The 124,034-nt window shown below is 37.0% G+C and overlaps 3 protein-coding genes and 1 long non-coding RNA gene across 7 annotated transcripts in view; 1 reads left to right on the forward strand and 3 right to left on the reverse strand.

The window, feature by feature from the left end:
- Positions 1 to 37,614, reverse strand: part of rnf220b (ring finger protein 220b) — a 46,532-nt gene extending 8,918 nt beyond the window's left edge. Inside the window, exons 1-12 of one of the 4 annotated variants that reach the window (XM_048210801.1) lie at positions 37,470 to 37,614; positions 35,307 to 35,380; positions 34,230 to 34,363; positions 32,028 to 32,120; positions 29,849 to 30,590; positions 7,324 to 7,450; positions 5,366 to 5,411; positions 5,185 to 5,277; positions 3,900 to 3,942; positions 2,871 to 2,975; positions 1,991 to 2,034; positions 1,480 to 1,591 (exon numbers count right to left, since the gene is read on the reverse strand). In XM_048210801.1, coding sequence (XP_048066758.1) covers positions 1,480 to 1,591; positions 1,991 to 2,034; positions 2,871 to 2,975; positions 3,900 to 3,942; positions 5,185 to 5,277; positions 5,366 to 5,411; positions 7,324 to 7,450; positions 29,849 to 30,473 — 1,195 coding nt within the window. In that variant the 5' untranslated portion in view covers positions 30,474 to 30,590; positions 32,028 to 32,120; positions 34,230 to 34,363; positions 35,307 to 35,380; positions 37,470 to 37,614. Of the gene's footprint in view, positions 1 to 1,479; positions 1,592 to 1,990; positions 2,035 to 2,870; positions 2,976 to 3,899; positions 3,943 to 5,184; positions 5,278 to 5,365; positions 5,412 to 7,323; positions 7,451 to 29,848; positions 30,591 to 32,027; positions 32,513 to 34,229; positions 34,364 to 35,306; positions 35,381 to 37,469 lie in introns of those variants that run through there. The other 3 variants (XM_048210802.1, XM_048210800.1, XM_048210803.1) reach the window with 3 other exon arrangements.
- Positions 37,615 to 43,189: 5,575 nt separating this feature from the next.
- Positions 43,190 to 64,962, forward strand: LOC125279454. The gene is made up of 3 exons (XR_007187388.1): positions 43,190 to 43,271; positions 60,897 to 60,967; positions 64,569 to 64,962. It is a non-coding gene; the product is annotated as an uncharacterized LOC125279454 (long non-coding RNA).
- dmap1 (DNA methyltransferase 1 associated protein 1) lies at positions 63,348 to 70,863 on the reverse strand. The gene is made up of 11 exons (XM_048209133.1): positions 70,711 to 70,863; positions 70,213 to 70,320; positions 70,015 to 70,106; positions 68,644 to 68,842; positions 68,348 to 68,506; positions 68,067 to 68,234; positions 66,943 to 67,128; positions 66,688 to 66,759; positions 66,088 to 66,160; positions 64,605 to 64,891; positions 63,348 to 64,121 (listed from the first exon to the last, which is right to left on the reverse strand). The coding sequence occupies exons 2-11, from the start codon at positions 70,309 to 70,311 to the stop codon at positions 64,062 to 64,064; spliced, it is 1,395 nt and encodes a 464-aa protein (XP_048065090.1). The 5' UTR covers positions 70,312 to 70,320; positions 70,711 to 70,863; the 3' UTR covers positions 63,348 to 64,061.
- A 123-nt stretch (positions 70,864 to 70,986) lies between these two features.
- obscna (obscurin, cytoskeletal calmodulin and titin-interacting RhoGEF a) lies at positions 70,987 to 119,135 on the reverse strand (the record flags this gene model as incomplete). The annotated part of the gene is given in 87 exon segments (XM_048210434.1): positions 70,987 to 72,078; positions 72,305 to 72,454; positions 72,578 to 72,674; positions 73,380 to 73,603; positions 73,688 to 73,927; positions 74,284 to 74,389; positions 74,661 to 74,828; positions 74,960 to 75,082; positions 76,382 to 76,525; positions 76,646 to 77,902; positions 77,905 to 78,343; positions 78,437 to 78,514; positions 78,606 to 78,651; positions 78,734 to 78,886; positions 79,010 to 79,036; positions 79,146 to 79,318; positions 79,524 to 79,601; positions 79,694 to 79,754; positions 79,867 to 80,067; positions 80,261 to 80,351; positions 80,483 to 80,651; positions 80,769 to 80,881; positions 80,966 to 81,105; positions 81,265 to 81,365; positions 81,669 to 81,723; positions 82,972 to 83,279; positions 83,369 to 83,498; positions 83,581 to 83,683; positions 84,342 to 84,509; positions 84,596 to 84,709; positions 84,794 to 84,971; positions 85,167 to 85,325; positions 85,444 to 85,608; positions 86,085 to 86,192; positions 86,290 to 86,449; positions 86,693 to 86,866; positions 87,343 to 87,437; positions 87,538 to 87,738; positions 87,842 to 87,951; positions 88,077 to 88,189; positions 88,320 to 88,377; positions 88,697 to 91,112; positions 91,115 to 91,254; positions 91,347 to 91,613; positions 91,718 to 91,984; positions 92,102 to 92,368; positions 92,851 to 93,117; positions 93,480 to 93,746; positions 93,879 to 94,145; positions 95,310 to 95,576; positions 95,943 to 96,209; positions 97,630 to 97,896; positions 97,979 to 98,245; positions 98,327 to 98,593; positions 98,669 to 98,935; positions 99,170 to 99,436; positions 99,588 to 99,854; positions 100,037 to 100,303; positions 101,201 to 101,458; positions 102,579 to 102,857; positions 102,978 to 103,247; positions 104,307 to 104,573; positions 104,660 to 104,926; positions 105,106 to 105,372; positions 105,468 to 105,734; positions 105,825 to 106,091; positions 106,224 to 106,546; positions 106,692 to 106,697; positions 107,298 to 107,646; positions 108,495 to 108,761; positions 108,841 to 109,107; positions 109,319 to 109,585; positions 109,674 to 109,940; positions 110,033 to 110,299; positions 110,399 to 110,662; positions 111,035 to 111,307; positions 111,480 to 111,746; positions 111,926 to 112,192; positions 112,271 to 112,540; positions 112,618 to 112,884; positions 113,190 to 113,453; positions 113,644 to 113,910; positions 114,794 to 115,063; positions 115,257 to 115,523; positions 115,599 to 115,703; positions 117,810 to 117,971; positions 118,829 to 119,135. Coding segments are annotated over 87 exon segments (20,922 nt in total), but the record flags the coding sequence as incomplete, so codon positions are not given.
- Positions 119,136 to 124,034: the final 4,899 nt, after the last annotated feature.

Raw genomic sequence — 124,034 nt, forward strand, 5'->3', positions numbered from 1 at the left:
AGATCACCCTCTTATTTTTACCTGATTTGCTTCAAACTTCATCAGTGTAATGTCAATACACAGCAGATGTAGACCTATGACAGGATTTTTGATATTTGAAATATTGTTGCCATGGCAACAGGTCAAACTGTAATAATATTCTTGAGTGTTTTTGAGGCTCTTAACATGCTTCAAATTGCATGAAACTCGACACACACATCAATATTGTCAACCAGTAGACATGGACAAAGCCATAGAAATGGGCGTGGTGGAGGGGCTCAGTAGCGCCACCTTTTGACAAAAGTGGGGGGGTTAGTTTTTCCTACAGTCACCAAACTCGGTACACATATTGTTCTCATCAAGCCGGACAATTTTCTAATTTACATTCATTAGCTCCGACCAACAGGAAGTCAGCTATTTTGGTTTGAATGTTAATTTTTTGAAAAAACAGGCTATGAATTTTATACTACTGCTCCTACAGGGTTTATCCAATTTACACCAAACTTTTTTTAACTTGTTGCTAACACATTGAAGTTGTTTAATTGCAAACGGATTTTGGATATCTCAAACGGTTTGGCCGTGGCGAGGCAACGAATTTATGGCAAGAAAAGGGAAACAAAGTGTTATAACTTCTGCATACATTAATTGATTTTGATGAAACTTCGGCTTAGTCTTCGTTGTACAAGGCTGATCACATGGATGTGACTATTGTGATTCAAAGTCATAGCGCCACCAACTGGAAGCAGAAAATGTGTCACTTTCAGCATACATTGAGATCACCCTCTTATTTTTACCTGATTTGCTTCAAAATTCATCAGAATAATGTTAAAACTTGGCACATGTAATCCTTTGAAAATGGGCAGGGAGGAGGGGCTCTATAGCGGCACCTTGTAGTGCAGTAAATGTGGAGTGAATTTGACATAGTCCTTTGATGTTTAACCGTTTTAAGTGCCTATTGCCCGCTGTGCACAGTTGCCCTGAAGCCACCGGGGTGGCGGTGCCACCGGGCTTGGGCCCGCCATCGCTGCTCGCAGCTATATTTCTCCATTTGCTTTTCTGTTTTGCTTCAGCTTCAGTTTGGATCCAGCCTCTTAAGAAGACCTCAGATGACCAACACCTATGAAGAGACGGCGCCAACTCCTGCGAGGATTTCAGAAGACGCAATCATCTGGATCAACATGCACATTGCACAATTTCTATATCCTAATTATTGTCAATGTAATTCATTTTTCCAGGAGCTCATTGCTTCTACGTTCAGTTAAACTGCTAACAGTGATTATAAATTAATTGCCTAAATTATTACATTATTTGCTAACTGCATTCTTTAAATTGTAATGTTGACATGCATTCTCTGTAAAGCTGCTTTGAAATGATATGTATCGTGAAAAGCGCTATACAAATAAATGTGAATTGAATTGAATTGAAGATGTATTCATTACTTCCATGAGCTCATTGTTTCTACCTAAATTAATACATTGTGCGTTTGTGTGCGTTTTGTACCTCTAAAGCCTCTGAGAACAGAAACCATCTGTATTCTTCTCTGTTCGGCCCATTCAAACTCCCTCCCGGCTGACAGCATGGAGCCATCTTCAACAACACAAACACCATCTCTCTGTAGAAAACACACACATATCAGTATCTCTGGTGAAAATGTCTCCACCAGCCTCGAGACACTGCTTTCATCTGCTACCTGCCCTGAATGCCCTCTTGGCATTAGGTCACAGCTGAAAGAATCAGAAAATAAAAGGAAACAGACATTTCACATGCAGGTTTATAGTTTGTCTGATCCTTCTGGCCACATCTACCTGTCTTATACATCATACGGCTGACTTTGCAGAACAGGACAGCTGACGGCATGTCTTCTGCCGCCTGTCAGTCATACAGACATCACAAGCAGCCTGTGATCTGTCAGTGAAAGCAGATCTAGAGAAACTACAGACTACAAGCGAAGGAAGGTTCATTGACTTACAAAGACATGCACAATGACAAATAAGCTGCTTTTCCATCATACCTGGTCTTCCTCTGCTTTCCGTCTTTTCAGTTTCCCAATGCGTGCTGTAAAAAACAACAACAACAAAAAAGCTGATTTTTATTGATGCATGGTACTTTTCATATTACCTTATCTGAAAAAAATGAAGCATAAATCAATTGTTTTGATTTGTTTTTTCTCCACTGGCAGTTTTATGATGGAAATATATACGATCTCAAGCTGACATAAACTGATAAGACAGAAAGGCCTTTGTGGCCTACCAAAGATAAATAAATGGCAAGGGAATTGGACTGATCTGTTTATCTGATTATAAAATAAAGACAAATAAAAGAAAGATCCTTCTCTCAAACACACACACACACACACATATAGAGGAAGTAAAATTCAGGATGGTGGAACGGTATCCACCACTCCATTAAAATCTCTGTTTTGCTGAGCTGCTAATGATGTTAAGGGACATTAATCTTTAGGAGCCTCAGCTCATAATATAGTCAAAAAGCACAGTAGAAACAGAGCTGAGCCTCTTACAATCACAGTGAAGCTGACCATAACGGAAAAAGGATCATTAATTAGAGAGAGAATCTGATCAATTAGGTTTGACCAATCATCCAGTGCACCTTTTTTGGATGTTAATGAAATAACATAAAAATTAACAGTCCTGATAAATGATCAAAAATTCAACATGATAGAGTACCAATACTTCACAGTACAAAGACTTAATACTCTGAGTATTACTGTGCCAAGGGCGTAATATTGCATTAAATAGTATATAATTTTCACCATCTCATGATTCTACAATCATTTGCTCCTTGAAAGATTATTTTAAATCAGTGCTGATTAGTATCCAGATAAAGCCTCTTTAAATACTGCAGTTGTGTGGCATGTATGGAGAATATCTTACCAGACAGTGGGCAAGAAGATACATGTGGAAATCCATAGTCAGACCAAAGATGAATAGATTTCACTTTCTGTTTGGCGTAGCACCTGCACCAGCAGAGCTCCTTAACTGTTAACATATCAAAAGGTTAAAAAGGTCAATAATCTGCTCTGCTTGTGAGGGTGCTAGGTCAAAGGTTGGGGTGGTGCTTTAACTGTTTGAACTAAAGACACACCATGACACACCAAGCTGCCGTAAAAGAACTAGCGGTGATGAAAGCTGACTGTGTTGTCGCCTCATAAGTTGCACTTGAACACACCACAAAGACTACAGCTAACTAGCATACTGTATGCATTCTGTGCCTGTGTGTAAGGACATAAATGTCTATATCAGCAGGTATCAGTAGTTCAGATTCATCATTCAAAAAGGGAAACCTAAACTAGGACTGCAGGTATACAAAATGTAAACAAAGCAGCGCTTGCTTAAAATTTTGAATATCAATCATGCTGATCACATTCTTCATTCCAGGCAGCTCATGTTGTTATGAAAATATTAACGCACTGGAATGCTCAGGTAAGATGACATAAAATTAGAACAACCTTGACTTCTTTGCTTGATTTCATCAATTTTGTTTTTATTCTCTTTTGATTTTTAGACTCATTCGCTAAGCTGAACAGCCAATCAGAGTGATCTCTCTCACTGACGGTTGATGATTCAACAAACTCAATCAGCCAAAACCCCCCCCCCCCACGGGCTCCAACTAGTGCGGATGGTGCAGAACACACCACAAAAACTAGGCCGGTCGATGCTCAACAAAGGCCCGGCTTGGTGTGTCAGGGCCTTAAGACTGAAAGTGTACCAGTGCTGTCTGAGGACAATTTGTGATCACGAAAATCAGTTTCAAAGATAGATGATTTCATCATAAACATCTATTTATGGGATAAAACTCATGCATGTTTATAACCCTGCATAGGCAATGACTGAAATGCAAAATAAAAAAGACATAAATCCTGAGAGAATATTGCGAGATACTGAAAGTCATTGACAACATACCATTGAGTCTTGTTTGCCTGTTTGCTCGTACTCGCAAAAATGTCTGAAATAAAAAGAGAGGAAGAAAAAAGGACAATATCCTTAATTTCAATATCATTACACTAAAGGGTTTTCTGACAAAAAATGATAAAAAGAATTCTCACTGAATATCCTGTTCTCAAATATTTCATGGTACTGAAGTAAAATAGGTTATTAAAAGCAATTCATGTAGACTTTAATGTGTTTTGAAACTTTTTGATGCTAAGGACTCCCAAAAATGATGATACTCTGCAAACCTAAGATATAAAAAAAATGGTAAAAATAGTAAGTGAAAGGACAACATTGTTTGAAATCATAATGTCATTGCACTAAAGCTAAATTAATTATAAAAATATTATGTGGACAATATTTACTTTACATCTAAATTTTTGCTTTTATTTCTTATTAATTACATAATAATATTTAGAAATGTAGAATAGTCTTTAGAAAGAAGAATGTAATTACAATGCACTTTTTTTTTAGAACAGAAACATTATTTTACATTCAATTAAAGTCCAGCAGATGGCAGCACTACACTGAGGGCTGCCTCAAACATTTGATTGACATGTAACTTGGACTGGGTCCACTATTAAATTAGTTTGATTCGAACTGTAATTAATTAAAGTTCAATATGCTCCTCAAGAGAAGTAGACATGGATATAACATGCATTTTGGCAACAAGAGAGACCGACATTAGATGACTGGATAGATGTGACCATAGAGATTTATATGATGGAAAAGATTACCTTTTTTGTTAACTTAAAGAGAGATGTTTTTCTGGAAAAGTGGAGGAATTGGGTTGCATATGTATCCGAAAGAAGATCAGATTTTGCTTCTATATTTAAATAGATCAAGATTAATATATAATGTATATGTTAATAATATATGTTTGTATATGTATGTAATAATCATTTCCATAAGTCATTTGAGAATAGAATAAGTCATCTGAGGTTGTTAAGGATTGAGTTTAACTAAGACACATGTTTCTTTCCCTGGATGTATATAGTTTCTATTTTTTTTTTTTTTTTTTTTTTTACTTATAAAAAATGGTAAAAAAGGAAAAGAAATTATATTTTGAAATAATCGAACAAACCTAAAGTACAATTCATACTTAAAACACAGCAAGTAATTGTTCATACCTGCATCTGTTAAAACACCTTGTGATCGTAATGAGCATTATGTAAACTGAAATATATTGTGTTGTGATTGTACTGAAATGAAAGATCAAAATAAACACAAAATAGAATAACATGCATTTTGTACTCACCTGGTACCTGTCGGAGTGCACAGCCTCATCAGCAGGACGTGGAGAGGAGGCGGAAGAGGAACCCTCTCTCTTTATGTGCATAGAAAACAGAGACTGAGAGAGGTGGAGTGGTTATTATTGCCTGTAGAGATAAATAAATTGTATATAACAAGTGTTGTGAAGTACATTGGAGAGAATGTACCTTGGGCGGCCCAGCAGCGAGACACTCCTTTTGTGCGGGACCCTGACTGTAAACAGGAGAGAGTGTTATTAAGACATATTTCATCAGCACAATCCCATTACCAACAAAACTCAGCCTTGTTTTAAACACAAAGCGTGAATCGGAATATGCAAACATGCTCAGAAACAAGGCATCAGGTTGCATACATTTCCTTCACAGTAAAATAAAAATATTGTATTTATAAAGCTGTCTCCATTCAGGTTCTGTACAGCAGGAAGGCTCTAAAACACCCTGGGGCCGAGTTCAATTTGACACAATTACTGTCCACAGCTCTGTCACTAAGCAGATTATGGCTATAATTTCTTTATTGGAGAAATCTTTCATGTGTTCAGAGTGGCTAATGTGCCGCCCTGCCTCGTCTGATGCTGATAGCAAACGTTGAGGAAACACATTATTAGCTTGCTATGATTTTCACGAGGACTGCCTTGAGCTTGACTGGCTGTGAAATGTCAGGAACAATGTAACAGCTTGTAATTTGTGATGTTGCAATGATGGAGGAGACAGGGAGAGGGGTGGAGGCATGGTGCACATGCCCAGAGGCTGTAGATAAATATGCCATCAAGACCTGGAAGCATTTAATGTGCCTTTGGAAGGGACAGGCTACAGGGTTTGTGTGCGTTCATTGTCTCAATCTGCTTTAATTCTGCCCTTCCTCCATCTTTCCGGCTCTTGTCTCCAGTTTTGATTTCTTTACTATGGGCGGCGATGCATTTTCATGAGCCTGGATGAGATTTGAGTAAGAGTGACAGAAGAGCATGCTGACTGTCAGTGGCACTTTACTGACTACATGTCCCGGCCGACACAAAGAGACTGAGGCAGTTCAAAAAAAATCAAATCAACCCTCGACTGATCGGCTGATGATCTCAGATTGAGCTGGACGGATGGAAAAACAAAAGAAGACATGAGCAAAGCAGAGGGAGGTTGATAGATTATTGATTGTCTCAGTCATTATATGGATTGTATCATGTTCATTACAGAGGAACATGACGGGTTTCATTTTTGCCCTCTCTATGAGAATAGCAGGTGGAGAATGAAGGGGGGGGGGAGGTTGATAGAAGACAGCGTTGGGATACTCTGTTTATTTGGTTTTTAGTTTAAATAAAGCTTTATTTATTATAAATAAAATAAAATATCATAAATAATAAATTATTTATTTATAAATTATTTATTTCTATATTAGGCTCCACCAGCCCCATGAATGGATGGATTTGTTTCTAAAGATTTTTATAAATAAATAAATAACATTATTGTTTCATTTTTATTAGGATTTTGGACTATGGCAACAAAATACATTCAAGAATTACAAAAATTGAAAGAGCTCTGGGATATTGTATTTTATTTTCTTACTCTATTTAAAAAAATTGTACACAAAACTGTATTTTTTGTAAATAAAATAAAATAGAGTTGAAGTTTTTAGATATGGTTTGTATAAATAAAATAAAAAATAATAATAAATTAAATAAATGTATAAATAAATAATAAAAAATATAAATAAATAAATAAATAAATAAAAATATTTATTTCTATAATAGGCTCCACCAACCCCATGCCCTTGCAGAGAATGGATGGATGAATTTATTTCAATATGGTATAAATAAATAAATAAATAACTTAATTTTATTTAGGATTTTGGACTATGGCAACAAAATACATTCAAAAGCCACAAAAATATTATTTTCTTACTCTATAAAAATAAATGGTAAATAAAATTGTACTTATTATAAATAAAATAAAAATGAATTTATTTATTTTATAGTGTTTGAATCAATAAAAATAAAAATAAAAATATATATTTTTTTTAAGGATTTTAAATTATGGCAACAACACATTCAAGAACCACTTCAAAATAAATGAGTTGAAATAATGGTTGTGAATCAGGAAATAAAAAGCTAATTTAAGAGACTGTTTCAGGTGTGTACCTATTGTGCAGCTGCATTAGATGCTCCATTTCCTGCTCCATGTGTTCCTGCAGCTCTCCTGGCCGCAGCACAGCGTGACAGATCGGACACATGGGCGTCTGAGTGTCATATAGGCCCTTTATTTTACCTGGAGAGACAGATAAGAGATGCAAGCACAAAGACATGATTTATTATTATAAACCTACAATGAGCAATAACGAGAATTCTTTTCAATGATGAAAATCATCTAGTCCAGGCAGATTCGTTATCTAAATAAAGCTCATGACATTGAGTAGCAGTACCTGTCCCATAGCAAAGTCATCAAAGGCTAACAAGTGGCCAAATGAAAGCAAACAGATCTAAATAAAACATGGATCTGCACACAAGTGCTGCTTGGAGCCATGCCCTTGAGAAAGTGACAGTCGGGCCCCTGTGAGTCCCATCTCTTTTAAAATTTCATCTACGGTACAGCTCAAATAAATTCACAGACAAGTACTAACTGCTTGCATCTCTGCCTAAAGGCAACCAACATCAGTAAACAATGAAATCCCAAGGCCCAAATTGAATTTATAACCACATTACCTGCACAGATAACGTCTGCAAATAACAAGATGATAAAAGGAATTTGATTTGACTCTGGGATGAGCATGTCTTTTTCCCTCCTCCTGCTGGAGTCTCTATCATTTGAGAGAAACTCCAAAATGATAATGTTAAACCTTAACATGGATACACTGTCTTAATTAATATACACAGAACAAAACCTAAACACCAAGGTGTAGCTATAAATTACTGTATTTTTTTATTTTTATTTTATGTTGCATCATAAAAGCCTATATTGCTGATAACTGTTAACAGTGCACAGTAAACAGTTATTTTTGGGAATTACAATTATGAACGTTTTTTTTTTTAAATTAATGAATTTAATTTAGACTACCATTTGAAAGTTTGAGGTTGGTAAGATTTTTAATGTTTTTGAAAGAAGTCTCTCACCAAGGCTATATTATTTGATCAAAAATACAGTAATCTTGCAAAATATCATTACAATTAAATATAACTGTAATAATATTTCTGCAGAATTTTTAGCATCCATTACTCCACTGTGTCACATGATCCTTCAAGAAATCATTCTAATATGCTGATGTTGAAAACTTTTGTGCTGCTTAATAATATTGTGGAAACCGGATTGTTTGATAAATATAGATCAAAAGAACAGCATTTATTTGAAATGGAAATCTTTTGTAACATTATAGATGTCTTTACTGTCACTTTATTCATTTATAAAAGTATTAATTTCTTAAAAAAAAAAAAAAAAAAAAAAAAAAAAAAAAATTAGATATGGATGGTCCCGTTTTTTCCCCAAGTTATAGGATGACTGCACATGCCAACATCCATATGACAACTGTCATCGTCATGATGGGAGACGAATTCTGAGACGGCCATGAACTGACCTTTCCAAAATGCCACATTTCATGCTGGCTTTCTGTCACATTACGACAATATGTCAGAGGCCCGAAAAAAGACAATACTAGAGGCTTGTATTTCACAGAGCTGCATGCAAAGGGGTAAACAGTCATATTACTGGAGGCCAGATGAACGTGGCTCTCTCTGTAATTGATTGACGTGAACTGTATTGGTTGCAATGGCTTTTTCAAAATGTCAGAATTTAAAATTCAGACAGCCAACGAGGTTTGAGACCACATACAGTATCAGTTTCTTACGTTCAGCAATCCATGTAGAATGTTTTAAATATGAAAAACTATATTCTAATAGAATAGAATAGAATAGAATGTGAAGTAGGGTTGTCAAAAGTACAGACTTCGGTACCAAGTCAGTACTGAAATTTTAGAAATGTGATGATACCAGATTAGAAATGTGATTATTTCCCCCTAGCATTTTGAGCGCTGTTGAGCAGATTCTTAAACACTGATTGGCCACTGTGTTCATGTGCTCATCAGATATGTCTGTGATTGGCTAAACGTGTTTTTACAACATGTTTTTGAAGCGTTGATCATTGTAGCCAATCACATATCTGATGAGCGCATGAACACAATGGCCAATCAGAGGTGTTTACGAATGCCACATTTTGTCACATTTTTACAATTTCAGTACTGACTTGGTACCGAAGTCGGTACTTTTGACAACCCTAATGTGAAGTCAAGTAAAAGGAGGTCCCTTAATGGTTTCTGCCATGATTTTGCCTTTCAATAACTCCATAATGGGTGCGACCTTTCAGTAATCCGAGGGCATGCGAGAGGCAGGCGACTGGCAGGGGGCTTGTTCCCTGGCAGGCTTTCTGAGGAGAGTGGCAGTTATAAACCAGAATTGGCCCACTCCACACCTGCCATGAAGCCCCGTCAAGTAGCTCGAACCCGTCTGGTTTGTGTTTAAGACATCAAATGTTTCATTTTATACAGGGGATTTCATCGTTCCTTCAATATGCTTTCTGAAGTGCAGGGGAGTATGCAAGCTCCAGTGAGTGTTTTTATTGAGGAAAATAATGGGCCATTGAAAAAGGCTATTTAATAGGCAACATAATAGGCAATGTAGCAACACATCTGCTGTGGAAAGTCATTTCCTTCATTTTCAAAGGTATTTTCTTGATTCAGACTTTCTTTCATTAATCGGCTTAGAAACAGCTTAATCACTCTGGCACTGGACCAGGTACATGTGGAAAAAAGTCCGAGTTTGCTGTTATTGAGGGTGATCAATGTCTGAAATGAAAGGCAGAGTGGAAATATTACTACGATAAATCCTACAGAGCTCGGCCGCAGTTGTAAGAGAGACATGCGTGTTCGACAGTATAAAGCGACCTATTAGATTAAAGTGAAAATGGCTTCCATTAACATCCTTACTGTCAAGTCAATGAGCTCATTCTGTTCTGTTCCTGCCCGCATACTTTTACTGGCCAATCAGTGTCTCATTAATGAATATTTAGTGAATATTCAAATATACCCCCTAAAACAATTCCAGCCAAGCAAAAATAATGGTACACATATATCAAAGGACTATAGAAATTAAAACTAGCATTACTATGCAACAACAAACATACTGCAAGCAGCTAGTAAAGAGCACACAGAACTTAGAAATATTTGATTTAGATATAAATGTCTTCTCCAGGATATTATTAACAGTACATATTATTTTAGTAAACATAAACAACAACAAAGCACACAAAAAACATGAAACTCTAGGTTGAGATACAGAGGAGAGTGATCAGTGTCTCGGAAATCCCTCCATCATAAATGTCCTCATAAAGATGAGGTATAGACATCTATATAGCTGGCTGATAAAGCTGTGGCACTCATCACTCTAGAGAGCTGATTGCTGCCTTTAACTGTGTGCTGTGCCAAAGTGTTCAGCCCTGGAGAAACATTTAAGACCAGGTTCAGCCCTACAGGAAGACAGGTAAGTGACAACAAATACAGCTGATTCCCTGAGCTCAGACTCAAGTGAATCTCTTATGAAATCTCTTTGAATTTACACATTTAAAGCATGAAATATTATGAATTTATGTAATTAAATCAATAAAATCATGAAACTTATATTTCCACCATGAGATGAGCATTAGCTTTTCTTCCATCCCAGCTAACTGGGAACATTCTCAGAACTTCCCTAATGTTCTAGCAAGTTTCACTCAAAATTAACAAACGTTTCTTCCACTAATGTTAATAGAACATTTGAAAGTTATCTGTCTTTAATAATGTTCTCAAAAACTTTAGCACAAAAACATTATCTATACAACGTTCAAGGAACATTTTTAGTTGGACAATCGTCTAATATTTTTAAATGTTACAACTTATTTCAGAATGTTTAGAGAACAAAGTAACAATTCTATGAGGTTTGTGAAATAGAATGTTCCATTAACAGGTTTGTCAAGAAAAGCAGGTATTTAAGCATGCAATCCTTTAAAGGTGCCCTTGATTCAAAAATTGAATTTACCTTAGCATAGTTAAATAACAAGAGTTCAGTACATGGAAAAGACATACAGTGAGTCTCAAACCCCATCGTTTCCTCCTTCTTATATAAATCTCATTTGTTTAAACGACCTCCGAAGAACAGGCGAATCTCAACATAACACCGACTATTACGTAACAGTCGGGGTGTACGCCCCAATATTTGCATAATGCCAGCCCATGATGTTCCCAACATTATAAAAGGCATTAGACAAGGGCAGCCAGTTAACGTCTGGAGCTGCACACAGCCGAATCATCAGACTAGGTAAGCAAGCACAACAGCGAAAAATGGCAGATGGAGCAATAATAACTGACATAATCCATGATATTTTTACTGATATTTGTAAATTGTCTTTCTAAATGTTTCGTTAGCATGTTGCTAATGTACTGTTAAATGAGGTTAAAGTTACCATCGTTTCTTACTGTATTCACGGAGACAAGAGCCGTCGCTATTTTCATTTTTTAAACACTTGCAGTCTGTATAATGCATAAACACAACTTCATTCTTTATAAATCTCTCCAACAGTGTAGCATTAGCCGTTAGCCACAGAGCATATAGCCTCAAACTCATACAGAATCAAACGTAAACATCAAAATAAACACTTTACTCACATAATTCGAAGCATGCATGCAGTATGCATGACAAACATCTTGTAAAGATCCATTTGAGGGTTATATTACCTGTGTGAACTTTGTAAATGCGCTGTAATATAGTCGACAGCTGGTGTGGCAGGGAGGATGCGATTTAAGGGGGCGGCGCCGAGTGTAAATCAGTGCATTGTTAATGATGCCCCAAAATAGGCAGTTAAAAAAATTAATAAAAAAAAATCTATGGGGTATTTTGAGCTGAAACTTCACAGACACATTCAGGAGACACCTTAGACTTATATTACATCTTGTGAAAGAACGTTCTTAGGCACCTTTAAGGATTCTCAGGAGAACCAACATAGATTTAAATCTCAAAATATGTAGATTTTTGTGAAGGACATTGTTAAAAACTATTTTTATTTGAAAAAAAAAAAAAAAGGTTTTTACTTATAATAAAACACATGATATATCTGTGCAGCTGCTAATAAAGAAATCTGCTGTAGATTTTTATTGTCAGACAACTAGGCTACAGTGTGTCTTTTCAAAAGGTTATTTTGATAGTAATTGATATTGAGGGTGGGAATTATTCTCTAGATCTCCTCAACAGGCTTAATTAATGAGCATTCAGGGAATCTTAAATAACAGAGACAGTCAGATCAATAGTAGCGATGAACAAGAGACCACTATGTGAGAGAGTGCGTGTAAAAGAAAACGAGAGAAAGACAACAAGAAAATAACACCAGGGAAAATGAATGGCGTTGTGTAAGGTCAGGCCTTTGGAGGAACAATTACGCAATGCACACCGCAATAATATGATGCAGTCAGCATGATATTGTAATGACACTAATTAACCATCATCCATCCCATGTGTCATGACTCAAACTGTGGAGAGATGGTCATAGACTATCATTCCCTTCTGAGATAAACTCCCATTTTTTGACGGGTATGTGCTGCCTTTTTATGGTCTCCCCGAGAACTCATCAGCAGGAGTTACAGGGCTGTGAAGGCAGACACTTCAAATAAACCAAGTCTGAGAAACTGGCCAAATGAAGATGCACACCTGCAAACCAGAGGATAGGAGAGACAGTCCTGTCTGAGGTCCACACAGACAGAGTAACTAAAATATCTGTACTACACCTGTGTGTGTGTGTGTGTGTGTGTGTGTGTGTGTGTGTGTGTGTGTGTGTGTGTGTGTGTGTGTGTGTGTGTGTGTGTGTGTGTGAGTGTGTAAACATGTGGATGCAAAGGTGGAAATGTAAAAGAGAGAGTGCGTATGTATGCACATACCTTCTGTGTGCAAATAAGGGAATGCAAGTGCATGTGTATCCATGTACAGGACTATCATGTAACTTTTTTTTTTTTTTTTTGAGGGGACACTAAGTGGTATCTAGGATTTGCTTGAGTTTAAATCCTGACTTAATAAATAATTATATATTATATAAATAATAATTATATAGCATATTGATGGTAAAGCGCTCATTTAAAACAAACCAGAGCTGTCCACATATTTAAATTTAATAATTGTTGGTTTTATCTAGTTATTCATGTTTAGATAACTAGTTATTCAGGTTTGGAAGTATCTTTAATATAGGTACAGGTTATTTTGATGTATAAATGATATGCTACATTAGCTAGTTTTTTTTTTTTTTTTTGATTAGCAGTTTTTTTTCTTAGAAAAGCCTTTTTACAGACCCGAGATGCAAATTAGCTCATGCTATACTCTCGATGTACAATATATTTTTCCAGCTGTTGACTGGAATCATGTTTTTTTGTACAGTCCATATTCAAATAAACGTATAAATAAATAAATAAATAAATAAATATAAAACAAGTTAATTCGTGACTGAAGTTGACAGCCATGAGATCACTATTGAAAAGAAGAAATTTTAAATTTTGATGATAATTTTTTTATTTTTATTTTTTAAAGTAAATTTATGGTTCATAGGGGACTCAAAAGTTTTGAGATGGTGATGACAGAACTTTGAGTTTAAAGAAAATCTGATTGAACTGACCAAATTTAAACACGTGAATGGATGATTTCTGCCACAGCGATTTAGACACTTTATTTTACCTACAATAATTGTGCAACTTAATTATCAAAGTACCACTTTGCAAAATTGTTCTATTTATTAACATTAGTTAAAGGGATAGTTCACCCAAAAATGAAAATTACCCCATAATTTACTCACCCTCAAGCCATCCTAGGTGTATATGACTTTCTACTTTCAGCCCAACACAATCAGAGTTATATTAAACATTTCCTGGCTCTTCCAAACTTCATAATGGGAGTGATTGGAGGATGAGTTTTTGAAGTCCAAAAAAGTCTTTCCATCGATCATAAAATGTACTCCACGCAGCTCCGGTTAATAAAGGCCTTCTGAAGCGAATCGATCCGTTTGCCTAAGACAAATATCCTTATTTAAAACTTTATAAAGTAAAATAAAGAGCTTCCTGCGAGATAGCCATATGCATCCGGCGTACGTCCAAAAAGCGTTAACTTCCACAAAGTAGTACACAATAGGCTGCGCAGACCGATCAGCGTATTACATCAAAGTACCGCGAGAGCGCCTGGAGAGCATACGACTCTTTTGAATCGCTCTCGCGGTACTTTGATGTCGTATGCCAATCGGTCTGCGCAGCACCAATGCATCTCGAACAAGCCTACTGACACGATGTACTATGCGTTATAACGTAGGACATAGCGTAGAATGCCATGGTAACGTTTTTTGGACATAAGTCAAATGCGTATGGCTGTTGCGCCGGAAGCTCATTATTTTAATTTATAAGGTTTTAAATAAGGATATTTGTCTAACAAAAATGCATCGATTAGCTTCAGAATGCCTTTATTAATCGCCCAGAGTCGTGTGGAGTACGTTTTATGAACTATGGAAGCACTTTTTTGGACTTCCTCTAATCACTCCCTTTATAAAGCTTGAACGAGCCAGGATATTTTTAATATAACTCTGATTGTGTTTGACTGAAAGAAGAAAGTCATATACACATAGGATGGCTTAAGGGTGAGTAAATTATGGGGTAACTTTCATTTTTGGGTGAACTATCCCTTTAATGCATTGGGTATCATTAACTATCATTAACTAACTAAAACTTTAATTTCTATAATAATAAATTGTAAATTAACATTAATGTATGATCAATAATGAATGAACAATAATATACGTATAAATTAACATAGATCAATAAATACTGTAAAAAAAATCTATATATAAAAATGAGATATATCATTTTTACACACCTATATACTTGTATCTTGTATTAAAAACATTCAAAAATCTAAGCGTAACTCAATCTGAATGCTTCTGACTATGAATGTTTGTGTATTCATTTGTGTAAGTGTGTGTGGGGCCAAACCCCAACTCTCCACCTGAGACAGCTCTGTCTGCACAGAGCGTAATGGGCCAGTTGGGAGTCAATGAAGTGACAGCTAACACCTCATAAACCTTGAGTTTGAGGGGCTGAGCTACACTAAGCCTCACTGTAAAATACATGCACAAACAATTAATGCACACACACAACCAAACACACAAACAAACAAACATTCTTAAATACACACAGACTCACGTATTGATACACAAATTTTTTTTTTTTTACAGTTTTGTGTGTTCCTGTCTTTGGTTTGGCCACCAACCACACAGGTACGGTGCTAAGCTACACTGTATGTTGTTATTATTACAAATACAGAATAACCATATGATTGTCATTATGCTGCCTCAATATAAGTCTCACCCACCCTCATTCAATACATTCTTATGGAGCAGGTGTGAGCAGCTCAAACTAATGAGGCAGATAGACCATAATAATCCATTTGAATCTAATGCAACATACTCCCACATACATGCTGATAAGATCAAGATAGCCTTGCACTCGCTGTGTCAAATACAGCCACCCTTACAAGGTAAAGAAAGCCTGTGATGCTTTGAAGATGATCTTGTTTTGGAATAATACAGATTTTGTGACAGCTTTTGGAGGATGTGATCAGAGGATCCTCAAAGAGGGTAACAGGGCTTTCACAAAAGCCGGAAGCACTCTGAAAATTAATAATAACCCAAGGATGAAAGAGCAAAATTGATCACCCTGATTAAGCGCACCTGCAAGTTATCTGAATAACACCATTAGTGGACTTGATTAAAGGGACAGAAAAATGAAAATCATCATTTACTCACTCACCCTCATGTCCCGTATGACGCTCTCTTCTGTGGAAAACAAACTCTTTTCTATGCAAGGACAGTGGATGGTGAAGCTCAAAAAAATATCATAAACTAAATTATTTAAGTGCTATATTCCAAGTCATGTGATAGCTTAAAAATTAAAGTTATTCACTAAAAATCTCTATTCACTTTTATTGTATGGAAAGGAACAGCTTGAAATTTCTGCAATAAATACTTGCAATTGGAAAAGCCAAACGGAAGAAAAGGGGTGAGAAAATGAGATAATTTTCATTTTGGGTGACCTATCCCTTTAATGATTTCCTGTATCACTCTTTGAACAGTCAGATGAAATCTTTGGATCAACACAGCCATGCTGACACACATCCACACAGAGACAAGTGTATTTATCTGGCTGGCCTGTGGATGGTGGCACAGTGGTTGATTTTCTCATTTTATTGGCCACCGGGGTAGAACAGGCCTGTGCTTGTTCAGAGCCAGCCAGCGAGACACAGTCAGCCTAAGCACACAACTGCCTCACTGGAGTCTCTACCAGTGCCAAACACAGAGAGAGAAACTCTAACATTGGACAGGATGGTTGTAAGGTTGCCCTCCACAGAGGAAATAGCTGACAAAATGATTCAGAAATAATTGGGTGAAAGAAAGGAAATTTGGTCCATTTCATTTTGGTTTAAAGACACTGAAATATGTAATACAGGGCACTGACATAATTCTTCGGTGTGCAAAATCTCAGGTAAGATAAATAAATTACCTAAGATTTTAAAATGAATTGCGAGGACGTGTTACCCAAGATCATATAATCATAGATGCAAATAGTACTTCCTAAAAGGGATCATTGTATGTTCACTTCGCTAAAATTAAAAAAAGTGACCTTCAAAGGTGCAAAAATGCACAAAATATTGGCCATAGTTGCATAAAAACGTGTGAAAGAAGCAAAGCAGTCTTGGTTGTTAATACAATTTCAACTGCTGAAATTCCCAGAACCTGACATTAGTTAAATCTGTACTATTTTGCCTTTTTTCATGACGGAGGAAAAAACACAAACACTTTGTTATTAATGACAGTCTCTGACCTTCGTTTAATAGCAATTCTTGGTTTCCACCTGCTGTGGAAGCTGTGGGAGGACTGGGCCACCCAGTCTGAAGAGAGTTTAACACAGACGAGCTCCTGCAGCACAGAAAAACATGACTTCATCTTGAACGTCTAGAAGCCCATTATGGGCTGAAATAGCATCTGTGTTTTGGACGGCATTCGACCATGTATGCTTGGGAATTCGGTTCTTAACTCAAACAGACAGTTTATGTAAGACATTATATGTCAGTAGGGCTTTGGCAGGTTTTTAATCCTAGAAGCACACTGACTGACAAATCTAGTTATATTACATGTATTGTTGTGGTTGCAACAACATGCATCAAAACCAAATATTCTTCTTCCAGTCTTGCTTCAACAAGCTCCAATCAGATTGCCAGAATCAATATGCAACTTCTGGGTCAGTTGCATCAAATTGCATCATGAGCAGAACTAAATACAGTATATATTAAAAACGAAAGGAATTGTGGTTGGTCGCTTTACATGGCCAAAATAAGCAGCGAACTGTAAGAACTTTGATAAATGAAAAAGTTAAATTCAACTTTTCATAGTAAGAATTTGACCTTACTGATACAGAATACTGATAGAGTATTTGTGTCTGTGACTTGTCTAAGGAGCCCATTCAAATCTTTCTCTGGCCATTTTAACCCAAACAAAAGCAACAAACCATCACCCTATAAAACTTCACTCTGCAAAAGGCCACAAAACAAGGCATAATTCAAGCAACCAATGGGAAAACGGCCACCAGGCAACCAATTCAGCACAACATCCTTAACCCCAGCCCACTAACATGCCCTGAGCTTGTTGCTCCACTAACGCTGCATTGTTCAGCTCATTAAGTAGCTAAAGGCTAATTAGACAGCTAACGAGTGGAGGGTAGCAGTGCAGAGTGGGGAGGGTGCAAGAGAATCACACTGCGCTGTCTTGGAGGCAGTAAAACCATGAAGATTGAGATGCAAGAGACTGAAAAGTCACTGATGCAGCAAAGGTGAGAAAATATTATGAATTTTATATATATATATATATATATATATATATATATATATATATATATATATATACGATCTATATCTTATTAAATGTTATTAGATTAGTTTTTATAAACTTATTAAAAATTTATTTAAGTGTTTTTAACAATTAAAATCATAAAACAGCAATACAATTTTTGACAAAAAAAAAAAAAAAATCAAAAGCATAATATTTATACGTGGTTCCATATTTAGCTTGTTACCACATAATTTTCACCCATTACAAAAAAAATTAACATTCCCTAAAACTGTGACATCCAGGAAAACTGTGACATTTTCTACAGCATTATGGGACATTATGGGAAAAATCTTGTTCAAATTTTACAATTATTATTGTGTTGACTACATTCATCAGGGTTAAGTTATTGTACAAAAATGCTCAAACAAATATATAAATATTTATGGATAATAAAAATGTGCACAATCTAAAATATATTTTTTAAATGTTACATATTTTGTATAATTAATTTTGATGTTTATGTAATGTTTACTGTAAACAGCCTCATATAATGTGCAAACCTCATTTAAAATGAATAGAATAGTAAAACAGCTCATATAATATTTAGTTTGACTATCGAAATTGTTCTGAAGGTTAACTGGCCTTTTGCTGATTTTTTTTTTTTTTTTTTTTTTTTTTTTAAAGAATTCAGGCCTTACTATGTTATATATTGAATGTTCAGTATTTACTTATTTAAAAAAAGTGCCATTATATTGTACTTTAATAAGGTCCCATATGTCCCATTTTATAAATTGTCTGTCTACCTTTTTAAATAGCAGTCAACGGGTGACATTATTTCAGGTCATGGCCAGACAGCGTCTCTGCCTTGTTCACCTAGCCAAGGATAACCAAACATACAGAGCCTTCACACAGCCCTGAGTAAATACAATAGCCGATGCTCCTCATCTACCCAGCCTGCCAAAGTCATTCTCTGGGTGTGTATGTGTGTGTGCTCACCTCATCCTTCCCCTATCAATACCCCAGCAATCCCATGAGCCAATACTCCGTGTCTGCTAGCACAGAGGAACAAAGGCCACTGCCAGCTGAGCTGATATAGATCCACAGGTCTCTGTTCTTGTTCAATCAAGTCATGAAACAAATCAGCAGTAAGGGCACTTTGAGCTAAAAGTTCAATCTCCCATCTTATCTGCTCAGGACGCAGCTATCAAATGCCCGCTTAGCATCCACTAATGAGACCAAATTCTCCTAATTATGGACAAGGTCTTGCCCGAATGCCTACGGTAACAACGCATAACTATAAGACTTTCAAATAAATTTCTGATTAAGAGTAATCAACACAAAACACGTTTAAGGAAGAAAACCACAGATATGCTCTGGAGGGTGTGATGGCCTTTTCATTGCGCTAACTCATGGGAATTGTTGAGTCATAATGAGACTGAACCTTTTAATGCCACAGTGCTTGTGTGGTCCCATGGGCTAATTAGGCCAATTAGCATACTAATTGCCACATGCAAATCAGGGGCATCTCAAGCAACAGAAGCTGAAGAACACTGAAGCTTATGGACAGCAGCCATCTTTCAGGCTAATTCCCTGTCCACTCTGTGACATAGCCCCTCGTTAGTACCGCAGTAAAAACATAAGAGGCACATAAAACATTATATACTGCTTGACTGTTGTTTTCTTACCAATTAGCAAAGGACTGATTTATGGTTATGACACAAATCCCCAATAGATTTTAAACTACATTTCCCCAGGCTCTTTCACGCTCCCATGCAAATACACACATATAACAAGGTGCACAGGGGTCAGTGATGAAATAAGACTTTGTAAACCAGTGAATCAAATATTTGATGTTATGAAAACTTTGAAATCAGAGCCAATGTTTCAGAATGCTGAATATAGATTCTGAAAGGCATGCACTGATATAAAAAAATAAATAGATTTATGCTTCACATAATCATTAAAATAAGTATTTATTATGAGCTTTGCTAAAGATGACATCAAACTGTGTTATTAATTTTGCACTTTACAACAAGTAACACTTTACAATAAGATCTCATTTGTTAACATTAGTTAATGTATTAACTAACATCATCAATCAGTGGTTCGGACCGTGTATCAAACTGTCAAAGTCACACACCCCAGTGGTGAACCATTGAAATTTCGTAACGAAGCCTCGTTTACTGAAATCATGTGACTTTGGCAGTTTGATACACGCTCCGAACCACTGATTCAAAACAAAAGATTCGTAAAGCTTCGAAGTTTCATGAAGCAGTGTTTTGAAATCGCCCATCATTAGATATTGTTGCATAAAGTCGTTATTTTGTTTTTTTGGTGCACAAAAAGTATTCTCGTCGCTTCATAACATTAAGGTTGAACCACTGTAGTCACATGAACTGTTTTAAATATGTCTTTATTAGCTTTCTGGGCATCTGAAAGTGTTAATTATCTTGCTGACAATGCAGGCCTCACTGAGCCAATGGATTTTATCAAAAATATCTTAATTTGTGTTCCGAAGATGAACGAAGGTCTTACGGGTGTGGAACGACATGAGGGTGAGTAATGACAGAATTTTCATTTTTGGGTGAATGAACCCTTTAACAAATAGAACTTTTGATATTAAAAATATATTAATGAATGTTGAAATTAGCATTAACGGTTACATTTTATTTTACAGTGCCATAGTTACATTGTAATTACTCAAATAAGTACTGCGTACTATTAATTAACTACATGTGCTTACTATAGAGTTACAGTTAGGGTTAGGGTTTGGTTTAGGATTAGTTACTTATAATTATGCATGATTTACTGTTATTACTATAGTAAGTACATGTAGTAACGTGTAACTACGGCACTGTAATATAAAGTGTTACCGCATTAACTAAGATTAATAAATGCTGTAAAAGTATTGTTCATTGTTAGTTCATGTTAACTAATGTAGTTAAATTAAATCTTATTGTAAAGTGTTACCTTAATTTATTAGTGTTTTTCAAGATGTGACATCTGATGATGGAAAATGTAATGTAAATGTAAAAATGGGGAAATGAGCATGCACAAATAAATATCCAATATTGGCAGACATTGGAAAAACAATCTCTAATATCAGCAAATAACCAATATGGTAACAATAAATCATGTATATCTACTTTTTGCGGGTCCAATCAAAGTAACTGGAAAAATATGAGCCATATGAACACTGCATTCTTCTATTATATTAGAAATGCTTATAAACCCTTTATATTAAAACAGCATTGTTTTATGTGAATCCAATTCACTCATTACACACACACAAGAAAAGTGCCATGTGTCATCTTTTCATAATATCGTCTAAACCTCTAAAATGCAGCTCAAGTGTGCTTTGCGGTGAGCCAGCTGTGTGTTTAGTGTGACTTGTGTAAAAAGGCTGAATAGCCATTTGGATATTATTACAAACATCAGCCAAGCATCAGTCACTAATGACAGCCCCAGATGTTAGAGGCCCTACAGGTGGACTGAGTTTCAAGGGTCATTCACAGAAACAACACTGTGCCCAAATCGGTGCTCTCTAAAGACCTCCGTACACAGAAACATGTCAGTCATGAACAAATCTAAAGTTCAATAGTATCAATCAAACCTGATCATCATTTTTAAACAGTCATGTGTCAGTCACTGGCTTAATGCAAGGCTATACACATGCTCTTAAACTGAACGGCATACACATTTAAGAGATATATAGAGAGACAAGATGAGACGGAGAACACGGAGCAGTTGCCCGAGAGGTAGATGTCAAGCCATCGTCTGCTTGTTATCTTTGACTCTGTCGGCCCTCTGTAATGACTATTTAAACCCACATTCTGCCCTTTCTGCCCTCTGCATTTGCTTGAGTGATTTGTGGGCTCATGGGAATCGAGATGTACTATTTTGTACTGAGCCAGCAATCGACAGACTTTGCTCCCCTCCCTCTCCACCTTGGCCTGCCCCACATGCTTCCAGTCTTCCTCCTGCCGGTCTTTGATGTGAGATCAGAGAGAGCCGCTTTGGCACACACAATGCTGGTCAATCAGGTGCGGTGTCAAGAGCTGTCTATTGCCTAAATAAGTCCAAACTGCTCTTAAACAGCATTTAATTAAGATTTTCTTTTGCCACACCACTGAATTAAAACACAGGCTGTTAAATCTTTCCACACCAGCATTTTTTAAAAAGGTTGCCAGCCAGCACCATTTTCACATAAACTTTAATGGCCCACAGAATATTTTGTTTAATAAATATTTGAACATTCAATATATAAAAGACATAACAGAACCTCTGCTTTTAAACGACAAGAGCAAAAAAAAAATAATAATAATTCTAGCTTCATGCTTTCTTGAATGTGGGTAGGTTTCATTTAAAGGTGCCGAAGAACATGTTTTTAAAAGATGTAATATAAGTCTAAGGTGTCCCCTGAATGTGTCTGTGAAGTTTCAGCTCAAAATACCCCATAGTTTTTTTTGTATTAATTTTTTTAACTGCCTATTTTGGGGCATCATTATAAATGCGCCGATTCAGGCTGCGGCCCCTTTAATTCTCATGCTCCCCTGTTACGTAACAGTCGGTGTTATGTTGAGATTCGCCTGTTCTTCGGAGGTCTTTTAAACAAATGAGATTTATATAAGAAGGAGGAAACAATGGAGTTTGAGACTCACTGTATGTCATTTCCATGTACTGAACTCTTGTTATTCAACTATGCAGAGGTAAATTCAATTTTTGAATCTAGGGCACCTTTAAAAAAAAGCAACATTTTGAACAAAAAGCTGAGAAAATCACATTTTTGTCAAAGACTACGTCCAAATCGGATTCAGAACGATGATCAAAACATAGATAGAGTAGATCGAGTTCATCAACAACCCCAAAGCTTACACAGTCCTATACCTCCTCCTGGGTCGACATTTCATTCAGTAACGTTAAGACAGTTTTGATTTATTTGCTGTTGGATGTTTGATGACCGCACTAACTTACATGTGCGCAAGCAATGCTTCTATCGCTTGTTTCTGCTTCTTCTAAACTTGTTTTTAGATTCAGAGATTCTGTTTCAGAAGATGCGTAATAGCACCCCCTACCATATCAATACTCCAACAACAGTGAAAACATGGATTACCGGAAAATTCTGTCAATAGTGGGGACGTGTTGTGTCATAAACAGCGTTGGAGAAAGTGCTGCCATTCTGAATTGAAGAAGAAGCAACATGCTTGCTTCAGAAAAAGGAACACAAATGTGTTCGAAGGTCAGCAGCAAAGACATTGGTTAATAAAGTGAGATTAAATACATAAAGTATATTTGTGTAATTTAACATTTAATTACTGCAGGATTTATTAATATTCTGAGTTTTCATTTCACTGTTTTTATTCCTTTTGGTGAATACTGAATCTGTTTTTGCACAAATGAGTATACACACGCTCACATTTAATCAAGAACTACAATAACCATCATGTTTACACAGCAAACACAATGCTTACTCCTGATTTCAGTCAACATGGGGACAGAAGAGATGTCAGTCAATAAATGAGAAAATAAAGTAACTTGAGTTACTTATTTTAAAAAGTAACTCAGATATTTTGTTGTAAATTTAAAAGTAATGCATTACTAGTTACTTGATAAAAGTAATCTGATTACGTACCCCCAACACTGGTCATAAATGATGGAAAATTAGTTAATTGTTAAATAATTAGTTAATTGATTCATTACTAAGCATATTATTTAATTAATTACAATGCAATCCAAATAAAAATGCAATTGGGTTTGCATAGGATTACTTTAAAAAAGTGCAGAATTTAGTTTGTAATGCCGGGCAAGTAGCTGTTATCGTAGCTCTGACTGAGCCTCGGGGGCTAAAGCCCCTATTTTATTTGTCTCACGTTCCCAATAACACATAAAAGCCCTGGGTGGAGTAGCGCTGCTTTAACAAGAGCCCCAAGAGTCTAAAGCCCTCAGACGACAAGCATGCTGATCCTGCCAGTAATGGGCCTACAACCCCCTTGTTTGGCATGTTAATGAATCTGATCTGCAGTCAAAAGCCAAAACAAAAAGAGATTTTTTTATGCTAGAGGTTTAAGAGGGTACGACTATGATATCTCAATGATAGAATATTTGTGGTGACGTGTTTGTCTAATGCCAACAAAGAACATTATTAGGCTTGACGTACTGACACATTTTAATAGCAAACACAAGTTTAATAGCAGAACTGCTGTACACGAGCACAAAAGTTTGCACATCTGGTTACTGTTTGAACATACAAAACATCATAATTGAAACCTATTAGGCATGCATAAACTCTGAAACTGAACTGGATGTAACTGTTATTGTGTTAAATATTTTAATTGTCAAATAAACCTTACATCACAAAAAAAAAAAAAGGAAATGCAGTAACTAAACAGCAACTAAGAAATAACTGAGCTGGGCTGATTGGAGTTTGTTTGAAGGCTGCTGTGATGTACAGTATGGGTGGTATACAGACCTCCCCTCTCATTCACATTCCTTCCATCCAGAGAAGATGAATTAGGAAGAAAACAAGAGAAGAACATCAAGCCCCCCGACCAGGATGAAAGCTCTCCCACTTAACAGATTATTAGGAGAGTAAACTACTTTAGCAGCAGGAGGTGAAATATCAAATTAGCCTCATTTAACATCAAACACATTAAGTGAAAGTAAATGACTACTTTTTTTTTTTGTTTCACCTGCAAAAATAAATTCAACACTTACGCTCACATGTACATTATATATTACATAACATTATTATATTATGTCATTTATAAACACATAATAAATGTATAATATAATATAATATAAAGACTTTTTTGCAAAACCTGCTGGTCAAAATATATCTTTATATATGCTCTTCAGAACACAACTAAATAAACGGCCCTTGCAAACCTCTAACTTTAAGGACAGAAAGAGGATGAGAGGAACATTCAGCAGATCAATACAACACTGTGGCTGCCGGACAATCTCTCCAGATTTATGATCTCTATGGCAGCCAGTTGAATACAGTCCATCTGCAGTTCTCACAATGAGCCACATTTTATAGCATCTGCCAGCTGTAGCTCATACATATGCTCTTTTTTGTCCCTTACAGGCACCCTTAATTAGGCCGCCCAATCACTTTGCTTCATATGGGCTGCACTGCCATAGAGACAAGAATTAACTTCTCTTGGCACTCTCAGAATAGAAGGCAAGGCAGTGATAACATTTTTAGGGTCTGGGCAGATTTATAATTTTACCCTCCCCTACCATTCAGGTTTGATCATGGGGATTAGAGATAGTACCTGCTGTGTGATAAGAAACAAAAGACTTAATATTTACAATGGAAAATTCAATTCACCACCCCAGGCAATAAAGTCAACCCACAACAGGGTTCGGTGATGTACACTTTCACCTTGGCCGTAGATTAGTTGGCTTCTTATTACGTCTCATCTGTACTAATAAGCAGCAATAAACAGGGCGTTATTCTGGTTATAAATTATTCTTATTTTAAGCACCAGTCAGTGGCGCTGTCCCACTGATAAGCTTTATATCTTCTGACTTTTGTTTGCCTCTGTCTCTCTCTTTGAATGAGGTGATCCATGTAATTTCCAACATCAATGAAAACCAGACATCTTACAGCAGCCTCTGGCACAGAGAGAATACACGACAAATAGCTTAAATGATAAAACTGTCATTCTGACTGTGAATCACCAAATCACTTGAGATAAACTGGCAGGATGGTGCAAACAGCCAATTAGAACCGGAATTCCAAACACTGACAGCTCTGTCTCCCATGGTTTCTTGGGAAAACCCTCCAAAGTTCAACATATTATGAAATGGCACTCCTGTATTTCAGTGGGAAATTTAAATTAAAGGCCATCTTGTTTATTCTATCTAGCTCAGGTGTGTTTCTACCCGTTCTGCACATTCGCTGATCGCACGTCTAACAGAAGGGGCAAATTCACAGTCTGACTGGATCAGATTAACCCATATCTTCAACACATGTTTAGCTTTGAAGTAATTGATAGCAAGAACGTGAAACTCACTTTGTCAAGCTTATAATACTAAGGGTTTCTGCTTAAAGCATGCTGATGACTTTGAGAGCTATTGATGCAAAATATATGATCCCAAACTAAACTTGAACATACTGCCATATACTGAAAACCTGATGTTTTCCTTCGTCACTGAATATTTTCTCTTTTGAGATAGATAGATAGACAGACATATAGACAGATAGATAGATACGGGACTTGACACGCTGCTGTGAGCAAGTAAGACATGCTGCTTCTGTATAATATAGCGTACATGAATTACGCGTAGCAGATCTATACAGGTGGAGCTGGGGAAGGTGTAGGGCTTCTGAAGGCGTGCTGCACTGCTAAGGCAAATGCTACCCAAGTATTTGAAGGTTGACCACGCAGTTAATTGGCTACTGATACAGCAGAAATCAATCAGTTGAGTTAAAGGACCTATTAGCCTGTGCCATCTAGAGTTTCATGACAGAACTTTGTATATAGATAGAAAGATCTTTTTTTTACAAGGATTGCAAATAAATTGTTACTCAGAAAGCAGAATGTAAAGGGTTAGTTCACCCAAAAATGAAAATTATGTCATTAATTAGTCACCCTCGTGTTGTCCCACACCCGTAAGACCTTCGTTCATCTTCGGAACACAAATTAAGATATTTTTGATAAAAATCCGATGGCTAAGTGAGACCTCTATTGCCAGCAAGATAATTAATTCTTTCAGATTTCAAAAAGGTACTAAAACATATTTAAAACAATTCATGTGAGTACAGTGGTTCTACCTTAATATTATAAAGCGACGAGAATACATTTTTGTGCACCAAAAAAACACAATAACGACTTTTCAACAATATCTAGTAATGGCTGATTTCAAAACGCTGAAAGTTCGGAGAGCCAAAGTCACGTGATTTCAGTAAATGAGGCTTCATTACATCATAAGTGTTTCGTAATTTCAATAGTTCACGTGACTTTGGCAGTTTGATACGCGATCCGAACCACTGATTCGAAACAAAAGATTCGTAAAGCTTCAGGCAGTGTTTTGAAATCGCCCATCACTAGATATTGTTGAAAAGTCATTATTTTGTTTTTTTGGCGCACAAAAAGTATTCTCGTCGCGTTATAATATTAAGATTGAACCACTATAGTCACATGAACTGTTTAAGAGTACCTTTTTGAACATCTGCAAGTGTTAATTATCTTGCTGGCAATAGAGGCCTCACTGAGCCATCGGATTTCATCAAAAATGTCTTAATTTGTGTTCCGAAGATGAACAAAGGTCTTACGGGTGTGGAACGACATGAGGGTGAGCAATAAATTACACAATTTTCATTTTTGATTGAACTAGCCCTGTAAGTGACTATTAGTCTATTAATTAGGATTAGTTAAAACATTTCAAAATGCACTTACATTGTTTTCCATTTTGTGACTTTTTTTGCAGTTATATATATTTAGTCATTGAAGATTTCTTAAAAATAGTGTCTCGTCTCGTTCTCGTGAGACTTTGAGAATGGTATTAATATAGAAAAGTATTGTGGAAACCCAGGCACATCTAAGTAAAAAAAGTGAAAAGCTACTTGCACTAACATTCTGAGTCTGACCATGCAAATTTCACAAGTACACTGTCTGAGAAAGTTTATGCCAAGCACACACTGCCTAAGCCCAGAAAGCAGCAGGGCACAAGGCATTTACCCACACTTACTGTTACTCTTTCTTTCTCATCAGCTCTTGACCAAAAAAATGTAAAATGCCTCCCGAAGGAAAATAAACATGATTCGGCCCAGTGAAGACATCTGTCCTTCGAAAAGAATATAAAAGATCTAACTGTTTAAACAGCTGTGAGGATACTCTGTCCTTTTGAACGTTTTTGAGAGACAAGCACTGAAATAACACAGTGCTTGAAGTCATGGCCCAAGGGTCAGATATTAGACAAATGACAAATCTCTTTCTGATGACACAACAGCATGTGTGTGAGGTTGTGTACAGGTTATGGTGTATCAGGCCACATGAATCTAAACTCTGATTTAAAGTTCATGAACCTAAATTATTTCTCAAGCATAACACCCTTACTTACTAATTATGTTAAAATAATTTGTTTTAAAACATATAGACTCTGTAAAATCTTAATGAAAATAATAAAATAAATCATTTATATATGTGTGTGTGTGTGTGTATGTATATATATATATATATATATATATATATATATATATATATATATATATATATGATTTTATTTATTATTTTGTATATATATATATATATATATATATATATATTTCTAGATTTTTCTAAAAGGACAATGTAACCAATAGGCAACTGCATGTGTACACATACAAGTCTAATTTGGTGTATTGAGGTGTATGGATATGCACCCTATCCTCTGTCACACTCAAAACAGAGTATGTCGGTAACCCACTTCTAGATGAGGCAAAAACTTTTCTAAAAGAACCTTGATGTGGTGCTCTTTTTCCCTACAATATCTCTTCTACCTGTCAAAGTCAGTCATTATTTTTCCTATTGACATTCATTTCTGATATAGCGTGTCTCATCAGCCACCTCTGTCATGTCTTTCATGTTGCAGGTTCTACCCCTCCGCCCCCATGAGGAGTTCTGATGTCCTACGAATTTAAGCTTGAGAGTTTTTTTCCCCGTCCCGCCGCGCCACACGAACGTGGGGTCCTTCGCCTCGGTGGCCAATTACAGAGCAAGGTAATGAGCAGCCACGTTCTCCTTACAGCCCAGATTGACACTCTCTCCCACTCATTTGTCAACAAATCAGGATGGATGGCATGGGGGCGATATTGAGCCGGAGGTGTCGCACTCAGAGACGCGGTTGCCGAGCAGCATCTCTTGCTCGTTATCATTGACAAGTTGTCTAGAGCTGAGAGATTTGCGAATCCTTCGCCTTTGTCATCTCAAGATCATTTGTTCGTGATTTGGTACGTATTCCATGCATAGCCTAACGGTTATAGCCTTCTCAGTTAGACTAGACCTACTTTTGGCATTTGTCTGTGGACTGCATGGGACTTATATAACAAAATCAGGAGCTGTAAGTTACACTTAACACATACAAACAAAACTTAGTTTTATGAAAGTCTTGCTTGCAGATCTTTGTGTCCTCTCAGGCTGATCTGTATTAACCTGTATATTGTTTACAACACATTCCAATTGCACCAATAAATATTTATTTAAAAAAAAAAAAAAAAGTGGAACAGTGGGCTGTGCACATGCTCAGGACATATAAGGGCTCTTGGCTGCTGTCCCAATCCCATTCTCCCTTTCCTTTCTCACCTCTGCTTTCCTATCTGCATGTTACTATCCTTTAAGAATAAAGGCAATAAGACCCCCAAATTTAATTAAAAATTTAGTTTTATTTTATATTATATAATTAATAATTATATATCATTGTATTTATTATAATACATATAATAATATATAATTATTATATGATATATACTATTTATTATATATTATAATTATATTTTAAAATACATATTTGTAATTTTATATGTTACACTTTTTCCAATTTTTTTGGGGGGGGGGGGTACTTTTTGCCTTTATATATATATATATATATATATATATATATATATATATATATATATATTAGAGCCTTTATACATATTATATATCTATATATATATGTATATAAAATCTGTAAGTATACATGCGCTCATTGCGCTGTGCCGCAAAATAACCATCTATTCGCATTTGATTCACAGACACTGTGATGTAAGATACTTACTTGGTTCTTTGTGCTCCTCTGGGCCAGATGAACCCTCTGCCAACAGCCCAGACAAGCCAAAGAGCTTCTTCCCAGCATCCTCCACTACCTTCAGGGCATTTGGAGAACCAGCAGGGACATGAGCACCCCCAAAGTCAAAATCTTTTCCCTCCACATCTGTGTAGCGGAGGTGGGGTGATACCTCTGGATCCAGACAGCCTTTCAAGCGCTTGGCAGGGAGGAAGGCAGACTGGTAAGCCCCTGCATCACGCTCCTCAGCTGGGGAGGAGAACGGTCGGAAGGCCCCCACCGCTCCATGGTTGAGCATACCCAGTGGTGAGCAGTCAAGATTGGGTGGGGCAAACTGTGGGTGAAGGTGAAGCAGAGGGGTGGGAAAGTCTCGAGTGGGAAAGCCTCCTTGCCGATGGTACACGGAGGCAAAGGTGTATGAGCCGCTGGGGAACGGAAGGTGCATGTCCTTTTCCAAAGTGACTGGCACTCCAAACGGCCGAGGGGGCTGGCAGGGTACAGAGGCATCTCGTCCAGCCTCGGCTGTTGATGCCAGGACCATGAGGGCAGGGGAGGTCAGCGGATTGGGCATGTAGGAGGTGTTCTCCATCTTAAAGGCAGTCCGATGGAGGTCCATTTGAGCAGTGCAGTGTCCACCCAAACTCAGTGTAATGTGATGAAGAGGCCTGAAGGGCACTGGACTCAATGCTTACAATGCTTAAGCCTTACAGAGCAGTAATTCTCTGACAGAAATCTGTTGAGAAAAAAAAATCAGTATTATGATCCTGCAAACAACTTCAGGTGGTCAAAAGAAATGTAAAATTGTATATATTTGTGTATATTTCAGAGAAATTTACTTTTATTTTTTAAGATGTGTGTCACATGACTTAGACAGTAACACTTAATGGATAGAATAATTAGACTACAAATGAGTCCTAAAAAGAAATGTCTACTAGTGTGTTCAGGAGGCATATTATTGTGTGAACTTAAACAATGAGATGTTATTAACAAAGTAGACTATACTTTAATATTGCCTTAATGCCTTAAACAAAGATTGAGCTAAATAATGCTTATTAATATAATATAGAAATTATCTCGGTAAAATGCATTTTCTTACAGAAAATCTAGGCCTATATATAATGATTAGTTTAATTATTTTTTGTACCTAGTGTATTAGAACTGCCATTCTGCGTTAATTAGCATTTATCAATTTTAAACATTCTGTGCTGTCCACGAAGAAAAAAAAGTCACGTGTTGTATTTTTTATTAATGTAAACTTCCGAATTTACTCTCATTATTTAATTGGTAATCCCACTTTCTAAGATTGTCCCATGTTTTAAGATTAATGATGCTACTGAACTTTTCGGATTGCTAATTTTAAATGAATAATATAAAAAATAATAATAACTAGACCTTATTATAACAGTAATTTAAAAACCGGATACATTCTTTTAAAGACCGAGCTATAGCTACGCTCTCGGTCATTTGGAAATAATTTACCAAAGCAATAACATCCCGTAATAATAATAATAATAGGCTAATAAAACAAATATAAAATAATGATGAAAAAAACTTATGGAGGTTTAGATTAAGTTAATTAAATTGTTAATTAATTAAACAAATGCCTGTCATTGTTTTTATAATAGAAATAAAACTGATAAAACAACTTTGTTTCTTTTCTTTTTCTTTTTTTTACAACAGCTGCATAACGTGAGTGATTTTCTTCAAGACAGTGAATAAGCTTTTAAATATTGCTTTTAAGACGTGATATTGAGTCTGAAATCTACTTTTGACTACATTCGATCTAAAAAGGCCTTCAGATTTTAAAGATTTTAAATTTACGTCAAAAGTGCAACTTTCTATTTTAAGGCTTTATAACTTGTTCAGGTCACAGGTGTTGTTCAGTTCAATAAAAGATGTAATTATGCAGCTGAATTAACGTTAGATATCTCTAGCAAAAAGTAATGTCATAGGCTACAAGTTTCTTGAACGCCGCGTAAAAATTTGATGCATTTTAAACTTAAAATTTCACTCTGGAAAAATTAGCTAATGCTTATCATACAACAAACTGTAATTGATCATTATAAAACTAAAAATCTAGAATAACACAACAAAAACACTTAAGAAAACATAATGTCCACCCAAATATCACATCAGTAAAATATAACAAAGAAGGACTCATTATACTCACAATGAAGTCAAACATCTTAATCATCTCAGTCGGACATTAAACTCTTGTTTTATCCAAGTCCAGATGATGTCAGTCAGAAGAGTTCGCAGATGACTGGAAAAAAAGCGCGAAAAGACACGTTAGAAGCTTTTTTTTGCGATTTTGAGAACAATCGTGGAGGTTTAAAGAGTTGAGCTGTTTAGCGCGTGGCACCGCTGTGATATAGATTATGCAGATGCGCGTGATATGTCAACATCCGATCCGCTCGCACTTCTGTTAATGCGCGCGAGCCACTCACTGTACCGCCACGCGCTCTCTCTCTCTCTCTCTCTCTCTCTCTCTCTCTCTCTCTCGCTCTCTCTCTCTCGCTCTCTCTCTCCACTCAGCCCGTCCCGCTCTGTTAACTTTAAATTTATCATCTTCCACCTCCCTGTCCGACTTGGATATTTTGTCAAATGTAGATCTCCATTCTGCGCCTCTACAGTGAATGATGTCAGTTAATCTGAGACATAAATTTGAACACCAAAAAATCCAATGCCTCAAACATACCTTTTTTCTATCTGTATTAGGCTATAAGGACTCAAAACGCTACCACGGGTGTCCATCTGCTGGTTAAACATCATATAGCACCTTTAGTGGTATAGGGTCATTCAATTCACTTAAGCTGGCATCCTTCAAACAAAGTGAACAGTGTTAGTGTAAACTGTGGCACAAATAAAGCTGTGAAAACAACTTGGCCTGTTGGAGTGCACAAATGCAACTTTAATTATGTTATTTTAAGGGATGCCAACACACAGTGTGCTCTTTGGTGAATCTGATTTGACATGATGCCCATATGAATCATGCAGTGTAAATAAGACACACAAACAGCAAGCCAAATTATTATTACATTTTTCCTCATATCAAAAGTTCAATTGTTGAAATATGTAGAAAATTCATGAGAAAACTTTCCTGTATCATATCTGTTTTAGATCACTTTCTCATTATAGCTACACTCTAAAAAAGTTGGGTTGAAAATGGACAACCAGCGATTGGGTTAAATGTTTTTTTTTATTTTTTTTAACTTGACCCAACTATTATTTACAAATTACCATATGGCTGGCTTAAAATGAACCCAAAATAGGTTGAAAATTAAAAATCAGACATATAATTAGAGTCAACAGTAATAATCAAAAGGTGAACATTTATTAATACGAAATTTAATAAATGTTTATTGTTTAATTATTGTTTGTTAAACTTATTAATAAATGTTCATTTATTAAACATATTATTGTTAATTTCCAACATACTTTGGGTTCATTTTAAACAAGCAATACAGTAATTTTAAACAATAGTTGAGTTAAATTAAATACCCAGCAGATTGGGCAAACATTTAACCCAACCGCTGGGTTTGTCCATTTTCAACCACCTTGGGTTGTTTTTAACCCAGCATTTTTTAGAGTGTACATTATACATATAAATATTATAATACTTTACATATATTTATTATATATAACAATACATATATAATTTGGTTAATGTATAGCATAAATAAAAACAAACACATTTATTGGAGATATTTGCCAGTGTCTCATATTGAGAAACTGTATGTAGAGAGAACATAAAATAGGCCTAAAGTTACTCTCTCATAAACAACTAAGGTATTAGCTTGAGTAAATTAAATCACAGTTTAATAGAGGTTTCAGACTTGCTAATTATGACTTCCAAGATCATTAACAAAGTCTTTTAAGTCTCTTGCTTCATAATCCGAGTCCTTAAATGAAAATAAACAAATAAATCTGTATGCTAGAAGGCACATTTTTGAATATTGAATCTAACTCTTCTTTTTGAAATTCATTTATTCAGTGGTGAATCGAATTAGTTCAGTTAATTCTGCAAAGCCATGAACCTAATTGGAGTTTAATTGCCATTTTTAAGTTTTTGGAACAAGTGAGAGAGCGGTGTGGGTAAAGATGCTTCATATAATATCATGCACTGACAGAAAGCTTTATATCAATATTCAGTTTTTTCAGTTTTGGAGGAGTTAAGAATGAAAATGTTCTTTTGTCATATGTGTATGTAGATAGATAGATAGATAGATAGAAAGAAAGAAAGAAAGAAAGAAAGAAAGAAAGAAAGAAAGAAAGAAAGAAAGAAAGAAAGAAAGAAAGAGACATTGGTGGCAGACTCAGGATGGAGAACTGTAGTAAGTGTCAAAGTGATGAGCTGTCTGCGCTGCCTCACCATCTGTGCATATGTGTGCATGTTAACCGAAGAACTCCCAAAACAGGCAGAAGGCTTGAGTGTGACAAGGAATACAGCGAGACGCATTATGGTGTCCATCATTGATCGCTTCCTCCCAGGAGTCTTGGCGCCTGCTACCAGGAAACAAAAGGTTAAAATATGATACTCCCCTGTTCTCTCCCCCTCAGTGTCCCAGCAGCACCTCTGTTTACAAATTCACAGCGCATTCTCTTTCACTCAGATTATCCCGCCACCACATTTCCACAACAGAATCGAAACAATACAGTCTTAAAATCTGACATCATACACTCATAAGAAGAACCATTTTGCTTCTCCAAAGAACCTTTTAGTGAACATATTTTTTCTTAGTGTGAAGGCCATTTAACCTTTTTCCAATAGAAAGAACCTTTTGTGCAATAGAAAGGATGGTAAAGATTCTTCATAGAACCCTTGATGCTAATAAAGAACTTTTATTTTTAAGCGTGTAGAGTATTTTCTAAACAAGAAAGACACTGGAAAAACAGTTTATTCTTATTCTGCACTGAAATAATTTATGCCAGCATGCATAAGGGTTTCTAAAAAGGACAGCAAATCCTCATGTCTTTTTGGTCAAGGAAAACAGTCCGGGCACACAGAGCTTAGAGGGCTGATCAGGAGTGTATGGGCTGTGAAGTGAGTAACAGTGAGAGGCAATGACAGGCTGAGACCCCCAAACCCACTGCCTCCTCCTCCCCGCCTCCCTCTGTAAGCTCTGTCTCTCCTCGCCACAGGGCTGACATTGACATGACACTCCCAAACTAATGATCAACAAACACTTCTTGCCTGAGCGCAAACGGTCTTCTCCCTTCCTCGCAGTGTCAACAGTGATTAACAAAGACCCCGACGTCACTACAGACAGAAACACCAAACGATGGTTTGAGGTTGAAGGTGTAATGCAGCAAATAAACACAACATGACCAACTTTCTTATACCGGCTATGGTGTTACCGGAGGGACTAATAGCAAAAATACACAAGACTATATATTGCTTTATTTCACAAATGCAGGAGAAGTGTGTAGGAAAAGTCATTACACTCACCCGTATTCATGTCTTCAAAAGCCCCACAGACATACCGGGCCGCACGCCTGTTCTCTGACGTTACTACATGTTACCTTTAGGACACAGAGAAGGAGAAAGAATGATATTACGTCCCTCCACAATTACCAAAGCTAAGCGAATATTAAAATGTCTGGCTCCATCAGTCGGGGCTATCGTGATTGGTATTTTAACCTTTGACTACAGTACAAAGGAACCAGCTCTTGGAACCAATATTGGAAGGACGGAATCTAATTCTGGAATGATCCTTAGTAATGAGGGGCCGCCGTGGGGGCTGGATAATGCATATATGAGATATTATTTTGGGGCTGAAAGTGTTGGGGCAGAGGGGGCTCTCCGAGAGTTGAATAATCACAGGCAATGAGGTGTAGCCGCCGTGATAGAAACACCTTACTGTCTTGCCCGAGGACAGCACTCTTAAATCAAACACGAATGATTTTATCTCATGCAAATACCCCTTAGGTTTTTTGTGCGTGTGTCGTGGGGCTTTATTTTCAGATTTTCAGTGCAGTGTCAATTTCTCTCTGTGACTTAAATGGACGGTCCATCATTGAAGGGCTAAAAAAAATCATAAAATCTTAAAGGTGATGTAACATTTTCAATGTTAAATACTTATAACCTTGATTCCTCTGAAAAGTATTATGTAGCACTTACAAAACATTGCACTGTTTGAGCATACAGACCAGTCTAATATAACAACATTGGGACTCAGATATTATTTTGGGGGCTGATATTATCAATGGAATGAGTTGAATGAAAGATTTTCTGTTTGTCCAACCAATGGAAGACGGGGTTATTTTTGCAGTTCCATTCAGTGTTCTTGTTAACTAAAATCAAAACTACTGAAAATCATTTTCGTTGATAGAAATAAGTCTGAATTAAAACAAAATATAAATATTACATCAAAACATGAAAAACTTACACTTAAAAATGGTTATATAATAAAGTTGGCAACTAACTGAAATAAAATAAGTTTGTTGTACTAAAATAAGTTGAAGTACCAAAATAACTAAAACTGAAATATATATATTATTTTATTTTGTTTTATACATATATATATGTATATATAACATAATATATACTGTATATAATAATATAAAAAACTAAGATAATAATGACAAAAGCACATTACAAAATTGCTAAAACTTAAACTAAAGTTAAAACTGAAAATATAAAAAGCTAATTTAAAGTTTTAATATATACTATAATATTATTTAAATACTGTAATGCTAAAATAACGCTAGTTGCACTTGGTGATGCAGTGGCTCAGAAATGACTTTCACCTTTAATGTTTTTACACCTTTTTTTACCCTCAAACAAATAAAATGATTGCTCAAAGCATGTATACAAACCCTAAATCAAATATAGCAACACGTCAATAACATGAAACCTCATTGGTTATTGCGTGTCACACAACTTATCATCACAAGCACCAACAGAAAGCCATACAAGTTTAAAAAGACATAAGAATGAGTAATTGATGAGAGAATTTTCATTTTTAAGTGAACTATCCCTTTAAAACTCGAAGTCTCCCACGCCCGCTGTCCCAATTAAACAATTCCGGCTGTGTGAGTGACTGGCGGGGGCAGAGGAGACAGGTCTTGCTCTGTTAAAGCCACACTCGGCTAGTCTACCGTCGCCCAGGACCTTCGCCGGCTCTATTCCCGGCCCCTAATCAGTGTGTGAGCGTAATATCAGGCTGGGTTAGGTGTCACCATGTTAGAGGCGTTAATGGAAGAGCTCCATCCACTCAGCCGGGGGGACGGCATTACCGCTGGCTGTCACAGTCGGCTGAGGATTGGGACAGTATTACTGCTGGCTTTCATACAACGTTGGTCACTAAACTAATGGGGGCCCCGGCGGAGGAGACGAAGCTGGGAGAGATGGAGATGAGATGGAGAGGCGTGGGGGAGGAGGAGAGGAAATGAGAAGGGGGAGTGGTAAAAGAGAGGGAGATGGAAAGGAGGAGAGGTTAGTGTAGCACCTTCTCCTAATTTGCAGACTCTAATGTAGAGTGGGAAAGCTCTAGATGCTGAGAGATTCAATCTGATGTGATTTAAGAGGGTGAATGAATAACTTTCTTGAGAGAGTCGAATCCCCGTAATGATAAATGTTAGGTCGAAGACACTTCAGAACAGCACTTACCCGAACGGTTCACAATTCGGCGGCACTGGCCTCTGTGAAAGATATCTCTATGCAGGGTGCAGATATGCCAATTCATTTTGTGTCCAAAGATTTGACAAGCTAGACTGAGTCTGAACAGCGTTGGTCAAACGCTCCGCTGCTGCCAATCTCTCTCTCTCTCTCTCTCTCTTCTCCTCCTCCTCCTCTTCCACCATGACTCCTCAATCTTCTTTTCTCCAGAGATCCTTAAGCCGTTCGCCAAGAAATCGAAAAGTCAAGGCAGCAACAAAGACTGTAATATCGAAAAAAGAGCTAATACCATTTTAAGTATCTGGAATGAAATGAAAGCCTATATATGCAGCTTCAGAGCGAGAGATAACACCTTGAGAATGGGTGACATCGAGTGAAAAAGAACTGAGGTGGTGGGGGGATCAGTGGCCTAGGCTCAGAGTTGAAGAACTGACACTGTCTCTAATACAAGTGTTTAAATATTTGATGCACTGGGATAAAGAGGGCTCCCCTTTGAATGAAATTGAGTGTCTGCTGGAGAATCTATTACCTAGAGTCTGATGCAATTTGACAGTGGCAAAGCAGCCTGGGTGTTATTCTTCAATGGCTCCCCAATCTCCTTTCATTACTCCTCTTAAATGTTTCTCTGTCGTGCTTGACTTACTTCTGATTACAGCCTCTTTCAAGGAAGGAAAAGAGAAGGGGGGACGAAAAGGAGAAACAGAAAAGGGGGCCAGGAGGGGCCAACCTGGCATACACAGGGCTTGCGATTGCGTAGACTAATTCAATCATACAGAAGGGCAGACATTTGTAGTTGTATTATATTTTTGTGAGCAACAGATCTTCTCTGGAAGATCTGAAATTGTTGACTGTATCTATGGGACAACAGATAAAATAAAACACCAATAAGCGTGAAGAGTCAGTTTATAGTGTACAAGACATTTTTTCTTTTAAAAAGACACATTAAATTGGCCAAAAGTGACAGTAAATACATTTGTAATGTTAAAAAGGATTTCTATATTTCAAATAAATGCTATTCTTTTGAAATATATTAAGCAATATATTGTTCTTTTAAGCAATATATTGTTATTAAGCAATAAGTTGTTATTATGTTTTACAAGATTAATCAAATAAATACAGCTGTAAGGGTTATGTTTAGTTCTGTAAATTCATTTAAGATTTAGGGGCCGCTTATATGACACCATTTTCAATTAAAAACTTTTAAAACTTTTTATGCATTTTGCTCGTTCATTTACAAGACAATGGCCTGAAAACACAAACTTTTGAAAAAGGATTTCAAAGTGCAAATTTTAAAAACGATACTGTTATCGTCTCCATGTAAACTACAAAAACTCAAATTTGCAAAAATGGTGCCATCACGTGCATGCATATTGCGTGTTGTGTCTATAGGTGCGTAGCACTTTTTTAAAAAGTGACATCACCAACTACTGGCCTTTCAGCATAATACAGCTTTTTAGTAGTTTTCGAGGATCTGTGGGAACGGGGATCATTTTGACAATGTATCTGTACATGAAAAACTAAAAAAAATGAAAATAATGAAAATAATTTTTTCCCCCGTTTTTAGTACACCATTGTCGTATAAACATACCCTAAGTTTGGTTTTGTTCTGTTTCTGTTTGCCTGTGTTCCAAGTGATTGTTTGTTGCTATGGTTTCCAATGAGTTTTTTTTTTTATTAATCTCACCTGTCTCTTGTTCAGTTCCTCCTCCTTATCCCAGAGTATTTCTAGCCCTCAGTTGTTTCAGTTCTTTGTCTTGCATTGCACTACAGTTACATGTTCTCCAGAGTCCTCTGGTGTGGATTATCTTCATTGTTTTGTGTTTATTTAAAAGAAGTACTGCAATAGATCCCTCTCCTCTTCATTTGTCAACCCAACTGTGACAACAGGCTGGTTAAGCATATACAAGAGCAGGGGCGGAGCTAGAATATATATATATATATTATGGGCGTCGGAACCATTGTAACCATTGTACTTTTTAAGACCAATATATTGGACCCACTCACTTTTACCGTCTCTAATTCAGCATTTGTCTAATCCCCCCCAGGTGATGCTACTCCACAAACCACCAACAGAACATAAAAAATGTCAAAAATAAAGATAGTGCGCGTTTATAAAGAAATGTCTCTTTACGACCACAACAAACGGGACACTTTTCAGACGCGCATTCCACCTTCGCCTCAGCGCCAGGCACAAGTCAAACGAGCGCGGAAAAGGTAGCTTCAGTTGAACAACAGTGAACTGTGGTCAGATGAGATGTTGTCAGGCTATATCAGTAAAACTCCTATCAGCCGTATAGCCTACTGGCGGCGCGCGCTGCATATTACTTTAATTATAGCTTAATGTGTGAGCGTTTGTCACAAGTTTCAAATCAGTATTGATTATTTTTATTTTTTTATCGCAAGCTGACTTTTTTGTTATTTTTATTTATCCATATAGCTGCCTGTTACCATGCCAGGTTATTTCCAAATCATTATTATTATTATTAGGTTTTTTTTTTTTTTTAATCGGTTGGTGCTGTTGGTTCAGGTTGTAACTGCAGTTTTGTCTTGTTCTTATCTCGTAGATTTACTTGAATTGATATTGTCACGTAATATTATATTAAATAACGTAATTTGAACTTGACATACCTTGACTTTTTGTGAATTGACGCCACTTAGGGACGGTCCATCATTTTTTTCCCCCTCCCAAATTAAGCCAGTTGAAAACCTTGGGATGATGCGAATTATTCTGGCCCACCCACACTTTTAGAGGCCCACCCACCATCCACTTTCTGCCTCCGCCACTGTACAAGAGACTCATTTCAAAAACACTAAACCTCTAACCAATCCCATACTTTTCAATGGTAATGTAGATGCAAATACCATGTAATGTTTTATTCAGCTAAGTCAGTAATAAAAACAACAATCCATGTCAAACATTTGTAAAAGTTATTGTGTTTATGTGTGATCAGTATAGAAACCTGTTTCCACATCAGAGTAAATAAATAAATAGTTGCAATTTTATATTTTGCAATTGTGACTATATTGAACCTTATTTAATCTATAATTACCTTTGTATCTTATTTTTCACTCTGAAATGAAAATGGGCTTCCACAGATCAGTGTGACACCACATATAAACAAAACTGGCCATGAATATTCAAAGTTAAAAAAAAAACCTCACCTCTTGACATTCTAATGTCCTTTCCTGGATAGGTGAAAAAGCATGTCATGTCAGCTATACAAATACACTTTGGCTCATAAAAATGAAGGTATTCCCTCACATCACATAATTAGTCTTGTGGCTTCCCTGAGAAATATCAACACCGCAAAACAGAAGCTGTTTGGTCTATTTGATTTAAAATATATTCTTGATCCCGTCTCTTCATGTTGTGAATCTCTGGCGCTGTGAATTGTTGTGCACTATAACAAGCTGCTGCAATAAACATCAGTTTGGATTTCTCTCTATCACCCAGCAGCACCTGCTGTGGCAGTTGGCGTGCAGTCAAGCTGACTACCCAGGTGTGCATAAAAAGACAACAGCATCCTCCAGGACTGACACTGATGCATGGCTTGTTAACACCGCCGCTTTCTTGTATCCTTCCTGATACCCATTATGGCAGGCTTCACCCAGTGCTGGCGCGTGAGTTGCCTTTTCTTTAGCAGATCAATAGTTAATGGCACTTTGTTCCACAAACCAGGAAAAGCAATTAAAAGCCATTGATCATGTGCCACATCAGTGTCATTAATATGCATGTCTCCTTAACCTTCCATATGGAGGAGTTTAATCTGCTTCACCCTCTTCTTAACTTAACATGGTGATGCCAAAGACCTCCAAATAAGATGCTCACCTTGCAAGAACAGAGACATATAAGCAAAATTAAAAACTTGATTTTCATCACAGGGGGTCTTTAAGTTGACAGCATATCTTTTTTATATACCCATTATTAAAGTGCTGTTTAGATGTATAAAACAAAAAAGGAAACATTTTCAATTAAATGCTAAATTATTTGTATAACACTTTTCACAAAAAAATTATTATTCCAAAGCAGTTTTACCGAGAATATTGCCATGCCAAATGTTTGAAACATTTGTGATGGCAGCCAATATAGGATAAAATAATCTTCATTAAAGCTGCAGTCTGTAAGTTTTGCCTCTTTGTCACCATCTCTGTTTGAAACCTGCAATTGCAGTTATTTGCGGAATCATCATCTTTATGTGGGTTGTGCATCAGCACAGCTCCTCAGTGCGGATGAATCTAATGTTTTGAGGAGAATGTGTGGCTGTCAGTCACCGCACTGGTAGACACCGTACTTCGGAATCACAGATTGTAGTCTTGGAAGTATTCCAAAATAAGAATTTTCACCGGAAAATGTCATCTGAACAAGTAAGTAACAAATCTGCCACTTTTGTTCTGACCAACTGAGAAATAAAATATTACAATAAATCGCGCTACCAATGGTGATTTAATTTAATGATCACTTATCTCATATCACATCAAACCATGCCAATTATTATTATTGTTATACTTTGTTCTCAAATTATTAATGTTAACAACATCAGCATTGCGTGACTACGTGTATTTAGTGTGTATTAGCGTTACCTGTAGATTTCAATTTATGTACAGTCTAATCTCTAACATTAATTTGTCATACCATACAATCCGCCATCAAAATGCTGGTGTGAGAAAAGGCTATAAATCAGGGGTCACAATTAAGTTTGGCATTGAGCCCAAAATAATTTCATCACTAGATGGCGGGCCAGAACATAGCCAAAGGATAATTTACATTAATTGATGAAAAACGCAACTAGAATTACCTGTGACAGACTGTAACAGTGTCTTTTGTAACTGGCATTGAGCTGTTAAGGCTGATTTATACTTTTGCGTCGAGTGCATGCCGCAGCTACGGCATAGGCTGTGCGTAGCACGCGTAGCATACGACGTAGCCTGACGTACACCTCTTCAAAAATGTAACAACGCGTCAATTCTACGCGGACCGGAAGCGCTCTGATTGGTCTGCTAGCGTGGAGCAATAGGAGAAGAGCGAGCACTTTCAACTTCAATAAAAACACTCTGTTTCAGAAAACACATACAGTCATACTGCAACAAAAGTCATTACCTATTTGCCGCTTCTCTGCCGTTTCTGTTTGTAAGCTTCTCTGACAACGTACATGACAAGCTGCTTCTTCTTCGGCTTTTGTTTTGATACTCAACCTGACCGCGGACACTGCCTCCTAGTGGTCTGCATGCACGTCGACGCGGACAACGATGCAGAAGTATAAATGAAAACAGACGGCACAGAGGCTCCGGCGTAGGTCCGACGCTGAAGTATAAATCAGCCTTTACTCTGTGTTAAATCCTGTAGGACAGTCATTAACAAAAAGCCACATCTGTATGGCGGTGTCCAGGTTTTAGGAGTAGTGACCTGTTAAGTATCTTCATTCACCAACTTGCAACACAGACCGCCTTGCTAAAACAACGCGACACAACACATTCCCGACAGTAAACGGATTCCCCGTTCTGTTTCTGACGTAGTCCCTTTGCAACGGTCGGTTTGTCGCGTTCAGCGTAGACAGCTTTTAGCTGTTGCGGCGCAACACGACGCAAAAAAAGTTGCGTCTGGTGTAGACACGGTGATAATATTAGACGGCACCACAAGACGAAGATCTGTTTTAGAACCAGCCGCTATCAAAATAATCTGGCTGCGTCTATATTGCCATATCAAATTGAGCCCGAATCAGACCCAGATAGCAGTAATGAAGAGGGTGAAGCAAAACTTCTGCAAGCATGGTTTTTAAAGGACGTTTCTGAATGGTAAGTATTTCCATTTGTATTTGTGTCAAAGTGTTTACATATGCTGTCTCTTGTAAAATCAGTCACTGATTATGATGGGTTCTATTATCTTTTGACGTGTTGCGTCGCGCTTGTCCGGTGTAGACAACTCATCCGCTTCCATAAGGCCACATGACATGACCTCACCCCCGTGTTCCTGGGGGCAGGGTTTATGATAATTCCAGGGCTTATGATGTCACCAACCCGGGAAGAAGCTTGTTGTAGTCCAAACCGGTCGTAATTTGTAGGCATTAAACTGCCATATCTTTAAAAGACAATATCTTCGTTTGCATTGAACTTTCAGCGCTGTAACTTTGCAGGTACTGTTTATGCTCAAGCAGCAACATTACACACTAACTAAAGTGAAATCGCAATGAACCACCCCTTTAAATTTGGCAGTCGTTAAAATAAAAAATTGTAACATTTTTTGGTTTCACTCAACTTTTCACTCACTCTTTCCAAGTCTCCAATTAAAAAAACCCATGGACTAATCTACAATTTACTCAACTGTTTGTCAACTTGATTTATGCTTTGCACAGATGTGCTTCTCACATAAAAATGCACATCTGGGTCGGTACAATAAAGCAAGAATTGCACGTGTACACAAAAAAATACAAGCGCACACATTCTTGAATGCACAGTAGAGATCATGGGATCATCACTTTATAGATTGCATCCAGTTACATCTATACATAGCTGTGGTAAATTACATTCTGCCAGCATCTAAATTCCTGCTGCTCTGAGGAGAGAGAGTGGTCAAAGCAGAGAAGGCCTCTGAACTGCAGCTTGCTACCTCTCAGCTTTGATTTCCTGCCTGGTGTCGCATCTGTTTTTACTGACGACAACGTTACAGGCGAGAGGTGGCAGGTAATCAGTGAAACAGGGTGAGAGGAGAGTCAATGGTGGCCAGCAGTATTGCAGGAGGCAGGAAGATCAGATGTGAGGTGATCTAAAAGATTTGAATCCAATGGACCTAAAATATTTGAACTACATTAAAACAGACAAGGCGAATTATACGGTTCATTCAGCCATGCACAAAACAATGCCATGTGCATTATCTCCTCAGTGTGCAAATAGCTTTGGCAGTCCTCTCTGATAAGTGAACCCTTAGCATGTTTAATTCATGTATAGAAAGACTGGCGGTGCGGTACGCCGCAGCCATTTTTAACCTTTCTTCTCTTTGTCTGTGACTAATGTAGCAGACATCATTCTGCTGCTCTTTTTCAGGCTTGTGTAAAATGTTAAGTGGGAGCATGCAGCACCTAAGGGGAAGCTATTCCTGCCTAATTACCGCAGTACTAAGGACATCTGCGTGTTAGCACATACAAGCTGCTGTGGCACATCATTTCACTGTCATGATGAGGCCCATGGCCTTTGCCAATGCCTGGCAAGGACGGCCTCATCCCATGTCACCACGAATTAGTGGAGGCAAACTCTGACCCTTAAGGCAATGTCACAGAAGGGAGGGGGTTAAAAACGAGAACTGTCAGGAACCTTGTGGTGCACGCCATACTGACCTGTTATCTGTGAAGATCATGCAATACCTGGGTTTTGAGGTGGGTATCAAGACAACCAGCGATGGAAAAGCACACATGTAAAATCAAATAAAAATTGTTTCCTTCAGTGTAGCATATCAAATATAATTCTGACATTCATTAATACACAACTTTGCAAAACTAATATTACATTTTAGAAATTGAAAGAAGTCACGGTTACCAAATTGCCATCATGTTCTTCTGCGCTATTAGAACTACCATGTGTTTAGTTGGGCCGGAAGTATAGTCTATAAGCAAAACTACCTGGGTTCAGTTCCCATTATGGGATAAATGAGTTCATCCTTGTTTAATAATACAAGTAAAATTGCAATTATATGAATTATCTCTCTAAAATTTGTAATGTTACTCTTTTGATATGAAGACAAAAATCTGCAGTCAATCTATTCTGCAAACACCTCACAAAACTCTGTGTGGTGCACTTGGTTGTATTTAGAAATTTCAGACAAAAAATACAGGTATTAAGACTTGTATGGCTTTATATGAAGTAAATGATGTCTCTTACTGAATATGTAGTAGAAAACCCATGAAAGATTTTCATTATTTAAAAAATCCACATCGTTTTATACATATTTTGTGAATTGTATATATCTGTATACTTTGGGGCAACGGTCATCTAGTAAGGCATACAAGTCTTAATACCCAGGGTTCCTTTTAAAATACATTATTGCAGGTCAAAAATTTGTTTTTTTATTATTTTTATTCAGTGAAACAGAATGGGGAATGTTTTTTTCTTACACACAAATATTTTAATCATAGCTTTTTTTAAATTTTAAAAATAGCTTAATATTTTATATGATTTAAGCATCAATTGTATAACACATTTCCATTAAACTGAGTAATCTCTAAAAAAGGTGAAGTTGAATTTAGAATAAATGTATTTAATTTAAATTAATTCAAAATATGAATTTTTAGAACTTAGTTCTAAATAATACTATTAAATTGCAGAGTAACTACATTTGATTTGGCAATAATACAATGAATACTTAGTAACATATTTAAATAGATCAAATTTGTTTAAATATTATGTTTGACAGGACTGGCATTTAAATCCCTCTGTACCTTTTTCCTGCTAGTGTTGAAAAAGCACAAGAAATGATTCCTCTTTCTGCCCTGTGGGTGTAATGCAAGTCATAACGGGCACCAAGAAATCCAGAACAGAGAAGACCACAGTGTCTCCTGTTATCCCGTGTCCAAGATAGGCGGCGGTTGAGGGGGAGGGCTGTGAGAGGCGGCGAGGCATCACATCTCCTCCATTTAATTGGCAAGGGAAATGAGTTGGGATATGGTTAGTATGAATCCAGTCAGTCAGTCACATAGTCTGTTACAGGCACACTGGCATTCCGAACTGGCTTTTACTGTCCTGATGGAGGTGTCAGGTCAGTGCCGAGCATGGCCCCCCTCTGGCTCTAACGCCTCTGTCCCGCTCTGTGCTGTCCAGGTGACGGTGATTGTCTCCCGGATTCTCATGGCGGGACGACTCACCTGTCACTAACTGGTCACAAAGCATTTACCTAGTGACAGAATTCCAATTAGACTGCGATAGAGGTGACACCGGAGAAAGAAGGGCGGAGGTGAGATGCAAAGGCGAATGCAGAAACAGAGTGAGGGATGGAGGAGAGAGAGCTTATGTTTACACTGAGGATGAATATTACACATTACCGATTTCCCCAACATAAACTTTCAAAGGACTAAGGCAAAATATCATGAGCTGTATTGCAGTAATCCTATCTCTCTCAAAACCACTGTTGACAGAGCAACTAAATAATCCTTTGGGACTAAAGGTGGCAATGAAGGCAATCACTGAAGAATGTTACCTCCATCTTTAATAGGCTTCCAGCGGCAGATGATGTTGATCATCACCTCTAGAATGTTAAGACGTGTGTTGAGGTTTGTCGGGATATCGTCTGGCAGTAAAGTGTCAGAGGAGAGCATGCCTCTGTGTTGTGGATGACTGCGCATATGCTCGTGACACTGTTCTAATTATTGTAAACAGGATGTCATCACCTCACAAAGATAGGGTTGTTGCGGTGGATCATATTTTGATATAACTGCAACACAGCTGTATTATTCTGTTGACCCATATTCTAGGAAAATGGCAAGCATGAATAAACAAGGACTTAAAGAGACAATTTCACTTCTGTCATCATTTACCCATGCAGCCTAATGTCATTCCAAACAAGTTTCACTGTCTTTCTTGTGTGAAAGACAAAAAGAGAGTTTTATCAGCACGTTAACATTCGGATTTTATCCAAAACGACTTATAAAAGAGGATCAGAGAAAAAAAAGATAAATGTAAGAAATAATTGACGATGGGCCGTTGAATTCTTAGAAAATAATGCACACAAGAGGTGGCCGTTTCTTCCAAGAATTCATGGCCCGGAGTCAATTATTCTGCTTATACAACGGTTACCACACCTCAAGACACTGTTCAGATGTTGTATAAGACATTTGTCAAATTTTTGCCCTTAAAACACTCTTGTGTGTGGGACTAATTTCTTACGCATCTCATCCCAAGCCTCCGTTGTTAATTCCAAATTTCAGAACTAGTAACAGAGGCTTGAGCCTTGATAGCAGAATAATACAGTTGATACAGTTATTAACACAGTTGAGAGAGAGAGAGAGAGAGAGAGAGAGAGAGAGAGAGAGAGAGAGAGAGAGAGAGAGAATAAGCAGCATATGTGAATTAGCCTAGCTGATCTGTGTGTCTCTAACGGCAGCAGTGTGTCTACTAATAGCGAAACTGTAAGTTTATCTCAAGAACCACACAGTTATTACCCCTCTCTTTCATGCCAAGTAGTTAATGCTGTAATTATCATCAGCTTGCGTTAAGGACACCATCTAGAGTTTCATGACTGAACTATGTACACACATTTCATATATATACAAACCCGATTCCAAAAAAGTTGGGACACTGTACAAATTGTGAATAAAAAAGGAATGCAATAATTTACAAATCTCATAAACTTATATTTTATTCACAATAGAATATAAATAACATATCAAATGTTGAAAGTAAGACATTTTGAAATATCATGCCAAATATTGGTTCATTTTTGGATTTCACGAGAGCTACACATTCCAAAAAAGTTGGGACAGGTAGCAATAAGAGGCCGGAAAAGTAAATGTACATATAAGGAACAGCTGGAGGACCAATTTGCAACTTATTAGGTCAATTGGCAACATGACTGGGTATAAAAAGAGCCTCTCAGAGTGGCAGTGTCTCTCATACCCCTTTTCCACCAAGGCAGTTTGAGTGCTGGTTTGAAGCCAGAGCCTAGTTTCAAATCAGTTCTTTGTCTTTCGACACACAAAGCACCAGCTCCGAACCAGGAAAAGTGGTTCGTAAGTAGCACCAAAACGTTGCTGGGCTAGAAGTAAGAACCGCTTGCGTCAAGGGCTGGGGGCGGGGTTACCGTGACCAACAAGAAACTTGTGACCGCCATTTTTGAAATAGCAGCTAATCGAGCTAAAAGCAGCTCACTTGTAATCTCCGTCTATAATTACGGCGAGCCGTGTTTGTATGCCGATGTAGGGTCGAAAGCCATGAGCATCAACAGTAGTGAAACATCTGCGATTGTTGATAGATTGAAGGCTTGTTCGAGATGCATCGGAGCAGCGCGGGCCGATTCGGCGGGTGCCGCGGATCCGCGGGAGCGTTTGTAGAGCATACGACTCCTTGTGCTTTTGGATCGTTCTCGCGGAGCTTTGATGTCATGCGCCGATCACTATGTGAGAAGCCGATGCATCTCAAATGAGCCTGGTGTGTTTGTGTTTGGCCCTGCGGCGCTAACTTTGCTGTGAAATATGAGACGTATACAGTGACGTAACACCTGGCTCTGTGCTGCTCTCTAGCATGTGGAAAGGCAAACCGGTTCTTAGAAGGCTCGTCAGTCACCTCCGAACTGGCACTAGCACTAGCTCTGAACTAGCACCCGGTTCCTGCTGGTGGAAAGGGGGTATCAGAAGTCAAGATGGGCAGAGGATCACCAATTCCCCCAATGCTGCAGTGAAAAATAGTGGAGCAATATCAGAAAGGAGTTTCTCAGAGAAAAATTGCAAAGAGTTTGAAGTTATCATCATCTACAGCGCATAATATCATCCAAAGTTTCAGAGAATCTGGAACAATCTCTGTGCGTAAGGGTCAAGGCCGGAAAACCATACTGGATGCCCGTGATCTTCAGGCCCTTAGACGGCACTGCATCACATACAGGAATGCTACTGTAATGGAAATCACAACATGAGCTCAGGAATACTTCCAGAAAACATTGTCGGTGAACACAATCCACCGTGCCATTCGCCGTTGCCAGCTAAAACTCTATAGGTCAAAAAAGAAGCCATATCTAAACATGATCCAGAAGCACAGGCGTTTTCTCTGGGCCAAGGCTCATTTAAAATGGACTGTGGCAAAGTGGAAAACTGTTCTGTGGTCAGATGAATCAAAATTTGAAGTTCTTTTTGGAAAACTGGGACGCCATGTCATCCGGACTAAAGAGGACAAGGACAACCCAAGTTGTTATCAGCGCTCAGTTCAGAAGCCTGCATCTCTGATGGTATGGGGTTGCATGAGTGCGTGTGGCATGGGTAGCTTACACATCTGGAAAGGCACCATCAATGCTGAAAGGTATATCCAAGTTCTAGAACAACATATGCTCCCATCCAGATGTCATCTCTGTCAGGGAAGACCTTGCATTTTCCAACATGACAATGCCAGACCACATACTGCATCAATTACAACATCATAGCTGCGTAGAAGGATCCAGGTACTGAAATGGCCAGCCTGCAGTCCAGATCTTTCACCCATAGAAAACATTTGGCGCATCATAAAGAGAAAGATGCGACAAAGAAGACCTAAGACAGTTGAGCAACTAGAAGCCCGTATTAGACAAGAAAGGGACAACATTCCTATTCCTAAACTTGAGCAACTTGTCTCCTCAGTCCCCAGACGTTTGCAGACTGTTATAAAAAGAAGAGGGGATGCCACACAGTGGTAAACATGGCCTTGTCCCAACTTTTTTGAGATGTGTTGATGCCATGAAATTTAAAATTAACTTATTTTTCCCTTAAAATGATACATTTTCTCAGTTTAAACAATTGATATGTCATCTATGTTGTATTCTGAATAAAATATTGAAATTTGAAACTTCCACATCATTGGATTCTGTTTTTATTCACAATTTGTACAGTGTCCCAACTTTTTTGGAATCGGGTTTGTATACAGAATATTATTTATATATATATATATATATATATATATATATATATATATATATATATATATATATATATATATATACACACAAGAATTTTTTTTAAATAAATTTGTAACATTATAAATGTCTTTACTGTCACTGACCCAAATTTTTGAACATTTGAGAGAATAGAATATAGAATATACAACTATTACAGGTAAAAATACTGAGCTCAGGTGTGAACCGGAGAGTTGATTCCAAAAGACACTTTGAGAGAAAGAGCTACTATGTGGGATACAACATACTCACTCCATCTCTTTTCTTCTGCCCTGGTTCGAGAACTGAACCATAACGGATACTCCATAACAACTGAAGAGAGAGAAGTATCGCTCCATGTCCAGATCGATAGTGAATTAGCCAGTTCGCTCATCTCTTCAGTGGACTGTTTTGGTGGATCGATTTCTGGCTGTGTGGGGCAGCCGAGGTGACGCTGGCCAAGAGCATTGTAAAACTTTTTTGAACAACCCACTGGCTGCATCCTGACCTCACAAGTGAGGGGAGTACGTTTACATCCTATTTCAGTTTGAGGAGAACGAGTTATAACGATTGCATCCATCTCACCACACATGAATGGGAGCGTGAAAGTGAGCGAGTGTGACATTAAGCAATCCCTGCTGTTCTTGACTGGTTCCTGTGGTTTAGAAGCAAGCCAGGTGTGTGTGTGTGTGTGTGTGTGTGTGTGTGTGTGTGTTTGTGCTTGCATGTTGGTGGTTTGTGATGGATGAGCAGGAAGGGAACTGATGGATGAGTCAGTTCTCTGTTGGGACAATATGATGAAGACTATGAGCCTACATACCCCAAGAAAGAAGTCTCATCTCTGGCCCTTCCCACAGTCCATTACACACAAGCATGCACTCTCTCTGCCCACTGGTGATGGAATAATGATTCACTGAGATGTATTGACAGTATGCTGGTCTGAACTGATAAAGAACAAGACCTGTGAGTGTACTCCTTGTATTAAAAATACCCAAACAATAATTTTAATTAATATTAAGTAGTTAGGCCATAAATAAAACAGACAGGTATCCATACATATTTCCAAAATTCAATGCAATTTAGATTCACAAGCTCTCGATTTGACTCATTTGACTCATATATACACTGTCCCCCCAAAAAGTCGCTGTTTGGATTTATAGGCAAATGCTTAAGAGTCTATGACTGGATCATTATTGCAGTGATTATTATGTTTCTAGCATGTTATATGTTTGGCGACAGTTCTTCTAACCCTAATTGATGGAGTGTGTAGCTTTTTATTTCTTAAACAACCATACAGGAAAACACATCATGGCCATATTCCAGGATGATAATGTCAAGATTCATCAGGCTCAAATTGTGAAAGAATGGTTGGGAGGGAGCATGAAGAATCATTTTCACACATGAATTGGCTCCTCTGTGTCCAGTCCTTACACTTAGACTTTACAGAGTGCTCGACTCTTGCATTGTCAATACAAGATCTTGAGCAAAAAAATTAAGGTACCTCTGGACTCAGAAAATTATTCTTCATACTCCCTCCCAACCATTCTTTCACAATTTGAGCCTAATGAGTCTTGACATGTCATCCTGGAAATGGCCATAATTGACTGGGCAGTGTATATATGTGTGTGTGTGTGTGTGTGTGTGTGCAGGGATGGGCAGTATTTATGATACATGTATTTTAAATACGTATTCCAATACAAAATAGTATTTTGCATTTTGTATTTTATAGAGTTGATGAAAATGGCTTTGTATTTTGTATCAAAATACTGTAAAATACTTTGTAAGAAGTCTACATGATAATATAAAATTGCGACCTCTGATTGGTGCCTACTCAGTAGTTTGCAGAGATTTGTTAAGATCAGAACAGAAAATTGATCCATATGGAAGAAGGTAGTCAAGGTAAGAAACGTGTAGGCTGCGAGCTTTTCATCAATTTTTTGCATAAATTGCTATAATTTTTAATAGTTCATGTTAAAGTTTTGGTGTTCATTATGGTAGCCTAGGCTAAATAGTTTACCAATTTACATAATGTTCTTGAAAACAATTATACCGAGCAGCAGCCCCCTATATTTATGATTAACAATTAAATGATTAATTAGTTAGAAACTAGTTGCTATTAATACAGGTGCCATCAGTTGTCTTCTTATGAATGACTTGTTTGTCATTGTGTCAGTGTTGCTGATGGAAAGTAGGCCCTTCATTACCAAACACCAACTAACTAAATTAGGATACAATTATGAGTCATTCACAAATATTAAACTGTTGGTTACTTTAAAACTAAACTTTATCTGGGAGATCACAGGGATATGTGAACATTTGATCTGTTAAAGCCACAATATGTAATTTTTTGCTGCTAGAGGTCGCTTATTCAAAACAAATGCGTAGCTTGATGACACCTTGATTTCACAGAATCATGGGAGGTGCTGTCTTCACGTCTACAGCTGGTGGAAAAGAATCGGGATGGGACTCAGGATGAGATTATTCACGTTACTGTAGTATGAAGCAGAGCAGGGCCAAATGCTGTGAGAGCAGTAATGAGGCTGCTGGAGCGATTGCTAAAAATAGACGAGCACGACACATGTCGACAGCAGCAGATCTTTTATTATGCTGCAGTCGCCGCTTCCGCTTCTTCCGGTCATGTGCACGTGGGGTAAAGTAGCACTGTTTCATCATATAGTGCTACTCTGTGCGTTCGTTCGGCAGCTGCTATGAGACACTTGTTGCACACTGCAGTAAGATAGATCAATATTAGGCATGGTAAAACATGGTACTCGCTGTAAATCAAGAAAACAAGATTTAAACAATAAAACTTAACGTGTTGAGCTATATAACAATAATTAGTTTTCTGTAGATAAATGTATCCAAACAGTTGCTTCCCTGTCTAATAAAACACATAATATATTAAAGCGTCTTTGATGTTTCCATGGTTTCGACGGAAATCGAGGTTAACGCGGGTATGATGTCATTGATAGGTAACGGACGGACACGGTCCGTGTCCTTGGTAAAATTGCTTTTTTTCTGGATTTAAACAATCTTGGAAACATTTGGGACAATGTAAGTACAAAAGTCAACAAAATATATAACATTGTTCTAATGGTTTTTGGATATTTTAATCTAAAAATTCTACATATTGCGCCTTTAACTGGTTGCATATGTCAGATTTATTGCATGACTCGGGCAGAAAAAAGCTGTGTGTGTGTGTCTTTCTGACCAGATTCAAAAAAGTAACCCATCTTTTTAAACAGTTGATTAAAAGAACCAGCTCATAAGAGTCATTCATTTTGGGAACTGGACCACATTGCAAATTGTATGTTTTTGATTCACTAAAAATAACCTGTTCATAAGAGTCATTTGTTTGTGAATTGGACTACACTGGCCATGTTTTATGTTTTTGCAGGTGCAGGTTGTGAAGACAATTCAATAGAAAAAGGTTTCTTGCTATTATTTCATAGTACACTTTTTTTGTTTTTATTGTATCCCAATAATACAGGCACTGTACAAAAACATTTTCACACAGCCACTGAAAATACAGTAAGAGATCAATCTTGGTATTTTTACAATCAATCAATATCAGGATCATTCAAATGAAAACTGTGATTAATAGAAAAATATTTTTTATTACCAACCCTATTAATACTGCCTGATATGTCAGCTATGATGTTCTTGCTCTAAATATGATAATATGAGAATTTGAATGGCTTTGACTAGTAAAAGAAATCTGTTTTACACATACACGCACTGTGCGCAAATGCAAACAGTCAGATAAGCACTTTTATCTGTAGTGGTGATAATGGCTTTTACGAAATCCCCCTGCTGCCCTAGATTAAAAATCCCGACAGGAGAAGTGTTTGCTATCTTCCCTTTATCTCAGTCACCTCACTGTGTCTCATGCCATCAGATTTCTCAGTGTCTTGGTGGCATCAGATTCCTCAGCCAATCTATTGTGGCCTCACAAGGGGAAGTGCGGGCCATTGTCCCATGTCGTTCTATCGCAGATTACTCTTCGCGGTATTGATTGAAATGCTTTCGGGTTGCTTGTCACCTTGGTGATAAATTATAAGTGTGTGTGTATATGTGCTATGTGTGTACATGCCCTTTATCTCTCTGAGAATTTGATAAAATGTGATTGATCTCTCTTGATGCTGCCAGAAGCTAAAGAGGCCCTAGGTGCAATTGTTTTATCATCTCATAATCAGATGATTGCCAAAAAGCAAATCAGGGAATCTTTTATCCCTCAAGTAGAAAACTGGATTAGTTAGGGAGACCAAGAAAAGAAAGCCATACATTTGGCTATATGGGACAGTCTAAACCTGTGGTTCTCAACCAAAGGACCAGGACCCACTGGGCTGCAATATGTCTAAAAGGGATAGTTCACCCAAAAATGAAAATTACCCCATGATTTATTTACCCTCAAGCCATCCAAGGTGTATATGACTTTTTTCTTTCAGACGAATATGATTGGAGTTATATTAAATAATGTCCTGGTTCTCCCAAGATTATAATGGCAGTGAGTAGAGTATGAAATTTTGAAGCGCAAAAAAGTGCAACCATCCATCATAAAAGTTAACCACACGGCTCTGGAGGGTTAAAAAAGGCCTTCTGAAGCGAAGTGATGTCTGTGTAAGAAAAATATCCATATTTAAAACTTTAAAAACTTAAATAACTGGCTTCCAGCAGACAGCCATATGCACGTTGACTTACGCCAAAAGAGTAACCCCTTATGCGATGTAGGAGTAGCGTAAGCTTTAGCGTCTCTCGCTGTTCAAACAAATAGGGCTGTGCAACAAACTCAAGCTCCTCTTTTCTTATATCGAAATCCTCCAACATTTCTCTTTAAAAATTCTCGTTTTAGACTTCTAATTCATGACCGGTGTTTTGTTTTGCTCTCTCCTCTGCGCTTCCATGTTTGTCAATATGTCATGCGTCAGGTCAGAGTTCAATCTTTCGCTGTAAATTGATGCGTACGGCCGTCTGTCGAAAGTTACTTATTTTAGTTTTTAAATTTTTAAATATGGATATTTTTTTCACACAAACGCATTGCTTCACTTCAGAAGGCCTTTATTTACCCCCTGGAGCGATGTGGTTAACTTTTATGATGGATGGTTATAATTTTTTGGGTTTTAAAAATTTCATCCTCTATTTACTGCCATTATAAAGCTTGGGAGAGCCAGGACATTTTTTAATATAACGCTGATTGTATTCGTCTGAAAGAAGAAAGTCATATACACCTAGGATAGCTTGAGCGTGAGTAAATCATGGGGTAATTTTCACTTTGGGGTGAACTAACCCTTTAAAATTACTTAAAATCAGATAAAAGAGCTAAAAAAATATTTTAATTAGTTCCCTCAATTACTTTTTTATAGTTATGTCAACCTCTAAAATATTTTATCGGGTATAAATTGCTATATTTGGGAGTTCCTGTCAAAAACAATCAAGAATGACTGGAAAAGTAATTAATTGGTAATAAAATGTCTAAACGCTGAAGAATATTAAATTATTGAAACTGCTGTATTTATGGAATTTTTATTTTTTTTCCCCAATCTTTTTTATATATATTGGGATCAGAGTTTCTGTAAATAAATGTCATTAAAACAGGGTATTAATCCAAACTGGGTACAATTAATACTAAATAATACTGTAGAGCATAGGTTACTGTAATGTAATTGTAAAATGCAGGCAACTAAAAGAGTGGCTCAGAAAAGCTAAACTTCACCAAAGTCGAGAGAAACTACACAAGTTTGGAGATGTCCTGAGCAGAAAACATTTTGTGATGCTCCTTAGACCACTGACTACCAAAAATAAAAATAGAGCCAATTACTGCAACATCCTCTCTGAGGGATGTCATGATAGGTTGTCAATAGGCAGGCTAAGCGAATGAGTTTGCATTGTCAGTGCAATGCATTCTAATTGACTCCATCTCCTCCTAGTGGCAGTCTGATACTGAAGTGGGCAGACTCGAGTTTCTCATTATAGTGCAAGTAATTGTGGTCTGAGTGGGTCTGTGGATTCAGTCCTCCAGCAGTCTGACAACCTCTGTGCGCTAGAATGAGTGTGTGCGTGTGTTTTGTGGGACAGATTGGCTCTTCTGCAACTGATTGTGGAAGTAAATGAGTCTTCATCTACTCGAGAATGTCTGTCCCTCAGCCAGAGTGACAGAGAAACAAGAGTGTTTAACTTTTCTCTCTCTGTTTGTTAAGTTTTAAGGCTCTGCAATGCAAATTGAAGCATAAAATAAGCCATAGGAGATGTGCAGAACAGAGTAAAAAGTTAACTTTTTCAATATTTTGTCATACTTGGTGTGTTTCTGGGTATCAGCATGCATCTGTGTGACAAACAAGCACTCAACATGTTTATAAATGAAACGGACTTTAACCTAAAATCGCCATACTGCAATATTCCCCTCCTGAGGAGAAAGAGACATTTTTTTTAACAGTCCTAAATCATAAAAATCCAGCTCAAATCCAGCTATATTTCAATAAACCACAAGCCAGTTTCAGAAAAACACAGAAAAAGCCCTCCCACAAACTCATGGGAGATGACAATGAAGAAATAAATCAAATTCTCTCAAACAGCGTGCAAATGGCACAGCATAACAATAAAGCCTGGGCATAGATGTTGTTCAGATGGGAGATGCTTATGGGGTATGGATGTGGGGAGCTTCTCGCTGCTGCCTTACGGCCGTGACTGTCATTTGGCTATTATTATGAAGAGTGAATGTAATGCCTGGCTGTATGAATAGGATTGTCGCGCTGATTGTGATGTATAGTTTTTCATTACCATTCCCTGGCCTTTGCCATCCAGCATGTAGGAAATCCTATTTATCCCCTAATTTGTAAGCCCCCCAACCTTGGCTGATAGCAATCAGAGCCTGTAATTGTGTGCGCCGCCGACGGACAACGTAAAGGGTGACAGCGCGAGAAGGCAGGGGAGGGGCGGTGAGAAAGAAATAGAAAAAGTGACAAAGAACAAGAAAAGAGAAGGAAAGCTGACCTGAAAGCTCTTTTAAAGCATACATAACACTCTTCAAAACAGAAAAAAAGGTCTACTCGAAAGCCCCTGTTGCTCACCAGTGGACTGTTAGAATAAATATTAAAGAAATTTGACATCACTTCTGCAAAATATTAAAGGGTTAGTTCACTGAAAAATTAAAATTCTGTCATTATTTACTGACCCTTATGCCATTCCAGTCGTGTAGGTATTTTTTTTCTGTGGAACACAAAATAACATGTAATTTTTGGCCATATAATTAAAGTCAGTCTAAAATTAGTATGTTAGAAAATCTTCTTTTGTGTTCTGCAGAAAAAATAACATCATACAGGGTGAGTGAATGATGATCATTTTTGGGTGAACTATCCCTATGAGTTGCTGAACACAGCCAGCCTTTAATACTGTGCATTTAGCCAGTTTAAATGGTTTTTATTAGTAGCTTTTTAAGTTATCAAGACAAACACATCATGCAGTTCACACTGCACTTACAGTCTGCCTGCGCCTCTAATGAATACATAATTGACTCATTTCTATGCACTGTGCCAAAAGGGATCTTTGCATTAAATGTGTGATTGCGCCCTCTATTAGACGTCATTAAACTAATTCCAGATCTGTCTTAATAAGACTTTATGAGCCTTTCTTAAAGCTCTAATTCTACTCTCTGCCCTCATTCACTATAAGTCAAATATTCAAAAATATGAAAATTGCAAATTATATACTTATTTTGTAATCATTTTGTAATAGCTTGATAATGGACTGTGAATGTTAAAATATAAAGATGGAGACTTGCTTATGACGTTTCTATGAAAGCCCATTTCTGCCACAAAAAAAATAAAAAAATCATGAAGTCATAATGAAAAAAAAATTAGATAAAAAGTCATAATTATGACAAAAAATATAGATTGTGAAATGAAAAAAAAATCATAATTATGACATATGTTAATTTTGGCTTTTAATGACCTAGTATGTCTTCATTTTGACTATATTTGTCATAATTATTATGATTTACCAAAGAATGATAGGTTTAAGATGTTATATGAGAAGCATGCTAATAGAATAAGATTTAAGAATCATTTGCTGTCCCAAACAATCATACACATCTAATTCAACATGTAAGGTTTGCCGATGCTTCAAACACAATCTTATCCAAAACATGCACACACTGAATGAATCCAACCAATCTGACGTGCATTCCCAATGCATCTTTTCTTTCTACAAGCACCCTGAGCTGTAATTAACCCCTCAGCTCAGGATTCGGGCTGAACGTATTGATTTTCTCACATAGGGAAGGACTGAAGATTACACTTTAGTGCCTTTAGTGAACTGATAAGTCAGCCTCGTTCACCTAAGGCTATGTCAACAACAATCTGTTTTTAAGAATAGAGGGAAAAGCAATTAATAGCACTGAACTCAAAAATGAAATTCAAATGATGTTTCAGAGATATGACAAAGTCTTGACAAGAGGCACCAAAGTCTTGCATACTTTATGGCCCAAGCTTTATTCTTGGGTTTAATCTCTCGCTGAAATTGACAGCAGAGGAAGGGGCCTGTCATCCGTGATAGCTCAACAGCATCTTGGGGTTGAATCCTTTAAATCTGCCAGTTTCCTCGGGCTTAGCCCTGCGATAACCTCTCAGTGTACACACGCAAAGTCTGTTCCAACCACCAACTAAATTTCCACACACTTTGATGGCAAACGTAACCCTGGCTCAGGCATTTTTGGGATTTAATATGATGGTTCCTAAAATTAACAGGCTAGGTTAGCAACTAGCATGAGTCGTTTTTACCTTCACTTCTTCTCACCACACTTCAGTGCTCCTCTGCTGTGGCATCAGCTGCAGGAGCTAATGAAACGTCAGTCTGATAATTGAGGCAGTGCTGGTCAAAGGGATGGAGCAGAATAACTACTCTCTGTCTTGCTCACAGCCATCTGGTTCATTGGCTTGGCTGCTAGATGGGACAGAAACAGCTTTCTCTCAATAAACTAAACAATGTTTTACTTAACAGTCTGAGTAAAAGCTTGTCAATGTCACTTCAAAAGCATTTCATTTATACTGTTCTAATGGTTAAGGTTCGTTTACATATTTTTGGATGCTCCAATAATTATTTTCATGTTATGACCAATAAATGCACTGTAAAAAATGATCGTGATTTTAATGGTAAAAGACTGTAAAAATGTTATGGTGAAAAACAATAAATTGTTTTACAGAAAGTTTCCAAACTATATACGGTGAATATAGATCTAACTGTACATTTAATGTAATTTTACAGTAAAATACCATTAAATTTACAGTTTTTGGAAGTAAAAAATATGTCATTGTATAATTTACAGTGAAAAACCATGAACTGACGTAAATTGACTTTTTCTAATCAGTCATGTACATTAGGGTTTTATGTTACATCTAATGTTGTTAAATTAATGTTTATTGCTTTTTTTAAATTTCATGTGTGTTACCATGATGGTGTTTATTGTTTGTGTGAATGACACTGTGTGCACCTTCTATATGTTAGTGTTGTCCTTCTCAGCTTGTGGAAAAGCCGTTTGTGATGAACTTTGATTCATCATGTGACTTTCATCACCACTGTGTTTGGTAATTGTCAGTGTATTACAAAGGTACAAAACAGATATTAGTACTTCAATACATTGGTAAGATAACATTATATCAGTTAATGAAATACGGTTTTTTTTTTTACTGTAAATTTAAGTTAAATCTGTAAAACCTAAAATAAAACCTAAAATGTTGCTACCGTATTTTTTTACAGTAATTTTCTGGCAACCAGCTGCCGGGGTTTTTACCGTAAATTTAACTGTTTTTTTTTTTTACAGTGATATAAAATAAACAGTTATGAACTGTAATTATTACAATATAAACTTTTAAATTATAAGGTTTTGAACTGTAAAATAGACAGTAAACTAGGTGCTGTCCCGTAAAACCTAAAATGTTGCTAGTGTATTTTTTACGGTAAAGTTTTGACAACCACAGCTGCCGTTTTTTTTTTTTACCGTAAATTTTACAGTGTGATAAATGGCCAATATTAAAACTATAGATAAAATTCTATTACCTAAAGTATGTTTTCAATACTATGAGTGAATTTAGGTATAAACAACATTATAATATATAGTATAAAAATGGATATTCATTTTGAGATTTGCTAAAGATCATATTTACCTGTTATTAAATGATTAGTGTTTTTAAGATTAACTTGAAATGAGTGTAGATGATGGCAAATATAAGATATATATTTCCCCCTAATAAAATAGGAGAAATTAGCATGTACAATTAAATTTCCAATAAATATTGTATATAAATAAAATACCCAATTTAAATATATCTAATACAGATATATTTTGCATCCCTAATATCATACAATATACAGATTATTGTTCATAACCTTGGGGTTGGAATTTTTTTTTTTTTATGCTTTTGAAAGGAGTCTCTTATGTCCAAGGCGGCATTTTCTATTATAATATATTTTAAAATGTAATTTGTTCCTGTGACACAAAGCTGAATTTTCAGCATCATTACTCCAGTCTTCAGTGTCACATGATCCTTCAAAAATCATTCTAATATGCTGATTTAGTGCTCAAGACAAATTTCTTCTTATTCTATTGTGACATTATAAATGTCTTTACTGTGACTTTTGACCAATTTAATGCACCCTTGCTGAATAAAATAAATAAATAAATTGAAACATTTCTGCATGACATTCTAGAAAAGAGCATTACATCTGTCCACAGTTATTTTCCCCTCATACCAAGATGTCCATGTGAGCGAACAAGTTTTCTCCAGAGACACAGAGTGCCCCCTTTTAATCACCTTCATTTCTAACTGTCTTAGGGGCATGGATATGGAAACATTGTCCATAGCAGACTGGGGTGATTAAAACTGGCCGAGAGCATGACTAACAGGTGAGTGGGACAGTAACCTCATCTAATAGGTAAAAGGAAGCTGAAATGAGCTACACTGACCTTTCCCTGTAGACGTCCACTATTGCTTCTCAAATTTGAAGTCAGCAAGATCCACTGTAACCGAGTGAAACTCAAATAAAGCATTTCATTGTCTTTCCTGGAGATGAATTCACCTATGTTGATATTCAAAAAAGAAAAAAAAAATGTAGAGATCAGACAATGATTGTTAAATGAGTTTCACCCTGTCAGAACATGTACTTTGGAGTTCAATGAAAGCTCATTATCATCACCCGACTGTGATGGAGATCTATGCATTTTGATAGAGTGATGAAAACTGTATGAAGCCTCGCTCCCTCGATGACAGACCTCAAGTCGTCTTTTTCTTGACTAACTCTTCTCCATCATATCCCTAGCACATCTGCTTCTAGGCGTGCTCTCAGACAATGACATATAGCCACAATTAGCCCTGGAAAGACTTCAATTATGATAAAAACCCTTCACCCCTCTTAGGCCATGATTAAAAAGCTCTCCTCCACTCCAGTGCCTCTGATAAAGAGCTCTCGTTTCACACCATCACTTCTTCGTCGGGATAATAAACCACTCCGCCAGGGTTCTGCACGATGCCTTTTACCTCTTACGTCTGGTGTCCCACTGAGGAGGAATGCTCAGCCATTTACATTTTCACATTTGTAGCAATGCAATGACCCTGTTTGGGCTCCCAAAGACACATTAATGTGAACGTAAGCTGCTCACCCTGCATTCAAGACAAAAATAAACAAGAAAAGCATTAAGAGGAAAGACATGAGACTGCTCACATGACCTTCAGCCTCATCTGAGAATGACACAAATGCCCATACAAAATTTTGGAATGAGATTTGCTTAGTAACACGTTTGACAAATGGATTTGCTGTAATGAGATGGAGCCATCACAAAGTCATGAAAAGAAACCTAGAGGAAGAGAGAGGGGAAAAGAAGGATCATCTTTCGGCTGTGTTCTGTCAAGGGAGAAATTACACACTTACTGATTTTTTTTTCCCCAAGGATGGCCACCATAGATCATACGTCAGGATTTACGAGCCAATTTCCAACATGAAATATAGACACCAAGAATCAATTTTACCACTGTTTTTCACTTTCTCTCCTCTCAACAGATCACAGCTGCTAGCTTTCCTCAGGTACCATGGAAGCTGCTTTATCTACAGACAGACAAGAAAGATAAAGGGATTAATTCCGTTCCAGTGGACACTACACTTACCTCTTGTTTAAAACAATATTTAGTGAGCTTGTAAAATAACTAAAACCTAAAAAAAAATAAAAAATAAATGCTGAATCCAGTTACTTACTCCCTTTAAGTCTTAACCTGCAATGCCTGCTGCTTTGGCTTCTTTAGAAACTATTTTCATTGATGGAGACAAAAAACTACATAGGTAGTGCCTGAATTTTGCCTTAAACTTACTCCATAATAACTTCTTGCTTATAGCTGATGTATAACAGAAATCTGACATTGCTAATAGTGAGTAACAGCTGTAGTAGTTTGTGATATTGCTTGAATTATAACTTAAACTATCAAATTTTATGAAGCTATACCGATAGCGACAACAATATTGTTGGAATCACTTTCAAAACAAATTTTTTTCCCAAGCTAATGGACAATATTAGCTAACGTTAATCATTAAGAGCCAATAACTTAATAACTTGTTTAAGCAATTTTTAACAAACAAAAATACATTTGAATAAAATATAAACAAGTTAACCTCTAAATTAAAATGTTATAATAGCATTAATATTAATAAATAATTGTGTTCACACAGATATCTTCTTCCAAAGAAAAGGAAACCTTTTAGTCAGAAGGTCCTCCGATGTTACTGTTACTGAGTTGAGGGGCTGACTACCGCTCTTTACTGTCAGGCATAAATATATCACGGGTTATGCAGAGCTGACATGTAAATTATAAATGTTTCCTGTCATGTTCAATACTGTAATGAATTTACTGGAGATGTCTTTATCGCGGCGAATTCATGAAGTGGCGATGACGAGCGGCAGAGCTCGCGCCGTTCACGTTATTGATGCGCGCGCTTGACAGCCAATTTAAAACGCACCGAGTGCCTCACAAATGCGGAGCAAAATACCCGAATCTCACGGAACAAATCAGGGATATGTTTAGTTAATGCTGTCACCTTCATTGTCTTAGTCAAATGATGCTGCTGAGAAGCTTAACGTTTTTAAAATTACATTTCTTGATCCAAACCAGTCCTTAACCTAAATATCAACAATATTACACTATAAATGTCTTGTAACCATGATTCAATCTAACTCCTAGATGAAAATCAATGGTGAAATACCAAAAATGTCCCCCTTTCATTACACTTTAACAAATTGAAACACTTGGGAAAAACATTTATTAAACACAAAGACATTTTACAGGTAATGAGCTCAATGCACAAGAGCATCTATTTGAGACTGTTTACGACTCTTCTGAGAAAACACAGGACTGCAGATGAAAACCAGCACATCAGAATGGCAGACGTAAAGACAGCAGTTAGACAGCGACACCTCCAAAAAATGAAACATTTTTCCAGAGCCTGCTGATTTAAGACGCAGCCAAAAACAAACACCCGTTCAATAAATTCCCCAAAAGGATCCAGACTCATACCATCTGTCCAGCATACGTTCATTTCAGACAGACAAGCAGACATTCTTTTTTCTCCCTCTACTTGGTTCTGTCTTGTCATGTGCCGATTAGCTCTCTCTGCCAATTTACAGTTCATCTGGGTTTGGTCTGCCTGGTTGGACAGAGGAGGTGGTATAATGGAATAGGTTGTCAAGGATGGTCTGTGTCATGGTACAGGTTTGGTCTGGAGAACGAAGAAAGGAGGGAAGCAGCTGGGATTGAGGGGTGGCGGACAGGGAGGGTAGTCATTGAGCTGAATGCATTAACAAAGAGAGTGGTCATCAAAAGAGCAGATAACGGATGACCTACAACCACAAACTCAGCCTCTGACCCCAACCAAAGCAGGCAATCACTTAAGAGAGCTCCAGACACCTCTTTCCCCTCTTCCAAAAATGTCCAATCGAGTTTACAAAGTCATTCATGTCACGGTTTCTTCACCTTCTTGATAGATGAGGAACTTGAAGCAGATTCTCTGCGTTTGCGCTGTACAAAGAAGAACACAAAGAAATCCATATTCAAATAATTATGCTGTCAACGCTGGAATTTTATGAAATATTCATTGAAAATGTTTTTAAATACTTTTAATCAATAGATCAGTAGTTGATGTACAATCAAAGCTAGCATTTATGTGAAAATACATATGAAAATATATTAAGGTTTCATGATATTTCTAAATATCTGAATGTGCATTAACTAATGATCTGATAAGCATTATAATATTGGAAATTTATAGTGTTACCAGTCAAATCAGGATTATTTTAAGAATTCATGATAGATTCTATGTTCATGACAGTTTTTCTGTGTTGATTATTTTTAATATTTAAAAGGTGATCTAAAAACTGCATGATGATGCTTGTTGAGGTCTTTTATTAAAGTAGGCATATCATAAATGACCAATCTAACCATTTATTAATTCATGGCAATTTACAGATAGGCATTTAAAGGAACTTCCCTCTGAAAACTCACCGAATTTGGAGTGAGTGGAGCTCCAACCACATCAATAATCTGCTCTTTGGCTTCAGTTTTGATGTCATCAGCACCAAGCCAGGATTGACTGTCAGGGGCTCCACCGCTCTCGCTCTGTGGTGTGACGGCGCCCCCTGCTTTTAGAAGTGCATCATAGCGGTGCCGCAACATCTGCTGTTCGTACTCACAGTTACTGTAGGCCTGCTTCAATTCGTACACCAGGACCAGGTCGCTGCGGAGTTCATTAAACATCTGTACTATCTCCTCTGTGGGCATAGGGTTGAGGTCTGTCATGGGAAGGGAAGGGATATGTTAGGAGACTTTCTAAACTGAACTGTAATAAAGGTTAATTTCAACAATTCCAATAGTCATTTTTAAATTCTCAAGATCAGTCGTTTACTCTATTTTTTTTCAGCGTCAGGGCAAAAGACGTCATATTTTACCCGAGTTAAAAGTTCAAATTGAATGTCATGAGATAAAGGCATTGTACTGTGAAATAATGGACGAAAATATATCTTTCTATTGAGTCTGTATGCAATAGACTAGGTATACATTTTTACCAAGAAATTTCCATGACATTTCCATGACTTTTTAGGCAATATTTATAAACTCATGTTCCATGAAAGTCTATGTACACATGAACAATAAGAAGAAAAAAAATCATGTTCAAATTTATTGTAGCATATCTTAACTAAAAATAATGACTATTAATGCTATTTGCTTGTTTTTTTTTGTTTGTTTGTTTTTTAATAAGTACAAGCTGCGACTGAATGCCCGAATGCCAAGTATTGTAGTTTATTTAACCAATTATCACCAATAACCATCATCAATTAAACATATTCTATTATACAGATATTCATGAAACAAATTTCCATGACTTTTCCGAAACTTTCTGGGTTTATTTATTTTTCCAAAATTTTTCCAAGCCTGGAAATTACTCTTTTACAGTTCCATGACTTTTTCATGTTTTTCATCCCCGCACGAACCCTGAATAGCATACTGCATACCGTATGTGCAGTGTAGTCCAAATCACAAATGACTCTTTCAAACCAGTTCTTTTTAGTGAATCAGTAACATACAGCGCAACCAGTGTAATACGATTCACAAAAAAATAATCTGTCCATATAATGCACATTATTCATTACAAACGAATAAATCCCAAATTAATCTCAAAATCTCTTAAGTCTCAAATTTCTATACTAGTTAATGGGATTTTTCATTAATTTATCATTTAAAATAACTTATAATATTACAAGAAATACAAATGCAAGAATATTTCTTTAATATGCAAGTAAAATTGACATTACAAACTGAAATTTGCCCAAATTCTCCAAATATAATTAAAATCAGAATTGAATAAAAAGCTTACGAATCAGAATCAGTATCATTTTTAGATGGAAACCTGTTTATTACAGTCAAAACGACTATAGAAACTATACGGTAGGTAGGAGGGAGAAGAAATGCTACTTAAAATGCTACTCACCCACTCCTTGCTCGGTCAGGATCTGTTCAATTGCTTTTATTTTCTTCTGTCCAACTGAGCTGGGCAGCTTCATCTACACACAAATCCATTAGTTAACAAAATCTACAACTACAAATAAACTTTCAGTAAACTTTAGTTGTGCTTGTGTACTCGTGTCTGAATCTATGAGGTCTTTGGAACTCTAGATGGAACATTAGCACCTTTAATCTCAGATGGCTACATGGTAGAAAAAAGTGGGAGCAATGGAATAAAAATGGGGTCATCTTTCATTCATAATACCCCTGAAATGCACTTCAGAGAGGGCAGATCAAAACATGTTTATGCACCCAAGTCTGACTAACAGATGACCAGCCACATCTGAGTCATATACTACCCCAGTACCATCCTTAATGCGTTTTATATAGAGCGACCTCCCTTCATTACTCTTTAAGAGGAATGCCTTCCTGTGGTTAGATTACTCTACCTATGACTCTGTGAATCAATCAACTCCTGGCTAATGAGAGAGAAGTTAAACGCCATGTATCATAATATTCTGCATAGATCGTATATTAAGAAACGGATCAGGGGTCAGTTTTGTCGAAGCGTGTAAGTTGATCTTACTCTCTGGCTCCGTAGTGAAACACCAGCAGATTTGAAGTCTGGGAATTTGATGCCTGCGGTTTCAGGAACAGCCTGCCATTGGACAGATGAGAGGGCATTAGAGGAGAAAGTGCTGGAAAGTTTTAAAGTTCACAAATTTTTTAAAATGAAAACTTTCTAAAGAAATGCACACAAAAAAATAAAGTGCAAAATTTGGATGAACGCTATTGAAAACGCTATTGGCAACGTTGGATGAGTATATAAAGAGAAAATTACAGGTTTTTCCATCTCTCGTTTCTGAGGCAACTTCTTCTTGGTGGCTTTGCGTTCAGCTCTGCGCATCTCTGTGGTCGTGTCAGCAGCTGTAATGAGCTTCTGGAGGTCCTGGGCCTTCTTCTCACGCTCCTTCTTACGTGTCTCAATCTTCCTCAACTCTTGGATCAGGTATTCCTCTTCTGCCACCTACAGGAAGGGAAAAAAGTACATATTCTAAATTAGAAAGCTTGTACTTAAAGGCTATATTCGGACTACCAACAAAAATCAGATTTTTTGCATAACCAGATTTTATACAGATTGGATTTTTAAAGTCTGGACAGCAAAAAAATAAACCTCATGAAATCTGATTTTTTTCCAAATCTGATTCAAACCACATTGAGGCGGTTTGAAATGCGATTCCTATCCGATTTTTACAGATGTGTCTCAGTCTGGATGCTCTGGCTGCTCGAATTTCAAATTGTCTTTTACGTCACACTTGATGTGACGCAATACCGTCAAAAATGGTGGCAGAAATGCTGGAAGTATTCATACGGTATGTCCTAAGATTTCAGCCAAGACTACAGCACACAACATCACAATATATACCAGTTCTGCACAGCAACTTGACAGGGTGATTATTTGGAGAATGAGATGAGGCACTCTTCCCAGTTTGCCAGTAACACTCTGTTTAGTTCCAGCCCCTCCTTCCGAACAGTGCAATATGCTCTGATTGGTCAGCTGGACCAGTGTGTTGTGACTGGTCAAGTGTTTTGTGATTGGTCAAGTGTTTTGAGCGTGTTTTGGAAAAGTCACGCTCCTTAACATAACCATAAGTTTCAAGACACTACTAATGCAACTCAACCAGTCCTGGCTTTTGTGTATGCCTTGGGCCGTTTTTTAACTGAAAAATATTGACATGTATGTTCCCACAAGAAAACTTAAGTATACAATCAAAGCGTTTCAGGGATATAAAGAATAACTCCCTTTGGAGTAGACATTTTTCATGCTCAAACAACAATAAAGAATGTTGAAAGTGTAAAAAAATGAATAACAGGTCCTCTTTAAAACTGATACCAATATATCACTCTTGTAATAATAGTTATGAAGATTGTGAAAAAGATCAGTCTTGGTCTGAGCAGTCTCACCTGTTCTGGAGTGCGGCTGAAAAGTCTCTCAAGCTGCTCTTTCCTGCGTCTCTCATGACCAGCATCGAAGATGTAAATCTTGGGCTCTGTTCCTGTTCCAGCCCGAACCTTTGTTAGTTTGCCACAAATGCTGTAATAACGCTCTTTAAGATCCTCCACAGAGCGCTTCTACAATAACAACATTAAAATCAGCAAAGAAACGTGATTAGAAGGAAGCAAAATGTAACGTGGTCAAATTACTATTTTATTTTCAACAAAAAGCAAAAAAAAAAGGAATTTACTCTGTACTGCTGGTGATCATAGCGATCATGGATAACAATAAACCGCAGGTCGAAACGTTTGCACAAGTCGAACAGGTGATCCGTTTCAGCTTTCGTCCATCCGTCGTCATGAAGATACATCTGATACTCCTGCTCTGAGTACACAGGCACCTGCACAGTCTTCAAACAGGAATAATAATTTTCAGTAACATGCAAGAATTTCAAATTCAAGACAAGAATAATACACATCGCTTCTCTCTTTCCTCTACTAATGTCATTTTCTCCACCACTGTTCAACATTATCTTCTCTTTCTAACCTTATTGAAACGAGCAAATGGGTAGTCCTTTCCCTCCTCTGCTGCACGTCTCCAGTGATGGAAGATGGCTCCATCTTTTCTGGCTGGATTAGAAAACGGCATCCACTTCCAGGGCCGCACCTTCTTACAGCCCAATTTCGCTTTCACTGTCCGGTAGCCTTGCGTAGTATCACTCGGTAACAGGGGAGGGGCATCCCGACTGAAATAAGGAAAATGTTAATTATATGTTGTCATCTTTCAATGTAACAATATCAGCATCCATGGACAGCATACAGGGCTCAAGGGTTTTTACAATGGCCTAGTTGGACCAGTACCATTTCCATAACACAACACAACAAAACAAAATACATTTCATTTTTTGTAATATTTTTATGTGCAAGTCAAGATATATATACACTACTGTTCAAAAGTTTGGGGGTTAGTAATTTTTTTCAGCAAGGACGCATTAAATTGATCAAAAGTGACATTAAATACATTTATAAAATAAAAAAAAAGGATTTCAGTCCCACTTTATATTAAGTGTTTATAACTACTATGTAATAACAATTAAACACACCATTACCACCAAACCCATCTTTAACTTTACCCATATCCCAACTCAATAGTAGTAAAAGTATTTTGCAGCACAACATGAACACTGTAAGTAAAGTGCATGCATTTTTTGATGCAAACACACAGTAGTTAAGACACCTAATAAAAAGTGACAAAGATCTCTATTTCAATACTGTTCTTTTGAACGTGCTATTTATCAAAGAACCCTGAAAAAATGTATCACAGTTTCCACAAAAACCAAACCAGTTTTCAACCATGATATTAATAAGACTTTTTTTTTGAGCACCAAATCAGCATATTAGAATGATTTCTGATGGATCATGTGACACTGAAGACTGGAGTAATAATGCTGAAAATTCAGCTTTGCCATTACAGGAATTAATTACATTTTAAATGTATTAAAATAAAAAAACAGTTAAAATTATAATAATAGTTCCCAATATGTCTGTTTTACTGTATTTTTTATCAAATAAATACAGCCTTTGTGAGCATAAGAGACTTCTTTTAAAAAACATTATAAAACTTATGAACTGTAGTGTATATTTATTTCACAAAAATACATTTGATTTTTAATTTGCAATAGCTGAAAATAGCTATAAACTCATAACTCTTTTGATGTACAACTGATACAATGTAACATGATAGTTTTTTTCTGTCATTTTAGTAATTTCAACAAAACAAAACAAAAAGGATGATAGATTCAAACAGCAACAGAATCTATCACTACTTTGCCTTTTTTAGAGGGCAATGCAAATAAAATCTCATAATATGTCAATAAAACAGTGAGGTGAAAAGGTTGAGCAGAGACAGCCATCTTACTTTTTGTCTGAATACAGCAAGGCATACACTTCTCTGTGCATTCCTTCTGGTCTCTTGAAGGTTAATGTCTCTGTTACTTTCTTGGCTTTTTTCTACAAAGATAAACAGGATGAGAACAGTCTCAATACATTTGTCAAAGCAACACCCATCTATTTGAATTCAATAATTTGATGGTGTTGGTTGTCTATGACAGGTTACCTTGTCTGAGTTGATGAAGTCCTTCTTGCTGATGGGTCCTGAATCATTGTCTCCTCCTGTCAGCTCCAGAATATCCCTCACGTCAGCACCGGTCGCCATGGTGAGGGACTAATAGATTAGACAGAATGATTAGCAAATAGATGCATATATAAAACACTTATACAATGAAGTGGTTGGTCTGCTTTTGAAAGCAGACAATAAGCATCGTCTTTGTTATGAGAGCTGAATGAACCACTGGCAGCAGTACATCTGATAACTATCATTACCCCTCAAACTCAGACAACACATCAGGGTTAAATGTACAAACTTGTTTTTTGGGTCTGTGTGAGCAGGTAGATGATAAAATAATAAATGATAGCTTATTAACTGAGCGCTAATGAACTCGACTCTCGGAATCAATGAGCTTACTTACAGGCGGGAACCGTATTGAGCTCATATAGTACTCGCAGAACGGCAATTACGGACTGTAAGGGTATTAAAAGTAACGTTTAATCTTACCTGAGAAAAATAAAGGCAGTCTGTGTATCTAAAATATATCTGCTTGTCTTTATTTGCGGCACAGTGTTAGCTGAAATGCTGTATTCATCGGCGGATGCAGATCTCCTCTTCGACGGTGGGCTCCTCCGTGCCTCATGACACAGTTGTGTAAATGATCGCCTCCTATCGGACAAAAGGATGTAGTGCATCTACAAGACTCTTGCTTAAACGCATACTAGCGTACTACTCTTACCATAACTTTCTATGGCAGAAATGGAAATAGTATGCTAGCATGCGGTTCCGAATTCAGCATCTGTCACTGTTCATAAAATGCCTTACTTATGGGTTTGTGTGTTTAAAAATATAAATCATCACTGTATAAATCCAAACTACAAAATAAGTTTTACAGTGTAATAAAGCATTTATTTTAAGTGCATGTAATTTTTTGACAAAACTGCAGAGGCAACAGTAATCCCTATATTATCCTTACCACTCCAACACCAATACAATCCTTATACATAAAGTAAAATTTGCATAAAAATGAGAAATGAACAAAATATTGCTTTTAACCACATCACATATAATACAAGAAAGTTATCCCTGATAGAGTGGTGGCATATAATTTTATTAACACCAAAAAAAGAAAAAACAATATACTGCAATAACCTGTTCTACATCTTACATTCATTCATAGACATAACGATAGATAGATAGATAGATAGATAGATAGATAGATAGATAGATAGATAGATAGATAGATAGATAGATAGATAGATAGATAGATAGATGATTTCAGTAATTCAAGCAAAACATATCAAACACCTTTAAAATTGTTCAGAATATGTGTATTATCACTTTTTGAACAATGCACAGCTTGCATACGAAAATCCATAATACACATGATTTACACTATTGTAAAATAGTGTTTAAGTAATGCGTCACTGTTTGAATGATTACAAAGCAATAATCGAAGAAATGTCATGCAGATTGCCGGATTACACCTGTCAAAAAATGCTTTATCTAAAGAAATATAATTGATTATCATTACTGCTAAAACTTTTCATCATAATCTTTCCCATGTGGGGGAGCAGCACAAAAATATATATCTGACTATGCTTTAAAAAGCTTAAAAAAAAAAAAAAAAAAAATACGAAAGCATTTCACAGTTTCACACATCAATTTCAGAGTCCAAATGTGTTCTGTCCCTTGAATTATGAGAGGGGCAGTTTAATTTTTGTGCGGACGTGATCTCGCTTGACCTCTCTTTCCCTGAGATAGGCCTGCAGCTTGTCTGCTGAAAAACAGACCACAGAGTCGGTGTGTTTGGAGGGAGGACGGTCTCCTTGTAACCAGGGGTTTTGGAGGCACTCTGCAGCTGTTGGTCTTGCCCTGGTGAAACATAGAGCCACATCAAATACTGCCTACAGTACGTCTACATACTAACTGATTCATTGTGAAACTGATGGAAAGTCATAAATATAATAATACTATTTTTATCTTATTAGTTGTTTGCCATTAAAGCATCATCAAAATATGACATGAAATCTCATTGTCTGTTATTTGGACATAAACACTCAAAATAAGGAAACATCGGTTGTGAGTCTATGAATTTTACCAGGCTTTGTTGCTCAGGGTGTTCTTCATGAAGTTGATGGCTCCCTCTGATAGTCCTGGGTAACAACGACTGAACTGGATCTTTCCTTTTTTGATGTTTCGATCCCTCTCCCAATTTAAATCAGCATGAAAGGGACTGTCTGCACTCAACCTACATGGGGCAAGTAAAGAACACAGAGGAAATCAGTTGACAATGGCTGAACAATAAGGATGCCATAATGGCCCTGTAACTATTCCTTATATGGTTACAGTTTTACTGAATTAAAGTACTTACATTATAAAAGCCAAAACACCAACAGCCCAGATATCAGTTTCGGGTCCAACTCCTTGTCCTTCTAAGATTTCAGGAGCTTTAGGAAGGACAATATAAACTAACAAACAGAACAGAAAATATTTTTTCATATACTAAATTGGTTTTTTCTTCATGAGATGCTTGACACTTTTTTTAATTTAAGATGCCAAGCACCTGAAAAAAAGCATAACACACACATTAACATTCAAAAGTTATGAGGGTAGTAAGATTTTTTCAAAGAAAAGAAAGAAATTTGTACTTTTATTCTGCAAGGATTAATTAAATTAATCTAAAGTAACAGTAAAGACTTTGATAATGCTACAAAGACTTCTATTTTAAATAAATGCAGTTCTTTTGAACTTTATTCATGAGAATCCTGAAAAAAATGTAACAGTTTCTATAAAAATATTAAGCAGCACAACTACTTTCAACAATGAGAATAATAAGAAATGGTCCTTGAGCACCAAATCAGCATATTAGAATGATTTCTGAAGGACATGGACACTGAAGACTGGAGCAATGATGCTAAAAATTTAGCTTTGCCATCACAGGAATAAATTACATTTTAAAATATATTAAAAAAGAAAACAGTTATTTGAAATTGTAATAATATTTGACAATATTACGTTGTACTGTACAAGTGACTGAATAAATGTAGCCTTGGTGAGCATAAGAGACTTCTTTCAAAAACATTTTAAAAAAATCTTCCCGACCCTAAACCTTTGAACGGTAGTGTATAATGATTGAATCAAAGCAAAGTGACAATTTCTAGATACATATTTACCTTTATTATCTGTCATTTCTTTGATGTGTTCGATGTTCAGCGCATGTCCCGGAGTGAAGGGCTGAGCGGAGCCCAAATCCACAATCTTCACTACATTTCGGCCTGTCACAAGCATGTTGTCTGACTTTAGGTCCAGGTGTACAATGCGTCGGCCGTGCAGGTAATCCACAGCGCTCAGAATCTGCTCTAGTAGGTCTGTCACATGCGTTTCTGAATATAGATTCCTATATGCCATCAAGAGTAAATGGTAAGGTCAATTTTGATAATATAATTTACCAGAACTCTTTAAATAGTATTATAACTCTCACCTTTCTGCAAGATTATAAAGAAGCTCTCGTCCTGAGCACAGCTCCTCTATAAGCACCAGGCAGGTGGGGGTGAGGATGGCCAACTGCAGCTGGACAATCCGAGGGTGACTTAGTCGGCGAAGCAGTTGATATTCCCTCAAAACCAATTGCCTCTGCTCTGGTCTGTAGGGGGTCATCTTGGCTGCCAACATCTGAGAGCTGCGGCTATCCTCACACTGTGTTACCACACTGAAACGGCCTCTGTCAAATGAAACACAAGATAGATTGTTTATTTACTTACTAGTTGAATCTGTCTCTTTGGTGTCAATAATTATGTCTTAGTAAATGTTGTTAATGTAAATTAGCAAAATAAAAGGATAGTACTGTAAATAATGTCAATCAATGTTCTGTAAACAATTCAAATCTATTAAGGCTGATTCACACTGTCCCACCAAAAACCAAAAGGGTTAAAACACACAGATCCAACTAAACCTAACTACAACTTTGGAAGTGTTTGGTGGATCAGTGTGATCTAGCTCAGATTGAGTTTACCCAATTGTTATCAAGAAGCTGCAAATGTTTAAATGTGTATATAAATATGCAGTCAAGTATAGTACCTGTTGATTTCAGACAGGAAGCTATAAGACTTCTCAGTACCAAGACCTCCAGGTACAGTGACCTTTGACCCAATAGATTCCATCTGAATGAGAGGATTGTGAGACTCTGCAAAAATAAAATAAAAGTATTATGCCACCTTGATTATAATTTATTAAGTAAACAGTCTAATATGAATATATTATAATGCATATTCCACTATTTATAAGAGAGAGACTGCATTATATTTAAAGATGTCATTTTTAAACACAAAGGTTGCAGGTTCAATCCAACGTTTGTGAGTGACCCAGAAATAGGACATTTACAGAGACCTGATTTAGGGTCTGGTAATAATTCATCACTCTAGATAAAAGTAAGAATTATTTTCTGAATGTTGTACCTTCATAAGGTGTGGCCATAAAAGCAGGTGGTGAAGGGTCACTGAAAGGTGCCAGCCCTGTCTTGGTGTTATAGGACACTCTGAATATATATCCCGGTCCTCTCGGAAGGGCATTAGCTGTGAAACAGCTGTCTGTGACATTCTCTGACAATGTTCTCCACTCCCCACCTAATATAAAAGAGAATCAATTCTTCAGGAGGTATCATGAAAATAAACATGCTGAACACAAATGCTTATTATATATATAGGTTGAGTCTGATTTTAATCTCTTTTGCTGAGCGTTTAAAATATATTCTTACCATTTACACTATACTGAATACAATATGTGACAGGCTCTTTGGACGGCACAGGTTTCCAGAACACAAGAGCTCCACCCACTGCTAGCTGAATGACATCTGGCCTGGATGGTTTGACTGGACTTTCTGGTAGAACATTGGAAAACAATTTTACAGCTTTATGAAATACACTATCATTCAAATGTTTGGAGTCAGTAAAAAAAAAAAAAATTTTTTTCTTTAAAGAAAGCATATTAGAATGATTTCTGAAGGATAATGTGACACTAAAGACTGGAGTAATGGATGCTGAAAATTCAGCTTTGCCGCCACAGGAAAAACACAGCCTCGGAAAGCATAAGAAACTTCTTTTAAAGGTGCCCTAGAATTAAAAATTGAATTTATCTCGGCATAGTCAAATAACAAGAGTTCAGTACATGGAAATGACATACATTGAGTCTCAAACTCCATTGTTTCCTCCTCCTTATATAAATCTCATTTGTTTAAAAGACCTCAGAAGAACAGGCGAATCTCAACATATTTACGCCCCCAATATTTGCATATGCCAGCCCATGATCGAGGCATTAAACAATTGCAGAACGTCTGGATGTGCACAGCTGAATCATCAGACTAGGTAAGCAAGCAAGGAAAACAGCGAAAAATGGCAGATGGAGCAATAATAACTGACATGATCCATGATAACATGATATTTTTAGTGATATTTGTAAACTGTCTTTCTAAATGTTTCGTTAGCATGTTGCTAATGTACTGTTAAACGTGGTTAAAGTTACCATTGTTTCTTACTGTATTCACGGAGACAAAAGTTGCTATTTTCATTATTAAACACTTGCAGTCTGTATAATTCATAAACACAACTTCATTCTTTATAAATCTCTCCAACAGTGTAGCATTAGCCGTTAGCCACAGATCACAGCCTCAAATTCATTCAGAATCAAATGTAAACAATATAACAGTATACAATACTCACATAATCCGACGCATGCATGACGAACACTTTGTAAAGATCCATTTTGAGGGTTATATTAGCTGTGTAAACTTTGTTTATGCACTGTTTAAGGCAAGCGCGAGCTCCGGGGGCGGAGAGCGCGCGATTTAAAGGGGCCGCAACCTGAATCGGTGCATTTCTAATTATGCCCCAAAATAGGCAGTTAAAAAAAATGAATTAAAAAAAATCGATGGGGTATTTTAAGCTGAAACTTCACAGACACATTCAGGGGACACCTTAGACTTATATTACATCTTGTAAAAAAACATTCAATGGCACCTTTAAAAACTTTACCTCAACCCCAAACTTTTAAATAGTAGTGTATCTACCACAATTTATAATTATATGGAAAAATTTAGTGTTTTTTAAAATGTATATATTGGTATTAATGATACACAACAAATTATTAAATCCCAATGACTAAATCACCCAAAAAATATTACCTTTGGTTTTCTTAAATATCGGCACTTTCAGCGAGAACAATTTGGACTTCTTCTGAGGACTTTCAGATGAGGTGGCAGCAGAAACTGTGGCAGGGTGAGTCATTTTGTCTGGTATGACAGGTGAGGGGTTCTTCACAATTGGTCCTGTTAGAAAGAGTTTGAGTTTTAATTATTATACACAATCAAATGTTGTTTTGACAACTGAAGAGTGAAGTATCTGCTATCCGATATTATAAGTGTGCTCAAGCATTAAAAGTATCCTACCGCCTTTCTTCTTCTCTATGTCATCTTTGCTGCACTGTCGGGTGAAGAGTTTTGTAATGCTAGATGCTGAAGCTCGCATCTTCTTCCTCAGATTTAGAAGAGGGGTCTTAGGCTGTGAGGATGCTCCTTCTCCTTGTTTCTTTTCCAAGCCCTCTAGCTGAGGAGAAGAATGGCTAGCCCATGAGTGCTTGCGGAAGATCTTCATGAATCCAGGCTTGGAAGATTTCCCACTAGGGGGTTTGTCCTGTAGAGCTGGGGCTGAGGCATGTCTTTGAAGAACCTCTTTGCTTTCTCTGCCTGCTACCGCAGCCTGGACAGGAAGTGCCGAAGAGCTTCTTCTCAGATGAATGTCACTCTTATTGCGCATCTCATTTAGTCCAGAGCTTGAACTGTTGGTGCGGCGTCTTGGCGGGGCTTGTGGGAGGTCTTGGCGAAGAGATCTCAGGACTCTCTCCATGTCTTCATCCTCGGAGTCCTGTAGAAGAGAGCATGGAGATGTTTTTCCAGAGGATCCAGCGATCAAGGTCTCATCGTGGAGGTGTCTGTGAGAGAGTTCTTCATATGAGCCTACCCTGCTAGATGCCTCTGAACCGTGGTCAAGGGAGCATGCTAGCGAAAGCTGTGAGCCATCCACGCTCTCCTCATCACCCAAATGTGTTGCTTCTGTTTCCGTGATCTGCAATTGGATGTCATCCTCACATGAACTTTTTAAGACTGGCTGATGTCCTTCTTCGGGCTCATGGACCTGTGCTCTCACCTTCCTCATAACATCTGGGCCCTTCTTCGACAAAAACGCAGAGCGACGGCAGAGTTTCCTTCTCACTTGGACTTCTTCAGTTTTTGCCTCCTCTTCATCAGTGGCATCTGGTTTCTGGCTAACTTCATCATCATGCTTATCCTCTCCCTGCACCGGTGAAGCTGGAGATCGTTGCATGTACACATCTAATGATCTGCTTCTTCTCTGTGTGTGTATGCTTGGATGGGCAGCACTCACTCCACTATCAAATGAGCTGGACTTGAGGATAGACGAATGCATTGAGCCTCTTCTTTGGTTACGATTAGCTTCTAAGTCTGGGGAATCTTCTACATACTCTATTAGGGGCTCGTTCAACCTGCCGGAGAGGCTGGCACGTAGGGGTTTACGGCCACGCTCTTGCTTTTTAGCTTGGATTTTATCCCGAAGTGTCATGTGACGAGCAGATATGGGCGAGAGCTGCTCAGAGCTGCAATAAAATGTGCTCTTGATGAGGCTACGACGTGGTATGGGAGGTCCACCAGCCAATCCTCCTCTCCTTCAGAGAGGTGAAGAGAGGGGCTACTGTCCCCTCGCTCCAAGCTTACCGGCTCTGTTAACGTTGTGTTCATTGGAATCACCAGCGGGCCACTATGAACTCTATCCTTACCAATAAGCACATCTTCCTCATCCCGTTTTAGAATTGTGGGTGTCTTTGACACATGAGCGTATGGGTCATATTCATCTTCTTCTTCCAAATCATCTTCATCCTCTTGGCTCATCTGCTGGAAGAAGTCCCAGGCATCTGCCTCATCATAATCTGAAGAGGATCCACTACTTAGGGAGGTGCTGCTGGGCTCCTGGGGCTCCCTTGAAGCTGTAATCGAAACATCACGCAGAGGAGCTTCTAACAACTCTGGGATTGGTCTCAGAGTCAGAACCGAGCCGAGACATGTTAAAGAACGCTGAGAGAAAAGGGAAGAAGCATGGAAAAGAGTAGAAAGACATGAAAGAATTCCTGGACAATCAGTGGCAGAGAAAATAATTTAAAATCATACCTGCCATTTTCTTCTTGAAATAAAAGATTTTAAATTTTTGGTATTTATGTCCTCTGGTTCTTCATCTTCATAATAACCCTAAAAATAAATATATTTATTATTCATTTATTTGTGCACACTGCTTATTTTATGTTTGCCTGATGGTATAAACATATACAAAACCACTTACCTGAAACCACTCGTGACTCAAACACTCAGATGCAGATGGCCTCATTCTATGAAGGTGAAATAAAATAACTGTATCAACTGCTGCTCAGAAAAAATTTCAAATACACTCATCATGTAAACAGATATTACTCTGGGTCTGGCTGTAGAACCCTATGTAGGAAGTCCTGTGCCTCTACACTTCTGCTTGTGATCTCAGGCGTATCCCAGTACAGCAAACCCTCAGCAACCTTCATCAGTGTGGCACGGTCGTTCTCACCGAAGAAAGGACAGTGACATGTTAAGCTGCCCAGAAAAAAACAGCATTATTTTCTACCAGTATAAATACTTATAACTTTTATTGCCAGAAAAAAATGCAGCAAAACTAAAGGAAAATATCTGCTTGCTCCATGTCTTCAATGCACTCACCATAAGTAAGTAACCACACCAAGAGACCTGAAATAAATAAAATATCAATAACCAATAAGTAGAAGACAGAACTGCATTTCTGAACACGACAAATTCTGTTCACCACAATTTGCAACAAACCAAAAAAATTTGATACCAGATATCAGTGGCTATTGTCACAGGTTCTTGGTGAACAATTTCTGGAGCAACAAATTCAGGTGTCCCAAATTTGCTGTACTGATGTCTGGAGTTGTCAATTTCCTGGCAGAATCCAAAGTCACAGATTTTGATGTCTTCCCTAGCAGGGGACACCATTAGGATATTGTCTGTCTGCAGAGAAAATATATATTTTTTAAAGTTAGACAGAATGTAAGAAGGATGTCAGAAGATGTCTTTATCATTAAACACCAATTGGTTCAATTTTAGAAAAGGACTGTCAGTGACTGTCCTTTTCGTATCATATCAGTGAAACTTCTTGTAGTATATTGAATCTTTAATTAATGCCACTTAAAACAACTCTTATAAAGTCACTTACTTTGATATCCAGATGTAGAATGTTCATACTGTGTATATAGCCAATGCCCTCCAGAACCTGCTGAATATATAACTGGACCTAAAAACAATTAATGATCATTATATCTTGATCATTATAACTTTATTTCTGTGTGAAAGGGTGACTGAAATTCAGTGAATTATCAATATTACCTCCCTCTCTGTAACCGATCCCTTTAAAAACAAATGATCTAGTAACCCCTGTGTAGAACATCTGTGGGAGGAAAAAAAGAATGCTACATATTTGGCATATTTGATTCAATGAATGATTCCTAAAAATCAAAATGATAATTATTTACTAATTTAAAAAAGTAAGAAAATCCTACAATTCTACAACCAACACCAGGGTGCGTCTTGTGGAGAAAAAATCCAAGAGGCATGCGAGTCTGCGGTGAGCTAGACGGGACAGTAGGTCTCTCTCCTGGAACGCTCTGGTCCGTGTGCTGCTTCTGAGTGGAAGGAACTTAGCAGCAAAACATTCACCACTCGCCCTATGCGTTACTTTTTTAACCACTCCAAAAGTGCCCCTGGTTATCCAGAAAAAAAGCCAGATAAATGTTAAAAAGGGCTGTAGCAGATGTCATAAAACAAATCAAATAATACATTTACCATTATGACATTTTGACAAAAAATGTTAATGTTAGATTACATGAACGTCAGCTGAAGATTGGTATTCATTATAAATCAGTGGGCCTTTTATTCCTTGATTGAGGAGATTACCTTCCTATTTCTTCATAAACTTCATATACAGAATGTAGTTTCCGTCTTTTACCGAACTCCACTTCTCTCTCTTCCTCAATTTCATCTGGACCTGAAATTTCATTTCAATTTGCTTAAACACACTATTACTTCTACATTTCTATTTGGTTTCAAAATATTGCAATGCATATTTAGGATTTATAAAGATAAAATGGAAGAAAATAATAAATCTCTGCAAATTACCTGCATCAACACTGAGTTTAGCTTGGCAAGATGCTTGTCCTGCACTGTTGCTAGCTATGCATGTGTAGGTGCCACAATCCTCAATTTGAGTATCCAGCAAAGTGAGAGAGCAACGTGCACTACTTTGGACTATTTCTGTGTACTCATTGGATGAGATTTCCTTGTCATTCTGCAGGAAACCAAATAAGTGCATTCTAATGTAGTAAATACAAGTTAAGGATTATTATGTTCCCATCACATCATAATTATATCAGTATGCACTGCTACTATTTTGTTCTTATAATACCTTAAACCATTGAATCTCTGGGGTGGGTTGGCCAGTAATAATTGCAGAGAACGTTGCAGGCTGACCAGGCCGGACTGTCAGGTCTTCAATAGCCACTTGCACAGCTGGAGGCTCTGAGAAAATAAATGATGGGTTGACAAATTTCTCTGGTGATAATATTTCAGGCAAATTATTTAAAAACCACATACAGTCTTTACCTGTCAGCAACTCCTCCTCTGTGTTTGAGTAAAAAAGTTCCTCAGGCTCTATAGGTCCTTCATCCTGTGCCGCCTGCACCTGCCTCTCCACATCATCCTGTTCTTCAAGAGTTTGTGTATCTTCAACGGCAGCAGCAGGTCTTCAGAAGCACATATTTTGCCACAAGACATTAAAATGAGATTATCGATTATCATTCAAATATTACTGCTTAAAGTACTATAGTGTACAGCATGTATGCAACTAAACATAAAGGCAATGTTTACAGCCCATAGATAACACAGAGTGCATGCAAACTCACAGTTCACGGTATCCAGGCTGAAAGAGTATATGAAACAGGTTCTTCACAAAGGAACTGGACCAACCTTCTGATTGGGGCTCTATTTGAAAACAATTAGGCTGTCAAACTCACTCTGCTTGATTTTACATACACTAACATTCAAAAGTTTGTGCAAACAGCTTTGCCATTCATCACAGGGATAAATTACATTTTAAAACATTAACATAGAAAACCGTTATTTTAAAATTGTAAAAAATATTTCACAATATTACTGTTCTTACTGTATTTTTGCAAAATTTAATACATAACAGTAATAAATAACTGTACTTGCATTAATAATGCAACTTAATCCAACCTAAAATAATTCTATAATTTAAAATCTTAAAAATCACTTGTTTAATTAATCACTAAGATCTGTGGTGTACAGTCAGCTTCAAATAAGGAATGTAGTGGGATATTTGTTTGCATTTCTTCTCTAAACTCAATTGTGAAATAAGAGAATCACTTACCGTTAAAATGACAGGTATAAAAACAGAGCAAGACGTGTCATTGCCTTTCCCAACCAGTGTTTTAAGTCACAGATCACATGTATAAACAGTCACATTGCCTCACAGGCAGTGCAAAGGGACACTTGGCCCTAAATGCAGCAAGGCTTGAGTCTTAGCACATAACCAGCTTTGAAGATGGACATGGCATGTTAGCGGACGAAGAAACCGTGAGAACATGTATATAAACAGATATGAGGAATGGACAAGAAGAAGAACAGAGACAGAGAGAAAGGAAAAATGGGAGAGTACCATACATGCAAAATGTTGGGGCATCTTGGTGAAGACACTTACATGATGATTTTGATCAGATCTTTAATCTCCTGCTCTGTGACTAAAAAGGAAATGGGATGGAAAGTGTGGTGTTAAACAGGATATGAAAATGCACATGATTGACAAGTGTTCAAAAGTTGCTTATGAACCACTTAAAGTATGTGGCATAAATGAAAACATATGACCACATAGGTATGATATAGTAAAGAATGCTTTATGATATACGTATGATATATGAAATAGCATGCAGTTTCATTTAATCTCAAATGAATTAAAGACAAATAAAATTAAACCATACTGTTCAAAAGTTTGGGGTCAGTAACACTTATGGTTTTTATACTTTTGTTCAGCAAGGACACATTAAATTGATCAAAAGTCAACAGTCAAGACATTTACAATGTTACAAAAATTTCTTTCTTGTTTTCTTGAGCACCAAATTAGCTTTTTAGTATGATTTTTGAAGGATCATATGACACTGAAGACTGGGATATTGGCTGCTGAAAATTCAGCTTTACCATTACAGGAATAAATAGGAAAGTTTTAAAATATCTTAAAATAGAAAAAAGTTATTTTAAATTGTAATACTATTGTAAAATATTACTGCTTTGCTTCATTTTTGTTAAAATAAATACAGCCTTGGTGAGCTTAAGGGACGTCAACCTCAAACTTTTGATGTAGTGTTTTTAAATACACTAAAAATGTAATATTACATTGTAAGTAGATGTTTCCAATGACATAATGCAATGTAGATGCCTCTGTGAAGATGGCTGATGATGTTTTTGAAAGTTTGAGTGATCCCATCAAATGTTTCTTCCAGACCAAGAAGCTCTTGAATATGGGAAACAAGTGGTGAAGTATATTTTATTAAATATATGATTTTGATTTGCCTATGGTCTCCAGACCACAGAGCTAGTTGTTAGAGTGGAATGGACATTTAGAAGATCTGGAGTTCAAGTGACGGAACATGAGGAATGGGTGGAAACGAGGGAAGTTGGAGGTGATTGTGGTATGTGTTCCTTCAAAGCCTACTGGTCCCCACCAGTCTTTGTGTGCAAATGCTTGCCTTCTCTGCCTTAAACAATTGCTGTTCACCTTCCCCTTCGTCCTACCTGGAGTTGGGGTGGTTTGTGATTGTTTTTGGGTGCTGACTGTCACAGCTAATGGTGCTGGAGGGCAGAGCTCAGCTTTACACTTGGCACTGCCCACTTCATTCAGTAGCTGTATCATAAAGACAAAGAAAAAGTATTGGGATTCATACTGTATATGATATGAAGAAGTCACTGAAAAGTACTAAAAGACTCTGGTACCTCACACTGGTATTGACCCAGATCTGCCTCTTCTGCTGTCTTTATGGTGAGAGTAAGAATTCCTGTCTGGACATCTGATTGAATCTGATGTTTCTTGGTGTTTTCAAGATGAATGCCATCCTTAAACCACCTGTACATATAGATTTTGGTGAGCTCTTTTATAACTATATACACGCCATTAAATTAATTTGAGTGAACGGAACCAGGTTTACCTTATTGTCGGTAAAGGATCAGATTGCGTTGAGCACTTGAACTGTACATCTTGTCCCTTTACAAGCACTGAGTTCTGTAGTCTGGTTGTGAAACTTGGAGGCACTATAGGAAACAAAAACAACAAGCTTTTTATCTCATTTTTGGTGACAAATTCTTTTTTGTCACTTTTAAAACTTATAACATTAGCGTTCAAATGTTTGGGGTCAGGAAGATTTATTAATATTTTTAAAAGTCTCTTATGCTCACCAAGGCTGCTTTATTTGATCGAAAACACAGTAAAAACTGTAATATTTTAATTTCTATTTTTAATATATTTTAAAACTTTATTTATTTAAAATATATTTTAAAATGTTATTCCTGTGATGGCAAAGCTGAATTTTCAGCGTCATTACTCCAGTCTTCAGTGTCACATGATCCTTCATTCTAATATGCTGATTTGGTGCTCAAGAAACATTTCTTGATATTATTAATGTTGAGAACTTTTTTAAAACTTCTCAATGTTTTTGTGGAAACAGTGATAGATTTTTAAAGATTTTTTGATGAATAGAAAGTTAAAAAGAAGAGCATTTTTTAAATAGAGATCTTCTGTAACAATGTAAAAGTCTTTGCTCTCACTTTTGATTAAATACTGCATCCTTGCTGAAACAATTCATAGTGAACCCAAACTTTTGAAAAGTAGTCCATATGCAAGACATTCGAATGGAAATACATGCAAAAACTATAAAAGCATGGCGATGATAACCATTTCTCAAAAACATACCATCAATCATGACATTAGCCAGAGTGCTTGCGTTCCCTGCAGGATTGGTTGCATAACACATGTATTGACCTGAGTCCACCACTGTGACAGCAGTCAGTACAAGATAACAAGCACCCAACTGTCCTTCCGATGTAATGTGATGTTCGTCATCCTCCACAGCATGACCATCTGAGAAAAGCACATCAGCAGAACCCATTTATATATTAAATGTAAACTTCCCATATTTATACACACACATACATAGTATTATTTACCTTTATACCACTTTATTACTGGTTTTGGTGTGCCAGTAACCTTGCAGACTAGTTTTACAGTTTGTCCAAGCGTGGCTGGATAGTCAGTAAGATGCTGCTCAAAGCACGGGGCACCTGTAAATATAAACACAGAGGTGTTGCAAAAATGCTATCAAAACTGATTTATTCATAAATGTGCTCTCCTGTGTCCTAACTTACTCCATGCGGGCTGTTTGCTGCGCTGCTGCAGGTCTCTCAGATCTTTGAGCCAGGAGAGGCGGAGGAGGATGGATCGAGCTTGCAGAATAATTTTTCTCACCATTCCCCGGTGCTCGTGCCAAAGACCAAATGACCTGTCATCTCCTTCCACTGTATCATTTACATCAATATCACTCAACTGTGGAGAAAGCAAATGTATTTGGAATGGATGTGAAATGGACTGCAGTGATTAGTGCTGCCATGATATACATGATATTACATATGCAGCGTACTGTATATGAGTCTTCAAAAGGTAAACTTGCATGTAGCATGTAGAATAGACTGTAAGACTTCTTTGTTACTAAAAATTCTGTACTAATAAATCTGATTAAACCTTCATTTTATTCTTGAATATGTAAGCCTCAGTGTATGTGCCAAGTTCTCTCTTTGGCTTGCAGAATACAATACAGTCTTTGAAGAGAAAGACATGGCGGTGATGTCCTCTCTGAGAGACTTTGACCTCAGGAATCTCCTCCCATACTATAAAATGGCCCTGTAAAAAAAAAAACATATGACACTATCATTAGCAGAATGATATCTTCCATTCTTACTGACGCTTGTCATCTTGTCAACCTGCAAATGAAGAGGTTCAGAATATGATGAGGCAGTACCTGTCTAATGGGTTCTCCAAGCCCCTTGAGAGGTGCTGGGTAATTTTCAATCATAGACAGATGATGCAAGTTCTCTGCACGCCAAGGCAAGCTGGAAACCATGGCAAAAGCATCCTCTAACAGGCAACAATTCTGTCCGCTCTTTGCTTTGTTCCTGATAAGCTCCTAAAAAGACAAAAAATGGAAGATAATTACATGCTGTATTGAAAGCAATACATATGGCTTACATATCTTTTTTTTTCCATATATACACTACCATTCAAATGTTTGGGGTCAGGTTTGATAGAAATTAATACTTTTATTCATCAAGGATGCTTTAAATTGTGAGTAACATTTATAAAGTTACAAAAAAATTCTATTTCAAATAAATGCTTTTCTTTTTAACTTAAAAGAAAGTAGCTTAAAATTCAGCTTTGCCATCAAAAGAATAAAATACATTTTAAAATACATTAAAATAGTTATTTTAAATTGTAATAATATTTCTCAGTATTATTGTTTTTACTGTATTTTTGATCAATAAATGCAGCCTTGGTGAGCATAAGAGACTTCTTTAAACATTAAAAAAACATTTGAACAGTTGTAGAATTTATATAAATCATATTATATACTGTGTGAGGAAGAAAATGATAAAGCTATCACACCTTAAGTACAGTCTTGTATGTTTGAATTCTTTCCATGGGTCTCTGCAAATACGTGCTAACATTAAAGACCTGGGTATCCAAATGTGCCAACTCTGTGTTTGCATATTGCTGGAACACAGCAGAAGAAGAATTGTTGTTTATTTACTTCACATCATTTAAAAGAAGAAGCACTTTCTGCCAGACTGAAAACTGTATATCCTCTTGCCTTGAAGAAATGTTGTGTGTTTTTGTCTGAGATGCAGGCCTCAGCTTGGGGCAGGCCTGTAATGAACTGGAGATACATCTCAAAGTCTGGTGCATAACTGACAAAACACTGGGCTACATCATCATCTGAGAAGCACATCTCCAGCTTGGGGAGAATACAACTGTGATGGAGAGACAGAGGGACAAATAAGTTAATTATATTATATTATATTATATTATATTATATTATATTATATTATATTATATTATATTATATTATTATATTATATTATATTATATTATATTATATTATATTATATTATATTATATTATATTATATTATATTATATTATATTATATTATATTATATTATATTATATTATATTATATTATATTATATTATAGAAAAAAAGAGATGTCTTTACCATTCATGGAAACTTGCAATATCCCTGATATTACGGAATATGTACTCTTTTTGACTGAGGATGGTGAGAGGAACTTGAGAGCTCATCTCTAAGTACTGCAAATGGTGCTCAACAAAAAAGTTCATTTCCTGCACAAAACTGTTTTCACCATCAAGGAGTCCCTTGATCAACCGACTGGAAGTAAAAAAAAACAAAAAAAAAAACATAGACAATTTATAACAACGGTTTAATTAATATCTAGAAATATATAATATAATAATAATAAAGATATATGAATACTATAATAATACTACTCGAAATATTAATAAATACTATAATCGTACATAAATAATACAAACACTGGTGGTTTCTGGAACTTTACCCTCTGCACATTCTCAAATTCACAATATTTTTATGTTGTAATGCTCTCTAGTGATGTTTGATGAACTTCAGGTTGACATTACCACATTCTAGAACTTTGTGTATTCTATTCAGTTCCTGATCAGAAATGCTTCAATATCACTTTATGTACATAATATTGACCATGAAAACATCAAATTATGTCTTTTAAATGATTATACAATAATAATGTTACATTATACATAAAAAAATGAAAACTTTGGGAGCTGAGGCAAGGGATTTTACATTTACTGGTCTTGAGTTGTATTTACCTTTGGATCAAGCCATGCTCATCCTTTGAGAAAATTTTTTTGCCTTTCTCAGGGGATTCTCTTGTTTCTGCTTCATTGGTCAATGAAAATATTTCCTTTGAGAAAACAAATTGAAAGATTATTACAATAATCAAACAACCTTTTACACATATTCATTGCTATTTCAACTATATATACACACACACATTCACTCACCTTTGTCTTCTTTTCTAGGTACGCCGGGGACACCCAGCCCTGACGGGATGGTGTGATCTTGGTTGGCTTTGTGCGGACAAGCCACCTCACGGGATGGGATGAGTCCAAGACCTCCACAAACTGGCTTTCCTTTAGTACAAAAGCTTCTTTGTTTCCTCCCAGAGGATGACAATCGGTTTTGGCCACATAAATATCAAATATCTGCAGAATGTACTGTATATCAATGTTTATATATATATATATTTATTTACTTTAAGTTTATTATTATTATTCTCAGTTTATTATTAAGAGACTGAGTTAATACCTCTCCTCTGTCATCATCTCCATCTGACTCAGAGAATGACTCATTATTTGCAGAGGACTTGTAGGAATGTATGCGTTTGGGAGACGGTGTGTGACTCAGTGAATCACAACCTAGCCAAATACAAATGCAACAATACTGAAGAGTAAGCTTCTTAAAATGCTCTTGAGTGCATATTATTTTATTATCTCTGGACTAACAAACAAACCAAGCACCTTGCAGCACCAAGAGAACTGACCTTTCCCTTTCAGCTGGTCTGTAGTCTTTGGGGGTTGTAAACTAACACTTCTTTCTTCTTCAGAAGTCTGAGTAGTATGAGACTCATGTTTTGACTTCTCTGCATCTTTTCTCCTGTTTGAGAACATATTAAATACATTGCCAAGTATTATGCCAAAGTACAGAAAAAAGGAAAATGTTTCTAAGCTGCCATCTTTCTTTATGATTAAGAGTACTTGAAAGGTCTTTACAATGTTAAACTTACCTAGATTGGTATTCTGTCTCAACATCAGGGGCTGTGTCATAATCTGAGTAACAGGATACTAGAAAGGGGACAGAATTGCAAGAAGCAAGTTCAGCTACTATTTATGTATACATATATCGGTTATCTGCAGATATTAAAGACTGTTAATATTACTTTTGCAGTCATCTGACACTACTTAGAAAAACTTTTTTGCAAATCTGATATTTTTTTTTATACTGTAAATTATAGTACTGTCATGCCTTAATTTTCATTACATAATATGAAATAATTATACTTTGATTGGTCTCAGCTAGAATTTAATATCAGTGTATCCTACTATTGCTACTATTATCTAGAATGATAAACATTTTGAAAGAGCCTGATATACAGCAACTCACTGGAGCTGACTGAAACTAGACTTCTCCTTTTCTCCTGGATCTTGCTGTAGGTGTCATCTGCCGGTAGGTCATAGACAAGTCTCAACGACTCCTCTTCAGTGTTCAGGACAGGAACAATCTCTTTTTCAGAGACGATTTCTGTACCTGGTGTTTGTGCAGTCTGGATTGTTTGTGAGGGCTTCTGAGGTTTACCCACAGTCACATTCCCATTGTAGCTAATTGCTCCAAACTTGTTTGCAACTTCACATGTGTAGATTCCAGCATCCTTGTTTGTAACCCTGGAAATTTCCAGAATACACCTACCATCTGCATTATGGGTGATTTTGTACCTTTTCCCAGACCTCAGATCTACTCCATCTTTAAGCCAGCGCATAGTGTCGATTTTACCTTCCACAACACACTCCAGGAATGCAGTGCCACCAAGATCAAGATTCTGGTTCTTGAACACTTCTTTGAAGACTAGACGCATGTCTTTCCTAATTTTGTAACCTTTGAAAGCAGCTTGTATCTTAATGGCAGCCTCACGCATCTCTGGCTCATCCTTAAAATCTATGTCTATACCAGGAGTGTCGACATTATCATGGTCAACTTGAGAACTCTTCTGTTTTTCAGTACCCACACTTGTGATCTCCTCAGGCTGAATTACAGATTCCCCAGAAACATCTACTTTTATAATGACCTGCTTCACATCTTTCTGATCTCCATTATCTATGTGTGGTAAGTTTGGTTCAACTTTGGGTAACACCTTCTGCACATCCTTAAAGGACACTGTTGTAGTTTTCTCTGCAAGAATTATTTCTTCTTTGAATTTCTGGCTTGTAATGGCAACAGTTGTTGCTTTTCCTTTAACATGCTTTGGTATTTTTCCATGATGTTCTTCCACGACCTGCTTGACATTTTTCAGATCTCCAATATCAATGTCTGGTAAATTCGCTTCACCTACCTGTGAATCTCTCTGGACATCCCTAACAGACATTGTTGTAGCTTTCTCTGCAGAAATTATTTCTTCTTTGAATTTCTGGCTTGCAGTGGCAGTATTTGTAGCTTTTTCGGTAACATGCTTTGGTACTTTTCCATGATGTTCATCCACGACCTGCTTGACATTTTTCAGATCTCCACTATCAATGTCTGGTAAATTCGGTTCACCTACCTGTGAATCTCTCTGGACATCCCTAACAGACATTGTTGTAGCTTTCTCTGCAGAAATGATTTCTTCTTTGAATTTCTGGCTTGCAGTGGCAGTATTTGTAGCTTTTTCGGTAACATGCTTTGGTACTTTTCCATGATGTTCATCCACAACCGGCTTGACATTTTTCAGTTCTCCACTATCAATGTGTAGTAAATTTGTTTCACCTTCCAGTGAATCCTGCTGCACATTCCTAATGGTCAATGTTGTGGTTTTCTGTACAAGACTTATTTGCTCTTTGGGTTTCTGGTCTATAATGGCAATATTTGGTGCTTTTTCTTTAACATTCTTCGTTATTTTTTCATGATGTTGATCCTTGGATTGAACCTTTTCAATTTCTAGTCCCAATTCAGATTGCTTCTTGTGCTTTTCATATTTATCCAATGTTTTCTTTTTTGGTTCCTTCTTTTCATTCGTATTGTTGGGATATTCATCAACTTCTGATCGCTTAAGGATGGTGTCCACAATTGACTCTTTCTTTAATTCCTTATTTACAGTCGATTCCATTTTAAAACATTCATTCCTTTCCTCTAAATTACATGGTTGTTCTTGAGATGCTTTGAAGACTAGTTGATCTAAGCCATAATCTGATATCTTTAAAGTGGTATCCACAGTTTGTTTTATGTCCATATCTTGGTTCTTTGCTTCCAAAACATAGGGTTGCCTTTTGATTTCAACATGTGGCTGGGAAACCTTCTCCTTGGACAGAGATAGTGTTAGGTCAGGATGTTTTGATGCCTCTTTGGTCTTCATCGTCAGCTCCATGGCAACATCTTGTTTCTTGCCCTTCTTGTCAACAGATGTATCTTTAACATTCTGGTTGTTTGCGTCAAAAACACTGTACTGGTCTTGGAGAGAAACATCTGGATGTGTGGCCTTACTCTTTGACCGTGGTGGAGGCTGAGGAACATTTCTGGGTGGTTCCTTGCTCTGTTCATTTGTATCTATACTTGGAGTTTTCTTCTGAACTTGCCCTGACATCTTTTCATTGTGCTGGTCCATAGAAATCTTAGTAACCTCTTTGGAACCAGTGTCCACCACTTTTTTTCTTTGTTCTTCAGGTGCATCGGTTGTAAGAGAAGTAATTTCAGGTTCTTCCATGGTGCGACTAGACACGTTAACCATTTTGGAACTCACATCTTCTCCCTTTTGTCTCACCAATGATTTCCTCTTGACGTCCTGTTCATCTGTCAGTTTCTCACATCCTGGATCCTGGAAGTGAACCTCTGATGGCTCTAAGATAGAGATGTCTGGTTCGTCAATGACCACAGCCTGTTCTTATGCACTAGACCACTGTGTGTTTCTTCTATGATGTTTTTCCCTTTTAATCTCAGTGGGGGTTGAGGGATATCTTTACTTCTAGGGGAAGCTTCTGGTGTAAATAATAGAAATGCAACATTACTTATTTATTTAATTTTTAATTATTTTTAATTACTTACTGTTAAAATATGGGAATAAATGTACCTTTTATAACAAGAGAAGCTGTTGTCTCCATCCTAGCAGCACAGCATTTGTAGATACCACTGTCCAGACATGTTAGATCATGGATTTGAAGGTGTAATATAGAGCCATCTTGTTTCATCTCATACTTGTTTCCTGGTTCTAGCAACACTGTTCCCTTTCTCCACTGCACAGGAACTCCAGGTTTAGAGAGCTCACAGGTCAAGAGCGCCGTTTCACCTTCCTCAGCTTCAATGCTTTGAAGGATTTTGCAGAAGTATATAGGTTGCTCTGTACATGCAGATGTAAAAATTAAGTTTGGGTTATTCATTGTGAAGTTCTACATGGAGAAAGCATTAGAAACTGCAGATGTTTTACTAAAATAAGCTCTGTACCTTTCACTGTAATTGAACCATTAGTCACCAGGCTACCAGCACAACATTTGTAGGCCCCACTGTCCTGAGCGGTGACTTCATGGATATAAAGCTGTAGTTGACGGCCATCCTGTTTCATCTCATATTTTTTACTAGGCTTAAGTATCACTGCTCCCTTCTTCCACTGCACTGAATCTCCAGGTTTAGAGAGCTCACAGGACAATATGACTGTCTTACCCTCCTCTACTTCTTGGTTTTGGAGCTCCTCAGAGAAGAATAAAGGATGTTCTGAAGAGGGAAAACAAATATGTTAATGGACACATGAACATATTAATGAATTGATTCCTCTATAAAAAAAGAAAAAGAAAGAAAGATGGAAAACAACATTTAAATTAATTCCCTTACCCTTTACTATGAGAGAAGCAGTCGTCACCATGCTACCAGCAAAACATTTGTAAGAGCCACTATCTTCAATTTTCAGGTCACATATCTGAAGCTGCAGTAGACAACCATCTTGTTTCATCTCATACTTGTTTCCAGGTTTTAGCAACACTGTTCCCTTCTTCCACTGCACTGCAACTCCAGGTTTAGAAAGCTCACAGGTCAGGGTGGTCGCCTCACCTTCCTCAGCTTCAAGGCTTTGGAGGCTCTTGCAGAAAAATACAGGTTGCTCTGGACATAGAATATTAAAAATACACTGGTAACACTTTACAATAAGGTCTCATTTGTTAACATTATTTAGTTAACTAGCATGAACTAACAATGAGCAATATATCTGTTACAGTATTTAGTTTTTTTTAATGTTAGTCAATAAAAATACAGTTGTTCATTGTTCATTCATGTTAGTTCACAGTGCATTAACTAATCTTAACAAATACAACTTCTGATTTTAATAATGTATTTGTAAATGTTGAAATAAATGCTGTAGAAGTATTGTTCATTTTTAGTTCACATTAACTAAAGAAGTTAACTAATGTTAGCTAATGAAACCTTATTGTAAGGCGTTACCAATACATTTTATGCTTTTTAAATTTGTGGTTTTATTCACAAAACATGCTCTTAATGAATTATCAGAATACCAAGCAATGTTGTCAGAGTAGTACATGGAAAGAGTATTAGGAAATTCAGAAGTTTCTCCAAAACACATTCCAAACCTTTCACAGTAACAGAGCAGGTAGTCACCAGGCTCCCAGTACAACATTTGTAGGGCCCACTGTCCTGAGCTGTAAGTTCATGTATATAAAGCTGTAGTTGACGGCCATCCTGTTGTATCTCATATTTTTTACTTGGCTTCAAAAGCACTGTTCCTTTCTTCCACTGAACAGCAACTCCAGGTTTAGAGAGCTCACAGGATAATATTGCAGTCTTGCCCTCTTCTGCTTGTTGGTTTTGGAGCTCCTCAGAGAAGAACAATGGCTTTTCTGGAGAGGGAAAACAAAAACATATATGCCTTTACATGTTCATCAAAAAACAAATAGACACATGAACATTATTGAATTAATTCTTATGTCAAATGAAAAATGGCATTTGAAATATTCACTTTCCTCAGTGGATGTTAACTTTTTTGACCACCCCTCATTCCACCCACCCAAATTATTTTAGAGCTTGGCATAACTAGAAAGATGTATATTTATTATAAAAAAAACAACCAAATATTAAGAAATATCTTGATTTTTAGTTGTTTTAGCTCATTTTAATCGGCCTACATGTTTTATCTTATTTTAAATTTTGAGGCCCCCTTGGAAGTTTGTTGAGGCCCCCTGATTGAGAACCACTGACTTACCTTTCACCACAAGAGAAGCACTTGTGACCAGGCTTCCAGCACAACATTTGTACGTCCCACTGTCCTGAGCTGTAAGTTCATGTATATAAAGCTGTAGTTGACGAGCATCCTGTTTCAACTCATATTTTTTACTAGGCTTCAAAAACACTGTTCCTTTCTTCCACTGCACTGAAACTTCAGGTTTAGAGAGCTCACAGCATAATATGACTGTGTTACCCTCCTCTACTTGTTGGTTTTGGAGCTCCTCAGAGAAGAATAATGGCTTTTCTGGAGAGGGAAAACAAAAACATGTCTTTACATGTTCATCAAAAAACAAATAGACACATGAACAGATTAATGAATTAATTCCTATGTCAAAGTTCAAAATATAGAAAAATGCCATTTGAATAATTCAATTACCTTTTATCACAAGAGAAGCAGTTGTGACCAGACTACCAGCACAACATTTGTAGGCCCCACTGTCCTGAGCTGTTATTTCATGGATATGAAGTTGTAGTTGACGGCCATTCTGTTTAATCTCATATTTTTCACTAGGCTTAAGTATCACTGCTCCCTTCTTCCACTGCACTGAATCTCCAGGTTTAGAGAGCTCACAGCGCAATATGACTGTGTTACCCTCCTCTACTTCTTGGTTTTGGAGCTCCTCGGAGAAGAACAATGGCTGTTCTGGAGAGGGAAAAAAGAATACGTATATATATATACACACACACATGTCCAAAAAAAACAAAACTGGACACATGAACAGATTCCCTGCAAACATGCCCCTGCGAGGCCCATGCTGGCTTTTTGCGGGCACAGTGGGCTAGGGTCAGCCCACACCAAACCTAAACAGGCCCAGAGCAACTTTTGTACCATTGGGCCCAAGCAGGTTTTGTGTAGGCAGCCCACTTTCATTTCCCATGCTCTGTTTGGCTGTATTTTTATACAGTATTTTCTGTTTTCTTAAATTACCTACAAATATATGTAAAATTACAAAAATAATCTGTAATTAATACAATAACAAAATAGTTAGATGATATAACGGTCAAATGACTGGCAGTACAAAAAAAAAAATCTCCTTATTTAAATTAGCTGAAAACACTGTCACATGACCAGCAGCAACAGAACATTAAACACCAACAGATCTGTCTAGATCTCAGCATCTTTACTTATTACAATCCAGTTTGACTATTTCTTTCATAAAAAACTTTTAGATGTTGATGTTTTATTGAAAATAGTACATTTTGAAGTCACCGTTATGGAGGTGAGCGTTTGCTTTAGTTGGGCTCTTGACCCTTGACTTCTCAGCATCAGTTGTTCTCTGGTTGCTATAACTGTGTGTTTCTGAAGCACATTTGCTTTAGCAAAAATTGCAAGCTAAATTCTGGTTAGATGAAGTTGATTACTTATTGATGATTCAATCATCATGTAATGCTTAGAATCAAAGAGATTTACATTTTACAGACTATGATTTAGGGAATATTTGAGTGGCAGATGCCCTGCCAGTTATTGAGCATTTCTTTTTTTAACAATCATTAACCATTATTTTCATTAATGATAAATGTGTGGCACCCTGTGCTGCCAGATTTATTGTTGTAGATTAATAGCGCGGGCCCTGTGTGGGCCCAGTGAGGGCTGCCCGTGCAGGGTCAGCGCTAAGGAGCCAACGTTTTGCCAATGAGCAAATTCTCAGGTGCCCTGCGCTGGCAGCCTGCTGGGAGCCCTTACGCTAGCCCTAAGTGGGCCCGTAAAGGGCCAGTGCAGGCTTGTTTGCAGGGTTAATTATTTCCAAATTCATTTGTATGTTAAAGGTCAAAATGTAGGAAAATGGCATTTGAATAACTGACTTACCTTTTACCACAAGAGAAGCAGTTGTGACCAGGCTTCCAGCATAACATTTGTAGGGCCCACTGTCCTGAGCTGTTAACTCATGAATCTGAAGCTGTAGTTGACGACCATCCTGTTTCATCTCATATTTTTTACTTGGCTTCAAAAGCACTGTTCCTTTCTTCCACTGAACAGAAACTCCAGGTTTAGAGAGCTCACAGCACAATATTGCGGTCTTGCCCTCTTCTGCTTGTTGGTTTTGGAGCTCCTCAGAGAAGAACAATGGCTTTTCTGGAGAGGGAAAACAAAAACATATATGCCTTTACATGTTCATCAAAAAACAAATAGACACATGAACATTATTGAATTAATTCTTATGTCAAATGAAAAATGGCATTTGAAATATTCACTTTCCTCAGTGGATGTTAACTTTTTTGACCACCTCTCATTCCACCCACCCAAATTATTTTAGAGCTTGGCATAACTAGAAAGATGTATATTTGTTATAAAAAAACAACAACAACCAAATACTAAGAAATATCTTGATTTTTAGTTGTTTTAGCTCATTTTAATAGGCCTACATGTTTTATCTTATTTTAAATTTTGAGGCCCACTTGGAAGTTTGTTAAGGCCCCTGATTGAGAACCACTGACTTACCTTTCACCACAAGAGAAGCAGTTGTGACCAGGCTTCCAGCACAACATTTGTAAGTCCCACTGTCCTGAGCTGTTAACTCATGGATCTGAAGCTGTAGTTGACAGCCATCCTGTTTTATCTCATATTTTTTACTAGGCTTTAAAAGCACTGTTCCCTTTTTCCACTGCACTGAAACTTCAGGTTTAGAGAGCTCACAGCAATATATGACTGTGTTACCCTCTTCTGCTTGTTGGTTTTGTAGTTCCTCAGAGAAGAACAATGGCTTTTCTGAAGACAGAAAACAAAAACATATATGCCTTTACATGCTTATCAAAAAAAAAAAAAGGACAGATTAATGAAGGAAATCTGATGTCAAAGATCAAAATGTAGAAAAATGGCATTTGAAATATTCACGTTCGTGAGTGGATCTCAACCTTTTTGAACCCCCTCCCCACTCACAATTTCTAGCCAATAAATTATTATAGAGTTTGGCATAACTAGAAAGATGTATATTTGTTAGAAAAATAACCAAAAACTAACAGATATCTTGATATTTAGTTCTTTTCCCTTACGGAACAAAAATATATGGGAATATACTGCAAAATATAATGCGATATATTACATGATACATATCCATATATGGGAAACTAGTGCTTATATTTTTCAATATACTGCAATATATGCATTGACCATGTATGGCTATATATTGATACATATAAAATATTTATAAATAGCTTTACAAGTTTTATCCTTTATTGTGTACATATATTGCACATTCATGTTCCCATATAAATGTGAATGTATTGTTCACACATATGCACACATTCATGGAATGAGTTGCAATCAGTGGTTACAACAGATTTCTAGTTCCCAGCATGCTTTGCTTTTGACTGTTAAAGGAGAGTAACTGTTATAATTAAGTGTTATGTCATGTGTTTTGGTTAATATTGATATAGGGGGAGATCTGTTAGTGTTTAAAGTTGTATTATTTTGGAATTTAAAAGGTTTTCTGGTATGTGTGAGTTTTTGGGGTTACCATTGTGCTGAAGAGTAGAGCCTGTGGTTAGGTTTATGATTGGCTGATCACCATTAAGACTATAATAACTTTATTTAAAAAGTAATGGCTGTGCATGCTATAACACAGTGATAGTCTCTTTGGTAGAAACTTTAGTACATGCAGGTGTGCTTTTGTTAACTAGCTTGAAAATATAAAACATTTAAAATGTTAATAATTATAAAATATGAGAAATGTGTTAGATAATATATTTTACTAAATATTTGTTTATACTGCATGAGTAAATATATCTGCAATATATTATGCATGCAGAACCATATCTGATCACATATAAATCTATATATTATGAAGTATATAACTGAATATAAAATTACATACATTATGATATATTAGTAAATATATTATCACATATTTTTCAATACATGAAAAGCGGCAATTCCTAATGTATTATTCAATATATTGTAATATATTTATGCAATATATTTTTCTGTATATTTTCAAATATACTGTTAAATCATATAATATATTGTTCATTCATATATAGGGAAATATATTTTCTTTCCATAAGGGTTATCTTATTTTAATACTTGCTTTGTTTTATTTTAAATTATTTAAGTCATCTTGAGGCCCCCTTAGAAGTTTGTTGAGGTCCCCTAGTGGGCCCGGCCCTCTGGTTGAGAACCATTGACTTACCTTTCACCAAAAGAGAAGCAGTTGTGACCAGGCTTCCAGCACAACATTTGTAAGTCCCACTATCCTGAGCTGTTAACTCATGGATCTGAAGCTGTAGTTGACGACTATCCTGTTTCATCTCATATTTTTTACTAGGCTTCAAAAGCACTGTTCCTTTCTTCCACTGCACAGAAACTCCAGGTTTAGAGAGCTCACAGCACAATATTGCAGTCTTGCCCTCTTCTGCTTGTTCATTTTGTAGGTCCTCAGAGAAGAACAATGGCTTTTCTGTATAGGGAAAACAAAAACATATATGGCCTTTACATGTTAATCAAAAAACAAATGGATGCCATTTGAATAATTCACTTACCTTTTATCACAAGAGAAGCAGTTGTGACCAGACTACCAGCACAACATTTGTAGGCCCCACTGTCCTGAGCTGTTATTTCATGAATCTGAAGCTGTAGTTGACGGCCATCCTGTTTCATCTCATATTTTTCACTAGGCTTAAGTATCACTGCTCCCTTCTTCCACTGCACTGAATCTCCAGGTTTAGAGAGCTCACAGCGCAATATGACTGTGTTACCCTCCTCTACTTCTTGGTTTTGGAGCTCCTCAGAAAAGAACAATGGATGTTCTAGTGAGGGAAAATAAAAAATAATTCAATAATAGTATCCAACTGACATTTTAAAAATTTTCATTTCATAAAAATACACACCTTTCACATCAAGAGATGCTGTGGTCACCAAGCTACCAGCACAGCATTTGTAGATGCCACTGTCCTGACTGTTCACCTCATGTATTAGAAGCTGTAAATTACAGCCATCCTGCTTCATCTCATATTTGTTTCCTGGTCGAAGCAACAGCATTCCCTTCTTCCACTGCACTTCCACTCCAGTTTTAGAGATCTCACAGCTCAGTATGGCAGTCTCACCTTCTTCTATTTCTTGTCTTTGGAGCTCCTCACAGAAATACAGAGGTTGTTCTGAATGCAGAAAATATAATGTTAATTTTAATTAATGTGTATTCTAACAACTCATCTATATTGAATATACTATACCTTTCACTTCCAGAGATGCTGAGGTCACTAGACTACCAACACAGCATGTGTAGACACCACTGTCCTGGCTTGTGAGCTCATGGATCTGAAGCTGCAGTTCACCACCATTCTGATTTATTTCATACTTTCTTCCAGGTTTTAGGAGCACAGATCCCTTCTTCCAATTTACAACAGCCCCAGTTTTTGAAAGCTCGCAGCAAAGAAAGGCAGTTTCCCCTTCCTCTGCTTCTTGACACTCAAGCATCTTGATGAAGTACAAAGGTTGTTCTGAAAGCAAATATAAATACAGTATGTATTTCATTTTGTTTTTATTTTTCAAATACATATTTTATTATTGTTCTTTTTGTCCATGAAGGATCACTTGAATGCATTCATAGGTTTTGATCAAAGAGCTGATGACATTCAGTCTAAAAATACAAAAAAAAAAAAAAAAAAAAAAAAAAAATCACAAATACTTTTTCACAAAACCATATTATGAAACTCTAATGTCACGGCTCTCACCTTTGACAACAACTGATGCTGTGGTAACCAGGTTTCCAGAGCAGCACTTGTATGTGCCACTATCCTGACGTGTCAGGTCATGGATCTGTAGCTGTGCTTTGCAGCCATCTTGTTTCATCTCATATTTGTTTCCTGGTCTCAGTCGTATTGCCCCCTTCTTCCACTGCACTTCAACTCCAGGTTTAGAGAGCTCACAGCAAAGGAAGGCTGTCTCACCCTCCTCTGCTTCCTGGTTATGAAGTTCCTCACAGAAGAAAAGAGGTTGCTCTGAAAAGGAAGGGCAAATTGATGTTAACTTACTTTGCAGGAAACTCTTTTCATCTTTTAAATACAGCATAAATATAGATATTCAATATCGACTGATACTGGTAAATTTAAATATAAACCATAACTGTTATGGTATACTGTGCATACCTACCTTTGACAATAATATTAGCCCGTGTTTCTAGGTTGCCAGCACAGCATCTGTAAATGCCACTGTCTTGACTTGTGAGGTCGTGGATCTGAAGTTGTACTTCATTGCCCTCTTGCGTCATTTCATACTTCTGTCCATTTTTCAGGAGCATTGCCCCCTTCTTCCACTGTACTGGTACTCCAGGTTTAGAGAGCTCACAGCACAAGAAAGCTGTTTCACCTTCCTCTGCTTCTTGGTTTTGAAGCTCTTCAAGGAAATACAAAGGGCGCTCTGTGGTATAAGAGGAGAAGAAACAGTGGTAAAAATAAATGTTAAATAAACATTAAAATAAATGTATCTTATGAAGTGCCACTGAATATTTTCACTCATTTATCAACATTCAGTTCATGCATAGATCAAATTCTCAACATCAAATAAAATATAAACAGACAAGCAATTATTTTGGTTCACACCTTTCACAGTAATACTGGCCCTCGTCTCAATGCCATCGGCACAACACCTGTAGGCCCCACTGTCCTGACTTGTGAGGTCATTGATCTGTAGCTGTAGCTCACATCCATCCTGCTTCATCTCATATTTGTTACCCAGTCTAAGCAGAACTGCTCCCTTCTTCCACTCAACTGCAACTCCAGGCTGAGACAACTCACAGCACAAGAAAGTAGTCTCACCCTCTTCTGCTTCTTGGTTTTGGAGCTCCCCGCAGAAAAACAAAGGACGCTCTGAAATGTAGTAAGCCAAGAGCCCTTACATACATGTGCCATTTCCAATAAATATTGCACAAATACACTTTGTATACTGATTTGTACAGAATCAAGTTGAATAAGCAGTAAAATTTTACACTAAGGATTTATTTGTTAACATTAGTTAATGCATTAGATAACGAACTATGAGAAAGATATTTTTACAGCATTTATTAACCTTTGTTAATGTTAGTTAATAAAAATAAATAGTTCATTGTTCATGTTAGTTCACAGTTCATTAATGTTAACATATACATTTTTTAAAATAAAAATTGTGTTAGTAAATGTAGAATTTAAAATTGATAAATGTTTTAGAAGTATTTTTCATTTTTAGTTCATGTTAACAAATGAAACCTTATTGTAAAGCGTTACCTAATAAACATTTCAACAGGTAAATCTACCATAACAAATTCCATCTCTGAAATATGGTGGACTAGGAGTGCCAATCAAAATAAAAATAAAGAATTATTAATTTATTAATTAAAAATAAAAATGTAAATAAATCACATTTTAAAAATATGTAAATGCATACAAAAATGTATAAATTCATTCAGTTTTTAAATACTAGTTAAGTGTATCAAATTTTATTATTATTATTAATATAATAATAAATTATTTGTTAATGTTTTTATTAAAATATGTATAACATGTTGAAATGGTGATACATCAGGTTTAAAAACATCTTATAGCATAAAAACATTTTATAATCTATCTATCTATTCATTCTGACTAATATATATATATATATATATATATATATATATATATATATATATATATATATATATATATATATATATATATATATATATATATATATAGTTAGAATTTTCTAGTCTTTATAATTGGAACAAATGTCTTTCAGGCAGTTCCTACCTTTGACTGTAAGAGTAGCACTACTCTGCATGTCTCCTGTATCGCACATGTAAATCCCAGCATCCTCTTTTCTGACTTTGTGAATTAGAAGAATATTACGTTTCCCGTGTTTCAGAGGTTCATACTTTTCCCCAGGGAGCAGAGTTACATTATTTCGTTTCCAGGTTACAGGTGTGCAGGTGTCAGAAGTCACACAGCACAGGGTGGCAGAATCTCCCTCAAAAATGGTCATATCTTTCAGGTTTTCCTCAATGAAAACTATAAAGAGAGAATGCACTTTACAGTATGAAGTTGAAAGAATACAATGCATTTGATATACAATACTTTTCTATATCAATACTGTATGTCTGCTGTTTAATAATAAAATTAAAGGTGCCCTCGAATGAAAAATTTAATTTATCTTGGCATAGTTAAATAACAAGAGTTCAGTACATGGAAATGACATACAGTGAGTCTCAAACTCCATTGTTTCCTCCTTCTTATATAAATCTCATTTGTTTAAAAGACCTCTGAAGAACAGGCGAATCTCAACATAACACCGACTGTTACGTAACAGTCGGGGTGTACGCCCCCAATATTTGCATATGCCAGCCCACATTCCCAACATTATCATTATGAAAGGCATTAGACAAGGGCAGAACGTCTGGATGTGCATAGCTGAATCAACAAACTAGGTAAGCAAGCAAGAACAACAGCGAAAAATGGCAGATGGAGCAATAATAACTGACATGATTCATGATATCATGATATTTTTAGTGATATTTGTAAATTGTCTTTCTAAATGTTTGGTTAGCATGCTGCTAATGTACTGTTAAATGTGGATAAGTTACCATCGTTTCTTACTGTATTCACAGAGACAAGAGCCGTCGCTATTTTCTTTTTTAAACACTTGCAGTCTGTATAATGCATAAACACAACTTCATTCTTTATAAATCTCTCCAACAGTGTGTAATGTTAGCTTTAGCCACGCAGCATAGCCTCAAACTCATTCAGAAACGATGTAAACAATATAACAGTATACAATACTCACATAATCCGACGCATGCATGCCGCATGCATGACGAACACTTTGTAAAGATCCATTTGAGGGTTATATTAGCTGTGTAAACTTTGTTAAGGCACTGTTTAAGGCAAGCGCGAGCTCTGTGGGCGGAGAGCACGGGATTTAAAGGGGCCGCAGCATAAATCGGCGCGTTTATAACGATGCCCCAAAATAGGCAGTTAAAAAAATTAATAAAAAAAAAATCTATGGGGTATTTTGAGCTGAAACTTCACAGACACATTCAGGGGACACCTTAGACTTATATTACATCTTTTAAAAACATAATCTAGGGCACCTTTAAAAGAAATTGTTTGCAATGAGGATCCTTACACTCACCTTTAGGTTTGCTGTTTACACACAGATGAGCAGAAGTCTTTTCATTTCCCACCACAAAGGACACAACACCTGACTCTTCAGGTGTGGTCATAGTGAGCACCAGTTGGTGTTCTTTGCCACAGATACTCATCTGATTCATCTCATTCTCCTGCAGTACATTGGAACCAAGCCACCAAACCCCATCAAGGACGTTCTCGTGAGAAAGCTCACACACAAAGCGGGCGCTCTCGCCTGCAGTAACCGTCAAGTCACGCAGTCCTTTCACAATCCTCACACGCTCTGTAAAGGAAACATTAACCAAATAAAGGAATGCACAGGAGTCCTTGTAGTTCATTTGTGTTTGAAGCAAACTTAATTTTTTTGTGTTAAATTATGTAGGCTTGTTATGATTTACTGTACCTATCACTCTGAGGGTTGCAGAGGTCTTCTTGCCTCTGACGCTGCATGTGTACACGCCAGCGTCCTCCACTCTCAGTTTCCTGATTTCGAGCTCCTGAGTGGCACCTTTACGGTGGAGGGTGTATCGCCCACCCTGTGTGATCTGATTTGCATCTTTTCTCCAGGTCACTGGGGCATTGTCGCTAGAGAGTAAACAACTAAACAGGACAGATTCCCCTTCTATTGCTTCTTGACTCTCAAGCTCTTTCTCAAAGAACACAGAGGCAGCAGCTGTGAGAGGTGTGAGGAGAAGTATAATCTCAACAACAGATCAAAAGCATTTAGAGTATTTTGCAAATTAGAAATTGTTTATTGGTAGAAAATGTTTATTGGTAGAGCTTATGATATGAAATGATGCGTGTATGACCCTGTGATTCATGAAGGGTATCATACAGGGTTCATGAAAGGATCATGAGGGTATCAACAGTGGTGGAAATGGCCGAGATGCAGTAAGGGGACCATAAATGTGGAGACGGGGGATTTGAAATGCTTTTTCCACCATTCTAGGGCAGTTTTAGATGACCAGATTCTATTCAAATGGAAATATACATACAGTACATTACCATTCAAAAGTTTGGGGTCAGTAAGATTTTAGGCTCACCAAGGCTGCATTTATCTAAAATACAGTAAAAACATGAAAGTACAGTAATATAGTGAAATATTTTTCCAACTGGAGCTATTGCTCCAGTCTTCAGTGTCACATGATCCTTCACAAATCATTCTAATTTGCTGATTTGGTGCTCAAGAAACATTTCTTATTATTATCAATTTTGAAAACAGTTGTGCTGCTTAATATTTTTGTGAAAACAGTAATATTTTTTTCAGGATTCTTTAATAATTACAAAGTTCAAAAGAACATTTATTTGAAATAGAAAGCTTTTGTAACATAATAAATGTCTTTACTGGCACTTTTGTTGAATTGAATGCATCTTACTGAAGCTTTTGAAAGGTAGTGTACATATCCCCCCTACCCCCACTGCGATGATTTGTCCCCTCCACCCCCCACCCCGGAACTCGATTTCAACCGAAACGCGATCTAAACCAAACACGATTTCAACCGAGGCGGACACACTCATTTCCAGCTCTGGGTATCATATAGTGTTTACAGCACTGTAAAAATGTTGTCAAGATAATTGGTATAGACACAATGTTAGCATGTATGCAAAGACAAAACTATTCTATGCATGATTTCTTTGTTTAAAATTTTGATTTGGCGGAATTATTATTCAAAATTTAGAACAACCCTGTGTGAACTCAATGAGAAGGTCATTAAAGTGGCACTGGACCTACCCCTAACATTAACTTCAGCTGTTGTCTTCTGGTCTCCAACAATGCAGCTGTATTCCCCAACATCCACAGGAAGGGCGTTTTTAATGTGTAATTCGGCAACCAATCCCTCCTGCTTGATCTTGTATTTAGTTCCATTGCTAAGCTCCTCGTCACCTCTCAACCATGTTACTGGTACCCCAGCCTTGGACAACTCACAATGCAGAATAACAACACCTCCTTCAGGAGCCTCTTGGTTCTTCAGGTTTTGTTTGAACGTTACTGGCGTGGCTGAAGAGTAGCACATTAGCATGTTAGCTCATAGTGAGCTCAAGCGATAATAAAAGCTCAATTTTCTTTAAAACCTTCATCCATACCGAACACTCTGACCGTGGCTTTGGTCTTCTGCTCCCCACAAATGCAACTGTAGACTCCACTGTCTTCAGGTATGGCTTTCATGATGATCAGCTGCCTTGTAACATCACATTCCCTGATTTGATACTTATACCCAGACCTGAGGAGCTCTTCCCCCTTCCTCCATTCAACAGGACATCCAGCTTTTGAGAGCTCACAGTGTAATACGAGTGTATTATCTTCCTCAACTTCCTGATTTTTCAACTTGACTTTAAAAGTGATAGGTGGAACTGGAAGCGTCAACCAAAAGACATATGCCTGATTATTTCACAACAAAACCATGCAGCCCCTCAAAGCACAGCGAAGCAGAAGACTACAGCACAAGAAGCAATAAAAAAAAATCATAAGAGCAAGCCAAAAAAGCCCAAAATGTGCCAAGACGCCTCTGCAAAAAGTCTGCATGCCTTACCCTTAACGGTTAGCTCAGCAGTTGACTCAGAATCCTTGGTTTTACATGAATAGCTCCCAGCATCACTTGCTTCAACATTACGTATGACCAGTTTGGTGAATGTTCCCTCTTGCTTCATTTCATACTTGTCATTGGGTTTGAGAATAACTCTTCCCTTTCTCCAGTCGACTTGAGTGCCAGGTTTGGAGAGCTCACAGCTTAACACAGCTTGCCCACCTTCTTTAGTTACTTCGTTTTGGAGTTCTCTTTTAAAAGTGACGGGTAGAGCTATGAAAACCATGAAAAATGTGTTCAAATTAAGTTTGAGAATGATTCGAAGAGAGTAATCAATCAATATTTGGTCTTGCAGTAGTAGAGCGTACCCTTGACTTTTACTTCTGCTGTCGTCTTTTCCTTTCCCATAGTGCAGCTGTAGGAGCTGACATCTTCAGAGTTGACATTCTTGATGAGTAGTTCAGCAATCCTTCCCTCGGTCCTCATCTGGTACTTTTCTCCAACTTCCAGCATCTCTTCACCCCTCCACCATTTCACCGCAGCGCCCGGTTTGGAAAGCTCGCAACGCAAAGCAACAGTGTTGCCCTCCACCACTTCTTGATTTCTCAAGTTTTGTTTGAACGTGACAGGGAGAGCTAAGAAATTGTAAATATATATTGTGTCACCTAAGCCGAATATATTTGACAAAATTGGCAATTATTTAATTGCTTGCTTGAGTTTCATACCATTGATTTTAACCGTTGCTTTGGATGTCTGATCGGGGCATACACAAAAGTAGACTCCACTGTCTTCAGGTACGGCTTTCCTGATAACAAGCTCCATTTTAGTTGCAATCTGTCTCATCTGGTATTTTTCTCCAGGCTTAAGGACTTCCTCTCCCTTCAACCACTCCACATCAGCACTGGCTTTTGAGAGTTCACAGCGCAAGGTGATGTTGTTCCCCTCTTCACCCTCTTGATTCATAAGTTCTTGTTTGAAAGTGATGGGGAGAGCTATACAAAGCAGATGTTGTATATCTGATAATGTGTCTTATAAAAATTTTTCATAGCTTATTTTTAGTAAAATTTGGCTAATGCTCAATTACAGGAACTTGCATTTGAAAACTTCCTGGAACACATTCATACCATTAACTTTGATGATGGCTTCAGTCTTTTGATCTCCGCATACACAGCGATAAACTCCACTGTCTTCTGGTTGTGCTTTCCTTATTAGCAGTTCTGCTTTTGCTTCTTTGTGTCTCAATTGATATTTTTCTCCAGTCTTTAGCATTTCTTCTCCTTTCCACCACTCTACTCGAACTCCTGCCTTAGAAAGTTCACAGTGCAAAGTGACACTGTTCCCCTCCTGAGCTTCCTGGTTCTTCAGAGTTGCTTTAAAGGTAGCAGGGAGTCCTTCAGAAAGCCAAGAATTGAGAAAGCCTGTATTCACGTACTGAAAGTTATAGGATCTTCAAATGTGTGAATATTCCCACCGAAGTATTACCAGAAACTTACCAGTGGACACTTTTTGTGCTCAATGAACTTTAATAATTATCAGGTAAATTCCTAAATAAATGCAATTTATTGGGGTTCATTTTATCGCTTCATAACCACCCCATGCTGTAACGAATTGGGCAAGATCAAGATAAAAGCTACACTTCTACGTAACAGTTTTAATCAACCAATAATACATGAAGGGATTTCTGATAACAAGACTCTTCTGATGTCAAATATGGAGTGTAATTAGAGGGTATGATTTAAAATCATAATGTAATGAAAATCCAACAGTGATTTTATCACTGTTGAGAGATTAATTTAACCTGAGCAGTGGGCTTATGTAATGCCATGACAGCATTCTATAGACCTTAATCAGGGTAGAGCCATATATAATTTTAGACAGGAATGAAAACAAGGCTGTGAGGGATAAAAGTATAGTGCGTTTAATGAATTGTACTGCTGTCTAACAACATACTGATTGTTCAGCTGACAAAACGTCTTTCTGAAAAGCGCCATAAAACAGTTTTAAAAAGTTGTGAAAATTACATGATCTAGGGCCTTTATACAGTGCTTGAAAAAGTAAAGACTGTAAGTCCATACCTCACAGCCTCGATTTCATGCTTTGTTAAATTCAATATGGCATCAAACCTGACTATGGACAATAGTAGCTGTGGAGGAAATGGACATTTTAAATGAAATGGAAGAACTTTGATCACTCAGTGCTAGAAAAAAGTCACATGGTCATGAAAATGAAATGCATATGAAAACCATAATGTCAAAAATTCAGCAGTAATTTGGTTATTACCTTGAACCATCAATTCGGCTGTTGATTGTGAATCTTTGGTTTTGCAGGTGTAATTTCCTGCATCACCCTCAACAAGGTTATTTATAACCAGTTTGGTTAATCGTCCCTCCAGTTTCAGGTGATATTTGGCTCCGGCTTTCAGAATTACTCTACCTTTCCTCCATTCGACTGGAGCACCAGGCTTTGAAAGCTCACAGGTAAATACTGCACTCTCACCCTCTATAGACACCTGGTTCTGAAGCTCTCGCTTGAATGTAATTGGAAGAGCTGAGAAAATATTGTCATTTTTGGTCTTTTAATATGAACCATTACCTCACAGGCAGAAATCATATGATATATACACCATTGTTTAAAAGTTTGGGGTCTGTAAGATTTATGGTGTGTTCACACTTGTAGTTCAGTTCTTGTGGTTCTTTTGATCCAGACCCCAAAAAACACAAAAAAACATTAACTCCTGGTTCGCTTAGCGTTCACACTGTAATTTTTAACACTGAACCGAAAGATACAAAAAAAGGCTTTTTTTAATGTATGTTTTGCAACAGAAATTACTGAAAATCCAAAACAATGCTGTGTGTTGGGCTAAATGCGCTTGTTATATGTGCGTACGTAAGATAGTATTTTTACCTTGAAAAACATATAAAATGTGTAATTGTTTATATGACTTTGGTTCTTGTTGCATTCATATTTCAGTTGAACTGCACCAGAGTTTGTTTGGAAGCGGCCCTTTCATATCGCAATACAAAAATGCAATATGTATTGTGGATAGTGACAATATGTATTGTGTATAGTTCACCCAAAATGAAAATTACTGTATGAGAAAAAATTCAGATTTACAGAGTTTTAGTGTCATTTCTACATTGAACTACTATATATAATGTTAAATATAATGTATAATAATGCAATGGGGGAATATTTGTGGGTCTTGATAATGCCAAAGATAATGCCAAATGTCTTATGTTACCAGTAAAAAGTGGCCTCCATTATTTTAAATTTATCTAGTCAATGACAGAGTGCAAGCATATTCATATTTTTCTGTATTTTCAGCTTCAGAATCATGAATATTTTGTTAAATTCAATGTGGCATTTAATTTAACATATTTAACATTTAACCCTACCTTTGACTTTCACTTCAGCTGTGGTCTTTTGGCCTCCAGTCACACAACTGTATATTCCAGCATCTTCAGGGAAAATATTAGTTATTTCCAATTCAGCTGTCCTTCCATTCAGCCTCGTCTGATACCGCGGCCCTGGAAGGAGCGGTTTATCTCCCCTCCACCATTCCACAGGTACTCCAACTTTGGAGAGCTCACAGTGTAAGGTTATAGATTCCCCTTCCAGAGCTTCTTGGTTCTTAAGATTTTGTTTAAAAGTTGCAGGAGCACCTGCGCAACCACCATACGTGTTTTTCTAATAACATCAATTTTGTATTAATAACAAAAACTCAATGAAGCAAAACCTTACCAACAATTTTAATTGTAGCTTTGGTCTTTTGGTCTCCACAGACACATCTGTAGACTCCACTGTCTTCAGGCACGGCCTCACAGATGATCAGCTCAACTGATGTGTCTCGTTCTCTCATCTTATACTTCTCTCCAGGCTGGAGCAGCTCATCTCCATTCCACCATTCTACTGGGACACCAGTTTTGGAAAGCTCACAATGCAATGTTATCATCTTCCCTTCCTCAGCTACCAGGTTTTTCAGCTTCTCTTTGAAAGTGACAGGTTGAGCTACAGAACAAAAAGAAACAAATAAGTACATCCTTTTTTTTTTTTTTTTTGCGCTTTCTACTTTGGCAAACGAACAGGCGGAAATTGTTTCTGGCCAGCTGACTGTACAGTCACTTGTATATATATGTATATATGGCCTGACTGGGCAAGTATAAAAAAAAATAAAAAATCCTTATTTTGGATGATTGACTTGTGAAATGAACTAGCTTACCACTAACAGTAATGTTGGCTGATGTCTGGGAAGTTTCACTTGTACAGCTATAGACTCCACTATCCTCTTGGGTCAAATTGAAAATCTTCAGCTCTAGCATATAGCCTCTCTGCCTGATCTTGTACTTCTCTCCGGACTTGAGCAGGTTGTTCCCCTTTCTCCACTCAACAGGGGTGTCTGGTTTGGATATCTCACAATGTAAGATTATACTGTTTCCCACCTCAGCAATTTGATTTCTTAACTTCTGTTTGAACGTGATAGGTTGAGCTAAGGAAATATAAAATAATATATAAGCTTTTTTAGCATTCAGATCACTGAAGAAAGCAAAGTCTTCATATTGAACATCTTGTCTTACTTCGTATTTTGATAATGGCTTTGGTCCTTTGATCTTCACACACACACATGTATGTTCCACTATCCTCAGGCACTGGATTTCTGATTACCAGCTCCAGTATGGTGACTATGTGTCTCATCTGATACTTCTCACCAGGACAGAGAGTTTGTTCATCTTTCAACCATTCCACAGGGATTCCAGCTTTAGAAAGCTCACAGCGTAATGTCACATTTTTACCCTCCTCTATCTCTTGGTTCTTGAGATCTTTAACAAATGATATAGGAACCGCTGGAAAAGAGGGAATGGTACAAGTGAAGCTACAAGATAGCTGATTATCAAAGACAAATGTTATGAATTCATTTTCATAGTATAATCAGTACCATTGACTGTAACTGTAGCCATAGTTTTTTGGTCTCTGCAAATGCATATGTAATTCCCAGAGTCTTCCGGCTTCAGATTGTGTATTGTAAGAGAAATGCAAGATTTCCTCTGCCTCATGTGGTACTTCTCACTAGACTTTAGCATCTCGGGTCCTTTGCGCCAAATAAACTGGACGCCGGGTATAGAGTATTCGCATGTCAGCGTCACACTCTCTCCCTCTTTGACCTCCTGGTTCTGAAGCGCTTTTGTAAACTCAGCAGGAATGACTAATGTGAAACAAACATAAAGATGATGTAATTTTAGTAAAAGTAGTAAAACTAAAACTTCCTACATGGTAGATTGTGGAAAAGAGACATCTGAAATACCTTTAACAGTCAAAGTGGCTTTACTGCTGACCGATCCTGCATCGCACTCGTACACCCCTGCGTCGCTGTCTTTTACATCACGGATGGCCAGCCTGGCCTCATTTCCAGATCGACTCACTAAGTACTTTGAGGAATTCCAGATTAAACAGCCATCTTTGTACCAAACAATATGACATGGCTTTGAGGTTTTGCATAACAGCATCAAACTTCCTCCTTCAATTGCTTCTGTGTCCTCCAATGCTTTAGTTATCGTGGGGCGTCTCTCTGTTATTCAAAGAGGTTGCATTACAAAGACATATCTCAGATTTATGTTGTACATTATTCTGAATCTGCATTGTATTTTCTTATGTTTCACATTTTTCGTTTTATGATAGACAACAACAAGACAAAAATGTTTACACATAAACCTCTTTAAAACTCCTTTTTTGTTCTAAACCTCAAAATTGTATATTTTATATAACATTATATATAAGAAATTATATATAATATCTATTTATAATATCAAAGCAGTAAAAGACATATTGACTAGTTTCATCTCAAAAAGCCTTCTTATGAGCATTATTAACAGCAATCCACTATTTCATGTGCTTATATGCCACATGCTTCTTGTCAAGTGTCATGATTTATAATAGTTACCCCTGACTAGTAGTGACGCGTATGATCTTTTGTCCCCAGCCTCAAAGGAGATGGTGCCAGTGTCTTTACGTGCAAGTTGTTTGAAGGTAAGAGTGTGGTAGCCACCAGGCATCATCTTGATTTCATTAAGATCATTAGTGTAGAGTAAGGTCTCATCCAGGTACCATTTAACATCAGTGTAGTCACTTGGGCAGATTCGGCACTTGAAGACGATGGTATCTCCTTCTAGACACTCTTTATCTTCTAGCTCATCCACAATGACCACTTTTTGACCTGAGGGCCAGATTCATATAAAAAATTCAATAGATGCATAAAAACTTTTACAATTCATAAAGTGACTATAAAATAGTGTCCAAATATTTTATTCTAGTAAAGCATCTCAGATTAACTTTCTTTAAAGGTATATAATTCTGAAAGCATTTTAAAACATTTATTGTTTGGCTACCTTGAACAGTAAGTAATGCTCTGCTCTGCATTGTTCCAACATCACAGGTGTAAACCGCACTGTCACTCTTCTCCAGACTGAAGATGGTCAGGGTAAGGACAACATCCTTTTTCTTCATCATGTACTTTTGTCCCGAGCTGAGCACTGTCAGGCCTTTTAACCAGGTCACGGTAGTGGCGGGCCTTCTGGTTTCACACTCCATGATCACTGAGCCCTTTTCCTCAGCACGCAAATCCTTCAGTTCCTTCGCAAATGTATGTTGCAAGTCTAAATACATAAAGACAAAAGAGAGAGTAGCATTTTAAAACATTTGTTTGTAACATGTGTAAATAACATTCAGCAGAATGTACTGAGCTTGCAAGAGCAGTGGCACTTAGAAAAATTAATAAAGAAGTGTATAAAATGAGCCAACTCAACTTCATAATAGGGAATAAGGAAGTACTTACCTCTGACATCTAATCTTGCCCTTGTAGCAATCCCATCAGCCTCACAGCAGTACTCCCCTGAGTCCATTATGGCTGCATTATGGATGATGAGCTTCACTAAATAATCCTTTCGGATAATTTCATATTTTGGGCTGACTCTAATTAGTCGCCCATTTTTCAGCCATTTAACTGTTGCATCAGGTTTGGTGATCTCACAGCTGAGCTCTGGATCTTCACCAGGTGTCGCTTTAACATTTAGCATATCCCGAAACACTCTAACAGGCTTCTCTGAGAAAACAGAAGAGACAGAGAGTAAGCAATGCTGAACTTGGAAACTTAAATTATTTGTGATATTTAAAATATCACCTTTGACAAACAACATAGTCCTGCAACTGAGATCTTTGATGGTAAAGACCACTTCGCCGGCATCAGTTATAGTAACTTCCTGAATGCTCATTGTGTATTTGCGCCCCTTGTTAGCGACTATGATCCGTCCATTGCTGACAATCAGTTGGCCGTTCAAGATCCACAATGCTTCATCGATGATATCATGGGACAGGACACACTCAAAACTGCAGTTTTCCCCTTCCAGCACAGTTGTTGTCCGTATGCGTTTGGTAATTGTAATGCGCAGGGCTGAAAAAAAGTCCCTCAGTTTAAATAAAATGTTTTTTTTTTTGTAAATTATTTCAATTAGAGATAATGAAACTTACCACGAACTATGACTTTCGCTTTAGTTTGGCTGCAGCCAATATCACAGCTGTACTCCCCTCCATCGTCCTTTCTCAGCTTGCGAACTATAAGAGTCAATGACTTTCCCACATGGAGAATCTCATACTTCTCATTGGCGGTCAGAGTTTCACCATCTTTCCTCCAGACAGGAGTTACAGATGGCCTGGAAACTTCACACTGCAGAAGGACTTCACCACGCTCCTCACCTGCTACATCCTCCAGTGACCTGAGGAAGACTGCTGGCTTCTCTAATAGACACATAAATGGCCGATATTAGAAATTTACACCAAAGAAAATTAACATTCACTTTTGCATGCTAGTGAATTTAGGCTTCACAACATTATGATGTACAATAAGAAAGATTGATAATTTCTGCTATAGAAACTAAAAAAATATATTATAATAATAGAGGATGGATGATACGGAGCTCCGAAAGGGAAATGGTGATAGAAAAAAACATGCAATGGAAGTATGTGTCTGAATGTAGACAAGTTGGACATCAGATTATTCAAAAATCCTGTTTTCTTAGTCCCATGGTTACTGAAAACCTCACCTCTGACCCTGAGGAATGCAGACTCGCTGATATCCAAGGTTTTGAATGTTACACGGCTCTCTTGAGGAGCGAGTCGCTTTAGAATCAGACTGTACACTTTTCCAGAATTCTGGATTTTGTTGATGTGGTTGGTGTATAGTATTCGGTCATTGAGAAGCCACTGGACACTGGGTGACTCGTGACTCAGTTCACAACTGAATACTGCAGACCCATCTTCTTCAGTCTCTACTTGCTCCAGGTGTCTTATGATCTTCAACCTTTTAACTGCAGGAAAAGAAAAAATATTTCTAATGTACTGAACTTGTCTTATCTGTGCTCTAAAGATGCTTCATGAAAAGCTACTCGTGCATATGGAAGACTATACCAGGGAGTGCAGATTGTGTCTTATTTTGATGGTGTGGGTAAAATTCGCAGGTATATTAAACTCCCTAATATTGCAGCTAAAAGCAGTTACCTTCAACACTGATTCTTCCTCTTGTCTCTGAGCCACCGGCCAGACAGCGATACTCTCCTGAATCTACTGCTTTCACACCCAGGATGGTCATCTCAACCTGGTTCTTTTCTCGCTTCATTGTGTACTTATTAGAGGCAAACAGGGGGGTTCTACCCTTGAACCAGCGCACCACTCTGGGGGACGGACAGAACTCACAGCTGAGAGTAACTGACCCGTTCTCCTTCACCTCCACATCGGAAATAGGCTGTTTGACTATCAAAGGCCGCTCTATTAGGAAAGTGTAAGCAAGAAGGCACATGATTCACAAGCCATATAATACAAATGCATGGCTCTATGCTGATTTAAGGATGCACTGATATTAAATTCCTGAAGAGCAGAAAATGATATTTTAATATGTTATGGCCGATTAACGATAAATGGCTAATATTAAAATAAATGACTAGTTTAAATTTATTCAAAATATCACTAAAAACTAAAATTAATATTTTTTTTATTCCACAGGTGAATTTAATCACAATATTATTATGGGTATCCATTTTGAGACATGTTAAAGATTACATTTAACAGCATTATTAAATTATTAGTTAATTTAAGGATTAAAGTTAAAGCATTACATGACTGCAAAAGTCTTCATGCACAGATCTGATCTTTTGACCGATTTCTTTGTACCGCCTGGTTACATTCACTTTAGACACAACTGGTATCTGAGATCTGTGTTTACATTAATCCCCACCCAAAATGATTCTGATCGCTTTACTATGCGACATGTTTGACGATCCAGTTTTGAATGATTGCACTAAAATTATTTATATAATTCATGTTGGGTGGCCATAATTATTTGCCAGCATGGATAAGTTTACAGTTGTCGTGGATGATTTAAAACCACATTTAGAAGTGGCTCATAATGGATGCGAAAAAATTTTGATTTTTGTGTTTACACATGTGCAACAAATTCCGATTCGTGTCAGATGTGAGTAAAAAAGTTTTTTTTTTGTGCCAGTGTAAATGCAGCCTAAATGCAGAAATACTGGACAATTAAATGACCGATACTATAATAATAAGAAACTTGTAATATTGGCCGAATAACTAATATGGCACCAATTTATTGTGTACCCCTACTCTGAATATTTGAGATTGACAAGATAATTACCTGTAACTGTGAGTTGAGCTTCTGACTTGCTCTTCCCCGAGGAGAACTGCACAGTGCCACACATGCTACTGTCAGTTTGGGTGAAAATAAGTCTGTTCGAGGTTCCTTGTCTCTCAATCCTGATTTCTGGACAGGGAAATAATATCTGCCCGTTCAGGGTCCATTTTGGTGCCCTCTCTAATTTAATACTGGTTTCCACTTTAAAACGAGCCTCCTTAGGCTCCATGACCTCCACAGAACTGAGTCCTTTTAAAATGCTGATGGCCTGCTCTGTAAAAATAGATCAAATAACCAGTGCATAAAAGTCGTAGCTAACATTTCAAAAGGATTGACTAACTGGCTAAATGAATTAAAAGTAGACTAAGAATGAATCTGTTAAATCAATGATAATATTGAAACTGGATAATTAAATTGTATTTAAATTATGATTACGTTTACTTTAGGGGAAAAAAATACTTCTCACCCTCTACAAACAGCTGGCAGGAAGTCCTCTCATCAACAGCATCACAGACAAAAGTGTCTTCATCTGAGGAGCCCACATCATCTATGATAAGTTGTCGGTACACACCTTCATTAATAGTTTGGTACTTTCTATTTGGCACAATTTCATGGTTTCTTCTGTACCATTTAACCACAGCATTGGCACGGGAGACCTGACACTCCAGCAAGGCACGGTGTTTGTACATGGCAATCTTCACCCTCAGGGGCTTCAAAAAATGAACTGGAAGCTCTGCAATGATCATCCTTATTAAATTTGAACACTATTGAAGACTATCGGATAAAATGTAATGCTCTTTTTGTTTACCTTTGACTCGTAGTGTTGCTGTTGAAGAGACCCTCTCAGCAGTGAATCTGATTTCACCAGCATCTTCTGGCTTGACTGATTTATAGGTCAGGGAGTGTATTTTACCTGTTTGTATGATTTGAAGAATTTGTGAGAATTTGAAAGACCTGCTGAAAACATTTTGAACTTTAAAGGCAAAATACTTTTTGGTCATTCTCAAAAAATAGTCATATTCTGCCTTAAAAAAAGATGAAAAAAAATAAAAAAAATAAATATATATATATATATATATATATATATATATATATATATATATATACAGGGAGTGCAGAATTATTAGGCAAGTTGATTTTCTGATCATATTTTTTTCCCAAGCACATTTTACCAATTCCAATCCACATCAATCTTAATAACTACTATTAATATTGTTTTTAATCATTTATAAGTGATATATAATTGTTCATGAAGGCTGGAAATGAAAAATGCCTTATATTCAGGTGTGCAGAATTATTAGGCAAGTTTTCTTTTACAGGCAAAATGAGCCAAAAAAGAGATTTAACTCAGACTGAAAAGTCAAAAATTATTAAATACTCATGAGAAGGACGCAATACTAATGCAATACTAGAAATTGCAAAGTTAAAGCATGACCAAGGGACAGCAAAATGCTCATTGGGTCAGCGGGGTCAGACAAAAACAGGTGGAAAAGAAAAGACACGTTAACTGCAAAATAATTAAGAATTATGTGTGAAACCATCAGGAACCCTTTAGTCTCCAGCGCCACCATTTTCCAGAACTGCAACCTACCTGGAGTCTCCAGAAGTGCAAGGTCTCAGGATCTCAGAGACTTAGGTTAGCTAAAAAATCCTAAAAAATGACCCGCACTTGATAAGAATCACAAGCTGAAGTGTTATAAAATACATGAAGACTGGGTTTTTATAAGCCTTATAAACCGACAGCTTGAGAGTGACTCCTGAAGGACCAGCACCACATCCTCTTGTACCACTGTTTGAAGAATTTATCTTCCAGAATCTGGCAGTAAGTTTTGGAAGATCATTTTTAGTCCATCTCTGCAAGACAGACATTTCAGGATAAGAGATGGACTAAAAGTGAACTCAAACACCTTACTGCCAGATTCTGGATAAATTCTTCAAACAGTGGTACAAGAGGATGTGGTGCTGGTCCATCAGGAGTCATTCTCAAGCTGTCTGTCTATAAGCCCTATTAAAACCCAGTCTTCATGTATTTTATAACACTTCAGCTTGTGATTCTTATCAAGTGCAGGTCATTTTTTAGGATTCTTTAGCTAACCTAAGTCTCTGAGATCCTGAGACCTTGCACTTCTGGAGACTCCAGGTAGGTTGCAGCTCTGGAAAATGGTGGCGCTGGAGACTAAAGGGTTCCTGATGGTTTCACACTTAATTCTTCACCTTAATTCTTAATTATTTTGCAGTTAACATGTGTCTTTTCTTTTCCACCTGTTTTTGTCTGACCCCGCTGACCCAATGAGCATTTTGCTGTCCCTTGGTCATGCTTTAACTTTGCAATTTCTAGTATTGCATTAGTATTGCGTTCTTCTCATGAGTATTTAATAATTTTTGACTTTTCAGTCTGAGTTAAATCTCTTTTTTGGCTCATTTTGCCTGTAAAAGAAAACTTGCCTAATAATTCTGCACACCTGAATATAAGGCATTTTTCATTTCCAGCCTTCATGAACAATTATATATCACTTATAAATGATTAAAAACAATATTAATAGTAGTTATTAAGATTGATGTGGATTGGAATTGGTAAAATGTGCTTGGGAAAAAAATATGATCAGAAAATCAACTTGCCTAATAATTCTGCACTCCCTGTATATAATATAAAGATAAAAAAAATTCAACATGGTACACAGCTACATACACAGCTTTTTTATTTTCAAAATATTGTATTTTCAGTTTTTAACATTGAAAACATCAATGGAAAGAAATCAAGGGACACATTGTTGGGGTTTTTTTTTATAATTATTTACTTATTTTGTTTTGATTTTTTTGCAAACTTGTTCTACTGTGCAGTAATTCTTAATTTTTTTTTTATATAATGCTTTTTTATGCTTTCATATGAAGTTTGAAATGTCTTTTTCATGACTGAAAAGCCAGGTGAAATGGTTGTACCATATTTTGAGAATGACCCTGTTATGAACATAATGACGTCCACCAGAAGTCAAAGTGTCACAAAACCTTTCACACATACCCTCACATCTTATTTTAACACTGTCTCCAGCTCTCAACCGGCTGTCGTCCTTATACCACTTCCCATCCACATCTTCCCAGTTGACCTCACAGATAAATGTCACACTCTCCCTCTCAGACACACTGGCATTCTGAAGATCCTTCACAATCTTTATATCCCTGGCTGAGAGAAAGGAGACATGATAGTAGCAAACTGCTATCACAGGCAGCTTGTTTGGGAACACTTTAAAGACCACTCATCTACTGTAAATTTACAATAAAAATTATCCAAAATATTTGAGATCTGAGGCGTCCCACCCATTATCACACAGAGAAATTAAATAATTTATATGGCATTAACCCTCTAAATCAGGGGTGTCCAGACTCATTCCTGGAGGGCCACTGTCCTGCAGAGTTTCACTCCAACCAGCTCCAAAACACCTGTCTGTAAGTTCCTAGTATGCCTTGTTAGAACTTGATTAGCTGGTTCAGGTGTGTTTAATTGGAGTTGGAGCTGAACTCTGCAGGACAGTGGCCCTCCAGGACCGAGTTTGGACACCCCTGCTCTAAAGCCTACTGTATCATATTTTATATGCAAATTTCTAAGGCCTTTAAATCAACATGATCAAAACTTTGTAAAATTTACTACATGCCTTCTGTCATCTTTTTAAGCAAGTAAAAAGGCATTTTAGTATAATTTTCAAAAGTACAGCTTCAGGAATCTTTATTGATTTTTATAAAGCAAACTTAAATAGCATTTAAATTTTTCTTAATATTTCAAGATGAACACTTGTTGGACTGAAGCAACTTAGGTTTTACTTGATTATCCCTACATTTTTTTTTTTTTTTTTTTTGAAAAATCAAGTTAATATGATACTGTCTTTTGAGGAATGTTTTTTGTACATTTCTCAATCGTGTTGCATTGCATTATGTTTTGCTCCCCACAATAAAAACTACAGAAATCGATAAAAAAAAAAAAAAATTCTGACTAATATTTCATATGCCAGGGGTTACAGGGTTAAATACGGGGTTTGGTGGTACCTTTGACTGTCAGCATAGCAGAGCTTTCAATCCCTTCAGCCTTGAAGCTGATGACGCCCATGTCAGCAACCGTGACCCGCGTCAGCGTGAGTGTGTGTTTTTTCCCCTGCGTGGCAATTCGACACACAGGCCTGGATTTAAATGGGACTCCATCCCTGGTCCATTCACCCTTGACGTAGGCATGACTGAGGACCACCTCAAATGTACAGGCTTCCTTCTCACACAGCGTCACATCCTCTAGCCCTTTCACCAATTGAATTCTATTCACTTTAGACAAAAATAGAGGAATTGTGAGTGTTTCTTTAGTGCGTTACCACGGAGCCCCTAAGGTGACATTTGCGGGGGAAGATTATAAGCTTGCGCACGAGCACGACAAACTGTCGCGGTCTCCTGCTTTCTAGCTTTCCTGCATCGTGCTTGCGCCAAAACACAAACTGAGTTGTGCTCACGTGAATGTCTCAGCTTCCAACGAATGTCACTTTAGGGATATAAAAATATAGTGCCTCAGGGATGACGCATTTTTGTAGACAAAACCCGGAAGCGAGTTAGCATTTTAGGACTTCCGGTTCCAACGCTGTAAAGTCTATGGGTCTTTGCTAAATCGCCTGAAATAAGGTCTGTGGTTAACAAAACCTCTAAATACTTTCACGTTTTGATCTATGACATAAAACACACCAGTTATAACCCACTTGTGATTTTTTTTAAACTTTTACTGTGTCTTAAAATCGGCGGTTGCTAAGAAGTTGCTAAAAGGGACTACTTCCTTTGGCGGGGACTTTAGACGTCATCATTAAAAACGGGAATTTGGACAGCATTTCTCATGAAAAAGTATTCATAACAGCACAGATCATAATCAGCGAGCATGTTTTTATATAAAGTTGTTTTTTAAATACAGTTTGAGGAAGCTTTGTGACGACGTTGATCCGCGACCATTGTGTGCTGTAGTCCTACTGTTAGCCTTTTATATCTGGCGACTTTATTTAGGCTTCAAAATCTATAAATGTTGTGTTAACTTGTAAAGATTATCTTGATAGACAAACGTGTAAGTGTCATAACCCTTTGTTAAACACAGAGCTTATTTTCTGCGATTTTCCAAAAGTCTATGGGAAAAATGCATAGGCTTTCAACCGAGGGAACCCGTGCGCCGCTAACTTCCGGGTTGGCCTACAAAAACGCGTCATTCCTGGGGCACTCTATTCAGCATGATGATATAAAAATATTCAAAAGGCTCAATTAAGAAATGATTCTTACATGCCATGTTTCAGGAACTTGTACTCTCACAAGCATGGCCAGCAACTTCAAGATTAGCTACTACAGTTGAACTCTAAAACAAAGTGTCATTTGTTACTCATCGACAATATAAAGACTGAAAAAGAACTATGCTTCATGATTTCTGTATTAATTTAGTACTTAACAAAATGCATTGATGGGTTTAATTTTATGTCAAAAACACTTGTGTAACAGAAAGAGATCTCAATAGTGAATACAACCTGTGGCTGCTCTTATAATAGAAATATGAAACTAACTGACAGAAATAATGTTCTCTTACACTCTGTGTAATTAGTTAATAACTTGGCATGCACTGATGTCTCTGCCACTCTATCTTATATGGACATGTTATGTCCATATGTGCAGATACAACTAAATCAATGACAGACAAATCTAAATCAAAACAAAGACAGAAATCTAAATCTAAATCAAGACAGACAAACTCCCTGCACACTTCTTTCTCACATTACAAACAAACAAACGCCTCTCCCAGTTGTCCCATTGGTATGTCACAATTCTTCAATTAATAGTTGGCCTCAAGTGTATAATGCTTTGAAACATGATACCATCCTTGAGATTAAAAACGCTGAATAAGACATGAATTAGTTTTTTTAATTAAACTGACTATAGTTAAATCAAAACAATTGGGAATTTATAAAACTAGAGACATTATACTTTAAGACTTCAGTATCAAATCTTTTTTGTTGTTGTTGATGGTCATGCACCAGAAAACTAGGTATTTAAACAACAACTTTAAATCAGTCATGAGAAAATCATGCATGACCAGACTTTTAGAGAACAAACAGATCTTCCATTCCACTCACCTTTAGCTGAATTTGACATTTTCCCTCACATTAAAGTCCATAAAAAAATACTGCAAACCATAATATTTGAAACTAGTTACAAAAATACCAGAAAACATCAGTCCGCACAGGATTTTCTGCAGTTCACGTAAATTCCTTGAAGATTATCCCCCAAACTTTGACCAAAGATACCCAGGTCAGTGTGCTATCCCCTGTTTCCCTTGGCAGACAAGCAGCTGAAAGTGTTTTTCTTTTTTTCAGCTTTCCCAAAGGCTAATACCAAACAGCTGACATATCTCCAAAATAGCTGTGCGTCATTATACATAAAGATAGAAACATCTTGGCTACATGGAGCAAGTCCTGCCTGCTAGCATTGTTTTCATCCACCACAGATAACTGACCATCTACCTTTCTCAAATGATGGTTTGGTTCATTAGCCTTACCATGGCCTGGTTTCACAGACAGGGTTTAGATTAAGCTAAGATTAGGCCTTAGTTTAATTAGGACATTTAAGTAGCTTTTATAAACATGCCTTAGAAAAAAACATTACTGGTGTGCATCTTGAGACAAAACAATGGCACTGACGTATTTTAAGATATGTCAGTGCAAGTTGCTTTCAGCTAAAACAGCTCAAACATGCATTTTAGTCTGGGCTTAAGCCTTGTCTGTGAAACCGGTGGAAAATCTTTTAATTGACTATATATCCCTTAACAAATTCTCAGACTTGATTCAGAGTCGATTCCCAGTGAATGAATGCTTCTTTTCATTGATTAATGTTGTGCTGACCTGAAGTTATTCACAGTAGCACAGGTTCCTTAGTTCATGAATCATATTTCTCTGAGAGATGCCAATACAACTGAGTTGGAAAGGTCACAGGAGATTAAAAGATACTAACTGTCATTCAGATGTGAAATTACTTTTTAGATCTGAATGCCAAGACTGCAAGACTGTCCAGTGTCTTTGGTAAGAAGCATTTAAGCTGTCATGCGAAAAGAACAGGATTCATTCTGACAACTAAAGCAGTCTCAACATATTGCCAATTCAAAAGTTTATTGAGATTTTTTGTAATTTTGTCAGTTAAGCTCATCACATTATCAAATTTGAACATCACTGACAAACTGCATAGATTTGTTCTGAGTTATCTTGATGCATGATGTTCATAGTGAAATGTGCCATTTTTATGGTACTAGCAGCATCAAACAGAATTGATTTGATTGACAGTCCAACTGGCTGGACATAATAATTAGCTCAACCAATGGCTTGAGTTTGGGGGAGAAACTTGTTTTTGCCAACCAATGGCAGACAGAAAGGAGGAAGTGTTTGAAAACTGTCATTCTTTTTGCTGACTCTTGCAACACAAGAAATTATGCACCTCACCTTCAAAACTTAACTTTCGCCCATTTCCATTGAATAATCCTTGAAAGTCTGTTGCAATTTGCAGGTGCAAAGTCTGTCAAACGAGTTGCAGGCATCCACCATGCATGTGTACAAGTAGTTACAACTCAAAGTGACGGGGATGCGATATCACTGATGGCCCGAAGACGCCGTATAAATAGTAATTTGTTAACGAAACAGAACCATGCGAGGACGTGTTAGGTGAAATTTGAACTTGACAAAACAGCTGAACACTTCACCTAAGCTCGCACGGCCTTGTTTGGAGCCCATCTCTGCAAGTTTCACATGTCCTTTGGTTTTGTCTCTCTCCACCCTACTGACAACAGATTTATCGAGAACCATTAAATCAACTTTGCACTTCATTATTATAATTCTTAGCAGTTCAATTTGAACATACCATTTGAATTAATGTAAACAGAGACTATCAATTTTATAGACACAAATCACTTGCAACAGTGTTTTCAATCATGCTTTAGAAATATATATATAAACGTAAAGCGATTTGGCTAAATTCAATCCATAGTGCCAATGATGACACAGTTGGCACGTGAGTGTAACTAGAAAGAGAGAGCGAAAACAGCATGACCTTCAGGATATCAATGATGTTGATGCTATTGTGCAACTTGTTCCTGCTTTGCATCAAAATCATAAGTAAAATTAAGCACCAAAACCTTAATTTTAACTTTGTGAAATCACATAAGTTCTACTTCAATGAAATATGCAGATCTACATGTTTACCAGCACTGAGTTACGTTGCTTTGACAGAGTGGCTGTCCATTTGTTGATCTGAGATAATCCTTTAAACCCTAGTCTGGGGGCTGTCTCAGTTTCAGCCCAGACCAATCACAGATCCACATGTCTAACTGGGGCTACAAAATCCCCTTCTCCCATTAGTTGTCCTTGACACATCTGAAGCACATACTGTCTTTTCACCTCTATGTATGGATCCCAACATCGCACAGCAGACACGAGGAAGAATTCTTATGCAGGGAAACCTCTTAGCTTCACTTAAAATACATAAATAAATCACAAATATATTTTTAGCAGGCTGGTGCACTTGCGGAGGTCTTGCCAGCAAAGTGCAGCTTGAATATCTATAGAATACTTGAATTAAGATTGTTTAGGTATGTACACTACCGTTCAGATGTAAGTGTGTTTGTTTTTTGTACTTTTATTCAGAGAGGATGGATTACACTGAAAGTAAAGATTTAAAGATTTAAAGAAAGTAAAGATACATTTTAAATAAATCCTGTTCTTTCTGAACTTTCTGTTCATCAAAGAAAATGTATCACGGTTTCCAGAAAATATTAAGCAGCTCAACTGTTTTCAACATTGATAATAATAAGAAATTCTTCTTGGGCATGAAATCAGCATATTAGAATGATTTCTGAAGGATCATGTGACTGAAGACTGGAGTAAAGGCTGCTGAAAATTCAGCTTTACCATCACAGGAAAAAAATGACATTTTAAAATATTCTAAAATAGATATTGGTTATTTAAATTGTAATAATATTTCACAATAATATAGTTTTCACTGTTTGTTTGTTTTTTATTCTAATAAAGAGACTTACCAGCCCCAAAATTTTGAACGTTAGTGTATTATCCCTTTAGATATAAATTTGCAGCTTTACAACTAATGAAGAGATGGACCACCAAAATGGAAGCCATGTAAAGGTTTGTAGTTACATTGGCCATTTTCAACCCACCACAATACGAATTTTACTCATTACAATTATTGA

The sequence above is a fragment of the Megalobrama amblycephala genome, linkage group LG12 (assembly GCF_018812025.1).
Source record: "Megalobrama amblycephala isolate DHTTF-2021 linkage group LG12, ASM1881202v1, whole genome shotgun sequence".
Lineage (NCBI taxonomy): Eukaryota > Metazoa > Chordata > Actinopteri > Cypriniformes > Xenocyprididae > Megalobrama > Megalobrama amblycephala.

Excerpts from the sequence above, each read along its gene's own strand:
- dmap1 (XM_048209133.1), bottom strand. The coding sequence starts at position 70,311 with ATGGCGACCGGTGCTGACGTGAGGGATATTCTGGAGCTGACAGGAGGA. Across the intron at positions 70,107-70,212 it reads ACTTCATCAACTCAGACAAG|AAAAAAGCCAAGAAAGTAAC; the intron begins GTAACCTGTCAT and ends TTATCTTTGTAG. Across the intron at positions 68,235-68,347 it reads ATGATCACCAGCAGTACAGA|AAGCGCTCTGTGGAGGATCT; the intron begins GTAAATTCCTTT and ends TTGTTATTGTAG.